This window comes from Ostrea edulis, chromosome 10 (genome assembly GCF_947568905.1).
Source record: "Ostrea edulis chromosome 10, xbOstEdul1.1, whole genome shotgun sequence".
Taxonomy (NCBI): domain Eukaryota; kingdom Metazoa; phylum Mollusca; class Bivalvia; order Ostreida; family Ostreidae; genus Ostrea; species Ostrea edulis.
Window position 1 is genome coordinate 39,281,792 of NC_079173.1, and position 121,329 is coordinate 39,403,120.

The 121,329-nt window shown below is 35.4% G+C and overlaps 4 protein-coding genes across 5 annotated transcripts; 2 read left to right on the plus strand and 2 right to left on the minus strand.

Annotated features, from left to right (window-relative positions):
- The first annotated feature begins 5,392 nt into the window (after positions 1-5,392).
- LOC125666049 (uncharacterized) lies at positions 5,393-14,192 on the plus strand. The gene is made up of 7 exons (XM_056151306.1): positions 5,393-5,576; positions 5,766-5,961; positions 8,458-8,600; positions 9,457-9,598; positions 10,507-10,649; positions 11,459-11,636; positions 12,789-14,192. Exons 2-7 carry the CDS (start codon positions 5,890-5,892, stop codon positions 13,470-13,472), a joined length of 1,362 nt encoding a protein of 453 aa, XP_056007281.1. The 5' UTR covers positions 5,393-5,576; positions 5,766-5,889; the 3' UTR covers positions 13,473-14,192.
- A 14,847-nt stretch (positions 14,193-29,039) lies between these two features.
- On the plus strand, positions 29,040-85,571 carry LOC125666050 (uncharacterized). Its single transcript, XM_056151307.1, has 61 exons — positions 29,040-29,101; positions 34,440-34,510; positions 35,750-35,953; positions 37,187-37,348; positions 37,449-37,463; positions 39,086-39,357; positions 39,880-39,966; positions 41,675-42,070; positions 42,288-42,373; positions 42,728-42,791; positions 42,873-43,058; positions 45,555-45,793; positions 46,181-46,469; positions 46,568-46,726; positions 47,833-48,001; positions 48,802-48,992; positions 50,013-50,252; positions 51,228-51,342; positions 54,112-54,222; positions 54,342-54,452; positions 54,574-54,684; positions 54,926-55,036; positions 56,592-56,702; positions 56,837-56,947; positions 57,312-57,422; positions 58,899-59,009; positions 59,167-59,277; positions 59,696-59,806; positions 60,926-61,030; positions 61,222-61,332; positions 61,430-61,540; positions 61,671-61,781; positions 61,965-62,075; positions 63,063-63,173; positions 63,784-63,894; positions 64,436-64,546; positions 64,744-64,854; positions 65,182-65,292; positions 65,902-66,012; positions 66,554-66,664; positions 66,862-66,972; positions 67,300-67,410; positions 68,020-68,130; positions 68,672-68,782; positions 70,259-70,369; positions 70,977-71,711; positions 73,402-73,685; positions 74,301-74,387; positions 74,751-75,134; positions 75,244-75,329; positions 75,450-75,513; positions 75,688-75,873; positions 76,457-76,683; positions 76,807-77,035; positions 77,125-77,286; positions 77,535-77,703; positions 78,349-78,539; positions 79,353-79,592; positions 79,735-79,849; positions 81,317-81,458; positions 83,791-85,571. The coding sequence occupies exons 1-61, from the start codon at positions 29,055-29,057 to the stop codon at positions 83,960-83,962; spliced, it is 9,456 nt and encodes a 3,151-aa protein (XP_056007282.1). The 5' UTR covers positions 29,040-29,054; the 3' UTR covers positions 83,963-85,571.
- A 2,126-nt stretch (positions 85,572-87,697) lies between these two features.
- Positions 87,698-96,330, minus strand: LOC125666052 (uncharacterized). 2 transcript variants are annotated; one of them, XM_048899167.2, is made up of 10 exons: positions 96,203-96,330; positions 94,713-94,819; positions 93,038-93,183; positions 92,199-92,360; positions 91,978-92,108; positions 90,542-90,644; positions 90,042-90,173; positions 89,536-89,621; positions 89,236-89,322; positions 87,698-88,404 (listed from the first exon to the last, which is right to left on the minus strand). In XM_048899167.2, exons 1-10 carry the CDS (start codon positions 96,217-96,219, stop codon positions 88,299-88,301), a joined length of 1,077 nt encoding a protein of 358 aa, XP_048755124.2. In that variant the 5' UTR covers positions 96,220-96,330; the 3' UTR covers positions 87,698-88,298. The 2 variants fall into 2 exon arrangements, with proteins under 2 accessions (XP_048755124.2, XP_048755123.2); XM_048899166.2 differs by lacking the exon at positions 96,203-96,330 and having other exon boundaries at positions 94,713-94,888.
- A 5,138-nt stretch (positions 96,331-101,468) lies between these two features.
- On the minus strand, positions 101,469-120,235 carry LOC125666053 (integrin alpha-3-like). Its single transcript, XM_048899168.2, has 21 exons — positions 119,997-120,235; positions 117,559-117,695; positions 115,987-116,087; positions 114,733-114,939; positions 114,482-114,536; positions 114,040-114,138; positions 113,746-113,840; positions 113,302-113,364; positions 111,317-111,484; positions 110,481-110,589; positions 110,155-110,340; positions 108,472-108,678; positions 108,052-108,200; positions 107,423-107,560; positions 106,644-107,131; positions 105,552-105,717; positions 105,259-105,396; positions 103,869-104,009; positions 103,133-103,228; positions 102,775-102,903; positions 101,469-101,889 (listed from the first exon to the last, which is right to left on the minus strand). Exons 1-21 carry the CDS (start codon positions 120,155-120,157, stop codon positions 101,653-101,655), a joined length of 3,270 nt encoding a protein of 1,089 aa, XP_048755125.2. The 5' UTR covers positions 120,158-120,235; the 3' UTR covers positions 101,469-101,652.
- Positions 120,236-121,329: the final 1,094 nt, after the last annotated feature.

Here is a 121,329-nt window from a genome sequence, read left to right on the forward strand (position 1 = left end):
CTCAAAGTCAATAAGTAATAAAAGACCTGGGATTTCTTCTTCTTCAGTATACTGCATAATATCATAAATTAGTCGAGTATTTTCTCCTATATACCTATTAGAAATGAAGCCAGTTTGATCAGGATTGATAAGTTTATCCAAGTAAATCTTTAATCTATTTGCAATGGTACCAGAAGCTATTTTATATATAGTGTTCAGAAGTGTAATTGGACGCCAGTTTTTAAGATAGTGTCTTGGTTTGTCTCCTTTAGGTAAAAGTGTAATAATTCCATGTCTCTATGTTATTGACAGAGTGCCATTTTCATATGCATAGTTGATAGACCTTACAACAAATGTACCAAGGTATTTCCAAAAAACCTTAAAAAACTCAGCTGAGAACCCATCAGAGCCTGGTGATTTATTTGCTTTCATTTTACTTAGTGTTGTAGAAGCCTCCTTCAATGTAATTTTACCTTCTAAAAGCATAGATTCCTCTCTGGATAACTTGGGAATATCCTCATACTTTAATTCCGAATTTAAGTCAACTATGTTTATTTCCTGGTTAGGTATTGAATATAAATTGTCATAAAATTGCTTTGTTTCATCCAATATTTCAAAATTAAAATTAAACTTTAATAAATATACAGCACTACCAGCCGTGAGACATTTGGCCTGAATTGAATAGTTGACCTTGCCCTAGTATGCTGAATAAACCCAGTAGCTATGTCGAAGCTTGGGTGACTGCCCTATAATCCCCCATAGGCTGCTTAGCTAGCTGGATTAACAAGAGTGATACAAATTTGAATATTTATTAATCGTAATCAGAAACAGGGTGCAAATTGACATATATGGCGGAAAGGGTCGCGTGCAATTTTTTGTGGGGAACTAGGGAGGCGGCCAGTTTGACTACCAACGTAGGGGCAACACAGGGGGCCCTATGTGGACATAGGTGCCTGGACCTGAACGGGTGGTCACGTTCTAACGGGGAAGAGATCTCTGCGCATCTCAGCTGTCTCCTGCGTGCTACCTGGTTTAAAGAGCAAGTACAGAGCAAACTGTGGACCCTCCTACAGTTTCCAACATGCACCAGCCTGTAGCATTCCCTAGGAGGTGGATGTGAGCACAGGCACCAGAACGGTGGATATATATAGCGTGTTAGATCTTATGTACCCCCCCCCCTTCCAATGAATGAAAGATATATACATAAGTCACATATTAAATGAATTGAATGTCAAAATCTTGTTAGAGTATCAGTGACGTGTTGAACAACCTCACTGTTGTATTTAGGACCCAGGTGATCTCTGGCGGGTGTGAGCGATTGCCCCTGGAATATTTCGCCCACATGCGTTGGTACTCCAGAAGAGTAGAGGAAGCCTCTCTCTCTCTCTCTCTCTCTCTCTCTCTCTCTCTCTCTCTCTCTCGTAGAGTAAAATAAAAAAAATTCGCATATGAATATCAAGATTTCTCACATATAAATCAAAATTTCCGTCCGCATATAGATATCAAGATTTCTCACATATAAATCAAAATTTCCGTCCGCATATAGATATCAAGATTATCGAATACAAATCAAGATTTCCGCATATGAATAACAATATCATTAGATCAAAAGTTCAACATCTGACAAAAAAATCTAAAGTCACACGGTTTTCACGAGACCACCCCTTCAAAACTAAATATGATATATATTGAAACTAACCGATTCGCAAGTAAAACATACGAGTATAAATAACACTCTGTATACCTTTTCTACTGTTTATTCAGAAATGAAAGTGAACATTAAAACGTTAAAATGTAATATTATTTGGAAGTTTTTAACTCTCACTTCAACTCACCGTGGTTATTATTATTATTCATTTATAAAGCGCAAAACTACATATACTTTCTATGCGCTGGTTGTTGTTTTTTTTCCACTAGAGCGTGATCGATGTAGATCGATGACAGAAACGTACGGGAGTTTTTAACCCCCCCCCCTCCCCCTTCCGTGTTTGGCATTAATTAAAAGTATTAAAGAGAGCAATGATTATTAAACATAGAGACTTGAACAAGTCTATATATATCCTAGAAAAAACCAAAACTGATTTTTTTTTACTGTGTTCAAATTTTTCAGAGGTCATATTCATAAGAATTGCAAGCCTTATTTCATGGGATGGTTACCTGTAAAATGCGAAACGAAATCGAAAGGAAACGAAATCTACCGAAGCAAAACGAAACCTACCGAAACGGGTACCCTTATTTCATACGACATGCCTGCTGTTGTAGGCACGGTGAAATAAATACAGTACGTATACTTTGGAGTATTTCTAAGAATTCATAATTTTTATGAATGTACACTCACACGTACAAAGATTTATTTTCAATTTTTAAACATTAAATCATGCATGTGCTTTAGTTATGATATTACAGCTTGGAGATAATGAATTTGTTTAAAATGTGACGTTGCTTTCGTGATTATATTTTGCCACAATTTATGACGTTATAAGTGTAACGTAAAGTGACACCAGTACCGTGTGCTTAGTGAGGGTCATCGATTAGCAACGATTTTTGTTCTGAAGCGAGGGTCGGTGGAGCGAAAACGCTGTCAGAAAATCGTATTTACCGACAGGAATTTGTGTTTATTTCATTTTAAACATAATTGTCAATACTTACCATTAGTTCACAATATTTGCGACATTTGCAGCAAAATTTGGACTTTGATTTCTGTATTATTTAGCAAATATACGAGGTAAATGACATTGCCTATGCAAGTGATCCAAACGTTGTGAAGGAGAATTTAGCTTATGCATGAGAGTAAGAAAAAAAAAAGTTTTATGCCATATACATAATCATCTACGAGACTATCTAACTCTTGGCAATCACTTTTTTCTAGTATCTTTTCGACAAGGCTAACCCCAAGCCTCAACTCCGCTTCCCTTTAAAGACTCTCATATCTTTTTTTCTGTTCTGAAAAAAATTAAACTCGAACAATGAAAATTCATTTCAGTTCTTCGGCACGAGTATTTATGTGTTACTATTTTAAAAAGCAGGTTTCTTTTGTAGCTGTAACGCTAGTACTAAGATGTGGGGAGCTAAATCATACTGCTAAAATCATACTCTAACCACTCGACCACGAAAGCCCCATGATGGTATTAATGGTGAAATCTCAAAGCATAGTACTAATGAATTTATATTTTAGAGCACACTTTGAACTTTTGTCACTGGGCGAATTTAAGATTGGACGAAACTGTTTTCTCTCATACCCCTCTTTTAGCATAACTATGTCTGGGGGAATTTAAAACGGGGCGAAACTGTCCGCAAAAATAACACAAGGCGAAAATATCCCTTTATGTTCTCGTGTCATTCAAACGAACATCAATCATTTACCATATAACAACGCACTGCATAGGATAGACGAAGCGCTCAGATTTATTAACACATAACCAATGTACCGTATAGGATAGACGGAGCGCTCATATTTATTAACACATAACCAATGTACCGTATAGGATAGACGGAGCGCTCAGATTTATTAACACATAACCAATGTACTGTATAGGATAGACAGAGCGCTCAGATTTATTAACACATAACCAATGTACTGTATAGGATAGATGGAGCGCTCAGATTTATTAACACATAACCAATGTATTGTATAGGATAGACGGAGCGCTCAGATTTATTAACACATAACCAATGTACCGTATAGGATAGACGGATCGCTCAGATTTATTAACACATAACCAATGTACTGTATAGGATAGACGGAGCGCTCAGATTTATTAACACATAACCAATGTACTGTATAGGATAGACGGAGCGCTCGGATTTATTAACACATAACCAATGTACTGTATAGGATAGACGAAGCGCTCAGATTTATTAACACATAACCAATGTACTGTATAGGATAGACGGAGCGCTCAGATTTATTAACACATAACCAATGTACCGTATAGGATAGACGGAGCGCTCAGATTTATTAACACATAACCAATGTACCGTATAGGATAGACGGAGCGCTCAGATTTATTAACACATAACCAATGTACCGTATAGGATAGACGAAGCGCTCAGATTTATTAACACATAACCAATGTACCGTATAGGATAGACGAAGCGCTCAGATTTATTAACACATAACCAATGAACCGTATAGGATAGACGGAGCGCTCAGATTTATTAACACATAACCAATGTACTGTATAGAATAGACGGAGCGCTCAGATTTATTAACACATAAACAATGTACTGTATAGAATAAGCGGAGCGCTCGGATTTATTAACACATAAACAATGTGCTGTATAGAATAAGCGGAGCGCTCGGATTTATTAACACATAACCAGTGTACTGTATAGGATAGACAGAGCGCTCAGATTTTTTAACACATAACCAATGTACTGTATAGGATAGACAGAGCGCTCAGATTTATTAACACATAACCAATGTACTGTATATAATAGACGGAGCGCTCAGATTTATTAACACATAACCAATGTATTGTATAGGATAGACGGATCGCTCAGATTTATTAACACATAACCAATGTACTGTATCCAATGTACTGTATAGGATAGGCGGAGCGCTCAGATTTATTAACACAAACAATGTATCAAAACACATTCTCAGTACTCCATTGCTACTTGAACAATTTGCCACCTCCCTGTACAGCATGTCCAATTCTCCGAAGAACAAACTGTATCTAAATAAATCATATTTATGATATTATCAACCAATTTTCTATTCATAATTAATTAAAAAACAACCTTTATTGTGGAATGGTGTGTGGGAATTTACGGGGTTTTTTTGTATGGTGATTAATTCTTATTCGTATTTTTTTGGGGTGTTTATTATGAAGTACCCGTATCTTCTAGCGCAGACGCCGTGAATATTGATATCATGCCCATGTCTGTAAATTCAGAATGTCGCTACACAGCTAATTACAAGGTTTCAGTCCATTTTTTTTTCACATTTACACCTTGCGTGACCCTCCCCCCGAAAGTTAAATTCATCATTAGACAAAATGTAATACCTCCGATATTCTTGATTTATTATGAAAACGCAAATAGTTCTAAATATCATAAAATACGATACCAAGCATGCATTTTTTCTACTTCTCCACGTTTACCTTTATATATACAGTACACAGTGTTTTTGTAATTTGTTTTTATTTTCGCATGCTTGCTGCACACACTGATGGTGTTGAGTTCACCATCATTGGAATACATGTACTGGACGTTGATTAGATTAAACATATTCGGAAACTATGAAAATGCAGCTTCCGGATTCAGGTTTATTCTGTGTGTATATATATATATATATATATATATATATATATATATATATATGGCTGTGTAACTGGAGTTCTAAATGCGCTGATTAGGAGAAATGCCGACCAGTGTATCTAGTTAGAACACAGGGGTTAAGCCTGTTTTTGACCCGAACTCATAACTATATTTATGGTATCACAGAGTTCGGGCCAAAAACAGGCCTAACCCCTGTGGATTAGAGTTAAGAAATAAGTGTGTCGCTATCCATTAGCCTTCGAAATTAAGCTGGAATGCGGTACTATGAACTGACAACGATAAAAGATTTCAAGGACATTGGAAACTAGATCAAGGTAGGCATACATGTATATAGAGATCTGATACTTCAGATTGCGCATTTTTCGTAGTTACATTCAGGTAATTGTGTCTGGTTAAAATCAATTTCATTTTTGCTTTATTTTCAAATGCTTTTGTAGTTTTAGTAGATAAACACACATTATACGTTATAATACTGATATAAACCATCTGTCTATTGTTGTTAGGAAAAAATACGAAACTAAAGTTGAAGGTATTCTCGGTCGGGAATATCTTAAATGCAACTGGCTGGTATAACTCAGCCTGCCTCCTGCTTCACGTTGATCTTTAGCTGGCTCCGTACATCACGGGATGTCAGGAAAAAGTACGAAACAAAGAGTAGCTGTGATAGGTGCCGGAGTGGCAGGTCTTTGTAGTCTGAAGGTGAGTTTGCTTCTGTTTGAAAAGTAAAAATATCAGACAGCAACCAATCTCATAAATCCCATAAAGAATGCAATATTAAGAGTTGGGCAAACACGGACCCCCGAGCCTACCAAAAGGTGGGGTCAGATGCCTAGGAGGAATGAACAGTCCTTGTTGACTGGTCACACCCGCCACGAACCCAATATCTTGATCAGGTAAACGAGGTATTCCGTATTCAAAATCAGTATGTAAAGAAGTATAATTCCTGATATCAAATTTCTGATCATATTAAAGTGATAGGAAAGCTCAGATTGATATTTTTTCTCTCACCCTAAAACATCATATTCCTTTCTAATATTATAAAAAAATAAATGAATGATATTTATCAATGCAACTTTGAAATGATTGCACGTTTTTCAAAAGTGACACTAGGAGCCAACTTGTATAATAGATTGAATTTTGTCCAGGAAGCAAAAAATCCAGGGAACGTAATTTGAAGATTATGATTGTTTTAAACTTGGAAATAAATGCATTGGATTGTTATTACCTAGGTATTTACAGAAAATGACTTATATGGGTGATTTGGACTCATTTAATTCTTTTAAGAAATTGAATAAAATAACCTTTTCTGTCCCTTTAAGCGATTAAATATTTTGATTACTTTCAAAACTGCCCACTTTGACTTTTATTACACTACAATGGCTTGAAGATTTATTGTAATCTATCTTGTAAGTGAATAGTTTGAATGCCTATAATAATGCTTGATCTGGAGTTTTAATTGTGACATTTGTGCACCGGAACACTAACCGTCAGTCAGTGAATCAAAACGAAAACTCTCTTTGTTTGTAAGCTGCAAAAGGCGGATTGAATATACAGTAGATAAAATACTGTAAATGTATTACATTTGACTGTGTATTCTATTTAGCGCCTTTGGGGGAACGCAGCTTCCGCTAAATCAAGTACATCACTAAATGCCATCCGTAAATCTAGATGTTTAAAGTAATTCAGGAATGCTCTAAATCAAATCTACGCTAACTTGTTGAAAAAACGATTTCCGCCAAATATCGTACACGCCAAATATAGTACGTTTACAGTATTTGAAAAGTTTCATTTTTTATACCCGGTAGTTCAAAGCTGCTCCGGGAGGACAAAAGTGCCTAAATCACCATAAAGAGTACACAATACCATAAAGAGTACACAGAATTGCGTATAATGATTAATGTTTAATTCGATACTCACAGGAGTTTCATCATTCTCGTTTAAAACTAACATTTCGCAGATTCTATGGTCGTTATAGTGATCCAATCGATCTATAACATGTCATTAATTCGAAGCTGTCTGACGTACTGATTTTGTCTACGGATAACTCCGTTCACCTGATTAAGATATAAGACTGACTCACGGCGGGCGTGACAAGTCAATATGGAATGCTTACTCCTCCTAGACACCTGATCCCACCTCTAGTGTGTCCAGGGGTCCGTGTTTGTCTGATCCCACCTCTGGTGTGTCCAGGGGTCCGTGTTTGTCTGATCCCACCTCTGGTGTGTCCAGGGGTCCGTGTTTGTCTGATCCCACCTCTGGTGTGTCCAGGGGTCCGTGTTTGTCTGATCCCACCTCTGGTATATCCACGGGTCCGTACTTGCCATACTCTTAATTTTAAACTCTGTATAGGATTTATGAGATTGATAATTGTTCATTATCCTCACTTTTTAAAAAAGTATGCAACAAGTTTAACCATGCCAAAATCGTGTACGCTGTATGTGTCACCAGAATACAGCAATACTCACATTTAAGAGGACGTGCATTGTATAGCTGTTGTGGTACATGTACAAATATATCAAGATGTCGAAGTCAAGTCATACCATGCTCATATGTTAGTTATATGAGATACTAGGTATATGGGATATCAGCGATTTGAGATATAAGTTATAGGAGATTTTCAATCTACTTAAGATTAGATCCTTTGATCCGCTCACGTATATCGCTTAGATCCATTGATCCGCTCACGTATATCGCTTCACAAGTGAGCGGATCAAAGGATCAAATTTTAATTAGAATGATGAGATGTCTGTTGTGTGAGATGTCAGTTGCATGATATATTAGTTGTATGGTATATTAATTGTATGAGATATTAGTATTATTTGGTATGTCTAGGGAATGGAAGTGCTGTGAGAAAATTATTAACAGTTTTATAAAAACAATGTTATTTTTTTTTTTTTAAAGATACCCAGATATGTAATATTGCAAGCAGAACATTTAAGTGGTCAATAGATTGAGGCAAAAATGGTTAATTAAGAGTTGATATTACCGGCTTATATATCCTGTGTGTTTTTCATTTTTACGAGTAATTTGTTAGAACTTTTGTCTAAATCATTGTTATGAATATATGATCATAAAAAATGTTTAAATGAAATTTGGTAAACATTTAAATAATGCTAAGTGTACATTCTATCATGGATATTTGAAGAAATGCATAACGACTGTAATGATTTTGAAATGGAATTTTTATGTCTACAGCATTTGGCTGAACATCCCGATATCTTTGAACCGGTGGCGTTCGAAAAGAATTTCTGGTCGGGAGGGATTTGGAATTACAGCGATCAGAATGGGAAGGACGATTTCGGATTTCCGATACATTCTGCGTTATACAACAGTCTTAAGTAGGTAGCGTCCCGGAAATTCTTCAATGAAAAGGACATTGTGACGGAATGAAAGAAAGTATGAATACTGAGAAATCAATTTTAACAATTTATATCGTTTTTGAAATGAAAATAATCTACTTTAGTACAATTGTAATGTACATTTATTATGTGTTTTACTTAAATTGATCTTAATTCAGTCAACAGAAACTCGGTGATATTCACTGGTTTTTACGTTTTTAACATTGTAACAGTTTAACCTGGCAATGAAGTTAAGACACGGGCGATTCTATAGACATTAAACAAAACTCAATTTCCTTTTTTTTGTTGCTCACCTGAGCTGAGACAACTCGAGTAAGCTTTTCTGATTACTTTTTGTCCGGCGCCTGTCTGTACCTAAACATTTTCAACTTATTCTACAGAAACACAGGGCTAATTCAATGTCGGGGTAAAGAGGATTCATGTTTTTTCAAATGAAGTGCCTTACCATATGTGAAGCGGACATAATCAAGAATTAGTAAAGAATTTGTGGTGTCAAAAAGTCTTCTTAAACTTGGCACAAATTACTCTTGCGTAAAAGGGATTTGAATTTATTCCAATGAAGGACCATGCTCCTCCCAAAGGGGAGATAATCAAGAAAAGGCAAAATTTCGTTTAGGTGATTTAAAAATCTTCTCAAGTATCACCGGACCAATAAAGGTTACATGAAAGCTTTCTGACATAGTGCAGATTCAAGTTTGTTAAAATTATACCGTGGTTATATCCCGGATCGTTGGGGTTAGAAATTTTCATAGGAAGAAGGATTGCAAAAAGGCCCTTGGGCCTCTTGTTCTTAAAATTAGCGAAGTTATAATTGAGAAATAATGTTTGCTTCTAGAATAAATGTTCCCAAGGAACTCCAGGAGTTTCCGAGTTTTCCGTATCCCAAGGAATGGAAGATGTCCTACATCAGCCGTCAGCAATGTCTGGAATACATCAACAGGTTCACGGATCACTTCAAACTCAGACAGTACATCCGGGTAATTACATGTAGTCCCCTACCGACGAAGTCGAAGGGGACTTTAGGTTTGCACTCCGTCTGTCTGTCTGTCTGTCCATAGTTCTGCAAATAAGTTTTACACACCTTTTTCTCTGTTCTTACAGATACTTGTAAAACACGCTTACAAGCGTTTTACTGTAATTGTTCCTCTCCAGCACTTCTATAAGCATGTTTTAGTGTAAGTGTTCCTCCCCAGCACTTCTATAAGCGTGTTTTACTGTAAGTGTTCCTCCCCAGTACATCTATAAGCGTGTTTTACTGTAATTGTTCCTCCCCAGTACATCTATAAGCGTGTTTTACTGTAAGTGTTCCTCCCCAGTACTTCTATAAACGTGTTTTACTGTAATTGTTCCTCCCCAGTACATCTATAAGCGTGTTTTACTGTAATTGTTCCTCCCCAGTACTTCTATAAACGTGTTTTACTGTAATTGTTCCTCCCCAGTACATCTATAAGCGTGTTTTACTGTAATTGTTCCTCCCCAGCACTTCTATAAGCGTGTTTTACTGTTATTGTTTATCCCCATTTACTGTATATGTATTAGTGTAATCAAAGGCGATAGTTTAGGATTTTGAGCAGTTTAGTTCGTTTATTCCCGCCACGGCCCGCGTCAAATCTAAGACGTTTAACATAAATAGTGAATGTTTCTTCGCCTATGACCCTAACATTTGAGATCTCATATCACGATAGGCGTCCCCACAATATATAACCTCACTGTCAAGGCCTTGGGCGCCACGCATCTAGATCAAAAGGTGCGGTATCACTTTAAAAAGCTATTGTCTTCTCGCGTGGGACGTAAAACAACACCGATACAAAATCAGAGAAGTTAGCAAGCTGAATGTCATGCAAGGATTCAATGAAAAACCATAAATATTATACATTGTTCACAGACTCATACCCAGGTTCGGAATGTTCAACCACTCAAGGACTTCCAGAAAAACGGTCATGTGAAGTGGCTGGTGACGTATTCGCCATTGAATCATTTTTCAGAGGTCAAATCCGAGGTGTTTGATTCCGTAATTGTCTGTAATGGGTAAGTATGTATATTTATCAGTATTTATCTGAGATAGGCAAGGAAAAGTACATCTAGTTGTCATCCAACATACACCACTCAAAATCAACTTGTTTCACCCTGCTCAATTCTTGTAGGAAAACATTTTGATTGTTTCAGGTTTAAATTTTCAAATCTTAATATTTCAAATAACAAGAAATCAGCAATTCTTTTTCCGTAACAAATCATTGTATAATTTTACATTTATAATATTTTTCATTGAAAATATTTGTAAACTCCGAAACAGTGGATACATTGAGACTCCACTACGTTAGCTAAGACCGAGTACTGCCGATAGTTTGTGACGGTGTTTTTATTTCACATGCTATATACCTGAATATATTCCGTTATACAAAATGAGAAACACATTTTGAGATAAGACGTCCTTAAGTGTAAAAGTGCAACACTATTCAATACTTTTTGTAGACATTCATTTTAACATTGCATTAACTTCCGACATCTAACCACTGATCATTGTAGATAACTAAGAACCGATGTTAATCATATAAGGAGCGGATCTTTCGTGATCTAGTTTGGATTTATTGATAAAAATCTCAAAACTTGAGTTTAAGTTTTCTTCTATTTCAACAGTCGAAATTTGAGTAAAATCTCGAGCTTTTGTCGAAGTCGAAAAATCCAAGTCGTGAAACCAACAAGTTGATGGATATATTGATTGAATGTTTACAAAGCTGTCTGAACATGTGTATTACACACACTCCTTAATTTTAATCCATAGAATGTTGAGGTTTTGCAGTGTGATGGAAATAGTGAAATCTGTTGTTATTTTACAGACACGACTTTAACGACTATACGCCAAATATTCCTGGAATGGACGTATTTGAAGGAAGAATGATTCACAGCAAGAACTTCCGGTACGAGGAACAGTTTGCTGGACTTCGTGTGGCTGTTCTTGGTGTTCATTATTCCGGAGAAGACATCTCTATGCACGTGTCACGCTTCGCTAGAAAGGTATTTATAACCGTACCTAGAGCACGACATAACATACTAACGGAAATAAGAATCCCGTCCGCGTGGTTTTAATGTTTATCATGTTCAATTTCTGACACATGTATTTTATCAAATAATGTAAACAGCTATATAGCTAGATAGACAGACAGATAGATAGATAAATAGATAGATAGGCAGATGTAGGGATTTAAACAGATAGATACATAGACAGATAGGCAGATATGTTGATATAGATAGATAGGCAGATGTAGGGATTTAAACAGATAGATACATAAATAGATAGGCAGATATATAGATAAACAGATAGATAAATAGATAGATAGGCAGATGTAGGGATTTAAACAGATAGATACATAGATAAACAGACAGATATATAGATAAACAGACAGATATATAGATAAACAGATGGATTGATGGATGGGTGGTTGGTTTGATGGGTGGTTGGTTTGATGGGTGGGTGGATTGATGGGTGGGTGATTGGGGGATGGATTGAGGGTGGGTGAATTGATGGGTGGGTGATTTGATCGATGAGTGGATTGATGGGTGGTTGGATTGATGGATTGATGGGTGGAGGGTTGGATGGATTGATGGGTGGGTGGTTGGGTGGGTGGTTTGATGGGTGGGTGGCTGATTGGGTGTACATTATTAATCCATTATCAAGAAAACAGGATACAAAATGTTTCAGCAGTTGCATTTTCTATCGAACATGAAACATTTAATACTGTCGTATGTTACATGAAAGGTGACGATAACGAACAGTGATCAATAACATGTAAAACTTATACGGTACCAATTTTGATGCACCAAATGCGTATTTCGACAAATAATGTCTCTTCAGTGATGCTCAACCGAAATGTTTGAAATCCGAAATAACAATGAAGTTTTAGATCTATTATAGGGGAAAATAGTGTGCCAAAACAGTGGAGTCAAATTCGTCTAAGGATAAGAGCTATGCGTGAAGGAGATAATCCTTAATTTTGAAATGAATTTCTAAATTTTATAACAGGAATTAAATATACATCCGTATTTTAAAGCTAGTAACGAAGTACTTAGCTACTGGGCTGTAGAGACACTCGGGTACTAACAGTCATGTAATACTGGTGTATAATATATACATATGTTTTCATGTTAATGTTATCTATACTTGTAAAGGTGTACGCATGCCACAGAAGAAAGCCCCAGGAGTTTCCTCCATCTTACCCACAGGAGATAGAACAAAGACCCCCGTTCGTGCGCATGACAAAAGATTCAGTGGTCTTCCCTGATGGCAGTTCTGTGAAGGTCGACGCCGTCATATTCTGTACCGGATATCGATTCTCATTTCCGTTTCTGAAAGATGACGTCATCACAATCAAGGACGAACGAATCGAGCCCATATACAAACATATGGTCCACATCGAGTATCCGAATCTGATTTTTGTTGGAATCCCTCGGCAATGGTCCTACTTTCCTCACTATCATGAAATGGCAAAGCTTGCTGCTCTGATGTTGGCAGGGAAAGTGAAACTACCGTCAAAAGAAGCAATGCTGGCGGAGAGCGAAGCTGACTTTCAGTCTCGTTTGAAGGAGGGGAAACCACCATCTTTTGCCCACTATATGGGAGATATTGATCGTCAGTTCCGGTATAACGAGGAACTTGCTAAATTAGGTGGGTTTGACCCGCTCCCGCCTGTTATTGAAATGCTGTGGGATGATGCTATGGATGAGAGATACATGAATTTACAACATTGCACTAAAATTGATTACGCCATCACCGGACCGAAATCTTACCGATGTCTAAATCCGGAAAAAGTGAGATCAAGACAATCCAAAGCTGATAATGCTTTACAAAGATAACTACATTGGAATCTTGCTTGTCGAGCGACTGTTAGAGTAGATTTTCTTGGAATAGAAGTCCTTCTCTCTTTCATATCCACGATCTAGAGAAAGACAACAGCTACAAACGCTTGAGATGAAGTTAATTCAGTTGTATTCAATGTATCATATGTAACAGTTATTTTGTACAAATTCGTTCTTGTTCGGTTTCTACATTGCACTTAGCATTTGATTTTTTTTATTAGTGCAAATTTCATATTTGGCACCGCAACATGTAATGGCATTACAATTTTGAGATTTTGATCCTTTACTTTACGCATGCGCGTTTCTGTCATTTTCTTAGATACCAAACTAGTTTATTAGACTGGGAATTGTACATGTACTTGTTTGGAATTTGTTTTGATTGTAAAAACGATAATGTCGTCCCGACAGGTAGAAATGTCTGTAACTGCACACCGAAATAGACCAGGGGTACGCCAGCCCTTTTCAATGTCAGACGAATTTATGTACAGATTGGTGCACATCATACAAGTACATGTACATCCATTAACTCTGACGATCTAAATATCCAAGATATCAGTATCTATGACAGATATGCTATTTAATCGTATTGTACATTACTTAATCATGAAACATTTAATGCTGCCAAGAACTTCGTCAAAAGATGTTACATTGGCCAGCGTATAATATCCAGAACGTTATTTTAACGACTTCAGATATTTATATTAAATATGTACAACAGATTGATGGTTTGCTTTATTTCTAGGTGTAGTGATATTTATCTGTGTTATCCGGCTCTTTCATTTGTATGACGTCATACATATAACTCACGGCGGGTGTGACCGGTCGAGAAGGGATACTTACTCCTCGTAGGTACCTGATCTCACCTTTGGTATTTCCAAGGGTCCGTTTTTGCTAAACTCTTTATTTTGTATTTCTTATAGGAATTATGAGACTGATTACTGTTCGTTATCTTCACCTTTCATTCGATTGGGACCTTGTTGTATGAATAAGATAATGAACAGTGATCGATCTCAAGAATATCATAAAGAGTACAAAATGTAAGAGTAGGACAAACACAAAGCCCTGGACACATCAGAGGTGGGATTAATTGTCTAGGAGGAGTAAACATCCTCTGATGACCGGTCACACCCATGGTGGGCCTTATATCTTAATCAGGTAAATGGAGTAAACGGTATTCAACATTAGTATACAAAGACAGCCCTAACAATTGGCATGAAACATACATATAGACAAACAGACTTACAGACAAACATACATACAGACAAACAAACAAACAAACAGACATACAGACAGACATACATACAAATAAACAGACATACAGACAGACATACATACATACAAACAAACAGACATACATACAGACAGTCATACAGACAAACATACATACATACAGACAGACAAATAGACATACATACATACATACAGACAAACATACAGACATACATACATACAGACAAACAGACATACAAACAAACAGACATATATACAGACAAACATACAGACATACATACAGACAGACAGTCATACAGACAAACATACATACAGACAAACATACAAACAGACATATATACAGACAAACATACAGACATACATACAGAGATACAGACAAACGTATAAACAGATATAGATACATACAGACAAACAAACATACAGACAAACATACATACAAACAAACAAACAAACAAACAGACATATAGACAAATAGACATACAGACAGACATACATACATACAAACAAACAGACATAGAGACATACAAACATACATACAAACAGACATACAGACAGACATACATATAGACAAACAGACATACAGACAGACATACAAACATACATACAAACATACATATAGACAGACAAACAGACATACAGACAAACAGACATACAGACAAACAGACATACAGACAAACAGACATACAGATATACATACATATAGACAAACAGACATACATACATACAAACATACATACAAACAAACAGACAGACAAACAGACATACAGACAAACAGACATACAGACAAACAGACATACAGATATACATACATATAGACAAACAGACATACATACAAACAAACAGACATACATACAGACGTACAGACAAACAAACAAACATACATACAGACATATAGACAAACAGACAAACAGACAGACAGACATACAGACATATAGACAAACAGACATACAGACAAACAGACATACATACAAACATACATATATATAGACAAACAGACATACATACAAACAAACAGACATACAGACAGACATACATACAAACAGACATACAGACATATATACAAACAGACATACAGACAAACATATAGACAAACAGACATACAGACATACAGACAGACATACATACAAACAAACAGACATACAGACAGTCATACAGACAAACATACATACATACCAAACTCCCCGTCGAGGCCAAATTACGTCACAGTGCCTACGAATAGACCTCTCCTATGTGACGCACCACAATATACAGATTTGTATATTGTGAGTCCGCGATTATCACGCAGACAAATTACACTAAAGAAGTAGTTCGCAGTTAAAAGTCTGACGATATTAATATTAAAAGCATTAATATAAAAGTATGGATTTTATTTTAAACATAAAATGATCAAAAGATCATTAAAAAGTAGGGATACTCTGTTCAAATTATTGTGTAAAGTAATGAACTTGATGTTTACGTTCTTGTTTTGAAAGTTGGTTACGTTTGACGTTATGTTTTTTCGTCATTCTACAGTGACGTCACAGTATACGCGGCCTAAGAAATCGCTATCCCATAATTCCTAAGTGGAAGAGTTTGGTTTGTGAGCAAACGAACTCTGGTGGAAGTTTGACATACATACAGACAGACAAATAGACAAACAGACAAACAGACAGACATACAGACAGACAAACAAACAGACATACAGACAGACATACATACAGACAAACAGACAAACATATAGACATACAGACATACATACATACAAACATACATACAAACAAACAGACATATAGATATACAGACATACAAACATACATAGAAACATACATACATACAGACAAACAAACAGACATACAGACAAACAGACATACAAACAAACAGACAACAAACATACAGACATACAGACAAACAAACATACAGACATACATACATACACACAGACATACAGACATACATACAGACATACATACATACATACATACACACAGACATACATACAGACAAACAGACAAACAGACATACAGACATACATACAAACAGATGTATACAAACAGACATACAGACAAACACGCAGACAAACAGACGTACATACAGACAAACATACAAACAGACAAACATACATACAGACAAACAGACATACAGACAAACAGATATATACATACAGACAGACATACATACATACAGACAAAGAGACAGACAAAGAGACATACAGACAGAGATACAGACAAACAGAGATACAGACAAACAGAGATACAGACAAACAGACATACACTGCAGGAGCCAGTAAATGTTCCACCAAGCCCTTATTGTTACTCCTCACGAAAATATTAACAGCTATATATATTAATAGAATCCTTCATTAGTACGAGTGTGGGATAGGGAAATTCCACCGAGGGGACAAGATTCGCAGTCTAGGACGAGGCTTTGCCGAGTCCTAGACAGCGAATCTTGTTCCAGAGGTGGAATTTCCCTATCCCACACGAGTTAATAATGAAGGATTATTTTTCTCACATTTTACCTACAGTTTAGTGCATAAATTTAGGAGCTTTGAGAAAATTCTAAATTATCAAAATCCTCATTTGAACTTCGATGCAAAAACTAATTAGATAGGCAGAAAGAGCATACCCGAAAATGGTTTACACTGTAAGTGTAAACTAAAAAAAAACTAAGGATGTTCACCAGAAAGCTATATACATTAAAATTTAAAGATAACAATGCAACATATTTTTGCTTCATCGTGTACCGTAAATCTTCACCGTGTAACGTAAATCATAGAAAATATATTACGTCACAATCAAATGACGTCGCAGCAGTGTGAGACAGAAAAATCTCACATGGCTGTCTCACATGGGTAAAGTCTATCTCACACTGGTGATACTGTGAGAAATATTTGTCCAGATACGTATGGTCCCGCTTTGGACAACCAAATCCGGACAGTATTGGAATTGAGTGTCATTACGAACCACTCAATGTGATAAACGAATTAAGGTGACAAAAATCAAATGATATGAACAAATGGCTCGAAGATGTATCAACTTGTTTCGAGCAACATACAAGAACAAACCCAAGTATAAGCCATCTCTAAACGTCCTGAGGCTGTACGTCCTGCTCAGGACAGCAAACATTTCACAGTGCCAGGAATGAATGATTCCGTTACAAGCAACTCACAGAGACAATACACAATCATGTATCACAGACGTCCAGAGACAAATGGTCCAGCCCTGGAAAATTAAATGTATAACAACATTTCAAATCGTAACATTAAGTTTCCAGCTATTCACAGTGGAAAAACAAACAAACACAAACATTTTTCAAAAGTAAATATCCATGGACGTTTGGTCCCGATCAGGACATCCCTAATATTACACCAATATTACACCAATACTTAAAAATAGATGGTGCTGTCACAAACAACTCGCAGTGACAAAAAGCATGAATGTGTCATACAAAATTGATCAGAGATGCAAGGTCCCACTCTGGACAAACAAAATATGTCACCATATTTAACACATGTAGTTCCGTTTTAAGCAATTTACAAAGTTGAAACACATGGATATACCATACATAACTGTCTGGAGACGTATGACCCCGTTTTGGACACACAAAGTCGGACCTAATAACTGATTTGAGTTCCAATTACAAACTACTCAATGACAAAAAACCCAGGTTACACTGAGTACATATTATGCTATTTCAGTGGCTCTGACAGATAAACTTGTTGAACTGCTACATGTATGCATACATGAATAAATATGAAATTACAATCAATGTAAATGGGGTTAAACTATATCTTGAAAACCTTACAGAGAGGTATTCAGACCAGTTTGATTTGTCTAGACGAAGACTGAACAAATACTGGAAGGTGCGTCCCTCTGATATTAATAACAATGTAAAACTTTAACCCGCAAACGTTAAACACGCACGTTAAGTAGGGTGTTTTACTCTGATGAAATGAAGTAAACACTACTTAACCGCATAAATGTATATACATAAGCCCAATGGGGCAAATGAAATAAAAATACACATTAAATTGTTCGTTGTTAGCGACACAATGCACACGTAACCAATAAGGCCTAGCCTAATCTAAATGTTATATACATATCTGCGCTACTGTTAAATATGTATGTACGCTCCTGAAACCAAATTGCAATTATGTGAGCAAACATGATAATAATATTGAGTATTTATATAGCGCCCATAATGATTATAAATAAGCACTCTATAGCGCTGCACACAATAAAAATGATAAGCATGTTATTAAAGTAATAGAAGGAAATTATAATAGCATTAAGACAGATAATATCAAAACAATGCTAGAAAAACATCAATAATGTGAAGTAAAATTACTAAAATCTAAAACGTGATATGCATGAAAAACGTCCCACGCCGTACAATCAAACGAGATAAAATACAATAGTTGAAATATACAATTATACACTTGAAAAAGTCATGTTAAAGTGATGGTAAAGAAACCATAAAGATTTAACCACCTTTAATACTAATAATATGCAAGTCTAAAAAGATGTGTTTTTAAATGCTTTTTAAAAGTGTTCAAATTCTGACAACGGCCGAGGGTATCAGGCAGAGAGATCTAGAGTGTAGCTGCTGTCATATCCAAGCGCCTGTTTCCATATGTGGACGTTCAACATCTAGGTCTAACTAATGTCAGTGAATTTTCAGATCTTAGGGAACGATTTGGTTGGTAAACAGTGATCACCACCTCCAAGCATTTTGGTGCCATCTTCTGAATCACCTTATATCATTAGAGGATGATTCTGTATTGTCATGAACGTACAAAAGACAAAAGCGTATCAGGAGCACTCCTGAATGAAAATCAATTATAGAAAATGTGTCTGGCTCTGCAGTGCTTTGAATATCAGCGCAATCCAAGACATGAATGTTATGTGCAGGTATGAAAATATGACTCAAATAAATGAATGATGTACCCCTGACATGACTAACAACACACATTGCAAAACCAAAGACTTTTCAAAGCAATAACATATAAATATACTCGCCCGAGACATGCACTGTGATAAAGTAATGATGGAAATAATAATCATATCGAAAACAAGATTTAAGAATGGGGCATTCGAAATATGTGGTATATGAGATGACCGTGTTACTCTGACCGAGTTTGCTCTATGGCGGTAAATGTTACATTATTCGTCAAAAGAAACTACATGTAATTTATTTTTCTCGTGCAATTTCAGAAACGGTAAAAGAATCGTTACAATAATGTATAGAAGCGTGTACCGTACAATAAAAAATCCCTAATAAAGGGGGCGTATTTAGAAAGACAAGACAGACAGACAATATGAAACAGAATATAAATAAAATCTACTCCTTATTTCGTATCGCCGTTCCTTAGCTTCATCTTTCATCAAATTATTAGGTACTGTTTCGTTTACACATCTTCATCCATGTATTTTAATGACTGGGGTAATTTAATATCGCCAAGTAAAGTGCTACCCACCACTACTGAGCCATGCATAACGCCTGTTAACCTTGTACATGCCTTCCTTTTGTGTGCTCTGGAAAGCTTTGTAACAGATCACGGTATGGGGTTGTGTGTGGTGCAGGTCAAATTACCAATGACTGACATCATTTTTTGTTGCACACTTCAACTTAAAAACTTTAAATGTCATACCCATTTACCACTACGGCTGTTTTTTAATTTTACAAAAGCATGTCTGTTTTTCGATTATAAAAGACAAGTGATACTTGTATATTAAGTGGAATGTATTTTGCAGCTCTTCCTGGTTATATGACCTGTTCTGTACGAAAATTCTGAACCAATCAGGAATAAGTAAGTAAAATTTTTTAATTTGCTTTTTTACTTTTATTTTGCTTACCATCCAAGTTCAGATGTATTCATGAATGAGAAACGAATAGTTTTAGGGTTAGTGCCACATATTTTGAGTTACTCTTCCGACCGTAGAAGTGAATTTAAAAAAAAAAATGATAAAAAACCCAGATTCATGTACTGAGTGATATCAAGCAAGATTTAGGAAGTTACGAATATCAAGGACTCCAGATGTAAGAAGTTACGAATATTAAACACTCCGGATGTAAGAAGTTACTAATACCAAGTACTCCAGATGTAAGAAGTTACTGATATCAAGCACTCCAGATGTAAGAAGTTACTGATATCAAGTACTCCAGATGTAAGAAGTTACTATTATCAAGTACTCCAGATGTAAGAAGTTACTAATATCAAGTACTCCAGATGTAAGAAATTACTAATATCAAGTACTGCAGATGTAAGAAGATACTGATATCAAGCACTCCAGATGTAAGAAGTTACTAATATCAAGTACTCCAGATGTAGGAAGTTGCTAATATCAAGTACTCCAGATGTAAGAAGTTACTGATATCAAGCAATCCAGATGTATAAAGTTACTGATATCAAGTACTCCAGATGTAAGAAGATACTGATATCAAGCACTCCAGATGTAAGAAGTTACTAATATCAAGCACTGCAGATGTATTAAGTTACTAATATGAAGCACTCTAGATGTATTAAGTTACTAATACCAAGCACTCCAGATGTATGAAGTTACTGATATCAAGCACTCCAGATGTATTAAGTTACTGATATCAAGCACTCCAGATGTATTAAGTTACTGATAGCAAGTACTCCAGATGTAAGAAGTTACTAATATCAAGCACTCCAGATGTATGAAGTTGCTAATATCAAACACTCCAGATGTATTAAGTTACTGATATCAAACACTCCAGATGTATTAAGTTACTGATATCAAACACTACAGATGTATTAAGTTAATGATATCAAACACTACAGATGTATTAAGTTACTGATATCAAACACTCCAGATGTATTAAGTTACTGATATCAAACACTCCAAATGTATGAAGTAGATCCAGATGAATGTAGAAGTTAATACTAGGTAATCCCTATGCATGTAGTAAGAGTTATCAAGTAATCCAGATGTATGCTGTTAGCAATATCAAGTAAATCAGATCTGTGAAAAAGTGATCGAGATATCTATGGTCGTCATAACAACCTAATTGACAAATACAACCCGTCATTGGGTTAAATGCTGTCTGACGTGTTTCATAATATTTGTTAGAAGTTATCTACATGCTAAGTTTGACTACGGATTACTCCGTTTACCTGATAAAGAAAAAGGAATATCACAGCGTGTGTACAGACTATCAGGAATGCTTGCTCTTCCTTGGTGCATGGTCCCACATATGTCCAGGCTCCGTGAATGCACAACTCTTTATTATGTACTCTTAATGGAGTTTTACGAAGAGGCTTACTTTTACAATCGACAGATAACTTTTACAACCTAAGGGACCAACTCCAAATATGAAAAAGGTTTGGAGTGGTATTTGCAAAATTCAAACACTCTACGACATTCAGTTGTAAATTGTTTAACGGTCCACTCAAGAAATTCTCACTCATATCGTGGGGGCAACTGCCGGTGACGTCACCACTGCCGGTGAAGGGCTATAACATTTAGGATTATGCTCGGCGCCTATGACATTTAAACAGGGAGGGATATTTATCAAGCCACACCTGTTGTGATACGGGGCCTCGGTGTTTCCGGTCTCATCCAAAGGCTCCCCCATTTAGTCGCCTCTTACGATAAGCAAGGGGTACTGGGGACCTATTCTAACCCGGATCCCCACAGGGTACGACACCTGGGACAAGAGCATGTCAAATGCTTACATCGATAATGTACAGTATATTCTAGTGTATCAGGTATACTGATTTGTGTGGGAACAATTTTCATGTTTCCAGCGATTCAAATCTGTATTTGTAGATTCTTTGAGTCAAGTTTTTTTCACGATATTTATTCGTTTACTTGATGAAGACATAGGGCTCACGGCGGGTATGACTGGTCGACTGGACAGGTGATGCTTACACTTCCTAGGCACCTGATCCCAGCTCTGGTATGTCCAGGGGGTCCGTGTATGCCCAATTCTTTATTTTGTATTCCTTGTGGTAGTTATGGGATTTATCACTGTTCGTTATCTTCACCTTTCAAGTGTATGTGTAAGTCAAACTTAGGGTGTTATGAATTTGTAGAAAAATTGGGAAACAATAAATCAAGGAAAACTGAGTTACCAGAAATATTGTTGATTCTGCAGTGTATAGTGACATGTATACAATATACACATCACGTATTGATTGTTTTCACATTTAAACCTAGAGTATCAACAGGAAAGAGGGGTGCAAGGACGTAGCATTGTTTTTAAAATTAGGGGGAGCTATGACAAAATATATATCGACAAGCCTACCCCCTAACGTTTTGGTCTGGTACAAACGTTTTGGTCTGCTTCCCAAAGGTATATGTGTGTGTGTGGAGGGGGGGGGGGGGGCGGGGTTGCTTTGTTCCTGAAACCCAAGATGTAATATATAGATAACTTTTAAATTTTCAGGGTTGATAGCACATTATTTAGAAATGCCCCTATAACCTGAGTTCGTCTGCTTACATTGAGTGCTTTGAGGTACACCTACGACATACAGTAAAACTTAAAACCTTTTTATTCTTATGGCATTTTTCTGGGTCCCTCTATTCATTTCTCAGCTTGACATTCGCAGTTAACAAATATTACATTTGCAAATCGTTAAATCTAACTTAATTAAAAGTCAAAACGAGTATTGCATTGTGGAAGTGTCGAACAAATGTAGAAATAATAAGAGGTGCTAAAGAGTTTACAATGCTCTATTATCAAACATAATTATCGGTTTTGGTGTTCTGTGTATTTATTTCGGTCAAATTTCTGTAGTTGGAGTTGATATCTTTAAAGTGTAAAAGTCAGCCGTCGATTGTAAAAGTCAACCTCTTCGTAAAATATAAGATTGATGACAATTGGTCGTCTTCATTCTTCATCTACACGCATTGATTAAAATCTATATAGCAGGAGCTAGTGAAGAATGCAGAGTAACAGTTACCGGTAGTATTATTGAGTGAAAGAGATCAAATTTATACAGATTCTTGATCCATCACCATTCATAGAGAACTAATTAATAAGGTAATATCACATGTACCTGCACACACAATTTCAAACTCTACTTTAAAAATTCACAAGATTTACAAAATGCTGGTCATACTTTATATAATATTATAGCTAACTTTTTATAACAAAAAGAATGCCAGTCCGCTTTTACAATTATTTACGAAACGCAAAATATGTCCAAAAGCGGTACATTTTTTATACGTGTTTCTAAACGAGGAAGTTAAATAACGGTGTGACACACCACCTGTTCATTCAATACGTCCTTTTAAAGTTTTAGTATTTTAGTATATCACGGAGGCGAATAGCCAGGTATGTTCAGGTTTTTATTCATTAAATATCATTGTTTAAGATATACCTATAGATGAAATGCTCAATATTTCTGTTATTTCGAGTACATATACTGCCAATTTAAGAAAAGAACTATCATGTCTCTGCAGATATGCATTGGTAATCAGTGTTGAAATTAAATGATATTGCAAATTAAGTACAAAAAATTCCATAAATATTAAACATCTTTAAAGAATTTCATAAGTATTTCAAAAGTGTATATCAAACTAGATGAGATCTGAAACTTTTGAAATGATCAACAGCAAATTTTGAAGACTTGAATAAAGTATGTAACCGGATGTCTTGATATTTGTTGGAGTCTTAAATCCAGTGACACGATCGAATCAATGCCATTTTGATTATTTATTATTTCTCGTGTTATGTATTTCGCATTCTGTTAAATTGTTCTAAGATTTACATTATTGGCAACCTTTGCAGTTAAATTGAGAAACAGAAATATATGTGAAAGTAAACCATAAAAATAATTTATTTCGTTATACATGTATATCAACTTCAAGAAACAGTTACCAAAATAAGCTATGGGAAAAATTCTATTCATGAAGAAGTGGATTTGAAGATCAATCGTTTGTATGCAATGCTGATGATATTTGATGAAATACTTCCTTCATTTATCATTTTTGATAAAGTTTGGTCATCTCTTAATAAATTCTTTCTCTTGTTTCTATATTTAGAATGGAAAACCGCATCATATTCCTATTCTGATTAGTATTGTGGATTTATCATTTAGAAACATACATTGTGTATATAGAAACTGTTACCAGTAGAAACATACACTGTGTATATAGAAACTGTTATATGTAGAAATATACATTGTGTATATAGAAACTGTCATCAATAGAAATATACATTGAGTATATAGAAACTGTCATCAATAGAAATATACACTGTGTATATAGAAACTGTCATCAATAGAAATATATATTGTGTATATAGAAACTGTCATCAGTAGAAATATACATGTATATTGTGTATTAAGAAACTCATCGTTGGAAACCCACGATCGGTTGCTTTATGTTTACCTACCGTGGGACACAAGACCAATATTTTCGCTGGAAGTCGTGTCTCGACTTCTATATGCAATTGGTCGTTTTACCATTCCTTATTGCGATATTCAACCAATGAAAAAGTCCCTTATTTCCAGTCCTCGGTAGCATAGAAAAACATGCAAGCTTTCGAAGCCAAGATTTTGACTACATTTAAGTTGGAAAAGTTACAAAACTTTCAGCGAGATGCTTTATCTGCATTATTGGAGCGGAGGGTGTATTTAATGTCTATAAAGACAAGGGAGGAAAAAGACTGTGTTATCAAGCGTTTACTATCGTACTGCGTACGAGTCTATGTACAGGTCTACATGTTCAGCACGAGTTCGTAGCTCCATCATACGGGAGCAATGTGCTTTTTTTTAACAGACTTAGTATTTCATCGGTTTCCATAGGTATGTCAAACTTACTTGTGTATTAAGTACTGCCGTAATTTGTTATAGTTGTGTTGTCGGCACGACCTTCGATCTTTATTTACCTTAATTCACCTCTCTCGTTTAAATGTAAAACTTATACGGTACCAATTTTGATGCACCAGATGCGCATTTCGACAAATAATGTCTCTTCAGTGATGCTCAACCGAAATGTTTGAAAATGTTTGAAATCCGAAATAACTATGAAGTTTTAGATCTAAATATAGCCAAAAACAGCGTGCCAAACAAGAGGAGCCAAATTCGTCCAAGGAAAAGAGCTATGCATGAGGGAGATAATCCTTAATTTTGAAATGAATTTCTAAATTTTATAACAGCAATTAAATATACATCCATATTTTCAAGCTAGTAACGAAGTACTTAGCTACTGGGCTGTAGAGACCCTCGGGGACTAACAGTCCACCAGCAGAGGCCTCGACCCAGGGGTCATAATGTAAAACTTATACGGTACCAATTTTGATGCACCAGATGCGCATTTCGACAAATAATGTCTCTTCAGTGATGCTCAACCGAAATGTTTGAAATCCGAAACAACTAAGAAGTTTTAGATCTAAATATAGCCAAAAACAGCGTGCCAAACAAGAGGAGCCAAATTCGTCCAAGGAAAAGAGCTATGCATGAGGGAGATAATCCTTAATTTTGAAATGAATTTCTAAATTTTATAACAGCAATTAAATATACATCCGTATTTTCAAGCTAGTAACGAAGTACTTAGCTACTGGGCTGTAGAGACCCTCGGGGACTAACAGTCCACCAGCAGAAGCTTCCAGTCCACCAGCAGAGGCCTCGACCCAGGGGTCATAATGTAAAACTTATACGGTACCAATTTTGATGCACCAGATGCGCATTTCATGTCTCACCTACGCTAATTACAAAATAACATGTGAAACGGGATTGTAAGACCATATCTTAATTCAAATTTGCATCTAATTTTTAAATTGTATCATGCATGACTGATTTTATTCACGTGCCATGAAGCAGTGATGATAATAAACAGATCAAAGGCGGATCCAGGATTTCTGGAAAAAAAAGATAGAAACTGTTATCAGTAGAAATATACATTGTGTATATAGAAACTGTCATCAGTAGAAATATACATTGTGTACATAGAAACTGTCATCAGTAGAGATATACATTGTGTATATAGAAAATGTTATCAGTAGAAATATACATTATATGTATAGAAACTGTTATAAGTAGAACATACATTGTATGTATAGAAACTGCTATAAGTAGAACTATTGAATACAAATTAATGTTTCTTGTCCCAGTATTTCTAAGTTATTCCCCTTTGTTCTGTTAGGAACACGAATCGGCAATATTGTAAACAATATGACAGTCATTTTTTATTTGTCAAACGTGTACGGGTGTGAAAGAAGCACCGCCTGAGTACTCCCGAAATGACACTTTATCAAGCAAAGACAGTCTACTTTATTTAAACACATTGTAATGACACATATGAAAGTAATTCAGGTGACTAATATCGCGCAGGTATGTCTATGTGTAGGATGTATAGCTATTGACAGTTTTCAAACTTTACTCTCAGACTCAACATGTCGTTATTGACACCACAGGTTTTATGTGTACTTACTTAGAAATCAAACACCAGACTGATCTATTTTATGGTTATAAATATAAATTTATAAATAGAAACACGTTGTATTCCGAGAATTGGTTTAAATGTTAATAAAAGAGGAAGTTGAAATACTATGACACTTGGCTAACTGCCGTCCTTATTCGGAACATTACTTGGTAGATTCAGTAATTATATTCTTGCAACCGTATTGGGTATTGTAGGCCACAATACATGGACATAATGCTTAAAGGGCATCTGACTCGAGTTTTTATTATATCCAATTTAAATGTTTAATATGTCTACCAATGTCATGTACATATAATTACACAATTGTTTCTAATTGGTCGATTGTATTCACAGCAGAAGAAAGCTGATAAGACAGATCTCAGAATATGCATAGATGGTGATAACGAGACTCAACGTCACAAATTTGTTTGTCCCTAGTTATCAATAGTATCAGTGTAAATTAGTGAAGTGATAATGCATACGAATTTAATGCGCATTAGTTTACTTCGTATTAAATGTTACCACCGTGTGAATGCTATTTGATTCGAGCTGATTTAATGCGCATTATTTTACTTCGCATTAGATTTAATGCAAAGTAAAATTTAATGTACATCCGAACGACGCATCAGTACACCAGTATCAGTGAATACTTTGTAATAAATGGTTTGATTGTGCAGCATAACGGTGTATAATTGATTGATTGATTGATTGAACGTTGTTTAACGCCCCTCTGGATAATTTTTCACTCATATGGAGACGTCACCATTGCCGGTGAAGGGCTGCAAAATTTAGACCTAAGCTCAGAGCTGATGGTGGTTCAGCAGGGAGGGATCATTATTGTGCCACACCTGCTGTGACACGAGGCCTCGGTTTTTGCGGTCTCATCCGAAGGACCGTTTCATTTAGTCGCCTCTTCCGACAAGGTATTCTGACCTGGATCCCCGCGGGCATCGATAAGGAACTCAAGTATCTTTTAAATATCAACTTCAGAGTACTTGAGCATAGAAACAGAGTAGTGTTTGACAAAGTATTGTTTTTGAATGACTGATGATTGATCATAACTGGACATTTCCGGGTCGGAATTTTGTTGAAGAAGCAATTATCTATGATTTCAAAGGCCTAGTCCATAATTCACAAGGAGTGGTGATGTAAATATTTGAAAGGTTGTACGTTGTTGTTGCTGTTGATTTTGAATATAAGTTTATAAGTGATTTTAAAGTTATTAAACATTCTTTAAAAGTTTTGAGAACCCAAATAATATTTACAATACTCACAGATGTTTCTTACTTCTCCTCTTGCAGCAGGGGGGGGGGGTAAAGGGGTAGAGATAGGGAATTGATGAAACATTTAATTTAAACAATATTTTATTCACTAAAAAGTGAGTGGGATTGGGCAGCAGGATCTCGTAATATATCTCTGATTGTAAAGGTTCTTGTGAAGTTTTGGAATCCAGTAGAAGTACAGTAACTCAAATTCCTTCGTATCGTTGACTGGGATATCAGGTGTGTTTAAAACCAAATAGTGATTTTGAAGAAATTTATCTTTTAATTCCCCATCAGGAAAGCTTGTGAAGTGGTCTTATGGATTATAATGTGATTATTAAAAAATATAATTGCGCATACATTTTCATACGTTGATAATGTAAATGAAGAGACTTTTACAATACATAGTTGTGAAATACACACTGCACACATAATTGATATGCAGCAGAGGTGGGAGGCGGAACCAAACATTCATCACAGTAACAGAGCCAATGAAACGTTATGTAAAATATGAGAAAACATTCTAAAAAGATTTTCATTGGTAGGAAAGCTGTTTCTAGATGAAAACCATCCAGGTTTGATAGAAAACACTTACTTGAGGAGTGGTGATAACGATAAATACATCCATTACACGTCAGTGGTAAGACGCTATTTTCGTACGTGTACTGTATTTATTATACTAATATAATCTGTCTATTGTGACAATTTTTAAAATGGATATATCTAATGTTTTAGGTCATCATCGAATGAAAATAGAGAGGTTAATTAAATTTTAATATTCAATGAAATGAATTTTTATTTCGATTTCGTTTTGCTTAAGTTTTATTTTGTTTTAGTAGAGCTAACAGTGCGAGGTAATTAGTTTGTTTTCTAATGCAGGTTGATATACTTCCTTCTTTCATTAATTTCGATAATGTTTTTAAAAACTCTCTGGAATTTACTTCACCTGTTTCTATATTTAAAGTGGAAAACCGCAGCGTAGATGATAGATATCGATGACATCAGAGACAGTTTTAACTTCTGATTATTTTATTCTTATCATTGAGGAATGTATATTGCTTAGGGCCTACAAGTTTACTGTTATTTCGGATTTCAAAATTTTCGGTTGTGCATCATTGAAGAGACATTATTTGTCGAAATGCGCAACTGGTGCATAAAAATTGGTACTGTACAAGTTTGACATTATGACCCCTGAGTCGAGGCCTCTGTTGGTGGACTGTTAGTCCCCGAGGGTCTCTACAGCCCAGTAGCTAAGTACATGTACTTCGTTACTAGCTTGAAAATACGGATGTATATTCAATTGCTGTGATAAAATTTAGAAATTCATTTCAAAATTAAGGATTATCTCCCTCGTGCATAGCTCTTATCCTTAGACGAATTTTGCTCCCCTTTTTTGGCACTGTTTCCCCTTAAAATAGCTCTTAGGGCCTAAAAGTTTACTGTTATTTCGGATTTCAAAAATTTCAGTTGAGCAACACTGAAGAGATATGATTTGTCGAAATGCGCATCTGGTGCATCAAAATTGGTACCGTATAAGTTATACATTGTATATAGAATCTATCATGAGTACATGTGTTATATTAACTTGTGTTTGGACAAGGTGCGTCGTTCTGTTTTGGAGGGGACTACACAATTAAATCTTCATAAAGTGTATTGTGTTTGTAAGGCGCATTATTCCAACTGTATTTTAAACGAACTTGGTAAAGTGTGTTCAATCTGAAAGCCAGATTGACAAAGTTAACCTTCTGTTTGTTATATTCCCGAGCCTTCGACAGATGACACACTACTCGAATAGGTTGTTGGCAATGTCATACTAAGCAAGAATACATTTTGGATTTCACGACCCATATCAAACTTTAGTAGACTACTATTGTCGCCAGTAAATATACATGTAGAAGAATTTTTAAAACTTCACTACCAGACTATACAAGTCCTGATGAATACTCGGAACATCAATGATTCTTTACTTACAGTTCATATACAAGTAAGATATAGAAACACCGGTGTGGTTTTAAATGGCTGTACATAACAATCTGTAGTATACCCAGAAGCAGTTGAAGAGGAAGGTAGAAAATGTGACACAAAATTGGGAGTAGGGCAAATATTACGTAAGAATGACCAATAAGTTATAGTAAATTCGAAATCACAAAACTTATTCGAAAATTAATGGCATCAAAACGTATGACTTTTCGAACTTCACAGCGATACATTACCGGATCCAGTAAAAGTTCCACAACGACACTGTCTTTGCTCCTCATAAGAGTTAAAGAGTCAAAGAAATATTAACAACTTTGAAGGAAAAACTTCAGTCATATTCTACTACAACACATGCAAAAAGTGGTGTAAATCAGAAGTTGATTATAAAAGTTTCAAATCAATTTTCTAATAATTGAATCACAAGTTTTCCAAAGTCAACAACATCAAAACATGATTTTTCAACACTTTATACAACCATTCTTTACGATGAATTAAAGATTAAGTTCTTTGACATGATAGACAGCTAATTTTTCAATAGAGAATAAACACGAAAATATTCAGCAAGATATAAAATTTACTTTCTTAAACACCACTCTTATTCTACGCATATGTACTCTGTATATGCTATTCTATGGTCATTATAGCGATCTAGTTTACAAATACATATAATTGGGTTAAATGCTGTCTGATGTGTTTCATACCAACTGTTAGGCCGTTCTCCGATCACTGATTCGGACTGTGGATTACTCCGTTTGTCTGATCAAGATGTAGGACTCACGCCGGTTGTGATAAGTCGACAGGGATGCTTACTCCTCCTAGGTACCATATCCCTTTTCTGATATGTCTAGGGATCCGTATTTGTCCTACTCGTAGTTTGGTATTCCTTATAGGAGTTATATCATTGATGGTATCTTCAGTATCTTCACATTTTCATAAATGTGTATGTAAAAGTCAAAATAGGGATTTACGTTGTAAATAAATTTCTACATATTATTGTATAACAGGAAGTGAGAAAATGTAAGGGAGTTATGGGATTGATCACTGTTCATTATCTTAATTTTATGTAACCTTTGTCAATGGTGTATTCCTATTTATCGGTTGGCTATACAATCTCTACATCTTATAACTGAAGTTATTATTCATGATTTCCAAAATGAATATTTTTCAATTTAGTTGGCGGTATTACGCTTAGTACATGCATCTTCATTTTAAAGACATGGTATATTCTTTAACCGACTAGGACACTCAAGTACATTTCTAGCCTAAAGTATATGTGCGATTATATCCTAACTGCAAAATAACACATAAATACAAAGCTTGTGACAACATTGTCTTTATTTGTAAGGCTCATTATTCCAACTGTATTTTAAACGAACTTGGCATTAATTCCACCTTTGGTAATCGTACTTATACTCCAACTGCCCTTTGAAAAGAAGAAATTTTTCAAAAGCATGCTTCAGATTTAGACACAGTCAATATCCCAGTCAATGGGTTCAATATGAGTTACCATACTGATACTGTATTTATCAACTTCATAAAAATCCTTACAAAGATACATTGCTGGATCCAGTAAATGTTCTACCAAGCCCTATCTTTGCTCCCCACGAAAATATCAACAGCTGTGAAGGAGAAACCTCAAACGTACTATGCGACTACATATGTCAGAAGTGGTGTATATCAAATGTGGATTCTAAATAAGTTCTAAAGAACTTTTAGTAAACTTGAAATCGCAAAACTTTTCTCAAATAAACAGCATCAAAACGATGACTTTTCAACACTTTACACGACCATTCCTCACGATAAATTAAAAACTAGACTTTTTGACATCATAGACAGTTACTTCTTCAACAAAAATGGAAAATGCAAATATTTCTATCTAGTGATCAGTCATCCAAAAAAAACCAAAACAAAAAAAAACAAAAAAAAACAAAAGCAAAACAAAACCCCAACAGTTTGTTAAACGTCACTCTCATTCCACACACAGGTACTCTGAAGTTGAAATAAACACCATTTGCAGGTGATAATGGAATATTGCTACATAAATGTGGGAAGTTGACGATGGAGAAGCTGAAATCATCCCGTTTGTCATACAGTTGAGTTGTCAGTTTGCCGTTAATGTCTACTTTCAATAAAATATCTAAGTATGAAGCAGAAGTGGACGACTCTGTGGTGTCCTTTATTTCGAGCTCACAGGGATATATCAAATCGACATATGAATGAAAGTTATCATTGTTAATAGACAAAACGTCATCGATATATCTAAAAGTCGAATTGAAGGTCACAGCGAGAGATTTTTTCTTCTCACGTAGAAGTTTTTGAATAAATTCTGCTTCATATGAATATAAAAACAGGTCAGCTAACAAAGGAGCACAATTAGTGCCCATGGGAATTCCAACAGACTGTTGGAAGACCTGATCACCAAAGACCACGAAGATATTGTCAATGAGAAACTCTAGCATATTTTTTATTTCAACTTCAGAGTACTTGTGCGTGGAATCAGAGTGGTGTTTAACAAAGTAAGTTTTTGAATGACTGATCACTAGATATGAATATTTCCGTTTTCCGTTTTTGTTGAAGAAGCAACTGTCTATGATGTCAAAACGTCTAGTCTTTAATTTATCGTTAGGAATGGTCGTGTATAGTGTTGAAAAGTCATAGGTTTTAATGCTATTGATTTGGGAAAAATTCTGTGATTTCAAGTTTACTAAAAGTTCTTTAGAATTTTTTAGAATCCACATTTGATTAACACCACTTCTGGCATATGTAGTCGCACAGTAAGTTTGAAGTTTCTCCTTCACAGCTGTTAACATTTTCGTGAGGAGCAAAGATAGGGGCTTGGTAGAGCACTTACTAGATCCAGCAATGTATCTTTGTTTGTAAGGGTTTTTATGTAGTTTAGGAATCCAGTATAGGTACGGTAACTCATATTCATTCGACCCATTGACTGGAATATTAAATGTGTCTAAAACTGAAGCATGGTTTTGAAGAATTTCGTCTTTTGAAAGGGCAGTTAGAGTATAAGTATGATTACCAAAGGTGGAATTAATGCCAAGTTCGTTTAAAATACAGTTGTAATAATAAGCCTTACAAACAAAGACAATGTTGATACTAGCTTTGTCAGCTGGAACCAAAACATATTCCTCATGTAACCTATCTAATTCTTTTATCACTTCTGGTTTACTAAACACAGAAGGATAGATGGTACGTACTTTTGTTTTCATGTGTCTAATGCGGGATTTTAATATCCCTCTTATGCTTTTAACCCATTCTGACAGTGTATCAAGTTCTTCTTTTTCATATTTAGCCCATCGTCTGGCATAATCTTCGACAGAATTCATAATAGAGATGAAGTTCTATCGCCAATTAAAGTTTATTGTTAAATAATGATGAAAGTGAAGCAGATGAAATTCACTTGACTGGTATATGATTAGAAGCTGACCTTTTTGCACTGAAGACTTTTTTGAAGAGTTGTCTGCCCTTTGTAAAAATAAGAACAATCTAATGTTCTAAAAATGTGTGTGTGTGTGTGTGGTCAATGAATAATTCTATTTCATATTTTCATAAAAAGAAAGTGTATGTAACTTTCTACCAAGAGATTAGTATGAAAATATAATTTGTTTTTAAAATACATGTATTGTAATAAAACATGCTTTTCCCATATACTTCAATGTTAAATTCTAGGTGAAATAAATCAAGCAGTAAGCAAAATTTTGAAAATTCCTATGGTAGATTATTTTTATTTGATGAACCTTTCAAAATGATACCATGATTACAAATATTCCACCATCCATTTATTAGATATGAAATATGGTCATTATGCATTGAATACCTTAAATCATCTCAGTAAGCATGCGTTTAACCTTACAGGTCATACGATGTGAAATTAGGGTTTATGCGTTTCTGTTTGTTGTCGCAAATGTGAAGCAACAAGTGAGGTAGAGATATAATGCAACGGTACTGGTGCATGTCATTTATGTATTACAGCAATGAGATATAATAGACTACTGTATAATTTATAAAAGTGATTTGTGACTGAAGAAGTAGGATGCTATATTTATTTTGTAATTTATACCCTTCGATATGTATGTAAGTAATTGATATTTTTTATCATTTGGTTGTAGTTTGCATTCTTTAGAGATGGGCGTTGTGTGGCGTTTGGTGATAGCATTTGCTGTACTAATCACGGAAAGTGGTAAGTTTACAGATTTCGTTTCTAGAATTAGTCTAGTATTCACGGAAAGTGGTAAGGTTACAAAATACATTACTAGAATTAGTCTAGTAATCACGGAAAGTGGTAAGGTTATATATTACGTTACTAGAATTAGTCTCCACAGGACTTACACAATATGTATCACATCCTTTAGTCCTTTATCTTCAGACAATGCTACACACTGTAAATAAGACTCTTTATCACTATTGGGGACATAGTCAAATTATTAGATTCATTTGTAGTATTGTAATTTAGTTTCAGCATTCCTTAATATGTGTAAATACAATACCTGCTAATCTTAATGCATACCTGGGCTCTGCACAAAGGTGACTTAAGTTTAACTGACACTTAAAGTCTAGTCAACGCTATGTAAATGTAGGAGTTAATGAGAAGTTAACTGACTGTTAAAGTTAACTAACCGTCATGCAACTGGGTCCGGAAGTACAGTAAATAGAAGCAGTAGAATTAACCTTTTTTTAATCGATTCAAATGTAGTTGTTTTGTTATATTCTTTGATTTGTTTTCACAGTGCTGATAAGAACTCATACCGGGCACGAGTTGATTTTTGATCAACCAATTTGATGAAACAGACTTTTCCTAATATCTAATTTACAGTGTATATGTGTTTGTTGGTTTATTGCTCGTTGTTTTGTATATATGCAACTCATTTAAAGGCGTACCAAATATTTGAAAATCTACTCTTTCGTGTCATGTCGCTTTTCATTTGGGCCTCCGCGGTCGAGTGGTTAGAGCATCGCACTCAAAATCACACGGCCTCTCACCTCTGTCAGCGCGGGTTCGAATCCTGCTCGCGCTGGTAAGTGAGAAAGTTTCCCAGTTTACGTTCGGAAGGTCGGTGGTCTCTTCCCGGGTACATTGTATCTGGGTTCTCTCTTCTACCAATAAAAAAACACACACACAAAAACTTGCGCCACCATATAACTGAAAAATTGTTGAGTGTGGCGGAAATCGCTTTTCATTTTAGTGCTTTATGTAATTTTTGTAGTTTTAGGTATCGGGAGTTGTTGAAATCTAATACTTTCCATCTATCTATCTATCTATCTATCTATCTATCTCTATATATCTCTATCTATCTACCTACCTACCTACCTACCTACCTACCTACCTACCTACCTACTTATCTAGCTAGCTAGCTATTTATCTAGCTAGCTAGCCATCTGTCTGTTAATCTGTTACATATTAATTATATTTTTCATTTAGAAGGTCAAACTGACCCCTGTTCTGCTACCGTATACAGCGATATCTCGGATTTGGCAAAACGAGATCCGTCGTATGCAGTGGATTCTGTTCCTCTGTGTGACCGTTACATATCTCCTGGCTGGTACAGAGGAGGGTTCCATAAAATGGCCACTTCAGCGCCTAGCCTGGCCTTCTGTGGGACTGTGTATCCGTTCTGGCTAAATGGTGAGTGTTGAATATTGCTAGGTTCGATTTTGTTAGATATTCAGCAGTTTTCTGTACCTGTATACATCGTATGTATTAATCGGTCGCGGGTCCCTAATGTTTAGGGTTTTCTTCGCCGCCGAAAGGACCGAGTTCGATTTTCTGGACGCCGCGTCAGACATACATTCTTAAGCATAGATTGTGAGTTTTCCTTTGCCAAGTATTCTGCATTAAAAGTGAATATCACGTGTCTTTCGAACATGACTTTACAAATGGGTGTTTTCAGGATAAAGAACCCTAACTGGTACGGCCATAAATTCTAAGTAGCATGCATGGTTTAAAATGTGCCATGTTTATTTATCTAACGCTGGTAAAGTCTCCACAATATTGAAAAAACATAAATACTCATATAAGATGACTGTCTGTTTCTGTAATACATAAAGATAAAGAAGTAACAGTGATATCTGATGAGTGTACAGCGTTCCTGAAAAGCGTTCTGACTTTTAAATTAACGAGAGGTGATCGATCTCATAAATCCTATAAAGAACACGAGATTAAGAGAAAGGCAAACACGGATCCCTGGACACACCAGAGATGGAATCAGATTCTAGGAGAAATAAGCATCCCTGTTTACCGGTCACATCCGCCCTGTGCCCTATTTCTTGATCAGGCAAATTTTGATATCACTCCACTTTCTTGATCTACCTGTAAATACATAAATCCGTTTAGGTTCCAACTGTGCTTACCCTGAAGATTACATGATAAAAAGAGGAGCCAAGGCAGTTACAATTAACATGACCGTTCAGATCTGCAAATTCATCTCGAATAGTTATACATAATGTCATATATATCCGCAGCACATCTTGTATGATGAATTTGTTAGTAATAAGGGTGCTGAAAATAATATTGCATGGATGTGACTAGCAAGAAACAAAGTGTCAATCATGAAATATAAAATGTGTAGCCCTTTTCTGTGAATAGTGTAACAGTCTATGGAAGTAATTCCAAGAATCATTCAACACAAGCTTCTACAAGATGAAAAACATGGTTATAGCGAACATATTTGTTATCATAAGTTAATGAATTCACGCTTAAAGCGAAGTGATTTTCATTCCCTGTGTTTATAACGAATCGAAATTGTCCCCATCCTTCGTTTTAACAGTGTTTTATTTTAATTATTTAAATTCTGAACTCAAAACATTCATGTGGGTCTTTCTTACAATTTTTCAAAATCTGTATTTTGTGTCGTTTCAGGTGCACATCCACCAGTGAATACAATCAGTAGTGTTGAAGTTTGCAAAGTTGGGTTTTCGGACACATGTTCACAGAAATTTAACATCAATGTAAAAAACTGCAGTACATACATTGTCTATGAACTCCAACCGCTAGATTCATGTAATTCGGCTTACTGTTTCGGTAAGTTTAAGAATGCATCTTTTACAATAAAAAAAGCGATATTCTGAAATAGGTCATTTGCAATTTTCAATATATATATATATATATATTTTGCTTACAGAGCCCGGTACAGACTGTGAGTACAAACTACATCAAGTAAAACATGTTTAGGCTCGTGTATTTGTACACCTACTCTAAGTTAGACGTTGTAATGTTTAAAAAAATCTCCACACATGGATGATGCAGAAATCCGGCTCATTGTCTTTCCTTCATACGTTCAGGCCAATTTTATCTGAATACACGTATACGGATGTATATTTAACTGCTGTGATGAAATTCGAAATTCACTTCAAAATTAAGGACTATCTCCCTCATGCATAGTTCTGATCCTTAGACAAATTTGACTCCAGTCTTTGGCACTTTGGTTTTTTTTAAAAAAAAAGTTCTTACAAGTTTATTGTCATTCCGGATTTCCAAGAATTCGGCTTGAGCATCACTGAAGAGATATTATTTGTCGAAATGCGCATCTGGTGCATCGAAATTGGTACCGTATAAGTTTTACATGTAGTTCTTAGTTTTGACCATGACGTCATTATTTCACCTTCTACTATGTAAGGCAAAGATAACGAACAGTGATCAATCTCATAACTCCCACAAGCAATACAAAATAGATAGTTGGGCAAACACGGACTCCTGGACACACCAAAGGGGGGATCAGGTGCCTAGAAGGAGTAAGCATCCCCTGTTGACCGGTCACACCCGCCGTGAGCCCTATATCCTGATCAGGTAAACGGAGTTATCCGCAGTCAAAATCAGTGTGCCAAGAACGGCTTAACAATCGGTATGAAACACGTCAGACAGCATTTGACCCAATGCGAAGTTGTACTGACGAACTAGATCGTTATAACGACCATAGAACTTGCGAAATGCTGACTTCAATCGAGACTGTTGAAACCCCTGTACCATCAACTTGTTTTTTCAGTAGCTTACCTCGATTTAAAAACTGACTATACGCAGAACAAGCTCTTGCATATCGAATCAGTTGAGATATATAAACACCATATGCATATCCATATGAAACCAAGAGCAAGGTATAAAATGTAAATCAGTTTTATGTTATTTTATTTCATGGAAAATGACATGACTTTCGCCTAGAAACAAAACAAATGACATACAAATGGAACAAAAGCAGAATTTTATGCTTCGAAAATTTCATAAAACACTGAAAATAAGTTATTAACAGTACAAGCACAATTACAATAGCGATATGTTCTGTAAGAGCATGGTTACTCAGGCATCTATCACTGTCAAAACACGATGAAGCATAAACATTGAAATTAAAAATAAGTATCATACGCAGAAATATTGAGATAAAGCAACACATAGTGATAAGTAAGTATAATTCTTCCATGAACAAGTAAACATATCGAACAGAATCAATCTCATCAATTTTAATACAAATACAAAAATAAGAGAAGGACATGCATGAACAAACCAGAGGTGGGATCAGGTGCCCAGAAGGAGCAAGCATCCCCTGTTTACGGTGAACAAAGTGATACTTTGTATTTTTTACGCCAGTATATGACGTGATGTAGAAGATCTTTCAAATTGAATTCCATGTTAATCAAAACGCACATATTGGACTTAGACTTATCTTAGAAATATATATTTGTTTCTTCTAATTTAGATATACATGGAATATGAATACTTATCTAGTTAAAGAACATTTTCAAGGAAGGTTGAAAATTTTACATTTAGGTGTATCTGGGGTCCCAACGAACCTCGTTGTTTCCTATCACAGTGTATCATGGAAAATAGATGTTCAGGGGGTCATAACACGTCATGACCCCAGTGTAAATCTAAAGTGTAGCTTTACACCCCTCACTGACAATTCCCTGTTTTACGATATCTCCTGGTATGTGGACGATGTTGAAGTTGTGAGTGGTCAAACAGTCGACTCTGCTTCATTGGACAATGCACTATTGTCAGCCAGAGATATGATCAAGAAAAACAAAAAGGCTGGATCTATGGTAAGTTTGACTCACTACATAGTTTATGTGTATCTATCTATCTATCTATCTATCTGTCTAATCTATCTATCTATCAATTTATCCATTTATTACCAGACAATGAACTGCCCTCTTTAAGAATAAATACGTCCTAATTATAGTTTCTCACTTTCTAATACGACTTGTCCTAATTTTCTCCCTAGAAAACCTTTTCATTAATGATCAAGAAACAATAAACATTCGTTAGGCACCGTAAATGCGTTTGAAAATTCAGTGCTCAGCTTATGTACATCATTTAATATCTTTAGCCTACTTATGTGAAAACTTTTGAAATGACAAATTGACAATCTAATCGCTCGTGTCACTGGATATGCATTAGCTATAGCATGTTTAGTATATATGATATATATATAGAGAGATAGAGATAGAAGAGAGAGAGAGAGAGAGAGAGAGAGAGAGAGAGAGAGAGAGAGAGAGAGCTTGTTAATGTTACATGCTACAGGTATGTTATAAAACACAATGATAATCAATTTATCTCTCCAGATCCATTGTGTCGTCGGAGCGAAAAACACAGCAGACGGCATTGTTTGTGACAAGACACCCAGTCAGTTATTTTTTGCCGGCATAAAGGTTTGTTTCTACATTCGTCTTTTTTCAATCACAGAAGGACGTCATCAGATGCTGAATATATATCATTTAATATAAATATTTAATATAAGGGAAATCGTTGTGGCCGAGTGGACTTACGCACTGGTTTGACAATCTTGCTAGGCGGTGGGTGTCGTACGTCCCTGGTTCGACCCCGGGCTGGGGCGAAAATTTTCAGTACCTAGTTGTGATTATTTAGTGCTTTATATATTAATTAATTGATTATCACATGTATCGTTTAGATCCTAGGGGTAAACGTAAGGTTGGGTGTTATAATTGTTTGTTTGTGCTTTATATATATATATTTCTAACTACAACATCTACTATCTGGAACAAATATCACTGATAGAGCAGGGTAACAAAGTACACTTTGGAAGTAATTGAGTTGACACCATTTCAGAGTTAACTGGTAAATGCTGTTGGGTTTTAGATTAGAGCAATTGTTTGAAACACGGCGTGGAATTTGCTAAATAAGGAGATAAAGATATGAATATTAGAAAATACATGCATGTACTTTCCATGATAAACTGTAGGCATTCATAAGAAGTATTTGATTGCCTTCTGACATTACATTTCCAAACCACCGAATGCCAGGTCTGCTACGTGTGCATGTAGTAGTCCTGTTTTATATATACATTGAATATTCATTCTTTTAACTAACCGATGTAAACACCTCATGCAATTCAATGATTGATACTGAAAACATTCTGTATAGTCGTAGGCTATTCTACAGAGATACAGAACGTACCGGAGTGTAATAATCTGATTATTTACTCTCTGAAAACAATTCTCACCTCTGGTCGGCGCGGGTTCGAATCGCGCTCGCGCCAGTAAGTGAGAAAGTTTCCCAGTTTACTTTCGGAAGGTCGATGGTCTCTTCCCAGGTACAATGTATCAGGATTCTCTCTTCCACCAATAAAAAAACTCGGCGCCACCAGACTGAAAAATTATTGAATATGGCGGAAAACATCAATCAATCAATCAGATGAACTTACTTGGTTTGATGTCTTTATCAGCGGGAAAATACCCTTAGTACCAATGTCTTCAAATTACCACATGTCTTTACAGGTCGAAAGTCAATCAAATATCTGTATCTCACGTATCTAATACAAGCTAATGGTATGTACGATTAATTTAACTTTAGACTTTGGTTGGTTACTTGTATATCGTTTAACGTCAAGAATCTTTCACATATATGGGGACGTCACCATTGCAAGTGAAGGGCTGTAAGATTTAGGCCTATGCTCGGCGCTTATGGCCTTTGACCAGGGATGGATCTTTATCGTACCATACCTGCCTCGGTTTTTTGCGTTCTCATCCGAAGGACCGCCCCATTCAGTCGCTTCTTACGACAAGCAAATGGTACTGAGAACGTAATCTAACCCTGGTCCCCACGGGAATACACCTAGTTATGATTATCTATTAATTTATGAATTAACTCAACCAATGCAATCTGCCAATTTTTATCAAAATACAAGGCAATCATGCTATTAGCCCTTGTTATCATTCACCAGCAAGTTGTCTTCATTTTGAATATTTAGTCAAACAAAATCTATAAATGAAATCAAGATAACTAACTGCTTTTTCTAAGTCACTTAATCGAGAAAGGCGTTTGGACACACCAAACAAGGCAGTTCTTGCATTGTATATACAAACATGTACATGGAATTGAAATAGAAATTCTTCACAGGTTTTGACACCACAACTTACCATAGATAGGGGTGGTTCGGGAAATGTTCAGTTGCAATTCACCATACCCTACACGACCGAGGATCTACTTATTCCCAACTTTGATACAACTGTGTCTGATCTGAACGTGAATCTCGCAGTGCTCAACGATAGTTCTGTTTCTTGCAAAGATGGAAATAGCAAGTTATGCGGCATAAAGGTGAAAGGGTACTCCTATAACGATCGCAGCAAATATTCCACTGACGATTGGAAACAGATCCATACTATCAAAATATTTAACCGCGACAACGGGGATTACACAGACTTTGACAGGCACATTACATTGCGACTGGAAACTGGAGGAACCAACGGAGAAGGAAGTCAAATATTCAGCAACATTTTACTACCAGATATTCAGGCAAGTCTGGGGAAATTGATTTTATTTCTCCTCTCGATTACATGTTTAAAGAAATATGAAACAACCTTTGATGAAGACATTCTTTTCATATACTCTCCATCTGTGTAGTCCTTGATTTGGATTTTCCATGTTTGGAAAATGAAAGAAAATGAATACAATGTCAAGTGTATGACGCTCTTGTCTATGTTATTATTTGACGTTGCACATTGATATGCAGGTGTACATAAATGAACCTACATCTGTGTGGAAGGGCAGCTCCTGTGGATCTAAAACTGATCCACACATGTATTCATTTGATGGATAGTAAGTATCATAATATTTTGTTATATTTTCATCCATTACTGTGTGATCCCCGAATATCACTGAAGGAAATATTTAGTGTCTGAGAAAAACAGAATAATTGTGGAGTATTACTTTCGAAGTTGCAGATTTGTCGTTCTTGACAGAGTTCTGTTTGCTTTCTTGTCAACATTACGATTATATAGTAAAATATCAAAATAAATAATACATTTTTCTTCGATATCATTCTGTTAGAAACTCTCAGTATGAAGGAAAAATGTTTCTAAGGGAGTAAAATAAAACATTCATTCTATTAAATCTCCCTAACATTCTATTATCTAAATGGCTATTATTAATACATGTAATCTTATTTTGTAGTGCATACGAGTGTCAACTAGATGGAAATTTTATTTTGTACAGAAATACACCGTTTAATCAAGAGGTAAATAGGGCTTTCTAATAATTTTGAGTTCCATCGTTTCCAGTGATCAGCAATACTCTCCATATTGTGTTTGTTTCATAGGTACAAGTGAAACACCACCTGTGTCACCCATCACACACATATCCCAGATGTACATGCGCCGTAGCAGTAAGGTCTGGGCGTGATATATTTACAGTGGACATTTGTAGTGGTAACAAACTTATCAACTTTCCTTTGTGTGAAGACAAAGTTTTGAAAGTAATAAGGAAAAATGACAAACGTTATCAGGTATGTGGAAGGACTAAACATACCAACATATAGCAACAAGCATCTTGATAACCCACATTAATGCTAATTAAATATAAAACTATACATGTATGTACCCCTCTTTGTCGTTTTTTTTAAATGAAAGTTGAAGATAACGAACAGTGATCAATCTCATAACTCCTATAAGCAATACAAAATAGATAGTTGGGCAAACACTGGAAATAATTCTATATACCGGTACAACATTGCCATTCAGGATTTTGCATGACCAATGCTATCTGTATCCAATCGAATATATATTTACACTATACCTATGTTTTTTTTAAGCGAAAAAACCCTCACATTTATAAAGCACGTGCTTATATGACTTTTGAAATTATCGTTTTAGGCCTTGTCTGACTATGGTATTAGAACCAAATCGTTAGTTGTGCTAACAAGTGCTCTATATTACCAATGTGAAGATTTGCACAATTTGTTTAATAAGAAATTTGATAAAATATTTAACTTTCATATTAACATCTGATATATTTATTGAAGCAATAAATGAAACTACACGCAGGCGCAGAAAAGCATTGTTTTGGATAGAGGAAGGAGTTTTCTAATGCGTGCTTAAAATGTTGCGCATATGAATTGGATGAACGATATATTTAATTGAAATGAATTCAAAAACAATGTTTGAATAATACACACACACGCACGCATGCACGCACAACTATTAAAACATTTTTTGAATACCTTTGAATTAAAGATATCGTTCATTCAATTCATGTGCGCAACAATCTAAACACGCATTGGGAATCTTAAACTTGAATCTAAGACTGGAGAAACGAACAGGCGTATTTTATTTATTCAATAATTATCAAAACTTATTTTTTCTGTAAGATCAAAATCAAGCATCGATAAACAATGGCATTATTTCATATTATCATCAATTTGTCATTCAAAAAACCTGTCTCAGATCCGCCACTGTACTCGCATTTTTGCTATTTCAGGGTAGTTTACCGAAAAAGAAAGTAGATTTTTAACTAATTTTACGATATCTACTAATTAAGGAAAATTCTATTATAGGTGTAGCTTAAAGACTTCACCTCACATATAAAAAAAATATTAAAGATGTAAGCAGTAATTCTGGTGCAGTTGTTTTGGAGTTAATGGTACCTTAACATTCACGGATTTTTCTTACGGATCCTTATGTATTCCACAGATCCGTATAAGTACACAGATTGTTACAATTTAGGCACAGATACCGATGAGTGATTTACGAATGCTTGCAATTGAATACGAGTCGGAGATCCGTAAGTACTCGTAAGAAAAATCCGTGAGTATTAATCGTAAAGTTTAAGTATGTATTCGTAAAGTAATCATGTCTATACATAAAGCGCTCGTGATGACTCTGAACAATACGTAAATGAATTATAACCGGACGTGAATGAAATCGTAAATATAACTTAGGCATTCGTAATAATCCGTAAACAACTCGTAAACTATCCGTAACATATCGTAAACTAACTGCAAAGATTCGTAAAACATTTTACAAGTGTTTTACGGATTCTTACGAGCAGTTTACGTGTTCTTGCGATCAATTTACGATACTTACGGGTTTACGGAAAATGAAATCCGTGGACAATCGTGAATTTTTTTTGATATGTCAAAAAATTTGACCCTACTTTGACGGATCCTTACGAGTGTGTACGAGTTGTGACGAGTTATTAATGGATACATATGAGTGATTTACGAATTCTTGCGATTGAATACGAGTCGGAGATCTGTAAGGACTCGTAAGAAAAATCCGTGAGTGTGAAGGTGGTATTATTTGCAACATTTGTTAATTCATAAGTATAGATAGAAATTTTTCGTCAAAATCAAACACATATTGTCCATAGTGAATAAATATTGATTTTTAAAGACATTTATCACTAAGGTTACAATCAGTTGATCACACGAAGGCCGTATGCGATGTCAATGTACAATGTAACTCCCTACTTAATTAACGAAATGTTTTACCAATGGGGCTTAAATTCAAAGTCGTACTATGACTAATTATCACACTATTTCGGCAAACTAACTATCAAAATTAATTACTACATACATAAGGCAACATATATATACTTTTGTGTACTTTGGAAACATGCGGTATGCCCTTTAACATCAATAGCGAAATCATTTTAATTTGAATTAAATAAAAAGAAACCAAATAATGTTTCTCAGTAGTTCTGTGAAATTTAAGGTTTTTCTGAACAGGTCGACAGGGGCTGCTTACTCCTTTTAGGCACCTAGTCCCATCTCTGGTGTCTCCAGGGGTCCCTGTTTGCTCATCTCATAATTTTGTATTCCTTATAGGAATTGTGAGATTGATCACTATTCGTTATTGTCACCTTTCATATTCATAACCCCATATTCTATACATATACTTTCTATTCATTTGAAGATGATGTTGGAATAGGAATGCATTGCTGTGATTCTAGATAAATATGTATCTAAAGTCAATTTTGGTATGAAAGTCAATATTTGTTGCAGGTGTTATTGCCAACGGGAACAATGGTTGATATTTCACTTGTAACCTGGCCGACAAGCACTACTTGGCAGATAGATATCTCAATTTACCCTTCACCTTCAGATGTTGGAAATACTACTGGTTTATGTGGTGTACTGGGTGACGGTATAAACAATGATTTAACCAGGAGAGACAACTCGATTGACGACCCACACAACTTTAATTATTGGACGCCTCCAAATGATTTCTCAAACTCGTGGCAGTAATGTATCATATACAATAATAAGTAATGTAGATGAAATTCAACTCATTTATGTCACTTGTAATTGAAAGATATAATGTTATGTGAAGGACCCATCCATTGCTGCTTTCGATAAAGTTTTTCAACTGTTTGAAACGTATGAGAGAGAGAGAGAGAGAGAGAGAGAGAGAGAGAGAGAGAGCAACTTTTTCGATGATGGTTTTCCATTGCTCAATTGTGAGATTAATCAGTAAATGATGATTTAGGTGGAATAAAATTTCTGATCAAACCTAAAGAAGTACAGCTATACTTGTGTGTAAAGCATACATTGGTTATTTCGTTTATTATTATGTTTATTACATGTGTGTGTTCTCTAGGGTTTCCATTGTTCAGTTGTGTTTATTTTAGGACACCTGACAATGAGGACTTGTTCAAGGATAGCCAGACGGTGTACGCCACTCTAAAGTCAATATCTACTACGTTAGCTCGGGTTTGTACCTGTAAGGAAACAAGTGACAGGACAGGAGAAATTGAATGTAATTACGGTACTTTTAAAGACTGTAAATTTAAGGTTGGAAAACAGTTTCACTGCATTATAAACCCTTCTGGATCAAGAAGAAGAAAGAGGGATTTGACGCATTTCAAATATATAACTGACTATGTCTCAGAGGTGGAACCCAAGAAAGAACTCCATTTGGTAAACTTTAGACATCTATATATACTAGTATCGTATTGGTAATGTGGATTTCCATTATAAACTGTAGCAATGTTTCTATCTTTTCTTTTGAATGTCAGGCGAGGTACAAAAGACAAGCCATCGATGTGACAACACGTGAGGTAGCTCACAATGTGTGTATGCAGGCGTTTGAACAATCTGAAGCCTTTACCACATGTCAACAATATGTTAGCGACCTATCTAACACAACTATAGAAAACTGTATTTTGGACGTTATGGTAAATAAATAAATTGATTAATGGTGTGACCGGTTGACAGGAGATGATACATGGGTCTGTGTTTACTCTACGTTTGATTTTGAATTCTTGATAGGAGTTATCAAATTGATCACTATTCGTTTGTCTGTAGCCTGCCTCGAATTAGAAACTGATCATACATAGAACAAGCTCTTGCGTATCGAATGAGCTGAGAGATATAAACACCACATGCTGGTGATTACGGAATATGCTACATAAATATAGAAAGTTGACAATGGAGAAACTGAATTCATCCCGTTTGTCATAGATTTGAGTTGTTTGTTTGCCGTTAACATCTATATTCAATCAAATATCTAAGTCTGAAGCATATGTTGAAGACGTGGTGTAATTTAAGACATGTAAAAATAAAAATATTCTCATAGAACATAAAAACAGATCAGCTAATAAAGGAGGATAATTCATACGCATGGAAGACCTGATCACCAAAGACTACGAAGATATTGTCAATGAGGAACTCCATCATCTTGTCACTATCAACTTCATAGTTCTTGTGCGTAGAATCAGAGTGGTGTTTAACTAATTGTTTTTATGACTGATTACTAGATATGATTCTTTCTTTTTTGCCTTTTTTGTTGTATTCGATAGGTTTTTGTCGTAATAAGTGTTTAGATCTCCATCTGATGAAACGATGATTGTCAATAATTAAAATCAAAAACATTTTCATAATACATGTTACAAAATGGACCTTCCCCGTGATCAATGGAATAACGATAATGTAGTTTCAAAACCTGTAAATTATTTTTCAAGGCTAATCGATTCTTAGGAGGCCTACAATTGTATACATATGTGCCTTGTCTGTTTAGGTCTTTACTCGGCGCTTATGACCATTCAGCAGGGAGGGATCTTTATCGTGTCACACTTGCTGTGACACGGGACTTCGGTTTTTGCGATGTCATCCAAAAACTCAACCCCATTTAGTCGCCTATTATGTCAAGCAAAGAGTACTGAGGACCTATTCTAACCTGAATACCCATGGGCCTGCCCCGATATGTTCAACATGATGTATATGTTTTAATAGTAATGGCTCAGAATCTACAGTCAATATTCAACTACTGTTTATTTTGTAGATGACCGGGGACAATAACATAACTAAGGTCCACATTGAAGCTGCTTTAGAGCAATGTTCAACACTTGTTCTGTTTAATACGAGCTTTCAGACTGAACAACCAGAAATTGCCTACCAAGTAGAGTCCCTTTGTCCCAACAACTGTAGTGAAAACGGTATCTGTAGCCAAGGTAATATATAATATACATGTATACAATATGTATCAACTTTAGACATCAATGTGTCATATATAATATATAAAATGTGTTTACTGTAAATTTTATTATATAAATGTGTAATATATGACGTTTTAAATGTGTATGGCAACATTCTGATGTCGAAATAGTTATTTGATAATATAAATGTATAGCGCTTATCTGCACTATCATGTTAGTGTAAAATAACATTGGGGTAAAGTGTATAAAAAAGAATGACTTTAAATTTCCTTATATTATTATCATTATTATTATTTATTTGGGAAGAAACGATTTTGCACAAGCAAAGCATAGCATTGCAAGTTAAGAAGTCAACTGTGCATATTAGCGCCTTGCTGGGGTAATTAATGAAAAGAAAGACATAACAACTAAAAAGGTTATTACAGAGAATGTTAATATAGAACAATTTTCTTCAATTCATGTACTACCATTTCGAATAGAACATCATGTAAAATACTTCAACAACGACAAGGCAAAATCATGCATAAAACGTCAATTGTCTGACGTGAAATTCATTTTAAAGGTAAAATGTTTACCGTAAATCAAACTTTGGACATCGAACCAATTCTCTCTCATGCATGTGTTTTCATTAGAACGCGTTGCGCTCGCTATGATACATAATCGGTGAACTGATACTACATCAGCATTTAATTACAGATTCAAATATCTATATGGTTTCAAAGGCAACACATAGTGTCAAACTATACTTGAGAATGTACTATCAAAGATGATATTTGAAGTTAATTTACATTTAGACTATATTTACTGTTGTCTAGGAAATTGTACCTGCAACCCTAACTTTGCCGGAAGTGATTGCTCATTTGATCTGCTCGGTCCTCCTACGATCAGCCATATTTCTGACTTTGGGCTCTGTGATAAATCGAGTGAGGACTGTGATGAAATAACACTGTATGGAGAACTGTTTTTAGATAACATGAACACGGAGTGTTACTTTATGAGGCGAACGGTAATTTATTATTATTACTATTAGCTTTATTATCGTTATTATTAGTAATAGAAGTAGTAATGCTACTAGTAATAGTAGTAGTCTTAGTAGAAGAGGGACATGGTAGTAATATATAATATCATTCATGAAAATCGCCTCATCATTAGTATATTTTATTATTAGATTGATCACTGTTATCTTCACCTTGTTATCATCATTATTAGTTTTATTATGAGATCGATCACTGTTCGTTATCTTCACATTGCTACTATGACATTGCCATTATAACATTCGGTACATCCCTCCAAATCTTCATAACGTCGTGCCTTTTTAAGGCCTTACGATATGATATATAGACAGGTATTCCATGTATCTCAGGAAAAGAGAACTGCTGCTCGGTGTTGCTTTCGATTACCTCATGAACTAATCCCAAGTATCATGATCGAGGGCAATAATTCAAGGTCTTCCTCGCCACCAAGAGACAATATTTTTTATCGTTTTCCTGAGATATATGAAATAACCGGTTTATTATCCAATTGATTTATGTACTGACCTGTATTCAAAAGAAGAACACTATTGTGGGTTTCAAAATGTGGAGTTATTTTGATACAGCAAATGTTTATTGAATTACACTTACAGTGCCATGCAACAGTCTTATCCATTGATTGGTCTATAATCTAACGGTTACATGTTCAGAGAGATTTAAAAAACAACAACAAAGAATCATTTTGATACAGCGAATTGTTAGCAAAATCTACGTGCAATGCCATAAGATAGTCAAAATATATGACCGGTTCAGAGTTTAACCGTTACATTCTCAGAGAAGTCAAGAAGAAATAAGCAAGACATAGATAATTACCCTGGAAATAGACAATTGGGTAAGAATATAAAATATAAAGTATGCCTTATCTGTGTCCTCCCAGTTGTTTTCATTGCCTGATAGTATGGTTTGCCTTACGAAACATTTGCTACGTTAGCATTAACGATGGATGTGCCTTGTATTTTGAATGCCCGTTTAAAAGCATTCATTTCATAATTCAGCTTCAAGAAGATGGGACACTAGTCTCCCAAGCTTACCTTCAAAAAAGTCTGCAGCCGAGAACGCTATTTGAAGGATATTGCTCGTTGTCGTACACCGCCGAACCTTCATGGGTGACAGAATTTACATTTAATGTGACGAATGATGGATCCAGATTCACAGATTCCTATAACGTGTATACTTACCAGTCCCTTTGTCAGGAATATCAAAATACCAGCGGAAACGTCAGCTTTGCTATGAAGGTAGTGTATTCAATGGCTACGTGTGTTTTGCAAAAAAGCATTCTCTTTCATTTGTCTAAATACTGTTGCATATCATCAGAACAATTGAGGCCAAAAATACACGTTTACATATTTGCAAACACTTGTTTAGATATGATGTTTTAACATTTCATTCCCAAGACATTTGCGCTCTTGTTTGGTCACAGGTAGTGTATTTCATGGCTATGTGTGTTTTGTAACGCACGTTCCATGCACATTATTTGATGAATAGAGGTCAAAATACACGTATACATATTTACAAACATTTATTCAAATATGATGTTTTAATATTACATTTCCAAGAACTTTACGCTCTTATTGGTGAACAGGTTGGAACAGCTATAGAATATTCATGGCTCCTTTCTTTAACTTTATGGGTCAAATTGGCATTATGTCATCAATATTATTGTTCAGGTTTTCGTTGTGATGTAGCTGTGCATCGTAGATATATTAGATTATACTTACGGAACATTGTTCGAATGAGATATAATTTTTTTTGTTGATATAAGACTTTCAATAGTTAAGGAGTGAAATAAGTGCACATTTAGATTTTTAAAATAAGTTTATAAATCGGTTTTGTTGGAATCCTAACGAATGATAAACTAGTAGTGTATTTAGATTTAAGTACTGTTAATGTTGATGCCTAGAAAAACACGGATGACTTAAATTACTATACATTTTGCACGCGTGTGTTCTGTAACTTAATGTCTCAGTTAATATAGTGCATGTAGTGCTTAGGGTGTAAGGATATCAGAAATATTCACTAAATTTATAGAATGCATACCTCTGGTTCACGATATAGTGTCTACATTTGTTATAAAGAGAAATGCTATTTCCAACTGGATCGAAATTGTTTGCTTAAAATGCAGAAGTACGTTGGGTAAGATTATGATGTTTAAATATTCTACTTTACTTATCAGTTGAGGGATGTTATGACACGGTGATCTCTAATTTCAGGATGGCTACTGTTTCATTGATGGAAAATGTTATGCCAGCGGAAACACAAATCCCGGAAATCTCTGTGATCTATGCAATGCAACTTATGACAAGTATAACTGGACATTTAATGCAGGTAAAGACACAAGACTTTAATACAGCACATAATTATATAAGAGATGAAAACGTGTTGAAAATGCGAAACAATAAAAAAATAAATAAATGCGTCATGATGCAGATTCGAACCATGGGAAAAAATAATCACAGCTACAGCTGACTGGGCTAGTGTACAACTAAATCTTACACAGCTACAGCTGACTGGACTAGTCTACACCTAAATCTTACACAGCTACAGCTGACTGGACTAGTCTACAACTAAATCTTACACAGCTACAGCTGACTGAGCTAGTCTACAACTAAATCTTACACAGCTACAGCTGACTGGGCTAGTGTACACCTAAATCTTACACAGTTACAGCTGACTGGACTAGTCTACAACTAAATCTTACACAGTTACAGCTGACTGGACTAGTCTACAACTAAATCTTACACAGTTACAGGTGACTGGACTAGTCTACAACTAAATCTTACACAGCTACAGGTGACTGGGCTAGTCTACAACTAAATCTTACACATCTACAGCTGACTGGGCTAGTCTACAACTAAATCTTACACAGCTACAGCTGACTGGACTAGTCTACACCTAAATCTTACACAGCTAAAGCTGACTGCGCTAGTCTACACCTAAATCTTACACAGCTACAGCTGACTGGGCTAGTCTACACCTAAATCTTACACAACTACAGCTGACTGTCTACAACTAAATCTTACACAGCTACAGCTGACTGGGCTAGTCTACAACTAATTCTTACAGAACTACAGTTGACTGGACTAGTCTACAACTAAATCTTACACAGCTACAGCTGACTGGACTAGTCTACAACTAAATCTTACACAACTACAGCTGACTGGGCTAGTCTACAACTAAATCTTACACAGCTACAGCTGACTGGACTAGTCTACACCTAAATCTTACACAACTACAGCTGACTGTCTACAACTAAATCTTACACATCTACAGCTGACTGGACTAGTCTACACCTAAATCTTACACAGCTACAGCTGACTGGACTAGTCTACACCTAAATCTTACACAGCTACAGCTGACTGGGCTAGTCTACAACTAAATCTTACACAGCTACAGCTGACTGCGCTAGTCTACACCTAAATCTGACACAGCTACAGCTGACTGGACTAGTCTACAACTAAATCTTACACAGCTACAGCTGACTGGACTAGTCTACAACTAAATCTTACCTAAGTTTTCAAAAGAAGTTCGCTTAATTTGTTTTCGGTTTTTCATAAATCAGAGGTGCATCTGAAATACCATTTTACACTGTTTTTAAGATTGTAACCTATAAAAAATATATTTTAAAAATGTAAAAATCGGTGCTAAAATGGGGAAAAATGCTGTTTAGTACAACTTTGAAGCTTAATTTCTATATTGTAGATATTAAATCGTAGGTTCGAAATGAATGTATGAAAAGTCCATATATAGATGGTATTTTTGTACGACAGAAAATAACTAAAGAAGTTTGACGTAACAACATGACTTTTCCCCGGAAAATTGTTCTTCCCATAGGTCTTTTTTGTTTCCATGAAGTGATCCATTTTGGAAAATTCACAGAATATGTATGTAAAATGATCAAAACATTTGCCAAATGAAAAGTAAAGTGTACTGTATAAGAAATCTAAAGTTAAGGTTATTTGTATCTATTAATTTTCCTCTGTGTAGGTCTTTTCTGACATCTTCATAAAACTACAGAGAGTTTTGCCCGATTGGCCATCTTAATTTCATAGCTAGAGGTTGTGACAGACGCGTGAATATCAGAGTAGAGTTGGAAGGGGTTGGATAACCCAGTTGGTGGTCAGATCCTACCCTGGGTTTATTACATACATCTGTCTATTTATATACACTTCCAGTTGCAACAGGTTAAATGTTTCCTGGGGTTGAAACCCTCTTCCTTTGGGAAAAATTATAGATTTGCGCATGTATACATAGTTGCCCTCGCCATAATGATATTACCGTCAACATGTAAAACTTATACGGTACCAATTTTGATGCACTAGATGTGCATTTCGACAAGAAATATCTCTTCAGTGATGCTCAACCGAAATGTTTGAAATTCGAAATAACTATGAAGTTTTAGAGCTAAATATAGCTAAAACAGCGTGCAAAAAAAGTGGAGCCAAATTCGTCCAAGGATAAGAGCTATGCATGAGGGAGATAATCCTTAATTTTGAAATGAATTTCTAAATTTTATAACAGCAATTGAAATTACATCCGTATTTTCAAGCTAGTAACGAAGTAGTTAGCAACTGGGCTGTAGAGACCCTCGGGGACTAACAGTCCACCAGCAGAGGCCTCGACCCAGGGGTCGTAATGTAAAACTTGTACGGTACCAATTTTGATGCACCAGATGCGCATTTCGACAAAAAAAGGCACATGGTTTATTGTTCTATCTATATTCATATACTTGGATATTTTTAAATAAAACAAGCGGGGAGCTAACTCACGACGGAGAACACAGAACTGATAGATTGAGAGGTAGATGCCCCGAACATATGGAGCAAAAGCCAAATTAGTAAACTGTTAGGATGTCATCTAAAATACAAAACAAAACCGTATGTCTATAGCTACATGACTGTGACGTGCGCAACAGTTTAATGATTTACCTGTCTTGCTGGCTGTCCTACATTCAGGCACATGAGTTTAACTATTTCATAAAAAAGTGTCTTATTGATAAGCGTAATTATTTTAGACAAAATGAAAAAGAAAAGTTATAATTCATTTTGGAATAAGAACAATTTAAAGAAGCCTGTGTGTTTTTGTTTTAATTTACAGGACACTGTTTCATAAACAACACATGTTATGTTAGTGGAGCTATAAACGGAACCAATACCTGCAGTGCTTGTATTCCGTCCGTTGATGCTACGGATTGGTCAGATAACCCGGGTAAATATATTTGCACATTTACTCATCATATCTGTTGATCTAGGTCTTGTCGTATACAGAAGTTATACGTTGAATGATGATAACACAGTGCTATTTTTTTTTTTTTTATATCTGTTTAGGGTACTGTTACATAGATAATGTTTGTTACTTCAATGGTCAAACCAAAGCCAATAACGACTGTTTTGTTTGTAAGGAAACACAGGACAGAAATGGGTGGACGTTCAATGACGGTATATTGGCTTTTCATCCAACACTTTCTCTTTACGAACAATAAAAGATTCATTTTTGGTATTTTAAATGATTCTTTACCATAAAAATGAAAATAATGTTCTATTTATTAATTCTTAACAGGTCACTGTTTGATTGATGGTGAATGTTTTAAAGAGGGAGAAAACAAAACATCGGAGAGCTGTAAAATCTGTAATCCACTACAAGACAAAAATAACTGGACTCTCTCATCCGGTAAAAAAGACAAACCGTAGATTAGATACCACAAGGCAGCTGTACAACGTGCTCAAGCAATAGCTGATGATTTCTATCACCTGTTGAATATGCTCAAACTATAGCTGATTATTTTTATCATCTGTACAACGTACTTAAACCATTATTTTTACGCCAGGAAAAATGAAAGAATTATGCTACTCTAGTGGAATATTTTTTTTTTCATTTTTGATTTAAAGAGCGTATCATATTTTTGATTCAGGTTATTGCTCCATCAGTAATTCTTGTATCACTGACGGAGAGTCAGACATCTCTAATCCGTGTCTGATGTGTAACGCTTCAAGAAGCCAGTACTCGCTGTTTCCACATTCCGGTAATATTCAAGTAGTTATAGATCAGATGCTATTTCTGGTACAATGTAATATTGAAGTAGTTATAGATCAGATGTTATTTCTGGTACAATGTAATATTGAAGTAGATATAGATCAGATGTTTTTTTTTGTACAATGTAATATTGAAGTAGATATAGATCAGATGTTATTTCTGGTACAATGTAATATTGAAGTAGATATAGATCAGATGTTATATTTGGTACAATGTATAGATCAGATATTATTTCTGGTACAATGTAATATTCAAGTAGTTATAGATCAGATGTTATTTCTGGTACAATGTAATATTGAAGTAGTTGTATATCAGATGTTATTTTTGGTACAATGTAATATTGAAGTAGTTATAGATCAGATGTTATTTCTGGTACAATGTAATATTCAAGTAGATATAAATCAGATGTCATTTCCGGTCATTCAAGTAGCTATTGATCAAATGCTATCAATATTAATGCAATAAGTCTTTTGATATCACAATAACCCATTGAATTGCTATTTGTTTACATACTCCTCTTATCACTTAAACAGCATGTCGTATCCTCCTTCAATGAGTAATAAGTCTGTAAACCCATTGAATCCATGATAGAATAATTCCACTCACCGAAATACTTTCTAACAATTAACTCACAATCTTGAAAAAAAAAGTTCGTCTTTCAAGCCTGTAGGTGGGAAAAGAGGCGGAGTAACGTGCTGCGTGGGCGGAATTTTATTACTAGATTTCGATTGGTCAATCTCTGTCTCTACCAAGACATCAAACAAAATTAGCCTTATCATGCATCACCAAACAATAGATCAGACTCTAACATTCAAGTGGATACTTATTGATTGCTATAAAATATTTTACGTAAACTTAAATTTATTTCCGGTACAATGTAATATTCAAGTTGTTATCGATCAGATTTTATTTCCGGTACAATGAAGATAACGAACAGTTACCAATCTCATATCTCCTATAAGCAATACAAAATAAAGAGTTAGACAAACATCGACCTACAGAAAAGGAAGTAGATGGTGCATGGGTTCGAACAGTATCGTTTAAAGTAAGCATTTCGCAAATTCCATGGCCGTTATAACGTTCTAGTTTGTCAAAACAACCTATCATTGGGTCAAATGCTGTCTAGACGTGTTTTATACCAATTGTCAGGAACCTGATCCAACCTCTGGTATTTCCAGGGGTTCGTGTTTGCCAATTCTCTATTTTGCATTGCTTATAGGAGTTATGAGATTGATCGCTGTTCGTTATCGTCACCTTCAATTACATCTTATTTCAATAAAACGTGTCCTATCACGTATGCTAGCTATGTTTTTCAACCGCAGTTTCGCTGTGAATTATGACTAATTACGTAGGAGTTGAATTTAGATCATTAATAAATAATGATCTCATCATTAGGATTAAATTTTACTGTTTTGAAATAACATGGTATTTCAAAGTTTTAATTAGCAATCATATAGTAATATTCTAAAGATGCAAGTTAGGGGGCAAAACATAGTTCATACCGGAAATAGTTCTCTCACGTCTGATTTTGTTGATTGTTTTAAGCTACTGCAACATTGGCGACCTCTGTATTGCGGATGGCCAGTCTAATGGTTCCAAACCCTGTTTATATTGCAACGCATCAGTCACGAGGGACAGCTGGTCCTTCAATCGAGGTAGAATATCTACTAAAATATGACTGAAATATTTCGCTTAATATTCAGTATGAATGAAGACGTTCTAAGCGGCTTCCATATTTATGATATGTAGCCTCTTTACATTTAATTACACTTTTTATTGATGTATCCAGGGTACTGCTACATCGACGGAATTTGTGTTGAGCACGGAAAGAATGATACAACTAAAGAATGTAAAATTTGCAATACAACTGTCAACAGCAGCAGCTGGCAAATAAAAGAAGGTAAACTTGTCCAATGTTTTACGTTCCATATCTCTAACAATTGTGATGATAGCCATTTCCCCATCAATGCCTTGCTGTTGTAAAAATGCGCTTTTATTTCAGCAGGTGGAACTTCCTATAAAAATGAATGTAGAATGCAAAAATAAGGAATAATCTTCATTTTTGAAAATGCATGAGGGTGACGGAGGCATACTTTATGAAGCACTAACATATTTCTTGAAGTATGCTGTGTGAAAGTGTTGCAGTGCATACCCTCGTGCTTTAGAAGTGAACTGTATTTCTTAAATGCATGCTTCCATAAGTTTGATAGTAAAATTAGATTTTTATGTGTTACTATTTTCGATACTTCAATTTTGCTTTATAGGATACTGCTATGTTCAGGACAACTGCTACAGGGATTCTGATATGAATTCGACATACCCCTGTCAGATTTGCAATTCATCGAAGTCTGTCTTTGGCTGGTCATCAAATTCAGGTATTAGCGTAAAAGAGATGAAAAGTAAAGATAACGGACAGTGATAAATCTCGTAACTGCTATATGCAATACAAAATAGAGAGTTGGGCAAACACGGACCCCCAACACATGAGAGGTGGGACCAGGTGACCAAGAGAAGCAAGCATCCCCTGTCGACTGGTCACACCTGCCGAGTGCCCTATATCTTGATCTGGTAAACGGAATTATCCGTAGTCAAAATGAGTGTGTCATGAACGACGAACAATCGCTATGAAACACCTCAGACAGCATTTAACCCAATAGCAGGTTGTATATTGGCAAACTAAATCTGGTATTCTTCCACATGTTTGATTTATGGAATCTGAAGTACACTTTTAGCACAGTGCAACATTTAACTCCAGATAAGTATGGCTATTTTGGCTACCTTTTAGTGTAGAGATTTTGAAAACATTGAAATAAGGTGTTGGATCCTATAATTTTAGTAGGATCATTAAGTCTACATAAAATTGTTATAAATAGATATCTCATACTAGAACTGGTAGGACAGAATAGCCCATCTTTAGAAAATTAAATAGGAATTTCAATCTGAAAAAAAAACTATTATACAAGCACTTTCGGAAGGCGAGTCTGTCTTTCACGCATTCCTTTTCAAACTCGTCTTTAATATAAAGCAGGGACCAATCAGTCTATTGGAGGATGATTCTTTTCATGTATGTGGTGCCCTGGAGATGTTGAGTACAGTTTCGTTTTTTTAACGTTTACCATGGGGGGGGGGGGGGGGGGGGGGGGTTGGGGTTACAAAACGAGATTGGTTCCCTGGTTCCCAGAACTCCTCTTACATTTTACGCAGCAGCCAATCATATTTTGGAAATCAATTGGTGGTAAGTGTAAAATTTAAAATTACGCATTTCTTTCAACAACATCGAGCACATTGAAAGCATGAATTGTCTACCATTGAACTACAAGGTAGAAACACTATGGATTATGCTTCTCCAATGAACTTGATATCTACAGATAAATAAACTAGTACCTATTTAAAAAAGATATAAAATCAAAATGGGATACATTCATATATGTAACATCATATCTCAGATGCATCTTTTATGTAAAATGATATTTGTCATAACTCTGTGCAAATATAATAGATTTTGTTAAAAAATAAAAATCATATGAGGGGGTCAACTTAGTCCTGCAATAGTGCGTGATCAGAGAGAATTTTACTCTTTCTTTCAGTAAACGATGTATCACAAAGTATGCTATCCATGTTTTTCAACGACTGTTTTAAAATGTGACAGATTACGTATGATTTCAATTAGGATCATCACTAAATAATGATTTCATAATTAGAACTAAATTTTACTGTTTTGAAATAACGTGGTATTCCTAAGTTTCAATTAGCAATTATATAGTTCTATGGGTATAATTGTAAGTTAGGCGGCAAAAAAGAGTTCATACTGGACATAGTTCTCTCAGGTCTGATTTTGTTGAATGTTTTAGGCTACTGCAACATTGTCGACCTCTGTATTACGGATGGCCAGTCTAATGGTTCCAAACCCTGTTTATATTGCAACGCATCAGTCACGAGGGACAGCTGGTCCTTCAATCGAGGTAGAATATCTACTGAAATATGACTGAAATATTTCGTTTAACATTTTACATTCAGTATGAATGAAGACGTTCTAAGTGGCTTCCATATTTATATTGGTTTAGCCTCTTTACATTTAATTACACTTTTTATTGATGATTATGTTTTTCTTGTATCCAGGGTACTGCTACATCGACGGAATTTGTGTTGAGCACGGAAAGAATGATACAACTAAAGAATGTAAAGTTTGCGATACAGCTGTCAACAGTAGCAGCTGGCAAATAAAAGAAGGTAAACTTGTCCAATGTTTTACGTTCCATATCTGAAACAATTGTGATGATAGACATTTCTTCATGAATGCATTGTTGTTGGAAAGAATTCGCTTATGAATACAGATAAATATAGTCCATCTATTTCAAAAGCTAGGGATTTCTACATGTGTACAAAAGAACGTAGAATGTAAAGAGAAAAAACAAGTTTCATTTTTGAAAATGCAACGCGGTTTGAATATCGACGCTTCAAGCCGGCACATTTTATGAAACATTAACGTGCTTGATTAAGTATACTGGCGTGAAGGCGTTACAGTTTATACCCTCATGTATTTTCAGAAATTAAAATATACGTCTTCAATGTATGATTATATCAGTTTGATTGTAAAATTAGGTTTTTATGCTTCATTAGTTTAGATGTTTCACCTCTTTCTTTATAGGATATTGTTATGTTCAGGACAACTGCTACAAGGATTCGGATATGAATTCGTCATACCCCTGTCAGATTTGCAACTCATCAAAGTCTGTTTTTGGCTGGTCGTCTAATTCAGGTATGATATACTTCGGATACGACAAATTCTGAACACCATGCGACCCTTTAGTGTATTGGCAGGGGCTAAGCCCATTTTGGGCCCGAACTCTGTGATACCATAAATATGATAAGGGGTCTAACTCTGACCCAGATTAAAAAACTGCCCACTCGCTTGAAATGCCAAAAAATCAGTCACTAGTGGATATGCGCCATTTGCTGGTCTTCTGGCATCGATTAATGTTGTAATTACTTGCATGCCACATTGCAAGCCTCAGGTTCTTTAAATAACAAAGATATGCGTCATTGTTCTCTCGATTTTACTTGTTTATTTTTACTAGGACTTTACCGGTCCACGTCACCAGGTAGTTTCTCTCCTATGAGAGCAGCAAAATTCAGACTAGTGTAGAAGAATTCGGAGCTATGAATCAAAATTTCACATCAAATATACACTACTTACTTCTTCATAATTTGATAACGTTCTTCGTATAGACATTACCTAATACATTTTGTTTTTTTCGGCAGGATGAATCTTTGTCAGGATCAGCCATTTTGATGAAAGCACTAAAAACCTGATATACTTAAAATCCCAAATACCTTAAAATTGATTAAAACATTATTCTTGCACCTAGAGAAGGAAATTGTACATTAGTTTTTGGCTTTCTTTAATTTTTTATGTGTTTATTTTATTTCATTTAGATTAATTTTACCAATTTCCCCCTTTCTTTAATGTTTTAGGATTCCACGTTTTTAATGCGCTTCTCAAAATGGTAGATCGAGTCAGCAGTTGATGATTTGTAAAAATAAGCGATTCAGATACGGTGAACATATATATAACTTTATCAAATAACAAAGAAGTAAGTAGTTACCTACATACAAAACGGATAAACTTTCTCGTACAGAATCACCTGCAAATGGATAGACAAATCGAAATATTGACGTAATAACGAGTAAATCGCAGCACTTTACATACAAAGATGAGAACGTCGTCACCGCATCTGCACGTCACATAGACCGTGCATCTGGCCTCCCTTTATGCAAGGGCTAACGAATTCACTGCTTCTAAGAATTTGACCCTTCTACTTTGATGTCACCATTTTATAGTAAGGCTCTTTCGGTGATATCGATTGGTCTGTTTCAGAATACTGCAACATTAATGGGCTTTGTGTACCTGATGGTCAGAGGAATGGTACATGTTTCCATTGTAACACCTCACTAAATGCGATGGTGTGGTCATTGATTCCAGGTAAACTAATTTAAAAAGGCACCCTAATCATATCCAAATTGTCTTTTTATCAATATCTTGTTTAACATGCATGAGAACACCCACAGACACTTTCTCGCAAAATATGTCTTAATCAAATGTGATCAGAGAGCAAATCACTCAAATTTAAATACATTAACATTTTCTCAACCATTAATTCCTTCTAATTCTAGGTTATTGTCTTATCGATGGATTTTGTGTGGAGCACGGCAGCAATGAAACAAACAAGGATTGCCAAATTTGCGATGCTTACACGAACACCAGCAGCTGGCAACTGAAAAATGGTAAACCATAAATCATTATTTGTTTTCTATAATTGGTTAATGTTTATATACCGATAAATATATATACGAGTAAATACACGTTATCTTTCCCCCACAGGTTACTGCTTAATAGAAGATCAATGTTTTAAAGACAATGAACTGAACGCAACGTTTCCCTGTCTGGTGTGCAATGCCACGGACACGCAGAAGGCGTGGTCTGACAATCTAGGTAGACTCTGAGAGAATATTTGTTATGTACAACATTGGTTTTCTTATTCCCAAATTATTTGTCTTGAAAGAGGCGCATGTTTTTCTTTCAATTGTTATTCCTACAGTTAATTTTGGATTTTCCATTTCAGAATATTGCAACATAGGTGGACTTTGTGTTTCGGATGGTCAAGAGAATGGCACCAGCGTCTGTCATTATTGTAATACGTCAATCAGCAAAGAGTCGTGGTCGTTCAACCCAGGTACCTTATTGCAGAAAGCCATTCTCAACATATATTAATTCCCCTAAAATGCATGCTATTTCAGTTTTCATGGGTCATAAAACTAAACAACGAAGTGGTATTTCAACTGTAGACATATTTCACGAACAATCCATACTTGCTTTCTTTGATGTTTTCATATATAGTATCTATCTCTCACTGAAGGGTACTGTTTAATCGACGGTGTTTGTGTGGGGCACGGAGAAAATAAAACAAATATGGAGTGTCATATTTGCGATGTCCATTTCAATACCAGCAGCTGGAAATTGAAAGAAGGTATACCTTTTCAATGTTCATTCACTATTTAAAAAACCGATGTCTAACTTTACAAAGAATGTTAACAAATATATTAGAACATCATGCATAGAGGATGAATATTTTAAAGACATCGAAGTGAATTCAACATACCCATGCCAGTTTTGCAATGTCGCATATGTAAAACTTGTACGGTACCAATTTTGATGCACCAGATGCGCATTTCGACAAATAATGTCTCTTCAGTGATGCTCAACCGAAATAACTATGAAGTTTTATATCTAAATATAACCAAAAACAGCGTGCCAAACAAGTGGAGCCAAATTCGTCCAAGGATAAGAGCTATGCATGAGGGAGATAATCCTTAATTTTGAAATGAATTTCTAAATCATATATGATATCTCGATTTATTTATGTTACTTTTGTTGCATGGTTGAACAAAATCAGAATCTGAAAGCATTATTCATGACATATTGCCAATTTGATTGCATTGTCACCTGCATAAGGTGTTTTTATCTCTCAATTGATTCGATACACACGAGCTTGTTCTGAGTATGGTCAGTTTTTAAATCAAAACAGCCTACTGAAAAACAAGTTGAAGGTGCAGAGGCTCCAACAGTCTCGTTTAAAGGCAGTATTTCGCAAATTCTATGGTCGCTATAACAATATATTAGCCAATACAACCTATCATTGGGTCAAATGCTGTCTGACTTGTTTCATACCGATTGTTAGGCCGTTCTTGGCACATTGATTTTGACTACGGATAACTCCGTTTACCTGATAAGGATATAGGGCTCACGGCTGCTGTGACCGGTCGAGAAGGGATGCTTATTCCTCTTAGGCATTTTATCTCACCTCTTGTGTGTCCAGGGGTATGTGTTTGCCCAACTCTCTATTTTGAATGGCTTATAGGAGTTATGAAATTGATCACTGTTCGTTATCTTCACCTTTCATGACTTGTTATCCGAAATGTTTAAATTCATATCGATATACGATGCTCTATTTCAGAATATTGCAACATTGATGGGCTCTGTGTTTCTAATGGCCAGACAAACGGAACACATCCCTGTTTCCACTGTAATACGGCAGTCAGTAAAGAGTCGTGGTCTTTCAATGCAGGTATCATACTTCATAATACATATACATGTATATGAGCATTCAATGAAAATGTAGCTATCATATGATCGTGAATATTTCTTACAGAAATTGTGAATGTTTTAGGCCAAAAAATAAAAAAAAAATAGTTTGTCGGGCCAAAAATTTCGAATTTTAATGAGGCAGGTAGGTATTTTTTTCATTTTTTGCTTTTCCTTACTTGACTGTGGCATGATACATCTTTCCTTTTTAATGTTGAAAGTAGAATGTGTAACTTTTTTCCCCGATATATAGAATAAATAATGGAATTTGGAATTTTTTAGTTTTATAGAAATAGCTTCACACATTACTTATTATCAAATGGATTCTATTATTCTTAAACTCTTGCACATAATTGAGTTTACATTCAATCATTATTTCAACAAAAAATACTAACAAAATTTTTCAAACCTTAAGGTTTTATATAAAGATCTTTAACAAAAGAGTCACCTCCTTAAAATCAACACTCTATCAGAGTGAAATGTTATAGAAAAAGATGATAAACGGAATCTAATCAGTGATACAATCATTAGAATCAACTAAGCGTTCATCAATCACTTTGTATCAATATCCTAAAATTCGTATCATATCTTAGATTATTGCCTGATCGAAGGAGTTTGTGTGGAGCACGGAGAAAATAAAACAAATATGGAGTGTCATATTTGTGATGTTCACTTCAGCACCAGCAGCTGGAAATTGAAAGAAGGTAAACCATTTCAATGTTCATTCACCGTATGAAAAACCGATGGTTAACTTTACACAGAATGTTTACAAATATAATAGGATATTGTACGATAGAAAAGCAATATTTTAAAGGCGAATATAAGGGAAAGTGATAAATTTCGTAACTCCTATAAACAATACAAAATAGAGAATTGGGCAAACACGGACCACTGGATATACCAGAGGTGGGATCAGGTGCCTAGGAGGAGTAAACATACTCTGTCGACAGGTCACACTCGCCGTGAGCCCTATATCTTGATCAGGTAAACGGAGTTATCCGTAGTCAAATTCAGTGTACCAAGAACGGCCTAACAATCGGAATGAAGATATTTCAGCAACATCAACATACCCAAGTCAGTTTTGCAATGTCACAAATATGATGTCTCAATTTATCTACGTTATTTTAGTTGAATTGTCGAACAAACTCAGAATTTGGAAATATTATTCGTGTCAATCTTTTATAGAGAAAGCTGACGTTATTCGAGATGTTTGAATTCATATCAACATATGTTTCTCTATTTCAGAATATTGCAACATTGATGGACTCTGTGTTTCTAATGGCCAGACAAACGGAACTCATCCCTGTTTCCACTGTAATACTTCAGTCAGTAAAGAGGCGTGGTCGTTCAGCCCAGGTACCTTATTGCAGAAAGCCATTCTCAACATATATTTATTCCCCTAAAATGCATGCTATTTCAGTTTTCATGGGTCATAAAACTAAACAACGAAGTGATATTTCAATTGTAGACTTAAATACATACATGTATTTCACGAACAATCGATACTTGCTTTCTTTGATGTTTTCATATATAGTATCTATCTCTCACTGTAGGGTACTGTCTAATCGACGGCGTGTGTGTGGGGCACGGAGAAAATAAAACAAATATGGAGTGTCATATTTGCGATGTCCATTTCAACAACAGCAGCTGGAAATTGAAAGATGGTACAACATTTCAATGTTAATTCACTGTATCAAAAATGATGTCTAACTTTATACAGAATGTTTACAAATACCATAGAATATTTTGCGATAGATAATCAATGTTTTAAATGCGTCGAAGTGAATTCAACATATATGTACCATGTTAGTTTTGCAGCATCACGGATATTACACCATAATTTTTTCTCTAACACGTTAGATAAATTTTTGAACACACCCAAATTAGTGCGGCATTATTTGTGACATATTGCCAATTTAATTTTAAAAAACCATGACTTGTTATCCGAAATGTTTAAATGCATATCGATATACGTTGTTTTTGTTTTTCAGAATATTGCAACATTGATGGACTCTGTGTTTCTAATGACCAGACAAATGGAACACATCCCTGTTTCCACTGTAATACGTCAGTCAGTAAAGAGGCGTGGTCTTTCCATCCAGGTATCATACTTCATAATACATATATGTAAACATGATCATTCAATGAAAATGTTGCTATCATATAAACGTGGGCATTTCTTACAAAAATTGTGAATGTGTTAGGCCAAAAAATAAAACAATAGTTTGTCGGGCCAAAAATTTCGAATTTTAATGAGGCAGGTAGGTATTGTATTTCATTTTTTGTTTTTCCTTACTTGGCTGTGGCATGCTACATTTTTCCTTTTTAATGTTGAAAGTAGAATGTGTTACCTTTTTTTCCTGATATATAGAATAAATAATGGAATTTGGAATTTTTTAGTTTTATAGAAATAGCTTCACACATTACTTATTATCAAATGGATTCTATTATTCTTAAACTCTTGCACATAATTGAGTTTACATTCAATCATTATTTCAACAAAAAATACTAACAAAATTTTTCAAACCTTAAGGTTTTATATAAAGATCTTTAACAAAAGAGTCACCTCCTTAAAATCAACACTCTATCAGAGTGAAATGTTATAGAAAAAGATGATAAACGAAGTCTAATCAGTGATACAATCATTAGAATCAACTAAGCGTTCATCAATCACTTTGTATCAATATCCTAAAATTCGTATCATATCTTAGATTATTGCCTGATCGAAGGAGTTTGTGTGGAGCACGGAGAAAATAAAACAAATATGGAGTGTCATATTTGTGATGTTCACTTCAGCACCAGCAGCTGGAAATTGAAAGAAGGTAAACCATTTCAATGTTCATTCACCGTATGAAAAACCGATGGTTAACTTTACACAGAATGTTTACAAATATAATAGGATATTGTACGATAGAAAAGCAATATTTTAAAGGCGAATATAAGGGAAAGTGATAAATTTCGTAACTCCTATAAACAATACAAAATAGAGAATTGGGCAAACACGGACCACTGGATATACCAGAGGTGGGATCAGGTGCCTAGGAGGAGTAAACATACTCTGTCGACAGGTCACACTCGCCGTGAGCCCTATATCTTGATCAGGTAAACGGAGTTATCCGTAGTCAAATTCAGTGTACCAAGAACGGCCTAACAATCGGAATGAAGATATTTCAGCAACATCAACATACCCAAGTCAGTTTTGCAATGTCACAAATATGATGTCTCAATTTATCTACGTTATTTTAGTTGAATTGTCGAACAAACTCAGAATTTGGAAATATTATTCGTGTCAATCTTTTATAGAGAAAGCTGACGTTATTCGAGATGTTTGAATTCATATCAACATATGTTTCTCTATTTCAGAATATTGCAACATTGATGGACTCTGTGTTTCTAATGGCCAGACAAACGGAACTCATCCCTGTTTCCACTGTAATACTTCAGTCAGTAAAGAGGCGTGGTCGTTCAGCCCAGGTACCTTATTGCAGAAAGCCATTCTCAACATATATTTATTCCCCTAAAATGCATGCTATTTCAGTTTTCATGGGTCATAAAACTAAACAACGAAGTGATATTTCAATTGTAGACTTAAATACATACATGTATTTCACGAACAATCGATACTTGCTTTCTTTGATGTTTTCATATATAGTATCTATCTCTCACTGTAGGGTACTGTCTAATCGACGGCGTGTGTGTGGGGCACGGAGAAAATAAAACAAATATGGAGTGTCATATTTGCGATGTCCATTTCAACAACAGCAGCTGGAAATTGAAAGATGGTACAACATTTCAATGTTAATTCACTGTATCAAAAATGATGTCTAACTTTATACAGAATGTTTACAAATACCATAGAATATTTTGCGATAGATAATCAATGTTTTAAATGCGTCGAAGTGAATTCAACATATATGTACCATGTTAGTTTTGCAGCATCACGGATATTACACCATAATTTTTTCTCTAACACGTTAGATAAATTTTTGAACACACCCAAATTAGTGCGGCATTATTTGTGACATATTGCCAATTTAATTTTAAAAAACCATGACTTGTTATCCGAAATGTTTAAATGCATATCGATATACGTTGTTTTTGTTTTTCAGAATATTGCAACATTGATGGACTCTGTGTTTCTAATGACCAGACAAATGGAACACATCCCTGTTTCCACTGTAATACGTCAGTCAGTAAAGAGGCGTGGTCTTTCCATCCAGGTATCATACTTCATAATACATATATGTAAACATGATCATTCAATGAAAATGTTGCTATCATATAAACGTGGGCGTTTCTTACAAAAATTGTGAATGTGTTAGGCCAAAAAATAAAACAATAGTTTGTCGGGCCAAAAATTTCGAATTTTAATGAGGCAGGTAGGTATTGTATTTCATTTTTTGTTTTTCCTTACTTGGCTGTGGCATGCTACATTTTTCCTTTTTAATGTTGAAAGTAGAATGTGTTACCTTTTTTTCCTGATATATAGAATAAATAATGGAATTTGGAATTTTTTAGTTTTATAGAAATAGCTTCACACATTACTTATTATCAAATGGATTCTATTATTCTTAAACTCTTGCACATAATTGAGTTTACATTCAATCATTATTTCAACAAAAAATACTAACAAAATTTTTCAAACCTTAAGGTTTTATATAAAGATCTTTAACAAAAGAGTCACCTCCTTAAAATCAACACTCTATCAGAGTGAAATGTTATAGAAAAAGATGATAAACGAAGTCTAATCAGTGATACAATCATTAGAATCAACTAAGCGTTCATCAATCACTTTGTATCAATATCCTAAAATTCGTATCATATCTTAGATTATTGCCTGATCGAAGGAGTTTGTGTGGAGCACGGAGAAAATAAAACAAATATGGAGTGTCATATTTGTGATGTTCACTTCAGCACCAGCAGCTGGAAATTGAAAGAAGGTAAACCATTTCAATGTTCATTCACCGTATGAAAAACCGATGGTTAACTTTACACAGAATGTTTACAAATATAATAGGATATTGTACGATAGAAAAGCAATATTTTAAAGGCGAATATAAGGGAAAGTGATAAATTTCGTAACTCCTATAAACAATACAAAATAGAGAATTGGGCAAACACGGACCACTGGATATACCAGAGGTGGGATCAGGTGCCTAGGAAGAGTAAACATACTCTGTCGACAGGTCATACTCGCCGTAAGCCCTATATCTTGATCAGGTAAACGGGGTTATCTGTAGTCAAAATCAGTGTGCCAAGAACGGCCTAACAATCGGAATGAAAACATTTCAGCAACATCAACATACCCAAGTCAGTTTTGCAATGTCACAATTATGATGTCTCAATTTATCTATGTTATTTTAATTGAATTGTTGAACAAACTCAAAAATTGGAAATATTATCCGTGTCAATCTTTTATAGAGAAAGCTGACGTTATTCGAGATGTTTAAATTCATATCAACATATGTTTCTCTATTTCAGAATATTGCAACATTGATGGACTCTGTGTTTCGAATGGGCAGACAAATGGAACACATCCCTGTTTCCACTGTAATACGTCAGTTAGTAAAGAGGCGTGGTCTTTCAAAGCAGGTATCATACTTCATAATACATATACATGTATGTGAACATTCAATGAAAATGTAGCTATCATACCAATCGGATGATAAACAAGATGTATTCAGTTATACTTCTTGTGCTCATTAATCACTTTAAATCAATATCTTTATCTTGCTGTTATATCTTATAGTAAAAAGTATGCTGGAGTTCCTCATTGACAATGTCTTCGTAGTCTTTGGTGATGAGGTCCTCTAACATTACGTTGCATATCCGAAAATGAAAACTGACGCCGTGACTAAGTTCTCTAACACTTTCGGACCGTGCCCTTTCGTTTAATGACTATTTTATGATGATAATGCAAATCAATAAAATTTGTACATAATTTGTAAACAGCTATGTAAAGCAATTGTTATGTGAACGACTTTAAAAGACGAAAACAACTAGGTATTGCGACTGAGCATATGCAATAAGGGAGCTAAACAAATTGCAACAGGAAACTATTATTAAATAAGGGAACTCCTCATGCTTTAAAAATAAACTCCGCCTAAAGCGACCCATGCATGTTTCTCTATTCACATACTTAAATCAGCCATATTATCCGTAAAATTTATTTTTTTCGCCACCGACGGATTCTAACCGTAATATTTGGTAGAAATCCGGAATATCGGTTTTTGAAAATTAAGAGTAGTGCCCACAGCTCGCCCTAGAATATTTTTACAATAATTGGGAATTGAAAAGATTTAGATTATAGAAGTACTTAACATGTCTATCGCGAGATGAGACCAGTATAACAAAAATGTTGAAAATAACCAGTTTTTGGTGAAAACAATAGCAAAAAATACGGTACCATATCTGGATCTAGTATGTATAATACTTTAATTATTCTCCTGTGTTTAAAATCTGACAAGTTTTTAAACCACGGATTCTGATACGTATTTGTGACACCAATAATCCTATTCAACATTTATTTTAATTTATTTCAAGGGTCATATTTAGGGGTTTCTTAATCAAGTCATTTGCTTCTTACATCCTGCTTCATCATGATAAAGACTTGAAAGCATTTTTGCATTGCTAATATAGTTTATATTATCAAATTCTTAAAATTCAAAGCAATTGGTTACATGAAAAATCCTTTCAGTTCGTAATTTGGTTAAAATTGATTGTTACAGTTGTTATATATTTCACCAAAGAATAAAACATATGATTCCCATTTCTCTCTTTCTCTTTCTTTCTCTCTCTCTCTCTCTCTCTCTCTCTCTCTCTCTCTCTCTCTCTCCAAAACATCTTAATTGCATCAATGTTTTGCAAGTATAGAAAGTTCATATCGACGGTGTTTGTGTCGAGCACGGACAAAATAATACAAGCAGAGTGTGTCTAATCTGTGATACTCACACGAATAGCAGTCGCTGGCAATTAAAAGATGGTAACCGATACTAATGTTTTATTGTCGTCATTTTGATCAACACTTCTGTTGGTATTCTATTTTTTTTAATATAACTCTGTTTTTAGGACATTGCCTGATACAGGACCAGTGTTTCAAAGATACTGAGAAAAATGTGACAAATCCGTGTGAGATTTGTAATGCAACGAACCGAAAATACGACTGGACTTCAAATATAGGTAGATGATATCATATTTTACTTTTTGTATTTAAGATATGAATGATTAATCCATCTGTATATTCTTCCTTCTCACTTCATTGTGGATCGTGTTTGTCCTTCTCTCTATTTTGTATTCCCTAAAGGAGCCATGAAATTATTCACTGTTCAATATTTTCACCTTTCATAAAGAGAATAATTCTTTGTTAGTCAAATAAAGCCTGTTACATTTATTCAGAATTCAGCAATATAACCGAAACTAGTCCTTCCGAAATACACCGATTGATTTTTTTTTTTATAAAACTAAAAAAAACCAAAAACATACAAAAAAAACCAAAAAAAAAAAAACCAACAAAAAATAAAAATATAAGATCATCATTTTTTGAACAGAGTTATTAAGGCTTTGCATTGCCACAGGATATAAAAAAAATACAATTTCTATTTTTCCATCTCGATATGGTTGGATATGCATCGATACCTTTTACTTGATAAATACACAGGATAAAAATAGTTTTATCGGAGACTGAAAGGTAGCTGCTTAAATTAACAACTTCAAATTCAACGAATGACTTGATATACTATTCAGAGGACAATCAGTCACTATTAAAAAATTCAAATATTTTGGTTAGATTGCCTTGACAGTACTACAGAGCCAAGCACTACTAATAAAATGGAACCAAGCACAAGTACAAAGACATCCACAACAACCACTGAAATCGATACAAGCACCACATCCACCACAATGGAGCCAAGCACCACATCCACCACAATGGAGGCAAGCACCACATCCACCACAATGGAGCCAAGCACCACATCCACCACAATGGAGGCAAGCACCACATCCACCACAATGGAGCCAAGCACAACATCCTTTATAACGGAACCAAGCACAATATATCCTAAATTGGAGGACAGCACCACATCCACCACATGGGCACCAAGCACCACATCCACTACAATGGAGGCAAGTACAACATCCACCACAATGGAGCCAAGCACCACATCCGCTACAATGGAGCCAAGCACCACATCCACCACAATGGAGGCAAGTACAACATCCACCACAATGGAGCCAAGCACCACACCCACTACAATGGAGCCAATCACAACATCCACCACAATGGAGCCAAGCACCACATCCACCACAATGGAACAAAGCACCACATCCACCACAATGGAGCCAAGCACAACATCCACCACAATGGAGCCAAGCACAAGTTCAAAGGAACCAAGCAGCACAACCACAATGGGTACTTCTACCACCAGTACTACACCAGAACCAAGCACCACCACAACAGACACCACTACAACAAGTATAACAGATTCCACCACTACCCCAACGGAAACAACTACCCTATCAACATGTAAGTGCACCATTATGTACGCCTCTCTCTCGTATATGGATTGTCGTTATAGAGAAGTGTTAAAAATGTAATGAAATCGATTTGCCTTCATGCATTTTGAAGAAATATTTGGAAAAAAAAATCAAAATATGTAACAAAATTATAACATTGCAGCAGGTCCAATCCACAGTTTCATGGTCCAAGCTTGCATGTACCGCATATTCATGGGTGTGCATTTGTGGATATTTTTGACATTTTAAAATAAAAATGCATGTCGTAATAAAAATTACTTCCTATGACCCATATCATATACAATTGCTTAGCATTAAAAAAAATCATGACCAAATTATTAACGATTAATTTCCTTTGAAAACACCATTGCCCGTATAGATCTATGCTTTATGTTTATGCATGTTTTTATGTATTTGTCTGTTTCAACTTTGATTTGTGTATTCTGAGTATGCCATGTGCATGTTCTTTCAACTATTTGGTTGCCAATGAAATCAATCGATCAATCAATGTGCAAAATTACAACTTCATTATTTTACTATAATCAATCCACATCTTCGTAAGGCTCCATATATGAATACCATATTTTCAGCACCTGTCTAACTCGGTTATCTTGTTGCAGCTTTCTGCATACATTATGTTATCACGAAATACATCGAAGCTTGAATTAGACAGCAAACCAATTATTGCTTTCTTAATTGATCTGATGGTATCCCATTTCAATTGGTTACCTTCATGTTTTGAAACCGGGTTACAGTGGTAATACAGCCGGAACTGACGTTAATATTGATGATGTCAGTGGGGTCATATTGTGCAATTTAATCAAAGCTAAAAGAAAGTATATATACCACATTAAAGCAACGATATTAACTTGTGCATGTCTGTAGGGATCATAGTCATCACTGGCAATGATTCAAGATCGATTGACTGCTTTATTGAATGCATATTATTCATCTTGTGTTCCATTTACAGCTGCTAATCCAAATTCATTTATCAGGCAGATATGTGTTACGATGTTTCTGCATCATGCTAAAATTCAAGAAATTATTTGTCTTTCATTCATTGTGAACATTGTGTATATCATTTACATATTGAAATATAGCTTTAAAGTTAATTATCTAACTGTGGAATTATCCGAATCAGTGGGGTCTAATTCTCGTGGATTGCCGAGATTAGAAAGCTTTATTGATATTTAATTTCATGTCTTTGGCTTCTATACATGGAAAATGCAATTTGAAACAGTAACTAAAGTGTATATTGTGTTGTGGAATGAATATTCTAGGACAAGAGTACCCATAAAATCTCCAAAAATGAACCCCCAACAACTCTGATGATTCCATAGTATGTGAAATTGTTATCTATGAATGTATTTGATATTTCCTCAGCATGTTATAAAGACTACTCCATGATATATGCATGCATCTTTTTAATGTGAGTTGTGAATGAGAGTGTGAAAGGTTTATGTGATTTTCATCTATATGTTTTGTGTATGTATTTGTTTATGTTTACTAACTTTTACAAAAATTCATCTTTTCAAAAACAAAAAGCATTGCATATATAGCACAAAATAACGCATTTAATACCTGCATCCGAGCTCTCTTGATAACGCGATTATTGAATAAATACATACTTATTAAATACATGTGTATGTCCCCTGTTATTGATTGTGTTCATATTCGTGTCATCTATTGTCATTTTCTAGGTATTGGAAGTGTTAACATCACCAATGTTTCTGTATCGTATCACAACATAACATGGGCAACTAGCACGCGTATTGATGGGGTGGTAAATAGCACAACGCACGAACCATTTATCAATATGAAATGTAGTTTTGCCTCAATGTCTGAAGCTGGGCTTAACTATCAAATTATGTGGTACATTTACGCTGACAACAGAACACACGTATATAACGAAACAGTGATGAGTTCATCCGGTGATTCCTCGGTTGTTTCCCTTATGTCCGTCAACAGGACACTTGGATTTGAGGTAAATGTGTTATTTCACTTTTCATAATCATATTATATATAAAAACAGAGAATATTATTCTGGTGAAAGAATATCAATGGATATTTCCTTGCAAATATCTGTATTATGGTTTCATCATTCCTCGTATAATACAAATTTTTGTTGTGTTAAGGACTGTGCCGCTCCTAGAAATCATGAATTTCACGAAATGAATCCCTATACACAATTTAACGTCCCGTAATCCATTCATTTAGATACTGGATCAGCTCTGAGTAAAGCTCAACAAATTTTGAAATATTCATGGCACTTAAGTTCTTTATCGTGTTAAGTGTACAGTGACTGGGATCCTCCGTTTTAATGTTATATACGAAATACCCATGCTTTTTACTTCTAATGGTGGGTGCTTCACGAAGACCGGTCATTTCTAATATTCCACTAATATTTTTTTTGTATTTGTTGGACATCCACCAAAATGAAGTATAAGAAAACGTGAATGACATGTGTAATAAACATTGATGAAAACCAAGTACATGTATTACCAATTTTCTCAGTCTATCTAAAATCAATAATACCTCTCGTTGTAAGTGTTTTGTTCCAAAATTGAAATCATTGTAACTATTATATCATTTGCGATAGATGCAATGCACCGTCGGTTTGACTCGAAACCCAGTTGACGAGCCTTGTTCCATAGTTGAAAGCGAAAGATTTTTTGTCGGTTTAAAGGTGAGACAAAGGAAATCACAGAAACTTCACACCTGCCACATTTTTACATGTAACCATGGAAGTGGATCATATAATACATTAGCTATTGACGAAAGCATGAATAACAAAACAATGTATAGCTATACATATATTTGTCAAAGAACCAATGCCAACTATAGACGAAGAGTGATACAATCACAAAATGTTATTTCTGGCAATAATTCATATTTTACGTATCACATTTCAGTTCATAATTATTTTATTCAGTATGTCACACAAATACTGTAACCAACGAGAGAAATGGTTTTCTCTTGCGGCAGCATTTTCTTATATACATGTAGTATTACGAAACTCATACTAGTGGCTGTTTAAATCAATCACCAGGTACTGGATAACCACCTACCGCTCTCAAGAAAAGGAAAGACAACTGTGCGATTTCATTTAACTGTTCCCTACGTCACGCCAACGGAGATAGTAAATGGAAGGGAACAGCCTTTGTCCTCCTTAAAAGTTCATGCAACCGCTTTATCGCCATCCATGGACAGTTGTGCCGGACAAATAGAAGTTAAAGAATGTTCCGTGAATATCAATGCCCACTCCTACGAAAACCGAAGCAAGTATGCCAATGAGAACTGGGGCGAGGTCTATAACGTTACACTCTCTCATATCGACACGGATGAGTATGCCGTAGAAACATCGTCATTGATCAGTTTAACAACCATGGAAAACCGGAATGGAATTTTCAACGCACTCTCGGAAAATATTACAGTATATATGGTTTTCACTGTTCACTGTAATGGTAATAGTTTCTTGCATGATTCTCATCTTTCATTTTCAATATTTAAAAACCAACAATGTATTTTTGCATATGTACTAGGTACTTATTGAAGACAGGCAAGATACTTGGAAGGGAAAATCGTGCGGATCCAAGACGGACCCTCACTTATATACATTCGATGGAAGGTAAAATTAACCTTGGCCTTAACATATCTACTTTTTATTCGACTCGGACTTCTAATATTGATGTGGTGTTTACTTGTACAACAGCCTGCACTAGAGTTCATAAAATTCTTTGATTTTCAGATCGTACGAAAATCATATCATTGGGACATTTGTGTTGTACCAAAATACCTTATATAATCAAGAGGTTTGTTTTCGGTTACTCTATCAATACTATACATCAGCACATCTCGGGATCTTGTCAATGCATGATTAACTTTTTTCCAAACAGCATTTTATCTTTTACATCAGCATATATTCCTTTCAAGTATTTTACATTTATTAGTTCTAAGGGGAACTAAATATTTTATTCATGTTTAAGATTCAAACAAAACATCACCAATGCCACCCTGACTACAATTTTCCTAAGTGTATCTGCGCGGTGAGCGTACAGTCTGGTATGGACGTATTTGTAATTGATATCTGTGATAATAACCAACTTATCGACTTCGTGGCGTGTGCTGATGGAACCCTGTCCTTTTATAGAGAATCTGACAAAGTGTACAAGGTTTGTTTTAAATTAGCCCTCAGAATAATTACATTGTTTATGTTTCAAATGTTTCGCATTTTGTAAATACGTATAATACAATGTTATTGATTGTCTAAGTCGTTTAAAAAAGTAACTGAAAACAATAAAAATTGTGTCTTAGAGATTGCCACTCTAACATACAACTAACATGCAACTAACATGCAAACGTCGATATTCAGTTCAGTCCCGTTCGTTATATGTATTGAATGATGAAAGCTCCACGATACTGTATCTCGGACTTCCTGATGAATTGAATGATGAAAGCTCCACGATACTGTATCTCGGACTTCCTGATGTATTAAATGATGGAAGCTCCACGATACTGTATCCCGGACTTCCTGATGTATTGAATAATGAAAGCTCCATGATATTGTCTCTCGGACTTCCTGATTTTATACAATGTATCTTGTGTATGTGTTCATTCTAGGGTAATCCGCATTCTAATCCAATTTATGGAAATAAAGATTAAACGTAAATTTCAAATAAAAAGAACTCATTCACGCAATAACAATTATTACATATGAATTTTAATGTACTATGGTTACATGTCTGCTACACGTAGATCGTTTTTCCAACTGGTACTTTCGCAATTATTTCACTGGTGGAGTGGCCTATGGGAAGGAATTCCTGGCAGATTGATGTCGACGTGTATCCCTCTCTCCTTGACGTTAATAACACTGCGGGACTGTGTGGGACGCTGGATGGTAACCAAGACAACGATTTCACACACCGCAACGGATCACTAGAAAATTATACGGAATATCCCGACACTTTTTCAACATCTTGGATGTAAATGTGCTATATCATTCATTTTCAATTCTTCGACTTGATTGTATATCTATATTCGGTGCATTATATAATGTTTATCGAAATCTGATGGCGTTATTTCATTTTTTTTAAAATTCTCTCCAGTGTTCCCGATGACGAAAATCTTCTGAACACAGCGGCTCGTCAGTCTTTGACATCTATATCCGGCGTCCTGGACCAGATTTGTACCTGTAGTAATGGTGAATCCTTCTGTGTTTACGACACATACAGACAGTGTACACAGACAAAACGAAGACGGTGCACAGAAACAGCAAATGCGTTGTCACGCAAAAAACGCAGCTCAGATAGAAACAAATATGTTTTTACCTCAAATGTAAATATCACTATCCACAGTATATAGCCACTGACATTAAAGTGTGAAGATAATCCCTATAGTATCATTTATCCACTTTTACATTCAAGAAACGAGTTAAAAGACAAGCTCCCACCGAAGTAAAAACGGCCTCAGAAGCAGAAGAGATTTGTACAGCTCAGTTTGAACAATCCGAGCCCTACAAGACTTGCAGACAACACGTTGGCGATTTAAGCAATTCCTCCCTCAACAATTGTATCAAAGACATTGTTGTAAGTAAAAATGAGCAAGTACATTGGTGTAAGTAGCGATAATTATATTTAACACAGGATGGATTTATGTCACTCCTTAAACTGAAAAGTGTTTGATTGTGTAACAAAATTCTGCCATGCAGTCACCTTTCAAGACCTTTAAGTGAAATTTTCAGCCGACTGAATGATACAGTGCCATTCCATTTCAATTTACAGCCGCTTCTTTGGTCAAAATTCATTTCAATTTACGATCATACATTGGTGTTTAGATGACAGGGGACGATAATATAACATCCATCCACGTGGAAGCAGCGCTTCAGCAGTGTGTCAAGTTTGTCCAATTTAACACTACTCTTCAAAACGCAGAGCCAAGCGTGACATATGAGCTGACGACTCTTTGTCCAAACAACTGTAGCAACAAGGGGATATGCGATAAAGGTGTGGTTCACATTGCCTTTCAGAAATGCTGAATACCTATTGTAGATTTAATTACTTCAGAATATTTATTGCGATTTCATCAATTCTTGTGGACAATAAACATGTATATGTATAAAATGCAATTTCGTTAATATCACATATTTTCAAAAGCAAAAATTTATTTTAGTAATTGAAAACTTGCACACACAAAAAAAAAAAAAAAAAAACAACAAAAAAAACAACAAAAAAACAAAAAAAATAAATAAAAAACAATGAAAAGTCGTCAACAAATGTTAAGCAGACATTCTTGCTAGAATCTCTAAAGATAAATGGATTGTATCCAGTTGATACTAAGACCAAGAAAAGATAAATGTGTAGCATTCAGAAAACAAAGGAATAGAAACGTTTTATACGGAGCACTCACATGTTGAATGTGTAAAAGTAATAACAGCTGATTTATCTACTGTGTAGTATATAGAATGGATACCTAGATTGTCGTAAATATTTCATGTGAAGGTAAATAGTAAGCATATCAACAGTCATTCGTCTTTCCCTTCAAATAAAAGCAATGCAACTACGATGAGAATATACAGTTTTACACGTATATTTCTTTGCATTTCTTTACAGTTATATAATACATGTAATTTAACCTCTGATATTCAACAGGAAACTGTACGTGTTTGAATGGCTATGGTGGCAGTGATTGCTCGTTTGATATTCTCAAACCACCAACAATAACGAGGCTATCAGTGAACGAAACCTGCGATAAAACTACACAGAACTGTTCCCAAGTAATAATTGATGGCACGTACTTTCTGGAGAATGTGAACAACATTTGCTTCTACACAAGACAATCGGTACTAATATACTTATGACATATATTGCATCATTATGATATTTGTTAAATCTTGATAATTGTTCTGAATTTTGATGAGTGATTTGTTCAATTCGACGTGCATATTGACGAGTATTAGTTTCCCCGATTTTACGAAAACTATGACACAATATCAAATACATGTTTAAGAGGTTTATGTCCATATTCTCGATGAACTAGGGCTCGTAATTTGCCAACGTTGCACAGGGGCCACATACCGTTAGGATTTCTTTAGCTTCTGTGCATGCAATCGAGTGCTGTTATCCTGGCTACTTATCATCTATATATCAAGGATTTCATGATAAAACAGTTTCTTTCGAATATAAACATGAATATATATTGCATTATCATGGTACAATATCTGCTATGTGACTCATTCTGAAGCATTGCTTTAGTTTTGATAGTGAAGACAATTTTGAAATGGGTTACGTACGAATCTTTGACTCAGGATTATTATTTTGTACCTTCTACAATTACTTTAGATAATGATTAGTTTATTAAAGTTACCATCTAAGAATCGCCGTTGAAATATTAAAGTTATACTACTTCACTACTACGTTTTTTCTTGACGAAAGGTAATAAAGCCCGTCCGTTACGAAAGCTGTTACAACAACTTCCGGTTTATATTGCAATCTCATTACATCACATAAACTGATCACTGTTCGTTATCATCACTTGTTCATACTACTATATCAATGTTGAGTGAAAGTTATATTAGAGAAATGAATTCAAATGCAAATAGAATAATTTGATATACTTTGCATTGAATGAAATAATCTTTATTTTTTCCTAACAGATTCTTCACGATAGAACAGAAGGTGCTTCGTACACATCCGAATATCCCCTGGAGGCGTACTCGCTGTTTCAAGGGGCGTGTCCTTTGGTATATGACGTGGAAGAAACATGGGTGACAAAGTTTTCAATGAATATTTCCAATGACAGGACTCGTTTTACTGAGAGTTTTTACATTTATGCCTACCAATCCACTTGTCAGCAAATCAATCAAGGACCTAACGATGTATATTTCACTCTTAAGGTACGTGGACATGATGATTAAAACAATTGAAAGTATTTTGTCTTTTCAATACAGAAGAAATACAATAAAGATTTTGAACATATTTAGTAGTATCACTTAAACTTGCAAATAAATTTCTTTCTTACCAATTGTCTGATTTTAGGACAATTTCTGCTTTATGAATATGACCTGCGTACCCCAACATACCAGGGATTCCTACAACAATTGCGCAATCTGTGATCCACAACGAGCTAAATATAACTGGTCATTGCATGAAGGTAAATTACGCAAATACCAAATACATTTTCATGAATTTCATACCTATTTCTCAGTTTACGTGTGTTTTGAAAATTCAAACTCATGGGGATATTTTGTTTTCCTATATTCCGAGGCTTAGGAAAGCCACACATCCTTCGATGTTTGTCGCAATAGTTTAGTACTTGCATATTCAATTATCTGGAAAATGTCTCCAATAACAAATTTCAGAAACATGGCCAAACCTTATGCCATTAGATTTGAACCACATTGCTACATGTACTCCGACATCGTGTCACTAACAATAACTTAGTGCAAAATTCAATTGCCATATTCATTTCGTCTTCATCAGGAGAATTTACTTGTAGTAAAAACATGAAGGAGTAGGTTCTAAAGTTGCATGACTGAATGATTACACTCTGCAGTTTTTTGTAATTCCAGACTACATCAACTTGAATATCTTTATGCAATAAGTGTAATACGTTATTATTTCGCGAACTGTCTTTGGTCCACTTTTACGAAAGTTTTCAAATATTTTATAAGGAAGACCATGCCACAGGTGAAGTGTATCACCTATTCATAACATTACGCCATATTTCACACAAATATCTCAATAAATGCCAACGATTATTTCAGATGATAACCAATCAGAGCTCGTAGTGTTTTATGTGCAGTAACACATCACAGCTAAATAGGATACTTATAGTTACACATCCTTTGTTGGATGCATACGTTTATGAACACGTGTCCATGAATGGAGAGAAAAAATGGAGAACAGTATAATGGTTCTTATTCTTTGTACATGTGATATTCATATTCATCACATGTTTACTCCTTTATCCAGTGGATATCACCCACTGCGTAAACTTTAATCATTACACTATGTCATCCTACGCCATTTGAGACGTCACAAACAAAAGTCAATTTACATAGTTTGTTTACAAAATGGCAGGAAACAAAATGCCCAAAAATATAGTAACGGAAATGAATAACGGGGGGGGGGGAGGAATAAAAAGAATCTCCTATGATCCTTGGTTTAATATGATTTATATCTAACTCGTTGCGTATCTTCTATCCCCTCGCCAAGACATATCAAACGACAAACATAGAAGATCCTATACATACACACACGGTCAGGTGCAAAATCTTCTAGGAAACGCCAATAATTCATTATATCCACTCAAAATCGATCTTCAGCATTGATGGCGTGTAGTAACTATGCATTGATGTGCGATAATAAGAATGTAACAGAGAGAAGGCTGTTTTTGATGAAACACGGTGTCGCTGACACGCCCAGTGCTCTAGCAATGGAACTAAAGGGTTAACGTACCTGCAAGAGTTAGTAGGAACCATGCAGTTAACATTATCACAATGGCATTCAGACAAACATTTGTTTGAAGCAGATTAGTAGATAAAAACTAAGTTCCGATTAACATGTATGTCTTGGAGTAGAGGTAGTTTGTTATAAAATTATTTTTCTCCGTTACCAGACTGTGTTTCTGCTACAACCCCGGTAACCATAACTACAACGGAATCGTTTACGTCACATCCGATTTTCTTGGCCACCATTTCCATAGCTGCTGCAGTATGTTTCCTCACTGTCATCATCGTTGGAATTTGTTGCTATAGAATGTGAGTATGATACAGGATAAGGTTTATGTTCTACACAATCAAATATCTTATAAAAATAGCTAAATATTGTTATAATAAAATATCATGTACATATGCATATCACATGTTTCGCAAAAGTATTTCAATGATGAAAGGTGAATATAACAAACAGTGATCAATCTCATTAATATATAATTTAGAGATGGATTTAGGAAATTTTGAAAGAGTGAATGATTAAAGAATGCAAAATGGCACAAAATAGCAATTTTTGTTTTAAAATCTCAATCAAAGTGAGTAGGTATTGCAAACCCCGTAATACCATTTTCAGATCTTTAACTGCAATGTCGGCACAGCTTTCCCCAATTGTGTCCTTAAACTGCCCTGGACAATATTTGAAGTGTCCGTATACACTAGTAAAGTATGTTTATTACAGGTTGAGGAAGTCTAAAATTAGAAATCATGCAATTTCCTTTTCAAACACGTTTTTCTATTTTTACCTGAGCGAGTATGAATACCCAGATAAACAGTTAGCGGGTGATGACTTTATGCATAAAGTGTCCTTTTATTCTCTCTGCGTGTTATTCAATCATAATACGTCCCTGACCCTCACACGGTTTTGTGTTGGTTAGTTCACTTAGTTGGATGTTTGTTTAACGTCTTGTAAAGAACTTTTCAATCATATTGAGACGTCATCAGCTGTAGGTGAAATACCACAAATTTAGACCTATACTTAGTGCCGTGGATGTGAGGGTTCTTTAACATGTCAATGCCTGCCGCGACACATATCGTCAGTTTTTAAGGTCATAAACGAAAAACCCAGGACCTCCCCGTCCCGGTTACGAAGCGAACTCCACTACCACTGACCTACCGCGACCGGTGGGTTGTGACTTGACTAACTAGAACTTAGATATCTTATGCATGCAGTGTATTGATTTCATGGTTAAAGTCAACATGCAATATTTTGTATAACGAAAGCCATAATTAAAGAAATTGAAAGTAAATACATGCAATATATCTTTGTATTTGGCAAAGATGTGAAATTTGCAAGGAAATAGCTCGACTCAATTCCTTCTGAAACACCAGTCTACGTATCATTCAAAATTTCTCAAACTGTTTGAACCCTAATTTACTTCATTGAAGCCTTTTATCGCTATTGTACATTTACAAACACGCTCTATAAAGATAATAACGACAGGAGTTTTTATTTACAAAATCCTAATTTAAAGCAGCTCTGTTTCTTGGGTTCCACGCCTGGTATCATGGTATATGAAGGGTGGCTAATGTTATAATGAAATTGTACATAAGAGTAGTAAACAAACAACACTCTTTTATTAAAACTTCAAAGATCCGTGAAATAGGTCGTGTGAAGTGATCGCAAAAATAATTTTACATCATTTCACCACCTGATCATTCCACTTGATATCCAAGTTTTTGATAAAAGTTTATTCATTTCTTGATAAAATGTCATTGAACGCGTTGAACATTTTTATGTTCTCTTAATCGGAGATTCGGGGGACATACAATTTTCGTCTGCCCGTCTGTCTGTGTGTCTTCAAAAACTTTAACATTGGTTATGAATTTTGAAAGCTTGGCGCTAGGGCTTTTGGGCTTTTATATTTCACATTTGCATTCCTTATGACTAGACCTTTCGTTTGGTAACAGAATCATTTTGCTACCATCAGAGGCATCATTCTTTCTCAAACACATATTGTTCCAGTTTGTTTTGTAACCGATCGCAGGTCGTGAGTTCGAGTCCCGCTTGTACCATAACATAAAACACACTTATAGGTAGCCATTACTCCTTTGCCAAACGCTCGACTTTTAGAAGTGAGAATCGTGGGTCTTTCGGATATGACCCTAAAAACAGAGATCCCATGTCACAACAGGCGTTGGAACGTTAAAGAATCTTCACAGCTACATCGTGAACATTGAACATAAATCGGAATGTGTGGTACTTCACCTACAACTCGTGACGTTTTTCTATGAGTGAGAAACTCTCGACGGGACGTAAAACAACCAACCAGCCAACTTATTCAATAATGTAGACGTCATGTATATGATCAGAGGCGAGGCCTTGGTTTTTGAAGCCCCGAATGAAAACAAACGGTTACTCAAGGTAGATCAGTGTTAAAGCGTTCAGTTTGTCACAGGTAGGTCGTGAGCCTTTCTCATATCATTAGATACCAACAAACAAACAAACAAACCCACTTCTACAGCTGATTGCTTGACAATAGAACATTCCCTGCTTTTTAAAAAAAAGCCATTTTCACATGATTGAATTAGTCATGTTGATCATTTAACAAAACCTTAATTTGTGAAGAGTTTTCACAATCCAATATGTTTTTCTTTGCAGGAAGTCGGGAAACGACGACGAGTCTGATTCCGGGTCATCGTATTCATTTAACGGTGGTTATAAATCCTCGTGGATGGATAACTACGGAAAACCCATCCCTAAAGTGTATATACCCAGGGCGCGTTTTTTCCCCAGTAGTAGCAGATCAGCGTACTCTTCTAACTGGAAATAAACTTACGTAGATCCCTGTGAAATCATATCACTTGATGGAGTGAAATTCTCACTGACGATCAAGGTTTCTGTGTCGTTGAGATGTACGTAATTTCGTGAATATTATTTTCGTATATTGAAACACCATATAAAATGTGTATTTCGTTGTGGTTTGAAATTCGGGGAATACGGGAACTTCCAATATCCACGAAAATTGAACTCCGCGAAATCTAATGATTCCACAGTAACTCTAGATATCATTTGAATGTTACATATTTCACAATTATGGTCACATAGATATTCTATACAATATCAGTTGCATATATGTATACATTTATACACTGTATATACTAAAATGTTTGTAAAGCATTTCACGCTGTGTGTATATCGCTCTTACATAACGTGTAATATTTCACCAAAATAGTATTGACATTATAAAAACATATTGTTTGAGATTGTGAATATATATATCTTATACAACGTATGGCAAAACTGAGGAAGATATTCTGTTGAATTGTATTACAATCTACAAAAGAAAGTTTAACTATAGGAAAAAGAAAAACGCCAGTTGGCGGCTTGATTTCGTTGTTTGATTACTGATCGACTGTAATTCATATTATTTTCGCTCGTTCAGCATTTATATTCGTGTGTATTTCTATCTGATGAAAATAACAAAAATCATTGTAGAACGAAACTGATGCCTTCACAGTAGTTAGAAATACGACGCGTTATTGAGAAGAGTTGAGTGATAACATTAATCAATGTCTGAAAACAGGATTTGACTTGTCCCTGATACGTCCGATCTGATATGTGATGATACACGTATCATTGGTTATTAGTCAGAAAGGATGATGTGTATTGCATTTATATTTTCTGTCTTAAGTTGATTTATATTTATTTTAGTTCTGGCATAATTCTAGATATTTTGAATTCAGGGAACTAATTCTTCAGATCTTATTTGCCTGTGATATTAGTTTTTTTAACCTGGATTAGGTGCTCATAATTGCGAACTGTTAGTATTTCGTCCGGCTTTGTGTTTTTATTGAGTATACATTTATATTTCCAAATGTGTGTCATCTAGGTATATTTACAAATTGTAACTGGTAGCGATTTACTCATGTTTGCATTGCAGTTGTGAACATTGCACGGATAAATCATGAAATAGTATAGTAAATATAAAATATCAGATGACCTCACACCGGTATACATTTCACGAATCGCACTTCATGAAGTATGGTGATGTGAAGCGTAGCAGTTCAGACCCTCATGTAATTTAAAAAATGAAATTTATTTGTTAAAAGAGAAAAAAAAACCACAAATTTTATTTCTTTCCTTAAAATGACGGAAAACTGTAAAATAGAAAGATATTCAGTATCGGACTAAACGATTGTCACATGACACAGAGGCTGGGGCTGATTGGAAATTAAAGATGTACATGTAGACTGTATAAAACATATCATCTACAAATAATGTATTTTGTTTATTATTTATAATATATTTTGTATGTATTGCATTATATCTATGTGCTCAAATTTATCTATCATCAAATCATATACCACTTTCATATCCGAATTTTATATGTAACGTGATTTTTGTCAAACATATCTAATAAAGTATGTATCTAAAATGATGACAACACATTTGTATTTTTATCCTTTCTAAATAGTATCTGTTTAGTAAGGAATACATCACACCATGATGATTCTAAGTCTTCATAATTACGTCATACCGTGACGAATCTGTGTCGTAATGAATACGTCACACCATGACGAATGTGTGTCGTAATGAATACGTCACACCATGATGAATCTGTATAGTAATGGATACGTCACTCCATGAGAAACATGTATCCTAATAAATGCGTTACACCATGAAAAATTTGTCCTAATGGATGTATTTGTACGTCACACTATAAGGAATTTGCGTCGTAATGAGTACGTCACACCATCAACAATTTTTGTCGTAATGAATATACTTATACATCACATGATAAGGAATCTGTGTCATGACAAATAATCACACCATGGGGAATCTGTCATAATGAAAACGTCACCCCATAAGAAATATGTGTCATAGTGAATACGTCACATATCATTCATTACTTTGTTAGATACCGATCTGGCTTGGATTTTCAAACAAAATATAAAACTTAATTTTTTCTTTGTTTTGATCAAAATGTGAGGAAGATCTATCTCGGATTTGAGTCTAAGTTTCGACTTTCATAATGAATACTTCACATATTAGTCATTCACTAATTCATTAAACACCATTCTGGCTTGGGTTTTCGAAATAATAACTGAGCAGAAATTTGAGTAAAATCTGACTTAAGTTTAAGTTTCGATTTCAGTTCTTCATTCGGAAAACCTACGCCAGATTCTACATATAAGTACTCTAAAGTTGATATTGAAAATATGATGGACTTTCTCCTGAACGACATCATTCTATGGTCGCTATAACACTCTAGTTTGCCAATACAACCTATCATTGGGTCAAATGCTGCCTTACTTGTTTTATACCGATTGTTAGACCGTTCTTGGCACACTAACTTTGACTTCGGATAACTCCGTTTATCTGATCAAGATATAAGGCTCACGGCGGGTGTGACCGGTCGACAGGGGACGCTTACTCATCCTAGGCACCTGATCCCACATCTGGTATATCCAGGGGTCCGTGTTTGCCCAACACTCTATTTTGTATTGCTTATAGGAGTTATGAGATTGACCACTGTTCGCTATCTTCACCTTTCATATATGAGTGATAATGCAATACTACTACATAGATATGGGAAGTTGACGATGGGGAAGCTAAAATCACCCCGTTTGTCATAAAGTTGAGTTATTAATTTGCCTTTGAAATTTTTGAAATAAAATATCTAAGTGCAAAGCAAATGTGGAGGACTCTGTTGTGTATTTCATTCCGAGTTCACAATGATATATCGATTCGGCATATGAATGGAAATTATTATTATCAATAGATAAAAGGTCGTCCATATATCTAAATATTGAGTTGAAGGCCACAGTAAGAATTTTTTCTTCTCATGTAGAAGACCGCCTGAGTGGTCTAGAGGTAAAGCGTTCGCCCTGCATACGGTAGACCGGAGTTCGAATCCCGGCTACGATATACCTAAGTCGTTAAGACAGGTAGTAACAGTTCCATCGGAAAACGCTCGTCATCAGGTGGGAATGTCACGGACCTTGGAGATGACCTTAAAAACGGATGTTCCTTGTCACAGTAGGTGTGGCACGCTATAGAACCCTCAAAGCTCAATGACAGTAAGCGCCGAGCAAGGGCCTAAATTTGAAGCCCTTCACCGGTCTTGGTGACGTCTCCATTTAAGTGAAAATTCTAGAGAGAGACGTTAAACAAGTTACAATCAATCTCTTGTAGAAGCTTTAGAATAAACTCTGCTTGATACGATATTAAAAACACGTCAGCTAACAAAGAGCACAACGATAATGATTGGTATAACATATTCGATCCAGCAATGTGGCTTTTGTTGACGGCATATGTTCCTTTGTTAGTAAATTTGAGTTTGAGGAACTGGTGGTTTGATACAGTGGTTTAAAGAACCTGTGATGGAGAACATCCAAATTCATAGACTTCAGTCTATATTCAGGTGCTGAAAAATCCAAGAAAGGGCTAGTTTTGGTTTTATCAAATAACGTATTCAAACTTCTCAATGGAATAGAGTAAAGCTTTGTCTGAATATGATGTGGGGTCAATTGTCTGTTGCTGTAAGGTAAAAGTTGATCAAGCGTAACAGCGTGTATACTTGGTGTTTTATATGAACGATTTCTATGACTGCGGTTACGTCCTTGTGTATTTTGAAAAGTCCCATCACACTCCTAATCTTGAAGTATTTGTTGATAATCAAATGTTAACTTATGTGTACATGAAAATAATGATACTTTCTATATGAAAATATACAATTGTGAACTGTAACACTTATCATTTACACCAATAGTTAAAGCATTTGTAGTGGCTTTTTTTTTTACAATGATTCAGAGAACCAGAATACCCCTGTAAATGACAAATTCATGTGGACGTCGTAAGTGACAAATTCATGTGGACGTCGTAAGTGACAAATTCATGTGGACGTCGTAAATGACAAATTCATGTGGACGTCGTAAATGACAAATTCATGTGGACGTCGTAAGTGACAAATTCATGTGGACGTCGTAAGTGACAAATTCATGTGGACGTCGTAAGTGACAAATTCATGTGGACGTCGTAAGTGACAAATTCATGTGGACGTCGTAAGTGACAAATTCATGTGGACGTCGTAAGTGACAAATTCAGGATTGATAAAATGTCTTGATATAACTGATTTTAATCCAAAGAGTTATGTTTGAGCTGCTTTATCCCAATTTAAATGTTTCACTGGTGTTTATTCCTTTAAGTTGTCGCTTGTACTCATCTACCTCTACCCCCTCCCAATGGTGAGATGTTAGTGGGTCCATAAATCTGAAAGAAATGATTAAAATCCATTGCATCCAATATATGTCATACCGATATCAGAATGTGTCAGTATTATGGCAATATACGTTATAATCATTTAAACATACATCATAATCATGTTACAATACGTCATCATCACAAAACACACGTCATAATCATATCAATAAGCGTCATCGTATCAATATACATCAGAAGTATATCAATAAACTTCATTATTGCATCAATACACTTAACGATCATTAAAATAATATCAATACTCATCAAGATAGTATTAATCTTCTTTATAATGTTGTTAAATGATATAAAAATAAAAAATGCTAATCATCATGATAATAATATCATAGTCACATTCCTTATATATAAGGATATAGGGCTCACGACCAATGAGACCGGTCGACAGAGGATGCTTACTCCTCCTAGGCACATGATCCCACCTCAGGTATATCCAGGGATCAGTGTTTGCTCAACTCTCTATTTTGTATTGTTATAGGAGTTATGAGATTGATTACTGTTCGTTATCTTCACCTTTCATCAAAGAAAATCATAACAAAAATCATAATCATATCAAAACTCACATTATAACCACATCAACGAACGTTATAATCAATACTCATAATTATCACAAAAATATACATTACATGTCTATATCATCCGTGGACATAAACGGTCAAAGGATTCAGTCCTAAGAAATATTAAATATGTATCCTCATTTTTCACATGCATCAATTACTTTCATTTGTACTGAAAACTAATGATTTTGCTTCTGAGAGAAAATGAAAAGACAAGTGGGTCCACGAATGTTTCGGACATAAAAAAGAAACTATGATAGAGATTTACGTTTTCATTGTGTTCTTCAGAACCATTTCTTCCTCTGTTGAAAGCGGAGAGTTGATTGCTGTCATATTCTTTCTAAGATTCTCCAAACTACAAAAAAGAAAGCCACTTTTAAATCATATTTGCAAATGGAACATTTACTGTGTATAATAGTTAATGAATTTACTTCTTGGATATTTACAAAATTCATAATGGTTCTTAGCAAAAAAGCACAATATAGATTTCCAGGAAATCAAAATTCAAACTTAATACAGTAGAGGTTCAATGGCAAGTATTTATCTTATCGAATAAGTGGAACCAAACCTCGCGGTACTAAACAGTGTAGTGTCGATTCCCGGTAGTCCCAGCGTGTGCTCCATTGCTAGTCTGGATATATCGCAGTTATGATCCTGTTGTTAAAGGGAATATATATATATATATATATATATATATATATATATATATATATATATATCGCATTAGTATTGTGTTTATTGTAACTTTGTGCGACAAGATGGTGTTTTCGTTTTCATTTATGACATAACTGGAATGAAATATTATCATTCGTGAATCAACTTGCATTCACAGTCGTGGAAGTTTGTGAAGTCGCATAATTGTTTGCTACCAGATTACATTTACGGACAAATTTGCCGGAATAAATTCTTTTGAAATACAAAACTGAATTTACAGCATAAAATATCCATGTACTTGCTTGTTAAAGAATATAAACTTTAATTGTTCTAAGATGGGTTTTAATTTATGGAAGCACATGTATAACTTTTGAAATGTAAAATATCATCACTTATTGATAAGAAACATATCCTCCATACTCTGCAAAACGCCGCTGCTTTCGCACATGCATCTTTGATTTCCTTTCTAGCGGGATGCCACTCTGGAGGTCCTCGATTTGACAGGAGACCCATTGCTATTGGAGAGGCATTTATCACTCCAACCCCTCTTTCCTCCAAAATACAGAAAATATCCCTATGAATGTAACTCTGACATCGTAATAAATAATTTTCACCATAACATTACAAGAATCATGCTTATGTACCATTCCTGTCAGATTTTGATCGGTAATGTATAACTTAAACTTCCAAAGTGTTTCCCTAAGTGTGGACAAAGAACCTTATCGACAATATTTATATTGAACGGCCGACAGGGGATGCCTCTCCTAGGCTCCTGATTCCACCTCTGGTGTGTCCAGGAGTCCGTGTTTAACCAACTCTCTATTTTGTATTGCTTATAGGAGTTATGAGATTGATCACTGTTCGTTATCTTCACCTTTCATTGATAAAAGTTTCTTTATTTCACCAAGAATGTTACTTACTTGGAAAAATGGAATGTAATCCTGGAGGCTGTTGTCATGGATACAGGCTCTGCAGTACGTAAGAATGGTGTCTATTTTCACTGTGCTTCTTTCTATCACTGATCTGAATTGAATTTCAACATATGGTCAATGTACAAAAATAAAGAAATTATGAAAATTGCAGTTTGATATATAATAAATCACAGATCACATTTGTGGACAATGTTAGATTGTTTGCATCCTTAAAACACTGTGGAGATTATCAGTGACAGTAATCCACTCTTATCTATACGATGCAAAGTAAGTTGTGACAGTTTCTGCTCTTTTAAATTACATTCCAATCTATAGCTGTCCCAGTGCAGTGTCCTAATTCTTTATCATATACTTTTGATAACGCATTCTATCTAATTTGGTGAATAATTATCTGATTGAATGCCAATCACTGTACCAATATTGATTTCTAAAATTATATGAAAACGCTGACAGAGATACATGGCAGGGTCCAATAAATGTTCTACCAAGCCCCTATCTCTGCTTCTCACGACATTATAAATGTTCTACCAAGCCCCTATCTCTGCTTCTCACGACATTATAAATGTTCTACCAAGCCCCTATCTCTGCTCCTCACGACATTATAAATGTTCTACCAAGCCCCTATCTCTGCTTCTCACGACATTATAAATGTTCTACCAAGCCCCTATCTCTGCTCCTCACGACATTATAAATGTTCTACCAAGCCCCTATCTCTGCTCCTCACGACATTATAAATGTTCTACCAAGCCCCTATCTCTGATTCTCACGACATTATAAATGTTCTACCAAACCCCTATCTCTGCTTCTCACGACATTATAAATGTTCTACCAAACCCCTATCTCTGCTCCTCACGACATTATAAATGTTCAACAAGCCCCTATCTCTGCTTCTCACGACATTATAAATGTTCTACCAAGCCCCTATCTCTGATTCTCACGACATTATAAATGTTCTACCAAGCCCCTATCTCTGTTTCTCACGACATTATAAATGTTCAACAAGCCCCTATCTCTGCTCCTCACGACATTATAAATGTTCTACCAAACCCCTATCTCTGCTTCTCACGACATTATAAATTGATGTGAAGGACAAACTCCAGACATATAATGCCACAACATATACAAGGAGGGGTTCAAATCAAATGTGGATTCTCAAAAATTCCAAAGATCTTTTAGTAAGTTTTGAAATCACAAACCTTAGTGCCACAACATATACGAGAATATGTTTTAATTAAATGTTTGTCATTCAATCAGTTAATTAATTTTCATGAAAGTATGATGTAAGATTACGTCTCTTGTTTTTTATCCTTGAGGGCAAAAGAAACATGGGATTAAGTTTGCACAGTAGTCATAACCAGTTTTACAAATCACGATACCGCCCAAAACACACATTGATGTCGTTAGAAACATATAGGAATTCATACTTAAAGTTTTCAAGAGGATAACCCGTGATGCCGATGAACCTCGCTTTTCCACTCTGTTTTATCTTCTGCAATGCTGGGAGTGTTTCGTTTATTATAATATCTAGATTTGGTGCAAACTCCATATCATGGACCTGTGAATTTATAGAAAATCGATAATGAAGTCTGGTAAGTACATGTATGTGCGACATTTTATCGAACTGTTTGGGTTTTTTCCTCATTACCTGGATTATATCCACATAATCTAAACCCAGTCTCTGTAAACTCTCGTCCACACTCCGCAGTGTTCGCTCAGCTGAAAAATCAAACATCTCGTCCACTTCCGGCTTATATCTACCCACTTTTGTCGCCATGTAGTAAGCACTTCGAGGAATTCCTTCCAACGCCTTTAAAACACAACAGAATCATCAGATCGTATAGTAGATCATTAGACATTACTCATATGGTGTCCCGACACATTGTCATTTGGTTGAAACTGTTTGTTTCAAAATATCTTTGGTATACCTTAGAAGTGCATTTCACTCTATAAGGGTGTGTATATCTTGTACAACATATTAGCGTTACTGTATATGTCAATATCTCTCTATAATACAGTATATATGCACTCTGAACACCACTATCTCTGCATATGCATGTATTCATATTGCATTGCGTGTTATAATGTGTATGTACACTCCGAATGCTACTGTAGTATCTTGTTAAGGTGAACTTCGCTATAACCATGTTTGTATATATATTAGGCTGTGCTTGAAATCATCTGCTATTGAGGACTTAGCCAGTTCTATTTTTGTTGATATTTATGCTATTTTTTTTCAAATGATTCTTACCAAAACATTTTGCTATCTTAAACGGTTCAGAAATTATGTATGACAAATGTTTTGAAAAATATTTTCCTATGCTATAGAATGGATTGAAAATTGTATATTACATGTAACTAAGGGTAACTGGAACTAACAACCCATTCTCACTTTCAGAAAGCACACAAATATTTCCAACATTGCTGTTACAGGAATTATGGCTAAGTTCTTTGTATACAGACAACAAAAAACCGTTACAAGAGTACCTTCCCTAACACCTCCTCTGCCAAGCCATGTCCATACCATGGCGCCACGTCAATGTAGTTAATCCCATTTTGTAGTGCTTCCCGAACGACTTCCAAAGACTCGTTTTGATTGGTCGAACGAAAAACATTTCCTAAAGATGATGCACCTAAAACGAAAAAATAACAAACAAAATGAGACCAATATATATTATTCTACATCTCCAAATGTGAATCACCCTCCCTTTTAAGGAAATGTATTTTGACAAATGAGTCATAGCACATGAACTCTTTTTAAAGAAAGCATATAGGACTGTAGTACATGATGATATACCACTACAGATTATGGGTAAGTTATGTTTGATTAGGGATATTAACCAGTGCAGATACCAACGCTGAAACAGCATATCATATCACATTGTTAAGCCATTCTTGGCACACTGATTTTGACTACGGATAACTCCGTTTACTTGATCAAGATATAGGGCTCACGGTGGGTGTGACCGGTCTACAGGGGATGCTTACTCCTCCTAGGTAAGTGATCCCACCTCTGGTATATCCAGGGGTCCGTGTTTGTCCAACTCTTTATTTTGTATTGCTTATAGGAGTTATGAGATTGATCGCTGTTCGTTATCTTCGTCTTTCATCATAAAGCGATGTGTTGTCAATTCTACACAGTACGTGTCCTGGTGGTTTTATAAGAGGAACGTGCGTTCATCAGACTAGATCTAAATCTGTACGAACTCAAACATCCTCTATCGAGATTGTTACATGGAAAATTAGTACAGATGATGTTTCTGACAGTACATACAACAGGTTAGTGCTGATATCAGTATGGACGGTAAGGACTTTCATTATCAACACTGTAAGTTGTGAAATGAAAAGGTGAAGAAAACGAACAATGATCAATCTCATTATTCCTTTTAAAGAACACAATGGGGAAAACTGCTCTTTTGATTGATATGGTTCCTAAGCAACCGAGGCACAGGCCTTAACGAAGGAAAACGTTAATCTACTAAATTCTGATTAAATTATTATCCGCTCTATGACTGTCGTTTAGCTGATGAAAAAGTAAAAATAACGAGCAGTGATCAATCTCATGATTCCCATAATGAATACAAAATTACGAGTAGGACAGACACGTACATTTAAATCCCTGGAGACACCATAGGTGGGACTATGTGCCTGGAAGGAGTTTAATGCCTTTCCGGTTCATCTGTCACATCTGCCGTAAGTTCTATATAGTAATCCATGGTACACACATTGATATGTAAAGAACGACTAACAGTTGGTAGGAAACATGCAAGACAACATTCCACCTGATAACACGTTACATTTGTAGATTAGATCGCTATTACGAACATAGAATTTGCAAAATCCCGACTTTAAACAAGAGTGTTGAAACCACTGTAACATTTTATTCATCATTAGCCCACCTCGATTAATTGATCATACGCAGAACATGATCTTGCATATCGAGTCAGCTGAGAGAAATAAACACCATAATTTATGCAGATTATAATGGAACATTGCTACTTAAATATGGGAAGTTAAAATGAAAAGGGTTAGGTCATATCGTTTCACAAGATATTAAAATATCCATGTATTATTTTCATTGAAGAGGGCGTTTGATGGACAGTGTCACAAGGTACCGTGTATCGTGTCTTCGTTTTTCTCGTTACACCATGCACACACTTACCGAAGCTGATCTTAGAAACATGTAAGCCTGTTTTCCCCAAAGGATTAACCGGCATCCGCAACACGGCATGTTTATCATGGAAGTCAGATATGTATGTTTCTGGAAGCCTTAAATAAAGGGAGATTATCATCACCTCCATCATCATCATCATTATCATCATCATCATCATCATCATCATCATCATTATCATCATCATCATCAACATAATCATCAACATCATCATCATCATCATAATCATCAACATCATCATCATCATCAACAACATAATCATCAACATCATCATCATCATCATAATCATCAACATCATCATCATCAACAACATAATCATCAACATCATCATCATCATCATCATAATCATCATCGTCGTCGTCGTCACCATTATCATCATCATCATTATCATCTTTATCCTAACCATCATTATCATCATCATTATCATCATCTCTTAATTCGTCACATTAACATACAACTACAGTTCAACTACAACTCACCGACTATGGTATTAAGTTTAGTTATAATTGCGAACATGTCCTTAATTCAGTCCACTTTCATATTACCAATAACAGTTAACACATTAACCTCTAAACAAATCTACATTCTATCATACGAAAACGTGAAGACAATGCCAGTGATCAATGATATGATTCCTATAAAGAAAACACAATTAAGAGTAGGGCAAACACAGACCTCTGGACAAAACAGAGGTGAATCAGGTGCCCAAGAGGAGTAAACACCCTCTGTTGACCGGTCAAACCCGCCATCACTGGTTCATATTTTTATTCAAACAGACATTACGTAACAAACATATAAAAATGAAATAGAAATGGTTACCAAATTGGAAAAAAATTAAATAATATATTTCAAATAGAATTGAAAAAAAAAACTAAGTACTAAAATCATGAAATGAAACAAAACATTTTTCTTTTAGATTGTAAGATTAAATAATGTGGGTGTAAAATTCATGATTTAAAACAAAAACGAAAAGAAGAATATATCATTGTGATACCTCTGTCCCTCCATAATATTTCAATCTCCGTCTTTCGGTGATGTTTAAGTAAATTACGGTACACGCACATGCTGCTCGGAATAATAAAAACGTACTTTTTCAGAATTTAATTATGCAAGGTTGGATGTTTCGATATAAAATTCTGATCGACAACGAATCACAGCAATCACGACACGCGTGGCACATCTGTCGACGACGACCGAATAATGGGTAAAATTATGAGGTTATTTTATATTCATCGATATGTCACATGAAATTACCAGTACATCGTCCTCTCATTAAACTACTCTCCTCATCTGATCTCAACAAAAGAAATTTGTTATTATATAACACGGACAACAATCTTTATAATCAACAAGTTTGACCTTAACATTTTTATCAAAATTCGCATACTTCACGCATTATGTCAAGTCTATTTACATGCACTAGTTTACTTCGCTCTGAATTGTACATTACAAACTGTGAACGATTCTTCAAAATATCTTACCTATCAGCCGGCTCCATTTCGCTTATCTACAGTTAGTTCACCATGTAGCTACGATAAAGATAACTGCAGAATTGTTCTTGAGGCCAGCTAGGGGAAAACTCCACGCGTGAGCGTAGCGGGCTGAATATTCCACGAACCAAGCATAATGGTGTTAATGATGAGGAACAGAATTCATATGTGCTTGGATTTCAAAATAAAAACCGTCACAAAATCAAGGAGCACCATGACAGTTTCAAAACTTCTGTAAAGAGGTATTTTAATTAAGCTGATATAGTGTACATTGTAGCGAATTCAGACTTATCGTCTATGTATGCAAAACGCAATTCATCTGTACGATTACTTAGTGGGTTAATATCTATGGCGATTAATAGCGTTGATAATTAATTACATGTCCATATAGATATTTAGGTCTGAAATCCGAACACGAGAACTCGCCTGATAGAGAAAACAGCTTTCAAACCACCTAATTATCACCTCACGAAGATAGGTCATTTAATATACTTGGGTATTGAAGTGATTTGTGTGAGAGACCAGGGGCGGATCCAGGACTTGTGGTTAAGGAGGACGCAGAGGGTCTGGGGCTCGTAGATTTTACAGATTTTTATAGGGCTTGAAATATGTCTCGTATGTAGGAATTTCTACTATTTTCTGTTATGTTTGATAAGGTGAAATTAAGAACATGACGCAAATTTTAAGGGGTTTTGGAAAAAACATGCAAGTTCTCCCAATAAAAGTAGTTCAATAAATCAAAAGATTCTGTCATTTATTTCTCCGAGAGGGGAAGAAGTTATTGCTTCTTTTATCGTTTAAATTTTTCAAACAAAAGACAACGCTTTTACTTAAATTTGAAAAAGGGGGGGGGGGGAGGCTGCATTCCCTAAAATCCGCCACTGAAGACTTTCTTATTAACGCAGATAAGCATGCATACATCGTTTTATCTAATCTTTATTTTAAATAATTTGATATTCAAGATGATTCAATGTTAAGCCTGACGTATACTCTGGTTGTTTGGTGGGCCTTCTTCATGTAGAGTGTCTTCGGAGCTCTGGGTACGGACGTGGTTTCGTCTGGGGAAGAAGGATGATTTTCATCGGTGGCGGCGGATGCCGTGGGTGAAGAGTTGCCAAACATTCAGAGGGAACTCACGCTAAGCTTCGGGACTAAGCTATCCCCCACTCGGGGGGAAATGTAGCGGACAATATAAGAGGGAACTTGTACTGCTTCGCTAGAGAGCTACATGTAGCTTTTTCTAGTGAAGTGGTAGAGCGTCGAGCTCTTTTATGTTTCATGTACTTTTTAAGAATTCTTAAATGTATCTCACGAAAATCAGTGGCGTAGCTTCCTATGAAGCACGGAAGTATATGCTTCCACATTGTTGTGGTAAAAAATGAAATAATTTAAAGTCAAGTTAAAATGAAAATTAGATCGGAATTCAAAAACATATTTGATTTAGTTGTTATAAAAAGAGTACAAAACGTCTCAAAATTCAAAAAACTTGCAGTAAAACTAATGAATATGATCGTTTGTTTTTTTTTAAATGGAAGGAAGTTACGATGACCTTACCCCATGCATGTGCCTGTGTTTAAAATTAATGAAAATGTGTATTGGAGACTTTGAAAATACCTTTCTTAATTGTCTAAAATACACCAGCTTCCGGGGGCTTCCCCCTGGCCCCCATCAAGGCTTTGCCCTGGACCCATTGGGGGCCTTAGGAAGGTCCCCAAACCCCCTGCCCTTTCTGCTTCCATATGTATCTTCCCCAAGCTGCGCCGCTGAAAATATCGTAAACATATATTAGTGTTTCGTCTTATTTACCGTAGAATTAAAATGATATTCTGGTGTTGAGAAATTTGAATGATGCAATTACACGCAAGTATCCACCTTTCATATCATTTCAACTCAAAATCTCATTGAAATTGAATGCATGTTACTTAAATTTGTTGGTCCGTAAAAAAAGGAGGGGGGGGGGGGTGCGCGGACCCCCTGGTCCCTGGAACCACCTCCACTCCCTGGATCCGCCCTTGATAATGAGTTTGATAAAAAAAAAAAAGATACGATAAACGGAAGGTCATCTGAAGTCATTGTAAATATCAGGCTGATGTTTTCTTTCTTTAAAACACATTTTTGAAAAAACATCAAACACACCGTTTAGATATTATACTCTTACAAGTGATTGATTTATGATAATATTTTTGATAGTATGAGAACATTGAATCTGAGCACAGAACAGTCTGAATTTCCTCTATCTTTTTATTGCATGAATGCCAAAAAAAAAAACAAAAGAAAAACAATCATATTCAATATTTAGAATTTTTAAAATTCCATTTAAAGAATACATAAAGGTACAAAAAAAAAAAAAAAAAAAAAAAAAACCACCCAAAACTATTTTAAAAAACCCAATATAAACGTAAAGCAGATATCACGGACCGAAATTAATGTTCTGATCTCCTTGAACATACTTTAAAAATCTTAAACCACAATAATCAAATGTTTGGCTCGAATCCTTTTTAACAGCTTAATTTGCTTTGAAAAAATGATTCAAACAATCTGTCATCCGATATTGATACAGCTGCGCCTAATAATCTATGACAGTCTTGTGTCAAATGTTGTTGTTATGGAATCAGTGTAATTCAATACATAAAAGTGTAATATGTGAAAAATACTAATAAAAACATGAACCAACGGACGATGAACACATTTTAATTAGATAATTAATGAGTTAACTATACTCAATTAAAGAAATGTGTAACGCAGATCTTCATATATATATGCCAGTATTTAATTTATGTGGCGGCGACCGCTTAAATTAACTGATGGCCACCAGATAAATTACAGGTAACTGGCGACCGCCACTTAATCTATATGGCGGCAGCTACTCAATTTAAATGATTTATAAAGCGGTCGCCAGTTATTCAATTTCTCTCTCTCTCTCTCTCTCTCTCTCTCTCTCTCTCCATATGAAAGGGGTACAATCCCTCCCCAATGCTTAGTACATGTAATATGTATGCGATATACAATTAAGATAATTAATTAGTGTTTTTCGGTTGTGCTGTTAATTTATAAAGTTCACGATATCCAATGTCGACAGTTTCACGCATGAGGACATCTTTTTTTTTTACTATGTTCATTTTCTGTTATTTTCATTTGCAAACTAAGTTATTTTCACATGTGCAATAACATTAATTGGCGGATACCCCCCCCCCCCCCCCCCCACACCCACACCCCACACACACACTCTTTTGGTGGTAGTAATGAATGGTAAAAATGTAATAATGAATGAACTGATAAATTCATTCAGGAAGGGAGGGGAGCCCTCCCTCCAATATAGGAGTATGAAGTTTGGGCAAAAGAGAAATTTTTAGGTTCCTATTCTGCTTGTCAACAATTGGTAGAAGACAATTTCTGCCCCCGACGGTTCCTACACTTTGAAAAACGATGCGACATGTTTGCGTACTATTCTAAATCTTTCAAAAATAATCACTCAGCAATATGAATTAAATTGTTTTTGAAACTGGTAGCCGCCATGTATAAATTAAGTGGCGGCCTCCAGTTAATTTATATGGCGGCCGCCAGATAATAAGTGCGACCGCCAGTTAAATTAAGTGGCGGTCGCCAGTTTATGAAAATTAATTGTAAACCCTGGCACCTATCGGCTTCCGTATATAAGTAATACAAAATAAAAAGTTGGGCAAACGCGGACCCCTGGACATACTAGAGGTGGAACTAAGTGCCTCGGAGGAGGATGGGAGGGGGGGGGGGTAATGCATCATCTCCTAATCATCCCCCACTTCATTGTATTTAAAACAAAATACGCATGAAGTACTATCAAATGTTTGGTTTGGTTTTCTCTACGCAATCTGGAGAGGGGTGGAATCGGATATATTTGAATATGGAATTTGGGTAACAAATACCCCCGTTTTAAAGTGGAAGAAAAGTAGTCTAGAACATTCTTTCATTTCACTAAAAATTCGATTGGGCATATATATATATATATATATATATATATATATATATAGTGGAATAAATCTCCGATATAATCTTCTAGAGTGCTCGACATGGACTCATTATATATATATATATATATGTATACATGTATATACAAAGCCCTAAAATGACCAACGACACGAACAACCAGATTGTCATTTTCGGGACGAGCTGTTCCTTCTTCAGGACAAACGAAAATAATTACATGATGTGGCCAATATCAACAGAATAATAACAAAAAACTACACATAAATACATCTAACACTCCAACTTCACTAATCTACAAATGTATTTACAACGCAGACTACATGCTTTTTGGTTTTTAGGCTTGCGGAGCGAATTACGACATGCCTTATACGTTCAAAGAGCTGATCGAAAATGATACCACTAGGGTCTATGTTCATATTCGACTTTTGCGATGAAACATTAACCTCTTAACTACCAAAATCATGTGAAGAAGATATTAAATTATATTGTGTCTGTAAAGGGTAAACATGTACTGAGGTCAGGTGTAGTTTGAATTACTTGTATATATGTTTGTGTAGGAAAAAAAGTGGAGACAACGAACTGTGACCAATCTCATAGATCTTGCAACAAATACAAAATTAAGATTAGGACAAACATAAGGTGTCCTGGCTACACCAAAGTGGGATCTTGTGCTGGAAGGAGTAAGCATTGACTGTCCTAACCGTTGTGAGCTCTTTGTCGTGAACAGGTAAACAGAATATTTGGTATGAAACACGTCAGACAGCATTCGATCTAACGACAGGCAAATAAGATTATCAGAACGGCCATATAATTTGCGAAATGCTGACTTTAAATGAGAGTGCTGAACCCGCCATGACATCAACTTATTTGGTAGTAGCCTATCTCGATCTAAACATTGATCATACAAAGAACATGCTCTCGCGTATCGAATCAGTTGAGATATATTAACACCATATGCAGGTGATAATGGAATATTGCTACATACATATGGGACGATGACGATGGAGAAGTTGAGGTAATCTCGTTTGTCATGTTGTTAATTTGCCGTTGACATACATGTTTAGTAAAATATCCAAATATGAAGCATATATGGAAGACTCTGCTGTGTTTGATTTTATTCGAGTTTATATACACATCGAATCAATTGTGACTGAAAATGGCATTGTTAAATGTATAACAGAATGCACACCGTCAATATATCTAAGTGTTGAGTTAAAGGCCAAAGCAAGGGATTCTTTTTTCTTATGTAAAATCTCTTGCATAAATTCTGTCTCATAAGAATACAAAAAAGGGATATGCATGTGTTGTTTTATTTATCCAAGCATTTACAGTATATATCAGTAAATAAGACATGTTCTACCTTCCATTGGATCTCAACATGTATTAAGACAGGTACCGTCGTATATTTCAGGATGTATGTTAAAAATATGCATACACACTGCGAGATAAGTAAACGATGACAGATTCAAAACAAGTAATCACTCTGCGCTGAAAGGTGTTGAATTTCTAATATCCTCTGATGTGTTTCTATCATGAAGTTTCTCATGATCGTCGCCCATCTTTTTGACCCTAAATGATCCTGTGGGTATACTTCTAGAACTCTTTATGGAGCCTGCTGCGCCGCTGCGTGCGCTTCGAGCACTCCGTACTGACATTTGAGTTTTTCTTTTGAATGCGTTTAGTTCCTTTCTCTTTTTTCTTTCAAAAAATCCACACTACATTAAAAGAACAATGAAAAAAAAGTTTATAAACAAATTACTTTAGCAGATTTTAGGGTACATTATAGTAAAGACAAAATGGTTTTCTGAGATAGTACACAGTGTAACCAACGTACTAGATGTTCACGGTTTTGAAGGAATACCTTAATGTGATTGAAAACTGTCTTTAATGAAAGGTGAATGTAAAACTTATACGGTACCAATTTTGATGCACCAGATGCGCATTTCGACAAATAATGTCTCCTCAGTGATGCTCAAGCGAAATTTTGAAATCCGAAATAAAAATGAAGTTTTATAGTTATTTTAGGGGGAAACAGTGTGCCAAAAAATATAACGAACAGTGATCAACCTCATAACTCCTTTAAGCAATACACATTATCTTTTTAAAATCATCGTTAATAAATTTAAGGATACTCAGTAATTTGTCAAATGCTGATCAATGTGTATAATTCGATTACACAGTTTTGTCAAATGTCGATAAATGAGTATAAGTAGAGTAGATAAATGCAAATCGACAGGTCATCTCCCTTTTCAAATGAATGTGAAACTTGTAAGTTCACCATTTCATGAACCCACAACCTATCTATATAAAGTATTTAACTTTTCTTGTAAGCAAGGGTAGCAATGTCGAAAAATCTTAATTCGCTGGGTTCAATTTTCGTGCATTGCCAAGATCTTAGGTATGTTAATTTGTTGAGGTTTGAAAAATCGTGAGAAAGGCACATGTATATCCACGACATTGAACACCAGCGAAGGATGATAATTACACATAATATCGATAATCACTTGTCATATTTACCACATGAAACGAAGAATTCAATACCGTGAAATGAACTTAAATGACAATTTTATCAATAGTAAAATTTTATTGAACTCACGTACCTTCCATAGAACAATCCCAACAAAAATGAACAGTAAGATGCTTAAAATACAGGCCACAATGATAATCCAGAGATCTATTTCTTCTGCGGCCTGGTTAAAGGAGTCAGAGAGTAAAATATTCACCGACATCTGTTGAAAATGAATATTTAGACATCACTCTACTGTTCCTTAATAACTCTTGATTGTATAATATGCATTGAATTTTAGATCTAGAAAATGGCCGAGATTCTCCGAGATATACTTGTATTACTACTACAAGTAATCATGAACGGGCATATTTCATTCTTAAGGAAGTAAAATATAGGTTTATTTTATAAATGTCCATGTTTTACGGAAATTAAATCACACAACATCTTACCTCACTAGTGACGTTTTTAACAAAACGCAAAGGAATTCTGGTATCACGTGATGGGAACACAGTTGCTTGAACCACATATGTTAAGTAGGCCTTACCCTTCAATAATTGAATCATTTATATCATATACATGTATATGGATGAAAGGTGACTATAACGAACAGTGATCATTCTCATAAATCCCATAAGCAATACAAAATAGATAGTTGGGCAAACACGAACCCCTGGACACACCAGAAGTGAGATCATATGTCCAGGAGGACTAAGCATCCCCTGTTGACCGGTCACATGAATATCATCCATGACCCGTGGAATAAAATTTGTATATATCGATATTGAGTAATTATAGCATACATATTAATAGTGGATAATTATTACAACATCTATATCATATAAATCTATATTGCATCGTTATTAATACATAATTATATCGATAATAAACAATAATAGTACTATATGATATGTATCTATAATCATAGATTGTATATCATGAGGTGTAAGTACAGTTATCTTCACTTTGCCGTGTATAAAACGTGTACACCGTAACAATACTATAACAAAGGAAAATAGGCAATCGTTTTCATAATACTGTATACTGTATTTACAAAATCCAACTTAAATTCATTGAAATAGACCGCAAATTATATTTCCATTGTGGAGTATATACCCATTTGAGTTTAGTATGTTATAAGAGAAACATTGGTGGAAAGAGTTCAGCAAACTTCATGTACGGTTTTACCTTCAGCAACGGTGGGAGGAGTGTAGTATCCAAACGGAATGACAATGTGAATGTTCTGTTATCACTCTCTGTCGGTCGAACTTTATAAACGGTGCACTCCACAACAGCACAGTCATATTCGTGGTTCACTGAGTCACAGAACTGTAATGAATGAAATTAATATCAATTGATTTATAGGACTTACTCGTCCTCGACACCTTATTCCACCTCTGGTGTGTCCAGTGTTCCATGTTTGCCCAACTATCTATTTTGTATTGCTTATAGAGGTTATGAGATTGATCACTGTTCGTTATCTTCACCTTTCATAAGATTCATTATGAGATTGATCACTGTTCGTTATCTTCACCTTTATAGGGGTTATGAGATTGATCACTGTTCATTATCTTCACCTTTCATAAGATTCATTATGAGATTGATCACTGTTCGTTATCTTCACCTTTCATAAGATTCATTATGAGATTGATCACTGTTCGTTATCTTCACCTTTATAGGAGTTATGAGATTGATCACTGTTCGTTATCTTCACCTTTATAGGGGTTATGAGATTGATCACTGTTCGTTATCTTCACCTTTCATAAGATTCATTATGAGATTGATCACTGTTCGGTTCGTTATCTTTACTTTTTAGTATACATATATAACATTCAAAATGAAAACGCACGATGTTTCATGCAACCACCGTTAATGATACTTTACTGCATTCAGTGACCGGTTGACAGGGGATGCTTACTCCCCCCTAAGCACCTGTTCCCACCTCCAGTATATTCCGGGGTCCGCGTTTGCCCAGCTCTTAATTCTGTATTCGTTATGAGATAGTTGTTCGTTATCTTCACTTTTTCATACTGCATTTATTACACCCTTCTGCCCCTCCCCAGACTTCATGGTGTAGCTAATTTTGCATGCTTGCAATAATTTGTTATTATGAAAGGTGAATATAACGAATTGTGACCAATCCCAGAAATCCTATAAGGAATGCAAACACGGACATCTGCATATACCAGAGGTGATATCAAGTGCTTAGGAGGAGTAAGCATCCCCTGTCGACCGGTCACATTCGCCATGAGCCCTATTATCTTGATTAGGTATCTATCTTTTCAAAGCAAATTAAACTATCGCCATCTAAAAGAACGAAATGGACAACGTAACAACAACCGAGAAAAATACAACCAGAGATGGTCCTATAGTTTCCTATATAGGACAATTACTTCAGGATAATAAAAGTACCAATAAGATATCTACACATTAATTCACGTTATGAAACATTTTCCTCGTGGTAGGTAAAATATTTGGAGTACTGTTTTTATTTAAAGAACTGTATATACATTGTATTTTTGCTCATCACAATAGGAATTAAAAGCACGACACGCAATTTAGTACACAATGTACATACCAATGTTTGTGATGTCTCAGATCGATGTAACAGGGGCTGTAACTGGAAAGTATTCCGAAATGATACGCTCTCTGAGGTTCTCTGTCGTTCAGGGTGATACTTGATAATGCATTTATCTCCATTATTTGATGGCATTGGCTTTAAAGGAAGGTGGAGAGAAAAATATGATATGAATGCATTTATTTTCATCATGGAGAATACTTCACAGCTACAAATTTCACCTGTACGTTCATACATGTTGTAAATTTTGCACACTCATACACATGCGCATAAATTGTTGAAGATGATTGTACCACTGAGTTGTTTTGATCTATGATGATGTTGTCGGTATACTGTACTGGGAAGGCAAAATACACAAGAGCCGCGTCAATCGGGGACGGTCCGTCATTGAACAAAGTGTAGGTGTTGGTGAAGTGTATGCTAGTGTTGGTCGCGAGAATCTGCTCATCAGATGAGGAACTAAAGAAAAGATGTACATGTAGAATGTAAATATTATCTTCATGAAAAAGGTGAAGACAACAAACAGTGATCAATCTCATCATTCCCATAAAGAATACAAAATTAGGAGCAGAAACAAAAGAACCCCTGGGCATAGCAGAGGTGTGTTGAGGTGCCTAGAAGGAGTAAGCATCCCTTGTCGACCGGTCACATCCGCGCCGTGATCGCTAATATCGAGAATTACAATTTATCATTAGAATATAGCGTTGCGTCAAACTTAAAACCTTTGGTATAGGTAGCAACTGTTCCTTCGTCAAATGCGCGTCATCAAAAGTGAACATCGTGGATCGTGACCTTAAATTTTTTAATGGGCGTTAGAACGATGAAGAGCCTTCACTGTTATACAGCCTGAACTCTGGACATCTATGGGTTTTGGTGCTATTTCACCTAGGGTTGGTAACTTCCTTTATGTATAGAAAATTAGAAAGGTACCTAAGACAACAAACAAAGCACTAGGAGGTTTTATAAAATATATTACATGGACGGAATTTAATATATTTTACATATATATATACATTATCAGAAAACATTGAAATATATATAATTCCAATGTTATTTATTACAAGTGTTTTGATTGGACAAAAATTAAGCTGAACAAGAGTTTATACATCAATAAATCCGAAAACGCGATGTATTCATACACGCCTGAAAACAAATAACATAGTGCGGGGAAACTATTCAAATTTTTGCAGTTGTTAATGAAGTGAATGAATTGGAATTATAAGAATCAAACATTCTTTTTGAAGAATTTATCGATGTGTAAACTCCGGCCATTTTACTCACAAACTTAACATAAAAGTGCTTCGCACTTCAAAAAGAATGTTTAATCCTATAATATATATATCTGTAAAATATATTACAGTATATTGTGATATTTGTATTCTTACACTTTCAGTGACACATCCGTCAGCAAACTAAGTTGTACGTCTTCTATATCCTCGTTGTCTTTAGAATCTGTGTCGTGATTGGTAGAGGCTGAACTGGTAAAAGTCAAAATTGGGGAAGTGATCAATTCCGGTTTCGAAATCATATCTTTCGAGATGTAGAAGAAAATTGTAATATTAACCACCATGTGAGGGTAAAATGGATCATCCAGATAGCAAGAAAGGTCCGATTCGTCGGATGAAGAAGTGATTAATGTACAGGTAATCCTCTCCGAAAGAATTTCCATTTTAAGTCCAGAATATGCAAACACTGTGGGATATCGAATCTTTAGCCATGTTCGAAAAGAAGGTTCTCCAAAATTTCTTAAGACAATGTTCAAGCTGACGTCTTCATCTCTCCCGATCGCAAACTTAGTCTTGTCTATAGTTGACACAATATTTAAATTGGAGTAACACATTGTCATTGATTTGCATCCGGTATCGAATGAAACCTGAAAGCAATAATTGTACAGCAACACGATTAAAAGAAAAATAACTCGATTCTGAGATCGAACCCCTAGCATCATAATTCACGACTTTTTTTTTTATCATTCTTTATGGTTCCAAACATTGACAAGTACAGTTAACTCTCAAATTATTACTACTCCATTCAATGTCATTTTAACTATACCGACACGTTTTCTATCAGGATTAGTTTTCGTGCCATATAAATCTTCCGTTGAAATGCCAAAGTTGTTCACCCTATTATTTGATATTTATCAACAACTATATAATCCGTTTACCTGAGTAAGAACCTTGGTAGGTGCATTTCTTTGAAAAATGGCTCTGACTTTTGACGGGACAAATTCTGTGCTTAACATGTAATTTATCTCCATAACTATCGGTTCCTCGATCGCCTCGAAAAATTGCCGATCAATAATCTGAAATAATCATTCAATATGAAATGATATATACCTACGTGATAAATAAATTATGCATCGTTGATAATTTTCTTTTCAGAGGTCATAGTCTGTTTTTATTTGTATATGCATACATATCAAATCAGGGAATGACGTACATCGTTCAAGCATTCCGCATAAACGTTGCCGTCAGTGTTATAATGATTACGAACAGAATGATAATACAACAGTCAATAAAGGATTAGTAGTGGTAACGAACAGTCAATACAAAAAAAGTAGCAAACACGGAATTCTGGGCACACTAGAGATGGGATAAGCATTCCTTGTCATATCTCCTGTCATCCCTACATCTTCATCAGGTAAATATGATAATATGTGGTCATATTCGGTATTTAAAGAACGGCCAAACAATTTGCATGAACCACAGACAGCATTCGAACTAATAAAAGGCTTTATTTGCTAAAATAAGAACATATTAGGGTATTCCAGCATTATATTTTATATGTACTTACAAGAGTTCTTAGGGTAAAATTCAGGCAAGTCTTCTCGTAGGAGAATATTTCTAATAAAGACATATTTGCATTATCCTGCTGCCTTCCATCATCAAAAGACACCCTCGGTTTTCTACGATTGGCGTCGGATGAAATTCTCAAGTCAATATCTGAAATGGAACAGTCAATAATCTATATGATAATGTTTATCTATAGCTATTATTGTACACAAACAAAATTAATGAAGGAATGGAATATGCGCTTTGCATTAATTGTCATCTAAGCGCATATCGTTCATTTTTTATCTTAATAATTGTTTATTATTGAATAGTAATTACACCTAGGTTATTTTTTCCATATCCTACTATTAGGGTGCTTTGTAAATATAACAGTTTAAATAGACCAAGTTTGTTAGTCAGTGAATGTTAGTTCTCAACTTACACGTCTTGTTGATGCCCTCACCGGTGAAATTAAGACAGACATTGAAAATAAAACATGGGTTAGTGGATCCAGGTATTTGACAAATGGATCCCTTTGAACTAATTGGTACCGGGTCAGTTACAACGCTGACGGAAATTTGGACATCTATCACTGGCCTTGCTCGAAGAACAACGACATTGTCCGATTTGTATGCGCCAACTGCAAAATCTAAAGAGGCCTTTCTAACGTAATCTTTAATGTTAATCTAAATCAATGTGTAAATAGCATATTTCGAACAAATCAATTTCTTAAAGAAAGCAGTAGCATATTTCGAACAAATCAAATTCTTAAAGAAAGCAGTAGTATTATTGGTCAATAGGGAAACGATGAATCGGCGACCAGCTTCAGTGCCGCTTAATGTCATCACATTTTATGTACTGATGTAAACGATGCAAACATTCTGATTCTTGAAATGGACAGGTGGTCCTATATATATATATATATATATATATATATATATATATATATATATATATAATTTAAAAAAAAGATACACGAAGACGTTTAGTAAAGCTTTAGCGCTTTCATTTCAAATCTTCAGAAGCTTTACATTCTCTCTCTCTTTCTCTCTCTCTCTCTCTCGTTATTTATTTTAAAAACTTTTTAAAGCAAATGTGTACTGTTAACTTTTCAATGACACGGTGTATATGTATGAATTGGTCGTTTATTTTCAGTTTTGTTGTAGTTATCATGTATATTCAATTTTGTTATAATGCTATAAGATATATGTCTTTCGCAATGAAGAATTTTAACGTATATGTAACAATGGATTCCGCGCTGGAAAAAAGATTCCCATCTGTACGCGGCGAAAAGCTTAGATCTTTACGATCCGCACTGAGTTAGCATCTGTCCGTCGCACTGTGACGTCAAATGCTTTGACGGTAACGGATGAACATCACGAGTGTTGTATATTTCATTTCTTGCCACTAAATGTGCCTATGTCTTATGTTACTATGATATAAATAAATGTCAAACTGTATTTTCTGTAATCATCTAAGTACACTCCATACAAGCAAAAAAAAAAAAGATGGAAGCAAGGACTGCTAATTAAATATTTTCTGGCTTAATTTCATAGTGATATATACAAATATGAAAGCCCTAAAAGTGAGGGAATTGCAACTTTTGCATGATGTTCAAAATATTACCCCTTCCTATATAACTATAAAACCCCAAAACCACCATTCATTTGCACTTCATTAAAAAAAATCATAGGAATAAATTATAGTGGATAGGTAAATTTGCATTCATTTTACTTATAAAAACATTTCATTTCCATCATTTGGGGGCGGGGGCGGGGAGTTAGTTTGTAACAAGTGTTTTCAAAGTGTAACAGTGTAAATCGAAAGACTGTCATTATGAGACAGTATTCTCCCTTTTCTACAAAAGTGATGATTATATAAGAATACCCCGTCAGAGAATTGTATTACATTTCTCTTCTGTTTGTCCTTATCTTTCCTATTTGTGAATTCTTGTTACAAAGATGTCTATTTTTTATTCTCATGAAATACCCAATATCCAATTGTGGATGAGCTTCGTTAAAGTCCCATCCAAATAAATATCAAAGCAATATTTAATCGCACAAAGGATAGGAATAGGAAGGATAGGAATAGGAAATAAAGATAAAAGATCTTGTATTCCTCTTACCATTGTACTCATTACCATCCAGATCCTCGCCAAATTTGGAAATGTAGTACCCAAAACCAGATAATCCCTTTCTAATAGATCTAGCTGGAATTCTTTGCGAAAACGTGTTTTCTATTGTGGGTTTGTTTCCATTGAATATATACACAACTCCCATTCCATCCTCGTACGGAGCGCCTACTGCAATGTCTGAAAATACCCGGTCATCCCTGATTAAGCATGTGGGTTATCATTGGCTATTTTTAAATTCCTATCTTTTCATAATCCACAGCTTGCTAGATGGCTAGTAAGATAGTGTGGAAATATTGAACCGATCCATAGAAGTATACCGTTTATGTCGTCTTTGTTCAAGTCTCCTACGCTGGAAATCGCGGTTCCAAATCTAGATCCAAGAGTTTCTGCTCCATGAAGTGTTTGTGAGGTTTGTTCTATGAAGGTCTGCAAAATATGAAAGAGAAGCACGTATTACATGTTTCCGTATGCAAAACATGAACGAGAAACATGTTCTTTGTTTCAGTAGAACCTAAACCTTATGAAAAGTTCTAAACCCATTAATCGTCTTTGTTTAACCTTGAAATAAGTCCCTTACGGTCTGAAAATATATCTTATAACTTATATTGTACATGTATATGAGATTCTTTTAATCAAAGTACTGAATAACGCTTAAATGTGGCAATTTTAACATTTACATGAAACACATGGCCCTGAGTTTGGCAACATTGAAAAGGTGTATTGCTGTTATTTTTCCTAACAGTTTTGAATAATATGGAATCGAACACAAATTCGATTAAAAGAGGAAATAAAAACAAGAAGATCATGTATGTTTATTATAATCAGCAAATAGCACAGGTGAGTGAATAGATTCGTTCTAAAAATGACAAGCTCTGGTTCCAGTTATTGAAGGTTTAACCAATTTGCTTCAGTAACACAGCATGTAAGCGGAGTTGGACCGGAAGCGCATGTAAATGGATTGAATATCTACTGATATGATTAATCACATCAATTTTCCATTCACGCTAAGCGCTTAAAATTTCTAAGTTATTTTAATCAGATGGATTTGAAGACTGATGAAAATAGCTATTAAATGAGTGGGGTTATATAAGAGACGCTCTTATACATTTGAGCTATGAACTGAATATATTTGGATTGAGGTAAACGAATTTACCGCTGTCGTTCCGGTTCCATAAAAAATGTGTACAACACCAACATCGTATACTATTTTGTTTCTGTCCGTCTCATTTAGGTAAGTATTTGGTGCCCCCACCAGGATATCGTCGATGCCGTCATCATTTATATCAGCTATTACCAGTGTCTGCCCAAAGCCACCACCAATCTGTTTAGATCAAAAGATGTACAATGAGAATTTGATACACTTAAAATACACATTCTCTTTCTAAATTACATATAGTTGATGTTAAAGGGTTTCAACAGTCTGATTCAAAGTCAGCATTTCGCAAATTATATGGTCGTTATAATAATCCAATTTGCAAATACAAGCTATGACTGGGTTGAATGCTGTATGAAGTGTTTCATACCAATTATTACACCGTTCTTTACAAGCTGATTTTGACTATGGATTGAATACTCCATTTATATATAGATCACGGCGTGTGAGGCAGGTAAACAGGGGATGCTTACTCCTCCTAGACACCTGATGTCACTTCTGGTGTGTCCAGGGTTCCATGTTTGCCCTTCTCTTAATTCTGTATTCTTTTTAAGACATACATATGATCATTGTCCGTTATCTTCACTTGTTCATTTAGTTGAATGAGTTCATATATCAACAAAAATATACAACATATTGTTACATGAATATCATCAGATCAAGATGTCATTACGCATCTATGTATTTTCCAAAAACAACTTCTTAAATAAAGGAAGTTTCCAAGCACGTGCATTTAGAAACGTCTTTTAAAATGTGTGTGAGTATGTCGGAGGAGAAGTTGGAAGCTGACTTGTCTAGAAATATTTCTTAATTAGCAATAAAAATATTTTGTCTGATTTTCAAAACCATGCTACGAGTAAAAATGTCTCATTCATCCCTAAGCTACGTTTTCTTTAAAGCAGTGTTTGCGAGGTATTCGAGCGATCATCCTTTTCGTTGTGGATTCAATTTACAACTTCCAACATTTCATTATTCTCATTCAGTAAAGTCAAAATTGAGTGGTAGTAGCACAGCATTTCTTAACTTCCCCTCCCACGTCTACGAGTTTCATACAAAAACAAATTTGAATTGTGAAATAACAAAAAACCACCAGTTTCATGGAGGAATATCTAGCTGTCCATAAATAACAAATCCTTCAGAGAATCAAATTTTAACCAGAAAACATATTTCACATTTGGAGAGTATCATATAAATAATATTAATTATATTCCAAATAGGAAGCAACCTTAGAAGATAAATCAATCATATTTGCCAATGGGAAATATAAAACCGTACACGATTCCGTAGAATTAATCATTTTGCACATGAAAAAAAGTAAAATCGTGTACGATTTCAAAGAAATTTATTGAGAAGAAATGTTAAGATCACGTTGGAGATAAAATCATCTTTTGAAATTTTAATCTTTATGGTCGACTATTTGACTTGTCATCGAATGAATGTCTTAAAACAAGAGTAATATTTCATGCTCTGTGACGGCCTCCGTTGAAGCGGTAGTAGGTCAGAGTGTAATACATGTCGATAAAAGAAATTGGCTATTTGAGTTTTGTACATTTTTTAGATAACAGACCCAAGAAACACATGAAAACATCAATTTAAATTGTTTGAGACTACATTCTCTATGATAAACCACTAGTTTACATTCTCTATGATAACCATGAATTCACATTCTCTGTGAAAACCATGAATTTACATTCTCTGTGAAAACCATGAATTCACATTCTCTGTGATAACCAAGATATTACATTCTCTGTGATAAACCACTAGTTTACATTCTCTATGATAACCAAGATATTACATTCTCTGTGATAACCAAGATATTACATTCTCTGTGATAAACCACTAGTTTACATTCTCTATGATAACCACTAGACTGGTAGCCAATATTTCCATAAAAATCAAGACCAAGAAAAGCAAGACTATATTTGGATTTGCGAGTACAGGTAATTAAAATCGAATTAAAAGAAATTGAATATGCTACAATTTACCTGTTGACCTTCTATCAGTTTTACCAGTTGTTCTGTTACACCGTCGAATGCCATGATTGAGAACTGTCCGGAAAAAAGGAAAGCATACAATAAGTGTTATAGATTGCTGACAGTTATCAAGTGTTATTTACTGGCTAAATTGATGAATAACATCAGCAACTGTTATCTACTATCTGAGAATCTACAAAAACCATGGCATATTGGATCTTTATATTGGTTGGTTACATTGGATCTTTTTATTGGTTGGTTACATTGGATCTTTTTATTGGTTGGTTACATTGGATCTTTTTATTGGTTGGTTACATTGGATCGTTTTATTGGTTGGTTACATTGGATCTTTTTATTGGTTGGTTACATTGGATCTTTTTATTGGTTGGTTACATTGGATCGTTTTATTGGTTGGTTACATTGGATCTTTTTATTGGTTGGTTACATTTCCCATACCGAACCAATCACGCCATTTTGATTGCTAAAGCCAGGGGCCCCAACAACGTAATAAAACCCGGATCCGCCAAAGCTGCCAGAGGCCACACTGTAACCTGGAGACGAAAAATGAAAAATTATAGCAGTCCATGTTGGGTTTTTTTAAACAGGAAAGAAAACAATCATCGGCACTTACACCACAATTCCTTATCCATTACATTTCAAACAATAGATCTTTTACAGTGAAATATTACATTTTCGATAGGCACGCCGTTGTTTTGCGACACAAGAATTGAAGCATGTATTCCTACTTACCAAAGTACGACCCTGACTGATAGGTCGTGAACAGGTCAGACTTCTCGATGATAAACGGATGCGAATTCCGCATGTCTCCTGACTGTGCCATTGTGCCACCTTTTGTAAAAATATTCTTTTAAACTTTTTTGCACAAATTTTATATGATGTACCAATCTGAATCAATATTGCATACGGTTAATAAAGCTGTATATTTTTCTTGATGAGACAGAATTTCCCAAATTGCGTTCAGCAACAACAAAAACTTATTTATCAAATCATCAAATTAAAATGTAACTCATTAAAAAGATTAGCGCGAAGAATGAACAACGATATGCTAATCATTTCATTTTCATTACGTCATAATCGACTGTTTCTAAATAGGAAATGATTCTGTAATGGATGCCCTGCACATTCATGCCGGGAATTTTTCCATTCGAATTTAGTTTATAAATGACCTGACCTGTTGATGCGAGACCAGCATTAGGTGTGCCGAATATGGTATCGAAATTTGGATGCTGAAATTACAAAGATCATATTATGTACTCAGATCATCGTTCACATAAAACTTTCACAGAGACATACCCCCCCCCCCTAGTCTGACATTATCAAACTCTCCATCTATGAGATGTCATCCAAAATTTTCTATCAAAGAATGCTAATTTAGAAGTCATATGTACATTGGCGTGGACGTTGATTAAAATGTAAGTTTACCGGCGAGTCGGTGACGGAGAATCCTATCTCTGGGTCCCTGTAAACATCCGTCACCATGGACTGATTCATCCGGAACATGTTAAGCGTGGTTTCATTTAGGTCGTTTCTATTTCTAAGCTGGAAACAGTTACCAGCTAATTGGTAAGAATCTGTATTGAAGTCACTGGGGTTAAACAAACGCAAGTTTCTCCACCTCGGGGCACATATCTGTATAAAAGTAACATGTAATCAATCGGGTCTACTTTCAACACAGAGGACTTTTGCTCTCCATAATGCATTTTTAAAAATATATAGATATAAAGAGAAAGGTTATTCAAGATACATACAATGTATTCTACATAAATGTAATCTATCAATGGAAAAAGAGATGCATTTTTGTTTCGTAAAAATATTCCTAACTTGGATCCCAAAACCATTGCTATGTTGTAGTAAACATACCATGATGTGGCAGATGACGAATAAAGTAATGCGGGGTGCGATTTCTTGGGCATGACATGACATATGTAAGATATGAAATGGTCATTCTATAAAAATAAAAGACAAGTTGCATTCAACAATATTTGTCAGTCTGATACGTCTATTGTTTCTGTTTCAACGTAAAAGAACTGAATCGTGGCAGCTCAGTGGTAGAGCGTTTGCTTCGTAATTGCGAGGTCGTGAGTTCGAGCCCCGCTCAAACCCTAGGCGTTAAGATTGGTAGTGATTGCTCCTTTGTCATTCGAAGTAAGAATCATGGGTCTTTCGGAAATTACCTTAAACACGAAGGTACCGTGTAGCGACAGACGTTGGCAAATTAAAGAACCCTCACTACTACGGGGCATATAACCTAAATTTGTGGTACTTCACCTAGAAATGGTGACGTCTCAATGAAAGACGAAGATAATGATCAGTGATCAATCTCATAACTGCTATAAGCAATACAAAATAGAGAGTTGGGCAAACACGGACCTCTTGATATACCGTAGGTGCAATCAGGTGCTTAAAAGGAGTAAGCATCTCCTATCGACCGATCACATCCTCCGTGAGCCCTATATCCCGAGCAGGCAAACGGAGCTATAATATGAGTGAAAAATTCTCGACAGGATATAAAACAAACAATCAAGCAAGCAATATTTGACACCAACCCGATAAGAGCATGGATTATTTGTATGGATTAATTCAGTATATATCATTTAAAAGCTATATTATGTGCATGTATGTAAGTAGTGTTAGGAGAGGTGCTGTTTGTATTCGTTATACCTGTACAATTCTTACCATCACAGATTTGCTGGGATCTTTGGGAACATGAATGGTTGCTCCCAGAAGTTGTTCCCTCTGCTCGAACACTCCTTCAGGTTTGTCTCTTCCAGTAGATTCTATCAAGTTAGATGATGATTATAAGATGTTTGATTCGTAAGGGAGGAAGTGTTTGGAGTTGACAATTATTTTTGCTATTGTCTTTTCAAATTCGATTTTTGTTCAAACGCAAACATGACCGTCAGATGGAGAGAGAGAGAGAGAGAGAGAGAGAGAGAGAGAGAGAGAGAGAGAGAGTAACGGACGTTTTATTGCAAATTCTGCCCTTTATAAAATATTTCATATGCAACGTGTTTCGTATATAATCCTCTTAAATTTACGTCAAATAACTGTATCCTATTTCCATTCTCAATGACCGTGCAGCGTGTGACAGCTTAGCTAGAATTTCATTGTCATGGAAAGCATATTTTTTACTTGCCTACATTATTTACAATGCACATGGCCGTCTAGCACGCTGTATCACAGAGACCTAGAATAACGTGTGTATATCTCAAGTAAATAAAAGGTAGAAACTGACTATAGAATAACGTGTGTATATCTCAAGTAAATAAAAGGTAGAAACTGACTATAGAATAACGTGTGTATATCTCAAGTAAATAAAAGGTAGAAACTGACTATAGAATAACGTGTGTATATCTCAAGTAAATAAAAGGTAGAAACTGACTATAGAATAACGTGCCACGTGTATATCTCAAATAAATAAAAGGTAGAAACTGACTATAGAATAACGTGTGTATATCTCAAGTAAATAAAAGGTAGAAACTGACTATAGAATAACGTGTGTATATCTCAAATAAATAAAAGGTAGAAACTGACTATAGAATAACGTGTGTATATCTCAAGTAAATAAAAGGTAGAAACTGACTATAGAATAACGTGTGTATATCTCAAGTAAATAAAAGGTAGAAACTGACTATAGAATAACGTGTGTATATCTCAAATAAATAAAAGGTAGAAACTGACTATAGAATAACGTGTGTATATCTCAAGTAAATAAAAGGTAGAAACTGACTATTCAGACCGACTTATGATTGATTGATTGTTTTCCGCCACACTCAACTATTTTTCAGTTATCTGATGGAGCCCAGTTTTTTATTGGTGGAAGAGAGAACCCAGATACAATGTACCTGGGAAGAGACCACCGACCTTCCGGTGGAACTTTTTCACTTACCGGCGCGAGCAGGATTCGAACACGCGCTAACAGAGGTGAGAGGCCGTGTGATTTGGAGCGCGATGCTCTAACCACTCGGTCGTGAAGGTTCCTTTGAACGACTTATGAAGGTGATCGGCGGGTAAATGCCTAATATTCAAGAACCATTCGTTCTATATTTCCCTTTTTCAGTAGTTGGTGGGGACATTTACATAAGATCTATACATGCTATCTACACTTCGTGTGTCTATGGTTGGTCACACGATCCTAGGAGATCTGGTTCCAAAAGTTACAACCCTGGGTAAGGGTGGAAATAGGTATCTATATACATGTATAGTGACTATTTCTATTCTTGTATACATGCATTCCTTACAACCTACCAGCTGTCCTCAACTCATTTAAGATAGAACATGTGTCTTCTTCACCATTGAAACTAAGCTGACACGCATAAACATTTCCTGGATGAGGAATCTCGGGCTTGTCCGTGAAATTATCACGTGTAGCTCCCACCAGAATCCTGAAAATGGTTTCTTGTATGATAACTACATGAAATTTGATTCATTTAACATAGATTGTAGTAACGAAAGCATTATTTATACATGTATTAATTTCAGGCATACACTCCAGTTTTGAAAATACGCAAGCAAGTATGAAGTGCGACGCGTCACGCAGACATGTCTCATGGGTGTGTGGAACTAGCGTTAGTGCGTCATGCTGACATGTCTATGGGTGTGTGGAACTAGCGTTAGTGCGTCATGCTGACATGTCTATGGGTGTGTGGAACTAGCGTTAGCGCGTCATGCTGACATGTCTATGGGTGTGTGGAACTAGCGTTAGCGCGTCATGCTGACATGTCTCATGGGTGTGTGGAACTAGCGTTAGCGCGTCATGCTGACATGTCTCATGGGTGTGTGGAACTAGCGTTAGCGCGTCACGCTGACATGTCTCATGGGTGTGGGGAACTAGCGTTAGCGCGTCACGCTGACATGTCTCATGGGTGTGGGGAACTAGCGTTAGCGCGTCACGCTGACATGTCTCATGGGTGTGTGGAACTAGCGTTAGCGCGTCATGCTGACATGTCTCATGGGTGTGTGGAACTAGCGTGAGCGCGTCATGAAAATGAAGCTGGAGTGAGGCGTCGCATTGCAGGGCCGTAAATTACATGGAGGCGGAGGAGGCAGCTGCCTCCTCCAACTTTTGAGCCAAAAAAAATTAAAATTTAAAGTTCATTAGAATTTATGTTGTTTCCAATAACTAAGAACATGATACCTCCCTTAAAAAGCATACCAAATCTTTCTTTTAGAATGAGTTAGTCAAGTAACATCTTAGAAGGCCCTAGAATCAAGGATTTTGCACGAAACGTGTTCAGTGTGCACAAAATGTGCTCAGCGTCTGGGGGCCTGGGCGGCCCCCAGACCCCCGCCTAATTTCCTGCCTCCTCCAAATTGAAGGTTAATTTACGGCCCTGCATTGTACACCATACCTCCATGCATTTTTTTTTTTTAATTACATTTTGTATTTACGTTCTACTTTCATTTCTGGCGGACTTCCCAGTCGTTACAATATATGTATAAGAGCATCTTTTAACATTGTTTCTACTCATACTTGCCCCCAATATTTGTGTATATTTGTCATCTACTTGAAAAATAAATTTTCCAAACACACCTACATGTAGAGTTCTGTGTATTCACTTGTTGTTACAGTATAAAAAACCGAGCTTAGTCATGCATGCGGGATCGGGAGGGTGAAGGGGGGGGGGGGGTGACAATATATTCTTATTTTTACATGCAAAAAAACCCAGTTATTTTCACATGTAAAGTAAGATATATCGGTCCCCCGCTTTTTTAATACTATTGCATGGTAAGAATATACAAGGTTGGACTGTTGAATTGAACGATGTGGTCAAAAACGACCTCTACTATTCTGGATTTTGTAAAACTCAATTTCTTCCCCAGCTGTCCCACCCACTTTGATAATTCCCACCCACTTTGATAAAAGATTCCACGCTCCTACCGTATCAGTAAAATCACCTGATGCATGATTTGGAAACTCTACTGGTAGAATAATTTGAGAAATGCCAGTAAAAGTGGCTGAGTGTGGTGTAACTCTGATACTCATTTATTTATGCCTCATATACCTCTTACGAAATCCGCAGGGACGTGGAATTCCTATACCACATTCACATCCCCGTGTTAATTTCATGTATTATACATACACATACCTGTGTGACCGGGACACCTATATATTTTTCAAATAGATATTTCCATAATCAATTTTTGTAAAACTTTCAGAGGCGGATTCCACCATTTCAAAACAATATGTTATGTGTTAGAATACTACAAGTAGTGTTAAATGAATAGTAAAGACAAAATTAAGCCGGATGTTTTACTTAGTGTGGTAACGGTATTTTATAGATACACATCAATGTAAATCATTCACGCATTTAACCGTGTAAGGAATTTATGCATGTACATGTATTTGTTGATTTGTTTTGTCATTTAAAAGTTGAAAAAGATTGTTATCTGAAAAATGCAGTTTCTCCGCATATAGCATTGGATAGGTTCAGACAAAAGTGTATAACTGCATGCAAATATTAAAGAATTATCAAAAAACAAAAAAAAAAAAAAAAAAAAAACAACAACAAAAACCAACAAACAAATGTCGCCTAAATACCATTACACCCCTGGCACGTGTATAGAAAAACGATAAATGTACATTATTTACATAAATTACTGAAAACTTTCGAGATATTTGAAAGTTATCTCGTGTGTTTAAATGGGCGAGACCCATAACGAGATAAAAGTAGTACTTTACTTACCAATTATATAGTTCCGCTTTGACAATCTCTGCTGATACTCCAAACTGAGAACTTGGTGGTCCTTTGAATATTTTAGGAAATTCTGTATCGATATTGTATCCATAAATAAATCTATAGTCCGTCAATAGGAAAACGACCAAACAAGACGGACAAAGCACCATTATTATCAGTTTTATTGCCGTTAGGGATGGAGTAAAAATTCCGTTCAACGAACTAACTTCCACCACGGAAATGCTTTGTTTGTGTATCATATACAAGATCAGGCGAGGTGAAAGTATTTTTGAGTGTACAGTGTATACCATCAATGGACAATTTCCTGGAGGAGTAAGTAGATTTGAAAACAGGTTTGTGAAGTTTTCATTGAAATTCGGGAAAGAATAAAGTGCTTTATGAAAGGAAACAAGGGTTCATTACCACACTGTTTAATTGTTGTACATGCGATGCGTTATATATATATATATATATATATATATATATATATGTGTGTGTGTGTGTGTGTGTGTGTGTGTGTGTGTGTGTGTGTGTGTGTGTGTGTGTGTGTGTGTGTGTGTCAAAAGTTACAATATTTGATCTTTTCCATTTGTATTGTATACTTTTCCATTTGTATTCTATATTTTCCATTTGCATTGTATAATTTTACATTTGCATTGTATAATTACCATTTGTATTGTATAATTTTCCATTTGTATTCTATATTTTCCATTTGTATTGTATAATTTTCCATTTGTATTGTATCCAGGGAATGTTTATTTTGATTTGTTACGAAGGATTTCATTAGTTAACGTCACTGATGTACCACATCTGTAGATGTGCTTAGCACACAGGGCCGCATCGTCGCAAACCACGGTTTTGAGTCCACTCACGCTCGAATAGAAGCACCCGTGGGTAACCGACGATGACAGGGCCGTAGCAATGACGGTTCTTTATCGTGCCAACGCCTGTGCAGCGATACGGAATATCTGTTTTTAAGGTCATTACGGAAAGACTCGTGATTCTCACTTTTAAATGCCGAGTGTTTGGCAAAGGAGCAATCACTGTCCAGGCCCGTACCCAGACGTTTTCAATGGTGGGTGCATAAATTTACGGCGAGTGGTTTGGGGGCCGCTTAAGGCCAGGGTCCAGGGCGAAGCCCGGTGGGGGGTCCTGGGGGGCAAAGCCCCCCGGAAGCAGAAGCGAAATAGAGAAAAATAAGGGTAAAAATGCTCTATCCTGGATGCAATTTTTGCTTTTTATTTACTTATTTAATACTCATAAATATGAAAGGGGAAACATACTAAAATTGGTCATATGTAAGGAAATGCTGGTCATTAATGTGTTCTTGTCTAATGAAAGT

What these genes read in the sequence shown, in the direction of transcription:
- LOC125666052 (XM_048899166.2), bottom strand. Translation starts at nt 94,887, where the DNA reads ATGATGATGATGATGATGATGATAATGATGATGATGATGGAGGTGATG. An exon ending in ATTACATTCCATTTTTCCAA is followed by an intron (nt 90,174 to 90,541) that starts GTAAGTAACATT and finishes TGTATTTTGGAG; the next exon opens with GAAAGAGGGGTTGGAGTGAT. An exon ending in ACACTGTTTAGTACCGCGAG is followed by an intron (nt 89,323 to 89,535) that starts GTTTGGTTCCAC and finishes TCTTTTTTGTAG; the next exon opens with TTTGGAGAATCTTAGAAAGA.
- LOC125666049 (XM_056151306.1), top strand. Translation starts at nt 5,890, where the DNA reads ATGTCAGGAAAAAGTACGAAACAAAGAGTAGCTGTGATAGGTGCCGGA. An exon ending in CAGGTCTTTGTAGTCTGAAG is followed by an intron (nt 5,962 to 8,457) that starts GTGAGTTTGCTT and finishes TTATGTCTACAG; the next exon opens with CATTTGGCTGAACATCCCGA. An exon ending in AACTCAGACAGTACATCCGG is followed by an intron (nt 9,599 to 10,506) that starts GTAATTACATGT and finishes CATTGTTCACAG; the next exon opens with ACTCATACCCAGGTTCGGAA.
- LOC125666050 (XM_056151307.1), top strand. Translation starts at nt 29,055, where the DNA reads ATGGATATATCTAATGTTTTAGGTCATCATCGAATGAAAATAGAGAG. An exon ending in GTCGTGGTCTTTCAATGCAG is followed by an intron (nt 63,174 to 63,783) that starts GTATCATACTTC and finishes ATCATATCTTAG; the next exon opens with ATTATTGCCTGATCGAAGGA. An exon ending in ATGTATATTTCACTCTTAAG is followed by an intron (nt 79,593 to 79,734) that starts GTACGTGGACAT and finishes GTCTGATTTTAG; the next exon opens with GACAATTTCTGCTTTATGAA.
- LOC125666053 (XM_048899168.2), bottom strand. Translation starts at nt 120,157, where the DNA reads ATGGTGCTTTGTCCGTCTTGTTTGGTCGTTTTCCTATTGACGGACTAT. An exon ending in TCTCCGTCACCGACTCGCCG is followed by an intron (nt 114,537 to 114,732) that starts GTAAACTTACAT and finishes TTGTAATTTCAG; the next exon opens with CATCCAAATTTCGATACCAT. An exon ending in GGATGGTAATGAGTACAATG is followed by an intron (nt 108,679 to 110,154) that starts GTAAGAGGAATA and finishes AGGCCTCTTTAG; the next exon opens with ATTTTGCAGTTGGCGCATAC.